Source organism: Pseudorasbora parva, chromosome 20, assembly GCF_024679245.1.
Source record: "Pseudorasbora parva isolate DD20220531a chromosome 20, ASM2467924v1, whole genome shotgun sequence".
Classification (NCBI taxonomy): Eukaryota; Metazoa; Chordata; class Actinopteri; order Cypriniformes; family Gobionidae; genus Pseudorasbora; species Pseudorasbora parva.
Window position 1 is genome coordinate 3,828,686 of NC_090191.1, and position 144,179 is coordinate 3,972,864.

The following is a 144,179-nucleotide window of genomic DNA, read 5'->3' on the forward strand; positions in this document are numbered from 1 at the left end:
GGCATCGTTTTGAGTTTTAGCGGTTTCGTGTGTATGCAGATATTTTTTTGAGACGAGGGGAATAAAAGATCTGATTGGGAAAGCTCTGGCTTCGTGGGGATGTGGCCTAAAATGTGCAGTTTTCCCACACAGTACAATTCCACAGATGTTGCAAGTTTTGAGGTAATTGGCATGCAGGAATGTCCACCTGAGCTATTGCCCGTGAATGGTTGGCCCCAGGTCTTGGGTTCAGGGATGAAACATAAATGAAAATAATCAAACAGGTTACTTTTAAAATAACCTTTTCAGGTTCTTGTTTTTATTGTGAGGTTAAGAAAAAACTGTACATTCAAACAATGAATAAGAATGCATAAGTACCATCAGGGCTAGACCAGGCCAAAATAATAAACTAAAAGTAAACTACCTTAAACCAGAAACTAAATATCTTATCAGGGACAAAATCAGCAAAAGAAAATACAAGAACTTAATTTTACTCCTTATCTAATCAAAAACAGGAGAAAAGTATATCAAAAATAAATGGCACCAGCCCCTACGGCCTTCATGACAAAGGCAACTTGTTATTGGATTACATAAGTGCTCAGCACACCACAAAAAGAAAAATGAGAGAGGAAAAAGAACATAATCAATGGCTTCACTCGAGCTTCACAGAATTCACAAACAAAGCTATGAAAATGAGTTCAACAGCATTCAACAAAATGGACAACACAATGTCTGTCTGTCTCGCTCTCGCCCTCTGGAGATGTCGAGCGTCTGTTCCTCTTTTAAAAGATGCCCACACTCTTCGTGAACAACCACAGCATGCATTGACCGGATGTCCAATTAGGGCGTAACAGCCTGTGAGAAATGGGACAGGAAGAGAGACAGCGGAAACAATGGCACGAAAGAAGCACACACATGCCTATGCTCCATATAATACAGCTCAAGCACAATAAGGTACAAATAAGTAAATCATGGAAAATCAAATTTATATTTATTGCATTAATATAACATCAATTAAACTAAAGCTGGCACAGAGGCATGACAATCACAATATAATCACTAAATAAAGTCACAATGACTGTTATCTATTTCTAAAGTAAATTACATGCAGGGTAAAAGTATGTGACAGTTGTTTGTACACACTGTAATACAACAGTATCTGAATTCCCTGCTTCATTTCCTTCACTTCATGTTGATATAGTGCACTCGACTGTCATACAATATATATTAAAACCCCATAAAACCTTGAAACTGTGATATTCCTCTGATCTCTTATTCATGAAGACAAACATTCCACATTCTGTGAAACCCCACAATCATAAGATTAAACAACAGAAAGAAGGAAATGATAAGTAGGATAAAATATAAAAACTTACAATGTAATGAATAATAATTAAATGATGATGAGTGTAAATCAAATGATAACTACATGCATGACTAATGATACAAATATGTATGGTTGAAGTAACGCACACAAACAGGTTCATTAACTTCATAAACATAAAGTTCATAAACTTTCATTTACACAGGAATTGATCACCAAACTGAAATTAATTAATTTTCTTCAATCTGTCTCAATTCCCTCGACTTTGACATTCTGTTCCTGTATTTCTTTTACTGTTCTTTAAACTTTGCAAATTCACTCTCCACTTGTCTTTTGAGATCATCTTTTATTGTCTTAAATTCAGTTTTGAGCTGAAAGTCTCAGGATTTGCTGGTTTGCATGTTTGCAGTGAGTTTCATTGTGTCTCCATCTTCCGTCTCACATTTCCTCTCTCTTCTCTGTTAATATCCTTGCCTGTTTTTTTTCTGGGTTTCTCTTACTCTTCAACTTGTTTCCATCACTCATCCTTAAACCTTCACTGACTTTATTTTTATCTAGTTTAGTGGGATCTTTAGTGGACATAGTTTACTCAACCAATGCAGCTCTAGGGCTCAAGCGGTAGAACGGAAACATGGTATTTCACTGACAGAAGTTCAGCTGTAGTATTAATGTAATAAGAGGAAAATAAGAGTGTTAGGGTCTACCGGCAGTCAAGGTGTAAAATCAATGACGAGGGAAAAAACATACAGGCAAGGGTGAATATATTGGTGCAAAAAAAAAAAAAAAAAGATTCCCATAGCTAAATGTTATATATATATATATATATATATATATATATATATATATATATATATATATATATATATATATATATATATATATATATGTATATATACATATATGTATATATATATATGTACATATATGTATATGTACATATATGTATATATACATATACACATTCATATACATATATATATGAAGAGTTTCATTGCAAAAACCATCTGTCATGTTTTCGTTTAAATTAGAATTATTATTTATTTTTTATCAGGCCCCTATGTTAAGGTTTGTAATTTCACTTTAATGGCAATGAAAAAGTTATTAGTCAGTTAATGAAATGCCTTTGTATTTTAAAAATGTTATTGTCTTTTGCTCCATGCATGCTTTTTTTTGTGCAAAAATCACTAAAGATGCAACTGGAATATTTTTTTATGAGTTTTACAGAAACACAAGGTTGTGTTTACTCGCAAAATCCTGTCATTGAAACTGTCACAAACATGATAAAAATGAGCATCTTGACATTTGAAAGCCAGCTCATACGCACACTGCCATTCATCTTATAATAATATCATATGATTTGCATTCTCTGATTGGATCTTCTGTACACTTAGATGTTTTGCTGACAAAGTCAAGTGCGTTTTAGCAGTTTCTGCCAACAAACCGGTATTTCTGAATGGGCTGACGCTGGGATTTAGCGAATTTGAAATTAAAGTATTTGATGAAGGTGTATGCTGGGTATAGCTCAATATCATTATCTCATTTTTGACGGAAATGGCAATTAGCAGTTTTTGCATATGAACTATGACAGACTGACATCACGCAACCATCCTGATGCCGCACGTGCCCCGTTCTTGCGAGTGTGAATTGAGAATATAACTGATGCATTTATGCCATTTTAAATAGGCTACTGTAGTCTACGAGAGATGCGACGTCTGAAAATACCGTGTCAGGCAGGCTACACAAATATTGATCTTCAACTCTCGTCTTTTTTATACGTCTTACTCTGCAGTTAACTTAATTTTTTTATTTTGTACAAGAACACAGAATAGGCTTCAAAATAAACTATGTTGATGAAATATTGTAAAGTGGTCATATGAACTGCTACACGAAAGACCGTTTAAAAAACAATATGCAAATTCAAAATATAATATCTCAGAGAAGTGTGTGCAACCAATTGGAAGTGCAGATGAGTCATTAATTGGGTTTGAAAAAGAACGAAATTATAGCTTTTTTAAGTAGAAAATAATATTTATGTAAAGAAATATATTAAAATAAAAAGTGCTTAAAAGTACACAACTCTTCTTAATGGAAGGAGGCTTTTTCCCTCAACCTATGCAACCTATTTAGAAATTTAGAGTAATTAGTTGGGTTAGTAAAATAACGAAATTATAGTTTAAGTATAAAAAATATATATGTAAAGAGATATAGGAAAATAAAGTGTTTAAAAGTGCACAACTATTCCTAAGTGAAGGAAGCTTTTTTTCCCTCACGTGCAAACAATATAGTCATTATTGGTTTAGAAAAAATACCTAAATTATTTTTTTTAAAGTAGAAAATAATATTTATGTAAAGAGAGCTTATATTAAAATAAAAAAAGTGCTTAAAAGTACACAACTCTTTAGTGGAAGGAAGCTTTTTTCCCCCTACGTTCGCAACCAATATAGAAATTAAGCGCGGAATAAACATTTTACATTTTTCAAACAGTCTCAGTGGTGCTGACCGAAATTGCTTTGTCGCCTTTCTGGCTGTTGTTGTAAATATTTTTGCATGTTTCTTAAAAATATCAACGATATCTGTCCACTGGAACGCTATCTCTTTTAATTTAAAACGGTTTATTTAAAGCAATTATTTTGCAAACAGATGGAATTAGAATACAGGCCTGCCCCTAATAAAAGCCTGCTTCAAATAAAAGCCGGTCTTTATTTGAGGAATTACGGTAGGGTTTCCTTAACAGTCAAATACACAGAATTATGTAAAAATGTCTGTTTTTAGTGAGTATTCACATAAACACAGTCGGTTGTGTCTAACGCGAATGTAAATAGTGCAATAGTACGTGTGCAAATATTATGAGATCTAAATGTCATTGGTTGAAAAGAACGCTGGAGATTTTGTGATATTCGATCTTATGTTATGTGTGTATGCGTTGATCAGTGTTAAAAGAAAATCAATGTCTAAATCAGATGTTTTGAATGATGCACTCCCCTGTCGATCTCTTAAGAAGTCTTAAATTCAGGAGAGTACAGATGCTTGACTAGGTTTGATGGTTCTTCATCAGTTTTATAAGCAAAGTAATTAGTTCGTTAGTTTGTAGTACTTTATTACAAATTTACAAATTTCACTTCTACTCCTTTCTTTATTAATTTGTTTTGGGCATCTTAAATGAGATTCAACTGCTTTATCCATTTTGTTCGTCTGTTGTTGTCACATTAGCCGGTTGTTTCGCGTCAGTTTGGTTAGCACACTGCCACCTAGCGTTGAACTTCGGAACAGCAGCATATACCGAAATGTGAAAAATCATGATATCGTACAGTTTTAAATAAAATATATACTGGTATTTTCCCAGTACCGGTATACCGCACATCCCGGTGACAACAGTACAATGTACAACAGTGTTTTATATGTATATGTTAGTTTGTTACATGGGAAATAAACATGTTCATGTTTGTAAAAGAGTGTGGTGGGCTTTCTTTGAATGTTAAAGAGCGTGGTGGGCTTTCTTTGAATGTTAAATCATCACAAATCATTAAACATTGATACAAAACAAACAAACAAAAGAAAATAATTATATAAACAATGAACTGCAGAAGCCCACAAATGGCAAATTACACCACATAAACAGAAAAGTAACCTATAAGTCTCCTATAAGTCACTGATTTATCATGCATCTTAAAGGATTATGGGTAAAATCTCACTACAGTCTATTCCGATTGATCAAAAGAGTTTTACTAATGATCCAACATGAAGAAAAAACGGTTTCGAACCAACCCTAATCCCAGGATAGAGCGGCTGAGTAAATGTGGTCTGGACTGAGTGGATGAGGCTCATTGTGTCTATGTTGACACTGTAGAAGGACAGAGTTCCTGCACTGTGGTCCACATACACTCCTATTCTATGGCTGAACACACCAGGGAGATCAGTTTTTATGTTATTGTGTCTGAATGAGCAATTGAAGCGAGAACAGAATATACTCCAGGACTGATCATTATATCCAAAACGACACTCATCACGCCGTCCCTTCCTGTTGATGCTCTTATATGACACTGATATACACACTTCTTCACTCTCACTCCACTCAATCTCCCAATAACAGCGTCCACACACACTCTCTTTACACAACACCTGACACACATTATCAAATCTGTCAGGATGATCAGGATACGGCTCCTCTGTGTCAGTGAATATAATCACTCGGTTCCCCTCAGACAGAAGGAGGCGTTTATGTGCTGTGTTCAGATCCAGAGTCAATTTTTGATAATCTGATGAAGATAAAACACATCGCAATCAGGAATTATGAATCTGACCTTTTAATGTACACTGTAAAAGTTATTTTTGCTGCTTGATAACCCTCTGAACATGACAAATGCACCGGTGCGTGCTGCTATATTTTCCCTCATTACGGTGTAAAACAAAGCGTAAAGTGTCTATTTTTATTTGTGTACATTCAAAATAAAAACAAAATGTTGTCCTTTTTGTTAAATAAAGAAAACAAATATTCTCTGTTTATGTAATCTGTATGAAAACAACGAGAGGTCCAGTTTTTCAAGCGGCTGCTCATTATCTTTAATGCGACCACATCCGCACGCATGCGGAGAGATTCACATGCTAATCGTCTACGTGAAGGTACGTGAACCTTGTAACAAATTAGGTAATTCCCTCGCTGATGAGTGGGCAGTCTGTAGATGGAGCGCAAGCTGTGGACATCACATGTATCCATGTTAAGCCTGGTTATATTTCTGTTGCTCTTTGCCCTGTTTATTTCTTTCCAGTAATGCAGTTGTTAGTGGAGTGTTTTGCAAACTGCCCTATGTGTGCATGGGACAATGCTGGTAATAAAAAAACACCATATCAGATATGCGAGTCATTGCTTACACTTGGCTACAACCATTCAGGCAAGCTATCCGGCCTGTATGTGTAAAGCTCAAATGTCAGGGCATGTCAAAACACCTGTAAGGCCTAGAAAACAGCTCAAGGTTCAGAATTACATTTATGCATTTGGCAGACGCTTTTATCCAAAGCAACTTATATTGCATTCAAGGTACACATTTTACATTTTTTCAATTCTTGCATTCCCTGGGAATCGAACCCATGACCTTGGCGTTGCTAGCGCCATGCTCTACTGTTTGAGCTATAGGATATCTATCTATAGGAAAGGAATTATATTAAAGGGGGGGTGAAATGCTGTTTCATGCATACTGATCTTTTTACACTGTTAAAGACTTGGATTCCCATACTAAACATAGTAAAAGTTTCAAAAACTAATGTTGGACGTTTGATGGAGTATTTCTGTGTCAAAAATACTCCTTCCGGTTTCTCACAAGTTTCGGAGAGTTTTTTTCGAGTATGGCTCGATTTAGCACTATTTTATGTTTCTTGGGTCAAATTATATGTGCTTGCATTAATTAATATTCACTTATATAAGTCATGTGTGCTTATATAAGTCATTACTTATTAAAAATATTAGGAGGCACATTATTAACGTTTTAAAATTTCACATTTAAAGAAATCTAGTGTTTGATCATATCTAAATATTTATTAAAATGTAAGCACTGCAATACTTTTTTGAGCAACTAGATTAGATAGATGTATATTTATTAAAGAGCCAATAAGGCACCTGGGTAATGGCATTACAAATTAACATTTTTTTTTTTTGCCACAAAATGACTCTAATTTGCCTTTTTGAATTAGAATTCTCTATTTTAATCTTAATTACTACACACATTGAAATATAAAAAGTATCAGAAGAAAAATATTATAAGTGGTCATTAATTGACAATATCTCCTCAAAATATTCAATATATATTATTTAACAAAACAAGAGAACATTTATTTAATTGAAAAATAATTACGGTGTATGGTCACATTAGACCATCAATGAGTATGAGTTTGACCAATTAGTAAGAAACACCTGAGGGCTAAATACAAGAATAACATTAATGTTATTCTTAAGTTAATTCTCTATCACTCTCCATAATTAAACTATCCTGTAAATATGGTTGACTTAATAATCAATGCACACTATGCTGTACTGTTTACCAAAACTAGCTGCAAACATCTGTATAGTGAAACTTTTGTGTATCCGCTGAAGCCATTCAAATGCATTGACAGAGCGCTAGAAGTATTGAGCGCTCCATGAGCCGGGAGACAAGAGCATGTTACAACTGCAGCTTTTCATCGCCTCTGGCTTTAACATTATGCCCCATTAGCGCCAAAATGCTATTTATTGTTTGAATTTCACAATAAAACTTATTAAAACTTCATCTGTTATAGGACAATGTAGTTTGAATAAAAAATGCATTAACAGTCTGACAGTCATAAACAGGACTCAGGCCACAGCCTGTATGGAAAAATAAATTGTTAACAGCAGGTTATCAACTTAATCGATATGAAGTGCCACTATGCGAACATCACAGCTTTCAGTTTGTCTACCGCATCAGATGTCAACGCTGTCCTCTCCAGCAGTCCTCGGCCACCAGGACTTCGGTTTTATAAAAGCTATTTATTTGTTGTAAAGTGTAATAATCATCTCAGAAAAAAAATATTTTCAATGTCAGGTGCAGTCGAAGTAGTTGATTGTTTGATTGTGTAGGTTTAGGGACAGTGTCATTATGCCAACATTATCCTCATAACTTCTTACGAAATAATAAGTTTATCCTTCTCTTGTCAACATTATAGCTTGGTGCATGTGAGCGCGGCGCGCGCTATGTACGTCATATAAGGATGCACACTCAAAAGTAATCCGGTCAGGTTGTGTACATGGTGAAGCATGTTGGTGTATTTACGTGCCAATTTTGCTAAGAGCGGATAACGCGTTTCATTGTCTCTCCACCATGCTAGTGGATTAGCTATAGTGTCAATTGGTTGTTCTTGGGGATAGCGGGTTAACTCTGTGTCAGCGCATGCTCTGATCGGTAAAGGGGCAGAGATGTCAGACCTCCGTTTATTAAGGAGATGATGATATCCAAGATTTCTCTTTCCCGAATCATCTCCAGCAGTAGCAGAAGTACCACTAACTCCGCCTCCGTTCACATCGTCAGCTTATACAATCCCGGAGTGCATATTTTTTTTTGTTTTATGTTTGTAAAAAAAAAAATATTAACACGGTTTTGGTGGTTATAGAGTTCTAATGACAGTGTTTAACTATAACCGTCGGTCTCACGGTTGTATACTAACCGTCACACCCCTATACACATGTATTTATATTTTTTTATAGATATGACAACAATCACATAACCCACAGAGAGATCGCACTGTCCGAGAGTTTGAGAATATCCACACATAATTTATACACATTAAAACATGATATCAGAGTTTTAAAATCAAACATTTTAAAAAAGAACCATACATCACGGTTGTTTAAACCAATGAGCATTAAGCTGTGTCAGCAAGTCGTTTCCCATCATGCTTTTTGTCAGCGCAGTCTGTGGAGAGCAACTAAGCTCGACTGCAGAATCCGACACATCCGAGATTTTTGACATACGTCAGTATGACATCAGAGCAAGGCGGACCGCCCTCGGACACATTTCTAACCGGCATGCATCTCGCACTGATCACCGGTGATCGGTTCTGCGCAGATTTTGCTCATCTCAAACAAGCCTATTAGTAGGTACCAATAGTGTAGGAAAACCGTGACGTTTTCTACTACGTAATCACGCGCGTGCATGCGTGAAACGGATCGTGCAGGTGGAATGGATCGTGTACCCAGAGAGAGCAACTGCGCCCGACTGCATAATCGGTCACATCCGCCTTGCCATCGCGAGAGATTTTTGACACATATCAGCATGACATCAGAGCAAGTCGGACACATTTCTAAACTGCATGCATCTCACGGTGATCACCGGTGATCGGTTTTGTTTATTTAAAGAATTGTTAGAGAATTGTTACAGAATTGTTTATTCTGTACTTTTATTTAAAGTACAAAATAATATCAAATGATGACATCTCAAATATTTAGTATGTTCAATCTGAAAAAAGCGTGCCTATTTTTTACAAAAATATTTTTTGTGAAAATTATTTACCTTGGCAAGGAAATCAAAAGTTCAAGAGTTAAAATTAAGTTAAATTCAAGTTAAAAATTACTTTGTGTGAATTATTACTTCATATTCTACAGGTTGAATCAATGTTATAATTTTTTTCAGTGTACCTGTGTTCAATATATCAACAGTGTCTCAAGTTAACCAGATATCCTGTACAAATCACCATTTACATGCAAACTTACAGTTTTTCTGCTTGTTTTCTCAGTGACTTACATTGGAGGAATTCATTCCTGGTCCTGGGAACAAAGTTGGTGAAAGTGACTGTGGAAATTAACAGAAATGAAGAGTGTGATTATCGTCAAGAGATGTCGAGAAAATTCTCTCTGCATCCGTTCTTTAGACATTTATTTTTTCCCAAAAATATTTACTGTAATATACAATCACAATCTTGTTAATACACATTTGTCCATGATAACATTGTGACTGCATTACATGAATTAAACCCCATTAAAAGTAAAAAAAGCAAAAAAAAAGCAAAAATGAACTAGAACAGTGAATGACGCTTCTCTCTTCAAAAATCCAAAGAATCATCTGTCAAGTCTAAGTCCTTAATAAAGTCAATAAAAGGTCCCCAAATCCTATTTAATAAATGTTGTTTATATTTCCTGATGTATGTTATTCTCTAGGGGGAGGCTGGACATCATCTGCTGTATATATACACATCGTTGATTAGCTTGATGTGCTCCACTTGTGTTTAATTATCTGCACGTGCTCCTCCCGAAATTTTGTTAATAAAAACTTCACTTAAATAGTTTGTCGTGGATGCGCTGCTTTTGAACACTTCCTGTGGCATGCTGAGGTTTAACGTTTTATCTACAGTGAGAATACAGCGCATGATATTTCCAGTTTAAATTGTGTTCTGAGAAAGTATTGTTGTGCAAGCGGGACTCTTTCATGCATCTTAGCATGTGGTGTGTTAGGGTGCTTTCACACCTGCCTCATTTAGTTCGGTTGAATCGTACTAGAGTTCGTTTCCCTCTTTGGTGCGTTTCGTTTGGTCAGGTCTGAAAGCAGCAATCGCACTCGGGTGCGCACCAAAAGCGGACCAAACAAGCGTACCGAGACCTCCTTGAAGAGGTGGTCTCGGTACGATTTCAAACGAACTCTGGAGCGGTTTGTTTGTGGTGAGGACGTGATCCGACCTCGAACAGAACCAACTGCAAAAGAACTGATCATTTTTGGACTGAACCAGCTGCCGTAGTTAGCTGCGCTGACATTGTGTGCATGATATTATTACCTGATAGATCGTTGGCAATATTTTCGGAAGATGGAAGCATGTCAAGAGTTAATAATTAATGCACGCCTCCTCTTGAAGTGACGAGCGATGTGCGCTCGCCGTCTGCAGTGCATTAGAACGTTGTTTTCATGTCGCATCCGAGCTTCATCATAGAAATGTTTTGTTTGCATACTGTGGTAAATACACACCGTTTAGTAGATTATGGCCAGGGACAAAACTGGCCCGCGCAGTTGTCTCTCCATAGGGTTATTATAGTTTGCTGGCTTTGCCTCGCCTGTTGGAATTTTCCCACACGTAAATTCTGACCAATCGAAAAGCAGTTTAGGAAATACGCCATGGCCAATGAGTGATGTGGATGTTGTCACCTGCCTGCGTTTTGGTTCGTTTCAACTGGTTCGGACCAAAGCAATCAGTGTGGTGTGAAAGGAACCAAAAAAGCTGAAAAATGCAAAAATGTATAATTGTTTGCCCTTGGTTCGGACCAAATGAACTGAACTAGAGATGTGAAAGCACCCTTAATGTCTAAACTGTATGTGTGTGAATTAAAAAAAAGTCAACCCAGTGTCACAAAAAAGGCGTATATATTTATTGTAGTTCATTTTTCAACGTTTGTAGATTTAAATTTTTTAGTTTTTTCTTTAAAAATCAGTAAAATTATTCCCCCCCCCTTTCTTTTTCTTTTTTTTTTTAAACAATCTCACTACACAGTTATAGTCAATAATGTACTCGGTTACTAACGTAACCTCGGTCGTCTTATTAATATAAATAAGAAAAGACTATGGGGAAATCTTCTTGGTTACGTATGGTAACCCTCGTTCCCTGTAGGAAGGAACAGAGACGTATGTCGGACATCACCGATGAATTGGGATCACTTCTGGGACCCCTTATCAGCTTCGAGATATAGAGAACGGGCCAATAGCCATTGCCGTGTGAGATTTGCATCTTGCGCTCCGCCGCGCACAGTGGGTATAAACCGGAAGCGGATGCAGTGCAAATTTGTTTTTCATTGAGGAGCCGAACTAGTCACTCGGCCATGCAGTGATGGTACAGCAACTGTGGCGACGGGACGTACGTTTCCGTTCCCTCCTTCAGGGAACAAGGGGTTACCATACGTAACCGAGACGTTCCCTTTTGGTTGGTCACATTCAACGTACGTCAATGACAAATTGGGATCCAGTTGGAAAATTCCACAGTTACTACCACTTCCAGCACCCAGCGAGAGCCTCTCAGACCCCGTCTGTTCAGGGCGGGAAAACTTGCGCAGAGTAAAATTTACAAGTTCATTTAATCAGAGGACCAGCTATGTGAGTAGCTTTGTTTTAGTAGAATGAGTCTCAACAATCATTTTACCAAATCGTCAGGTATTTCACTTAGAAGCCGAGGAAAACGCAGAGGATGACAGACATGGCCACAGATAACATATTAGCTACAGCCCGGGTAATCTCAGACGAAGAAGCCGCAAAAGTTACTTCTGACGACCCTAGCAAGCCTGTCACCGACCCTAACATTATTCAAGCTATGAAGAGCATGGTGAACGATATAGTGGCAGTGATTTGATGCCAAACTCTAGACAGTTCTCAAAGCAATACAGGGCTCTCAAGTTTTGAACTGAGTTCAGAGTGAGATTTCGGCCGTGGCGGCAGCAACGGGGTTTGGCTGGGTACGGGGGTCTGATATGAAAAATTACACATTCGTACAAATAAAATAAAAAAATGCATTTAATTAGTGTGTGTGTGTGTGTGTGTGAGCCTGTTTATGTGGTTTATGAGGACACAAATTTGTATAACTACATGGGTATAACACTGGTATTACACTATAAATGTGGTTTTTGAGGACATATCAAATGTCCTCATAATTCAAATGGCCTTAAAAACACACTAAATGATGTTTTTTTGAGAAAGTAAAAATGCAGAATGTTTCCTGTGATGGGTAGGTTTAGGGGCAGGGGCAGTGTAGGGGGATAGAAAATACGGTTTGTACAGTATAAAAACCATTACGTCTATGGAGAGTCCCTGTAAACCACATAGACCAACATGTGTGTGTGTGTGTGTGTGTGTGTGTGTGTGTGTGTGTGTGTGTGTGTGTGTGTGTGTGTGTGTGTGTGTGTGTGTGTGTGAGAGAGAGAGAGAGAGAGAGAGAGAGAGAGAGAGAGAGAGAGAGAGAGAGAGAGAGGTTAGTGTTGTTTATTGGTGTTGGTAGCAGGTTTTTGAGGCCTTCAGCCCAGAGGTTGGTGGCACCTTAACATGAGCACAGTCACGCTGAAGTGAGCTGTGGTTTACAACAGAGATTATTTTACTCTTAAATAATCTTAGACAAACTGCCTATAATTATTGTTTGCTATATCACTTTTTCCTCTCTTTATGACAGCGGCAGGTCCGGCTCTAGCTCTAGGCGAGATGGAGTTTTGCATTTTCAATTCCACATAGAATTTTGCTACATTCATTGCGGGATATATAATCAAAATGCAATCGCAAGTATCTAAATGTAAGTTTACATGCAATTTAGAAAAATAACATTTAAAAGATCATTTTGCTACAATTTTTTTCTTGAACATGTTAAACACATCTAATTATTTCTGTAATACCTTTTAATTTAAATGTTGCAACTTATATAAAGTATTACAATATACAATTTATGTTTAAATTATATGTTAAAACTAGTGTAGGAAATAGCAAATGTAAATTATATTATTCAATTTGAATTATCATTTTGTTCCAAATGTTGCACACATGGTATGGAAAATGTAAATTTAAATACTGAAATGCATTGCCATTTTGCATATTGCATTGCAAATGTTATATCGCTACACTTCAGCTCCCAAAAATAGGGGTGAGCATGAATATATTCGATTTGTAATTAATATTCGAAAAATACAAATAAAATTGAAATTTTACTATAGGCTATTGCTTCACTGGCCTAAATGCAGTGGCCTAAATCCATTATAAATCTTATAAATAAGATGAAAATGGTCTTACAAAATGGAGTTACTTTTAATAAATTAATTAATGAAAGTGAGTTAAAAAAAAAAAAATCCCATCCAAACACCAGTCGATGAGGACAGCTGTCCATCACCGCATTCACGAGCGCAGAAGAGCACAGATGTTCACTGAGTGAGAGCGCAATAACGTACGATAGCAAAATGCAATTCATGCAAATCATGATTGAGCTTCCTTTAAGTTTTGTTGAGGGATTAAGAACAGAAAACACAAAGTGCTGTCAGAAACTTAACTTGACACCGTTATCTTTGTGTCCCTGCATCTGTCATCGGGGCTTCTAGTTGCCAACTAACGGTACTTCAGCGAGCATTTGATTCAATGAGCGAGGCCGTGGCGTGAATCACAGAATGTGACGTTGGAATCAGAACGTAAACGTTCTTGGAAGGAGGGACTATCTATATCTTACCAAGATACAGCAAATCTATTTTATGATTGGCTGTTCGGTCTCTATTTTTATTAGATTAACTGGTGCGTGGCAGGGCCGTCAGGGAACTCGCTTGATTCCTCTAATAGCGCGCAACTTTAGTGTGTGTTACCCTGGCGATTTCTCTGCGTGAGAAATACAAGGTGTGGCGTGTGAACGGGTTGAAATGCGTGTGTCTCACGCCCAATGCGTGAGACTTGAGAGCCCTGGCAATAGATAACCAGTCATCTAAAAACCAAAGTAATCAGCTCTCGTTAACCCACCGAGAGCAGCATTTCCTCGACCAGTCCTTCTGGCGTGTGCTGTGGGCTCGGATGTCTCTGAGATATGATTCATCTTCTGTATATCTAACAGCCGATCTTTGGTACCCAAACAGCATTCTTGTTAAATGGCTAGGCCCTTATAAAATACAGATTTTACTGCCACGGCACATTAAAAACATGACACTGAGTGATTTACTCGCGTCAAGCCAGTCACGACGAAAATAGGCTACACATTAATTATGATAACTACGGTAATCAGCAGGAAGCACAAAAAGACGGGCTTTGAGGTGTTTTTCATTCAGCAAGTTTTTAGTAATACCTTTAAATAAAATAACACCATTTATTTTCTTAAGTAAAAAATTAAGATGTTCTTAAGAAAATATTTGAAAACTTCTCAAGAATTTTTCAAGAATTGCACTCAGGAACATTCTTACGAACTTCTTAGAATTTATCTTAAGAATTTTCTTAACTTCTTTCTTAAGAAAATTTTCGTGAATCCGACCCCAGGAGAAGCGGTTATGTGATTTGACTGAGCAGGTAGATGACATAGAGAATCGTTGAAGAAGATGTAATGTACGCATTATTGGCTTACCGGAGTATACGGAGGGATCTAATCCGGTCAAGTTCTTCGAGAAATGGATCCCGGAGAACCTTAACTTGGACGCAAAGGCGGGTAAAGTGAAACTGGAGAGAGCCCACCGCTCCCTCGCTCCAAAGCCCGCTCAAGGCCGCTGTCCTCGACCTGTCATTGTTCGATTTCATAATTTCCAAGACAACAAGAAGTGATGGCAGCCACCAGTAAGCGCTTTGCTCTCAACAGCAAGCACCTTCACATGACGCAGAAACCCCGCAAATTTCATTTTACAACAATTACTCAGCGGCTTGGTGCAGAAGAGAAGAGCGTTTAATGAGGTTAAAATTCGTTTTCGGGAGCTGCAAATGGAGTATGCGTTACGCTACCCTGCCACACTTAGCGTGAAAGTCGGTCAGACGCGTAATAAGTTCACTTCTCCGTAGGAGGTGGCAGTTTTTCTCGACTCTCGACAAGTGCCTGCCTAGAATTTTTCACCATTGAACCCCTAGCCAAGGCAATCAGGACAGACCCTTCGTTTTGAAGGTCTGCAAACTGTTGAGAATCATCATAAAATAGCACTCTATGCAGATGATGTGCTCGTTTTCATGTAAAATCCTGCATCTTCAGGACCATCACTTCTTAATATTATTAATGCTTTCAGTACTTTCTCAGGACATAAAATTAATTTAAACATGTCTGAGGCTATGCCCGTTGGTACCATGAAAACAATGCCAGAGGTTAGTTCATTTCCATTTTAATGGTGCCCTGGAGGATTTGTATATTTTGGTCTTTGTAAGCCCTCTATTCAACAATTTGTACAAAGACAACTTTACCCCTTTGCTTAGTAAAATTAGAGAAGATTTAAATCAATGGGATACTTTACCGATCTCATGGTTATGTAGAGTGGCTCTTATAAAAATGTCTGTTCTCCCTAAGCTCCTGTACCCAATTCAAATGACCCCTATCCTGTTCTCTTAAAAAGTTTTAAAAGATGTGAATGGATGGTTCAGTTCCTTTATCTGGAACAAGCGTAAACCAAGGCTGAAATTCTCTGCATTACAACTACCAGGCTTGATGGGAGGATTAGATATGCCTAATATTAAACTATACCAGTGGTCTAAGATATGTTTCTGTCAGATGCCTGTCCTGTCTTGTGTGCACATGTGGGTTTTGTTAGTGTGGCCATGTGCTTCTGTCATAGTTTGATCCCTCCCCCCTTATTATCTCATTATTGGTTTAATTTGCCCCACCTGTGTTCCCTCATTCCCTGCCTAATTTGTTCCCTTTTATAAGCTCCTTATATTTGTCAGTCTTTGTTGGATTGTTGTACTGTCTATAGCCCTCTTTGGACGGGATTAGATTAACATGGGGACATGGGGGTAAAGTCATTTTACCTCAGGACGTCTGTAATATTAATGGCCAATTCGCACGGGATAAGACATCTCAGTAAAACTAGCAGAAGTGGGAGGAGTAACTCGCTTTACGCACCTCCTTGACATCATGTGCGTATGACGTTACCGTTATAACGTGAGCAAACACACAACCTGAGCGCCAGTCTAAACTCCGTCTCCAATATATATGTGTGTTTTAATAAACAGTTAGGTCCAGTCTAACGATTCTGATTGGATTATGTTGGTAATAGACACTTTCCTAGAGCTAAAATGTGTTGTTCCTCTAATAAGTGCTTTTGATCTTCTTTTTGCTTTAAATGATATGCGGAAAATACCGGACATTTTCCACAGATTTGCCCCACCACCTACAACGCAACCGAATGCTTCAAGCGCCTACAAGTTCGCAAAATGCGCTTTTTTTTAAACTTTTAAACAAGAAATGACAGAATTTTACCATACATTTTTACAGCAGATCTATTCGAACGGGATTAGTATTACCCCAGGTCATTTTTCCAGACCTTTTCACAGAAGGTAAAAGTCTCGGTAATCTTTACTGACATTAGCCCTATTCGGACTGGATTAGTTTAACATGGGGACGTGGGGGTAAAGTAATTATTACCAGAGGTTCTCGGTGATTTTAGTCCCGTCCGAATGTGCCATCTCGGTAATCATTACGGACAATGTCAGTAAAGATTACCGAGACTTTTACCTTCTGTAAAAAGGTCCGGAAAAATTACCTCAGGTAATACTAATCCCGTTCAAATAGACCTGCTGTAAAAATGTATGGTAAAATTCCGTCATTTCCTGTTTAAAAGTTAAAAAAGAGCACTTTTTGCGACCATGGAGGCGCTTGAAGCATTCGGTTGCGTTGTAGGTGGTGGGGCAAATCTGTGGAAAATGTCCGGTATTTTCCGCATATCATTTAAAGCAAAAAGAAGATCAAAAGCACTTATTAGAGGCACAACACATTTTAGCTCTAGGAAAGTGTCTATTACCAACATAATCGTTAGACTGGACCTAACTGTTTATTAAAACACATATATATTGGAGACGGAGTTCAGACTGGCGCTCAGGTTGTGTGTTTGCTCACGTTATAACGGTAACGTCATACACACATGACGTCAAGGAGGAGCGTAAAGCGAGTTACTCCTCCCACTTCTGCTAGTTTTACTGAGATGTCTTATCCCGTGCGAATTGGCCATTAATGTTACAGACGTCCTGAGGTAAAATGACTTTACCCCCATGTTAAACTAATCCAGTCCGAATAGGGCTATTGTCCGTAATGATTACCGAGATGGCACATTCGGACGGGACTAAAATCACAGAGAACCTCTGGTAATAATTACTTTACCCCCACGTCCCCATGTTAAACTAATCCAGTCCGACTAGGGCTTAAGTCTCCCAGTTTCCCTGTGACCCTTTCTGGTATGTGGTTAGTTATATTGTTTTGCCCCCTTGTGGGTTTTGTTTTGTAATAAATATCATTTTCTGCACTTGAGACCTCGCACTAGTTTTCCTTTGTTCCAGACGTGACAGTTTTTGGTTGGGTTGCTCTTGATAAATCTTCTACATGGTTAGATCTTGAACAATCATTATCTAAGCTTCCACTCGTGGCTTTGTTATTTTTAACAGCTTAGACTTGTTTGATGTCTTGAGCAGTTGATACAGTAGTATCAATTATGTAAGCAGGACTTTTTCTGTTTTTTTTTTACAGATTAAAAATTATATTCTAAAAAATCTCATTATGTAATAACAGAAGTCTGTCTCCTATAGAAAAAAAATATTTCAGACACCTGGAAAGAAGTCAGTGAGTCTGTTATACAAGGTTCTTAAAGGCCGTGATGTGATTTCCCCTGAAACGGCTTCAGCTGTTAGCAGCTCCTCCCCTTTTTTGAAACCACCAATAGCGTTTCGTTAACATACAGTTTGACTAGAGCCTTTCTGTTTGGTAAAGCCAGTTTCCTCTAACCATTTATCATGATCTCCTCCATATCGCCTTGAAATGCTGCCCTGATTCTTTGCAGAATTCAAATGGGTCCGATGTTTTGTTGTCTGCGCCAACTCGCGTATATGATCCGCGCTGCACTCTCATGTCTATAGTCTAAATTTAGACCAGAGTCGTGGGTGTGTTCCCACCGCCGCGGTGTGTGAAACTAACGTGAAACCAGACTTCATTCGCCTCAACTCAAAGCATATTTACACTGAATTGTTTCCTATCGCATATATAATGTGCTATGTGCCTTTCACCATGTAGAAATTAGTAAATGTGTTAAAAACTGACCGATTTCAGCAGTGTAAGGGGCAGGCTTTAGATTCTAGAGCGCATTTTGATTGGACAGAAGATTTGATGAGAAGGTGAAGTCTATGATGATGTCATCAAAATCTGTAATTCGTTTTAACGGAAGTGAGAGACTGTAAGTTTTGAATGCTTATATCTCCTAAATGCAAATTTTATCATTGATTTGGGACACACCAGCTAATTCATAACTTTAAGGCTAACACAATCATACTTAAAGCTCAACAAATTTACAAATTGGTACACTAACTCATTGTCTTTGGTCATGTATTCAGTTACAAATATATTGGGCCAAGATGGTTTCTGAAATGAGTAATATCTTTAATAAGAAGTTGGTACTAGATTCTTTATTTTTGATCCTTGGACTGCCTGATAAATCTTTGATTTTATCAAAAGAAAAAAGACTGTATAATCTCACTTTTGCAGCTAGGAAAAACATTTTACTGAAGTGCATAACTGACAAGACTCCGACTATATCAGGTTGGCACAAGATTTTGATGAAACTAGTTCCGTTGGAATATTTAACTTGTGTAGTTAATGGCCAGCCAGACCAGTTTTATAGTGTCTGGAAGATCTATATCAATAATCTGGGGCCTGAAATATCAACTATTCTGCTGTTTCCCCAATCAGGAGTATCAGGAGTATTGACCACATAATGGTTTTGAAAATGTAATGTACCTTTTTATGTTTTATTTGGTGGCCTAGGTTAAATATGATCATTATTACTTATGCTTACTTTTTCTTTTTTTTTCTTTTTTTTTGCTTGTGCTTTTGCTCTTGTTTTGTTGTTGTGCTTTTTTTTTTTTTTTGCTAAAAAAACTATGTTTAATAAATAGTATCAGGGGGTTGGGGCAAAATGCCTCCAGAATTAATACAATTCCCCCAAAATTCAATATATGGTGGAAAATATGGCCCTAGTATAAGTAATTTTTTATATTATAAGATGTCAAGACTACATGAGACCCCAGAACTTTACCTCTGTCTGAGATCTTCCTGAGCTCCTCTTTGAAGAAATCCTCCAGTTTGTCTCTCAGCTGACTGACAGATTCTCTCAGGCCATCAAAAAAGGAGAGAGAATTGAAGGGATTGTCATTGACGTCTGTAGATTCAGGAGGAGCTGAGAGAGACTGGAAACTCTATAGAAAACAGAAATTATAACTCATCACTTCCACACTTCAGCCAATAACCTGCACTACTGTCAGATTTGTGCAGCTCTTGTTGATCTTTAGCAATCTAGCACTTCTCTTATTTATTAAATGACATTAGAACTATAAATTCTAGCATTTTCCCTTTACACTATATGTGAACTTTCTAGGAAATCATTTGGATGATAAAGCATCTGCTAATAACATAAATGTTACAGATCAATCACATCGATGATGCTGACATTCAGGGCTGTTTTTATCTGGAGGTGGCGCCAATAAGTGCTTCAATGCCCCCGTTAACACAGTTACATAATGACAAAGCAAATGGTTTATTTTTGCTAAAAGGCATAGAATATTTAAAGGTAGGGTATGAGATGAGAATTTAAATGTAGCATATGACAGGTACTAAACATAAGAACAGAAACAAAGCTATTTTTTGTTTATGAATTCATTGGCTACACCTCTGACCTCCAAGCCCATGACTCCACATAGGCCTGTCGACCCATCGACTTCGGCTCCTAGCCACCCAATGGTGTATACTTAAAAATACACCAAAGTGGTAAGAAGGGGACCAGAACCCTCTGGCCCACAGTAGCACCGGGGGTGGAAAAGCTGACCATGGAGAAATCGTTCGAGGAAGAGCCCACAGTGGAGCCGATGGAGGGCGGTGCCAGGGTGGAGCCTCTGCGATGGGTCCGGACAGGACCAGGGGACTGACCGAATAAGACAGAGCTGGGAGAGGTTACACCCAGTTGAAGAGCAAATACCCAGGGCAACACAACTGAGCTGGAGTGACAAAGCAGAGCCACAGGCGTGAGACTGAGGTGGAACTGGGAGCTTGAAAGTAAGGCAGAACTGATGGGAGCAAGGATGTAGGAAGATCTGGAGGGAAGTAGGAGCCATGTGGAGGGCAGAGGTCCAGTGGAAGTCCAGAAGTCTGTGGAGACCAGGGTAATGCCTTACCAACGTGGAGCCGGAGGGACGAGAGAACCCAGTGACACCTTTATTTATATAACACTGGAAATGGGCAGGACCAGTGGAGGAGGAGGAGCCAGGTGACTGGGTGAAACCAGCAGAGAAAGGAGGGCCAAAGTACTGTTCAGAACCAGAGAAACCATTAGGCCTATAGGGACTAGCTGAGAATAAAGGACCTTAAAGGGGGGGTCAAATGCTGTTTCATGCATACTGAGCTTTTTACACTGTTAAAGACTTGGATTCCCATCCTAAACATAGTAAAAGTTTCAAAAACTAATGTTGGACGTTTGATGGAGTATTTCTGTGTCAAAAATACTCCTTTCGGTTTCTCACAAGTTTCGGAGAGTTTTTTTCGAGTATGGGTCTACTTGACGTTAATACAACGGAAGGTCCTTGTATGGGCCGTATGGGCTCTTCTCCCGGTAGGGTGCGCGCGCCCGTAAACACTCTCTCAGGTGCAGATCCAGTCGTCCGTGAACACTTATGTCGCACGCCGCACTCCAGTTTATTCCTATGGGTGACGTCGAGCGACTTCAACGCTTCAGCAGCACTGCATTTGAACCGATTTGAACGCAGAAATGACGGGAAGCTTCACAATATCGTTTTAGTCGCGTCTCAAAGTGGATTTCCACGCCACTGCTGTCACAGGACTTCACCAAATCATACCAAAGAAGTGTGTTTTTGACGGAGCGGTCCAAGCGATAAAGGTTCGGTCCTGCTTTGGAAGCAGCCGGTGAGTAAAACTGCTTCAAATGTCTCTGCTATTGGCTACCGTCGCGTGAGTAAACATCAGTAAACGACACGATCGCGTGTTTCGTCATTCAAATGCGCTAACGGTTACTCCATTGCTGTTCTCTGTTTTATAACGTTACACTAGTCTGACTCTGACGTGCAAAACCGTTTTGCTTGCTACCTCTAAGGTCTAGTCGCATACAATAGTCCATAAACCGAATTATGTCCTCATAAACTGCGACTAAAGACACACAAAGGTCACTAAATACAGTACATACCTCTGAGATGGACGTCCTGATGTTGCTGTTTCTCCTGTTCAATTTATTTCTGCCTCAGATTTGATTCTGAGATAGCCATGGGTTTCTCCACGCTTGAGGACGTCACCGCTTTGTTCGCGATCGTCATTCTTTAGCTCCGCCCACACGATACGCCTCCAGGCGCTCGTTTTTTTTCCGGAAAGACTCGGTACAGTCCATATTTCTTTTATAAATATAATAAAACTAAAGACTTTTCGGAGATATGAAGGATGCAATACTACTCTATAAGTACTCAAGATTTACATGAGATTGACTGAAACTGAGTGTTTCACCCCCCCTTTAAGGTTGTGAGCATGTGTAAAAGTCTCTCTCACTGTTAAGGGGGAACCACAACTGGACAATACCGACCCTGCTCTTTGAGGCTGGCATGATATAAGGCGCAAAGGGAGTCATCAGGGTAGTGCACTATGCAATCTAGATAGAGATACTCATGTATACTCATGAGGTGTGATCCTCAAGGTAATGCTCAAACAATTATGAAAATCCATTTCATCAGGTTTTAAAGGTTCCGTTCTTCGCGATTTCATCTTTCAAACTTTAGTTAGTGTGTAATGTTGCTGTTAGAGCATAAATAATACCTGTAAAATTATAAAGCTCAAAGTTCAAAGCTTTGGACTACACCCCTGCACTTCCTGCTGTAATGACGTCACTAGAACCGTTTGTTGACTAACGCTCCGCCCACAAGAACACGCAAAAAAGGGGGCGTGGTCTTGTTGCTTTCCCGTTATGGTAAGAGGCGGGACCTTTCTGGGCAAAGTGCGCTAAGCTGCTGTCCAATCACAACACGGGAAGTGCTGGCCCAATCAGAACTCGTTACGTGTTTCTGAAGGAGGGACTTCATAGAACAAGGAAATCATCAGGCCGTTTTTAGGACAGAGAAAACAGCGCATAAGCATAAGCAGATAATTAAATTGTGTGAAAAATACTGTGTTTTTTTACACGCGAAACATGAACTCATGTTATATTGCACACTGTAAACATAATCAAAGCCTCGAAAACATGCAAAGAATGGGACCTTTAAGATCACCTGAAGTAACTTTGGTGAACATTACTCAAAATTGGTACCATCAATTTCATCATTACAAAAGACATTTACAAAAAGGATACAAACGTATCACGCAATGATAGAGGGAGATGCACTATATATGGAAAGTGTTCAGGGATACTATAAGGTTTTGCGAGAAAGAAACCGTATTATTCTGTCAAAATACTGACCTCCACCGTTACTCTGTGTGTGTTCCTGTGAGTGTGTGCGAGCCGTCAACGTGCTCACAAATGTTGTCATTACAACCAGTACAAAGCATTCGCCTCAGGAGGTTTACCTCATTATAGTATTATCTATTATTGTTCATCTTAAAAGAAACGAGAATCGCATTTGTTTCTATTGTGTCTCAAAATGGTGTGTGTGTGTGTTTATCCTGGGTGCCATGACAACAGTGTGAGTTATAGTAATATGCTGACGGCTCACATGCTCACAGGAACGCACACAGAGTAACTGGTGAGCTCAGTATTTTGAATGAATAATAAGGTTTCTTTCTCGCAAAACCTTATGCTGCATTCCCACCAAACGCGAATAGAGCGTCTGGACCGAGTGATTCCTCCTGGACCCTCCTGAAAACTTTCCATAAATTGTGCACGTCTCCCTGTATCATTGCATGATATTTGGTATAATTTTGTAAAGTTTTATTGTGGATTTCATTGCCACTCACATCCATGGAGGAGCGCGTGCAAGATTTTTTAAAAATTATTTGTTCTGCTTATGAGGTCCGAAAAAGATAGAGGAACATTTGGCCAACAGCAGGGTGAGTTTATTTTTTATTCCAGGGTGACTCTAAAAAGTGATTAATTAATTTATTTATTATAATAAGTAATAATAAAAAAATATCAGGGCACAGTAAAATTCCATTAAATAAAAACACAATGTCCAATAGGATTCTAAGACTCTAGTAAGATCCTACAGGACAAAGTGAAATTCCATTAAATAAAAATATAATGTCTAATAGGATTCATAGAATCCAATGAGATCCAACAGAACAAAATTAAATTCTGTTACCCTATACCAACTTTTTTTTTGTTAATGATCTGCAAGACTGGGGCTTTATTAGTGCTGTTCATTGATTCGAGTAAATGTTTTGACATTTGGGTATAAAGTGTTTTAATTCTATAATATATGGTGTAAAAACATCTAAGTGCTGCCGTCTTGAGGTTGAACGGTGGCTACTACAGAATTGTCCTATTGGACATTGGTGGTCATTGTAACGTATGGTCCTAACAGCTCACTACCACGCCCCTGGCACGAGCTCACAACTCTCATGATACATGAAGTAGAAACATTATGAATGAAACTTAATTGAGACTTGCTTTCAACATTCTCATGAAGAAAATGCGGTTAAATAATGCAGTTGTCAATACATGTCAGGTTTTTCCTGTGATATTTTCGCCTCTCACGTGAGACGCGCTTTCAAAACCTGACACGCAAGTGGTTGCCAGCCAACAACAATACTGTAACATGCTGCTGTATATAGTCTAATGTTTAATTTGAGGAAATCTGTTCATTTTAGGCTATTAGGTTTGAACTTATTGGTCCTGTGCTGCTTATAAATTCAGTTCATTTGAATGAAAATACATTGCATGTATCTGATCTATTTTTAGTGGCATTCAGTATAAGGATTTGACTGTTCATAGAGAAGGTCAGTGGTCCCATTCTCTCGTGCGCTGCTGCTTCACTAGCATCGTCGGCATCTGGAGTTTACGCAGTTTGAGCCCTGCCCTCGCTTCATCCTCTCTGTCTCTCCGCTGGGCTCTGCCCACTTTTACTAGCCTGACAAGCCAGACCCACATCAAGATGTTTGGTCTGGAAACTCACCATTGACAGCTCAATCTGAGGGGCGGGATAAACGGTTGTCTTTCAACCTCCGTCTGCACGCGATAGGATAGCGCTACACCAACCAGAGCAACGACGGTGAAGGGGAGCTCGCTGACTGATTAAACATTCGCCGTATCCGGTCGGCAAAACCCCAAACACATCTTCCCTTTTTAAGAATGACTTCAGTGCCGTTCTTTGTTCTTTTCTCAGAGAAAGTCCAAGTCCAAGTCTTCCAGAGTTGCGGTCAAAGCTGATTCGAAAAAACGTCGTTCGCCAGTTTCTGTGTTTACTAGAAGCACGCCAACGCAACTCTGCATTCGTCATTATGTTAAGCCCCGCCCACCGACTCTATACACGATGTGATTGGCCAGACCAGAGTTTGGTGTTTACAGCTCAGAAGGGTATTGAGAGTTGCTAGACAACACTTGCAGGCAGATTAGATTTGCTGCCGCTAGGGTGCGTCTAGATTTCTAGGCTACACTTTTACAGCATTTTTCAAATATTGCCAGTGGGTGGAGTTAGGCTCTGAGCTGGGGTTGAGTTACCCTATAAATAAAAACACAATGTTCTAAGAATCCAATAAGATCCTACAGCATAAACTAAAATTCCAATAGGATTTTTTTGACAAGGGTTAGTATAGTCCAGAGTTGAACCCCTATGGGTCTGAGCCAGCTTTCGGGCCCTTTGTAAGATTGAACATGCTCTGACATTTGTGCTTTTTTTAGTAGCTGAAGGATATTTTCATTTATTTCAAGGATATGTTCATTATTTTTATGTAGTCGCACATTAGGATATGAAGTATTAGTCATGTGGCATATTATGATTCACAGTATAAAGTATTAAGTATACAGTATTAGTTGTGTTTTTCACCATGAAGTATTAATGATTGAGTGATGTTCATTATGAATTGAGTTGTTCTTCAATTTGCTTATGATGATTTAACTTGCAAATGTACAGAAGATTAGGGAATGTGCTGAGGTCTTTGCAGGACGCTATAAAGAGTGTGAAACGAAACTAAGGATAGGTGGTACGACGTGGTACGAGGTCAAGCAAGGGTTAGACAGAGGGGGTAGGGGATCTCCAAGATGGAAAATACCAGAGCTGTACTTTCTTTGTGTGTGTGTGTGTATGTGTGTGTGTGTGTGAGTGTGTGTTAACCTATGTTCATAGAAATACTGCCAGGAGACTGATGACGCGGGACACCCCAATTGGAGGAGACCGTACAGAAGGAGAAGGGGATGAAGAACAAGAATATAAAATATGCATGATAGAGTTGTGAAATTCAAGAGCAGCCATAGAAGTCATCAGGATTTTCCTGATGCGGGTCTTTGCTGGTCTGGATCCTGAGCTCAGAAACCTTTTTTACTCGCTGTTACTTTAATAAATGTATACGTTTGATTGATAACTCGACTCCTGGCCGATCATTGAACTTGGGGAGGACTTTGGGGGAAAAAAGTCCAACATAGCTTATAAACATAGCAAAAGTGTCATTACACTGTATTCAGCACAAACTGGGCATGTGTATGAGAGAGGGAACTATAAGAAAGGACAAAACAGGACAGAAGAAATATGTATTTTTGTAGTTTATTTAGAATATAATTAACAATATAAAGTGAGAGCCAAATGCAGAATGTCCTATGTGGGCCAGTATCAGGTCATTGTGATAATCAAATCTGTGAGATAAACTGGAATAAAAAAACTTAAGGATTAGGGCTGTGCGATATGGCTGAAAACTGTATCACAATATAAGTTTCATATCGGTCAATATCGATAATTATTAGGGATGCACGATATTGGATTTTTGCCGATATCCGATATGCCGATATTTTTCAGCTCATTTTGGCCGATGCCGATACCGATGCCGATATATGTTTATTTTTTCCCTTTGTTTGGAAACAACACCATTTTGAGCAAAAACTATTTTTTTTCATTCTGGTTTAAGATTTCTGAGGTATCCTTACTAAAAGGATTCTTGTTGAAGATAAATAAATGTTAATAAAGTTCTTTTTATGATAAGAGTATATTAAAAGCTCTGAAAATAACAATAATAAAGTCAAGTCATTTTTCACCCCAGATGCAGCTGTAACCTAGTATTGTATTTTGGGATTTAACGTTTGTGCACATGAAGTGGGGGTGGCATGACATCCATTGATGCTGTCTTTTAATTCTACACTTATTGTAGAGCTCCTTGGATTATTTTTCATCATCCATTTCGTAAAATTTTATTACAGATTAATTCACTGTATATAAAAGTATTTAATTTACAAGTGTCATGCTTGTGATTTATGACATCATTACTGATTTGTTTATTCAGAACAAGAAGTAACTTCAATTTATTTGTGTATTCTACTTTTCATTGTATTACTGTAACAACAGCGCCCCCACTACATGTATAAATATATAGCGGTCTAGCTGGAGGGCACTAGGACCTGGAGGAGCTTCTGCTGCTGTGGAGGCTGCCGCACGCGCTAGAGAGTGGAGAGACGCGATTGGGCTTGTTTAGGGCTAGTTTTGTTGTGAAAACGTGGCAAATCTGCTGCTGACTGTCACGTCCTTCTGTACGTGCATTCAGAAAATCAAGGCAGCATTTAAAAACAGCCAATATAAATCACTGTACATGCAATGTATTTTCTTGTTTTCACTTGAAGAATGACGGCAGTGCTGACATGGTCTTATCGCTGTAGCACTCCTTGCACACATTGCAGGCGCATATCAACACGTTATCATATCGGCAAGACATATCGGCATAATGTTTTCATATCAGCCGATGCCGATTTGTATATTTTAAGCGTTTATCGGCCGATTCCGATGTCGTGCCGATAATATCGTGCATCCCTAATAATTATTGATATTTTTATGAACTATTTAAATAAGGACCAGGAGAAAAATATTATATTTACACATTTTTATTTTAAACTTAACCTTCCTCTGATTATAATCCCCTCAGTTATTAAGTGACAAATGTCAACACAACCACAGAAAACACTCAAATAATTAAAATGTAAACATAAGTCTAAAATTATAATGAACACTTAATAAATATATCTTAACATTAAGGTGCGGTACCGTTATTTCTTTGTACCGTTTAGATGGAGTACCTCTCCATGGCGGAATCTAAAATCGCCCCCTATACCCTCAAATAGTGCACTATTTGAAGTATTTCAAGGGACAGCCTTTTGTAGTGGTGTCCAAAACTATAGTGGACGTTATTGAGTGCACTCATTCAATCCCACGTTGCACTGCAATAATGTGCAACTGATGCATGCTTTTCATTCACTCCTTCAAGTAAACTATATTAGTGGAGTAACGTAAAGAAATAATGAATGAAGGTTTAGGTTGCGATTTAGGATTCAACCCATGTCGTTTCAAAGAATAGCACAATGGCGAGTGAGCGCCTCGAGTATAAACACCTCCTCAAAAGGACAAGGCGTGCGCATATTATTTAAAACCTGACATTTTAACATTTCTTTAGACATATGACTCATGTTTGTGTAACAAGTATTCACTAAGTTACAGTTAATTTTCTATTAATAGTTAATTATATAATTTTATATATGGAGTATTAAATACAATTAATGCAACAATCTTCAATATAATTATAGTTGTTTTAGGATGAAATATACTTTATAAATAGAATTTACTTTGCTAGCACACATTTCAGGTGAACAATTAATCTGTGCAAGTTATTACACAGAAAAAAATAGTTTGCCGTGGTAATCTATAATCAAAATCTTGGGTTTGAATATCCTTAACCTCTCCCCTCCAGCCGTTAGTCTGCTGTGAGTGAGATATGGAGAGGAGAAGCGCTGGAGTAAAATCCTGCCCTCCATTCAATATTCCCTTTTACTTGGAAAAAATGTCACATGACTGAAATAAAATCCCTTGCAACTTCCAGTTCACTGGGACTTTAAAGTAAAACAGATTTGAATCATGTATAACCCTTATATGTATGACAAAAATCGACACAGTTATTTTTTATACGAAAAAAAGTGATGTGAAGGCGCTGGCGACTTTACCATTGTATGCTGTGTCCTATGTTCTCTGTGACCTAGTTTCGCTGTCTGGTTAATTAGTTTCATCAACTCCTTCATTCTCGTTGATGTTAAGTTGTGTTAGTTACCTGTCTAATCTCCTACGTTTTGTCATGAAATACAAGTATTCTCCTTTATCTTCGTGAATATTACACTAACCGTTATGTGACTGTCCATTGGACCATCGTCTCTGTCTCCATTGGTCTTCCCCATGGCCTTGTCGAGGATATTTACACCATGGCTCTTTCCTGTCTCGATTCCACCATGGGGCATCATCCTGGCTGGTCTCTGGATATCCACCCGATTCCCCCTGCTCCTGGCTTTCCCCTTGCTCCTCCCACCTTACACTCCACCATGGACAGTTTTCTTTGTCTTGAACTATATTCTTTTTTTCTTTTCTCACCCTTCTTCAGAGCTCCCTCCCCCCTCCTCAGATGGACTGTTTATGGCGCGAGAATGAGCTTTCTGGGAGGCGGAGCTACTGTAACAATTATCTAATCAGTTCTCTTTGTTTGCTTAATATATTTATACAATATGTTCTCCCTCATTCTCTGTTCGTTCTCATCAATGTTAAGTTGTGTAAGTTAATCATCAAATCTCCTATATTTTTACATTAAATTAAAATATTCTCCATCGTCTTCATGAGTTTTACACTAACCGTTACGAGTAAGCCGACCACTGGGGTCTAATAAGATGATTTCCTGGACGAAGACTAGAGCTACTCCAGGATTAAATTGAGGCTTAAATTAAACCTACCAGGAGGGCAGGTTTATCTTCAAATTAATATTGTGACACATGTAATACTCAATGATGATGCAAGATGGCGCCGCCGTGTTCGGTCGCCGTTCAGGTCGCTCCTCTAAGACTTGCTTTTATTTATTATTCTACACTCTTTTGTTCTCGATTTTTACTAATCTATCATCAGCCTTGGTCTGCTATGATAGCAAAACACTTCTGGATATAGGTTATCGCTACACTGACCTGGTTCAAGACGCTTTCATCAATCCTCTGTGGCCACCTGAGATTCTTCGGAACGCCGAGTTGAACAAAGGCCACTCGACTCGTAGGTGAAGATTCAAAAAACACAGCGGGAAACGCGCTGGGATCCGCAACAGACTGAGGAAGAGAGCATTCAGTCCTCCTCTCCCGAGCATTCTGCTCGCAAATGTCCAATCCTTGGATAATAAGATGGACGATCTTAGAGCCAGGATAAGTTTCCAACGGGACATGAGAGACTGTAACATCTATTGTTTGTCCGAAACATGGCTCACGCCCGCGGTCCCGGACACAGCTGTGACGCCGTCTGAGAACTTCTCTGTTTTCCGGATGGACAGAACAGCCGAGGCCGGTAAAACCAAAGGCGGTGGAGTGTGTTTCATGATCAACAAGAAATGGTGCGATCCCAGAAACATCTCCATCCTTTCGCGATCCTGCTCGCCTCACCTGGAACATTTATCAATCATTTGCCGCCCATTCTATCTGCCTAGGGAGTTTTCTTCGGTCGTCGCCACTGTGGTTTATATTCCACCACAGGCAGACACGGGACTGGCTTCATCTGGCCTCCATGATGCCATCAGCGGCTCCACAAACAGCCATTCCGATGCGGCTTTCGTCGTCGCGGGTGATTTTAACAAAGCCAACCTTAAGAAAGTATTGCCTAACTTTCACCAACATGTCTCCTGTCCCACACGAGGAGCAAACACACTGGATCACTGCTATTCTCTGTTTAAGAATGCCTACAAGGCTCGTTCACTACCAGCTTTTGGTAAATCTGACCATGCCGCCATTTTCCTTACACCTGAGTACAAACAAAGGCTCGTTCAGGAACCCCCAGTGAGGCGGGAAGCTGGTCGCCTCATTCAGAGATCACGCTACAGGCAGCTCTTGATGACGTTGACTGGGACATGTTCCGGGCGAGTTCACTGATGTGGCGCTCTGCTTCATCAACACACTGACAGAGCAAGGCACACAAACAATAACTATAACGCCCTTCTCTAATCAGAAACCGTGGGTGGACAGTTCAATCCGCGCTGCAGTGAACGCCTGCACTGCCGCATACAACGCCGGTCTACTAACAGGGAATATGAGTGATTATAAATCATCCTGTTATGCTCTCCGACGCGCCGTTAAAGCCGCAAAGCTCCGTTATAGGGATCGCGTGGAGTCTTATTTCCAACTCAACGACTCCCGGCGGATGTGGCAGGGACTGAGGACCATCTGTGCTTTTGGAACGAAATCCTCTGCAGAAGTGAGAGCTGATCCGTTGCTTGTGAACGAGTTAAACTCTTTCTACGCTCGCTTTGATGGCAATCGCGGCAGCGCCACACCGCCGAATGACGCGTCAGACAGAATCACTCAGAGCTGCAACAATCACGTGATCTCTGTCTCGGAGGATGAAGTTCGTAGGACACTCAAACGTGTGGATGTTAGGAAAGCTGCTGGTCCGGATGGCGTTTCAGGTCGTGTCCTGCGGTCCTGTGCTGATCTGCTCGCCGGACTCCTCACATCCATCTTCAATGAGTCCCTTGCTACATCTGTGGTCCCAACCTCATTCAAAAAATCCACCATCATCCCTGTCCCTAAGAACAGTAAACCCTCTTGCCTAAATGACTATCGCCCAGTGGCTCTCACGTCTTTAGTCATGAAGGTCTTTGAGAGACTCATCAAAAACAACATTTGCTCCTCCATCCCTGACACCTTGGACCCAGTTCTTCAGTTCGCCAGTCTTCAGTTCGCCTATCGTCCCAATAGATCGACTGAAGATGCCATCTCTCACGTCCTCCACTCCTCCATCACACACATCGACAGCAAGAATGGGAACTATGTAAGACTGCTATTTATCGACTATAGTTCCGCCTTTAACACCATAGTTCCCATTAAGCTAACTAACAAACTCCTGGATCTCGGACCGAACTCTTCTCTCTGTCACTGGATTGAAGATTTCCTCACTGGCAGACCTCAGGTGGTGAGAGTAGGAGAGTTCACCTCCACCTCCATCACCGTGAGTGTGGGAGCTCCACAGGGCTGTGTCCTCAGTCCCCTGCTCTACTCTCTCTACACGCATGACTGTTTGTGCACACACAGCTCCACCTCTGTCATCAAGTTTGCGGATGATACTGTTGTCCTGGGCCTCATTTCCAACAACAATGAGACCACATACTTGGACGAGGTGGAGCAACTGACATCATGGTGCCAAGACAACTGTCTCCTTCTGCATGTGAACAAGACCAAAGAACTGATTGTGGACTTCAGGAAGAGACAGCAACGGTCATATTCCCCTCTCATGATCAGCGGGACACCAGTAGAGAGAGTGAGCAGCTTCAAATACCTGGATGTGAACATCTCCGAGGACCTGACCTGGACTGCACATATCCAGTCTCAGGTGAAAAAGGCCAGGCAAAGACTGTACCATCTGCGCCAGCTGAGGAAATTCTGGGTCTCACCAGCTATCCTGAAAACTTTCTATTCAGGGGCGATAGAAAGTTTACTGACTCAGTGCATCACAGCGTGGTATGGTAACAGCACCAGTCATGACTGCAAAGCCCTGCAAAGAGTGGTGCGCTTGTCCGAGCGCATCTCAGGGTCAGCTCTCCCGTCTCTGCAGGACATCTACATCAAACGATGCAGAGGTAGAGCTATAAAAATCATCAAGGACATTAATCACCCGGCCACCCCACTTCACCCGGCTGCCTTCTGGTAAGCGCTTCCATAGCCTGATGGTCAAAACTGAGAGACTCAGGAGGAGTTTCTTCCCACAGGCCATCAGACTCCTGAACGCTGTCACTTAACTACATGTGACTTCACCTCACTTCAGTACTAACAAACTCACATACTGATATTGCACTGCACTTTATTCTTGTGTTCCATGCAACTCATTATAATGCTGTTTGCACATTACACTCCTGCACTTCTGTTATCCACATATTTATTTTTATAGTCTCCAGTTTACTTTATCTCACTTATTTTATTCCACATCTCTTATTTCTTTTACTTGATTTATTCATAATTCTACATATGTATATATATATATAGCACCTTATCCTATTCCTATTTTATAATTTATTGTGCTTTTTTTTTGTTAATTGTTATTTGCTGTCCATGGAGCGGACCTGTTTACATTTCACTGCCGGTTGTATTCTGTATAACTGTGTATGTGACAAATAAAACTCTTGAACTCTTGCACTTGGAATATGTAAGTAAAAAATATATATTTACACGTGTGTGTAGGGCTATCAATTAAACAATGGCAATTAACCACACATCAAATTTGGCTGAGAAATTACTCCCAAAATATAATTTAAAGTCATTATTGTGTATAAAAAATAAATAAATAAAAGTAGTTTCAGAAATAAATATTATTGGGTGAACTCTACCTTTGATGTTTGTTTTTATTGATATGGAAATATAAAATTATACATTTACATTTATGCATTTAGCAGACGCTTTTATCCAAAGCAACTTACAACTCAGTAGAACAGGAAGTGATCCGTCAAGAAGAGGCAAAGAAACACAAAAAGTGCCCTAAATACCAATATTTGTATACTGCTCAGAGTAGCAAAAACCAGAAAAGGGAAGAAGAAATGAGAAATAGAGGAGGAAGAGGTTTTTTTTATTTTTTTTATTTATTTTTTTAAGTAAGATTAAGTGCTCATGGAAGAGATGAGTTTTTACCTGTCTTTTGAATGAAGCGAGTGATTCTGTCGTGCGTATGGAGGACGGAAGATCGTTCCACAAACCAGGAACAATGAAAGAAAAAGTTCGAGAGAGGGATTTCATGCCTCTCTGTGATGGTACCACAAGCCTTCGCTCATTAGTTGAGCGAAGGCTTCTGGTGGGTGTGTAGACTCGTAGGAGTGAGTCGAAATATGCGGGTGCTGAGCTTGTGGAAGATCCATAAGCAAGAGTCAGAGCTTTGAATTTGATCCGGGCAGTGAGTGGTAGCCAATGCAGAGAGATGAATAGAGGTGTGACATGAGCCCTTTTGGGCTCATTGAAGACAAGACGTGCAGCAGCATTCTGGATCATTTGCAGCGGTTTGATTGCACAAGATGGAAGTCCCGCCAGAAGCGCATTGCAATAGTCAAGTCTAGAAATGACCAGGGCTTGGACAAGAAGCTGTGTTGCATGCTTCGTAAGGAACGGTCTGATTTTCCTGATGTTGTGCAATGCAAACCTGCATAACCGAGCCGTCTTTGAGATGTGGTCTTTGAAGGACAGCTGGACATCAAAGATTACTCCAAGATTTCTGACCGACCCTGAAGGAGTAATCAAAGATGCAGGGCTCTCAAGTTTTGAACTGAGTTCAGAGTGAGATTTCGGCCGTGGCGGCAGCAATGGGGTTTGGCTGGGTACGGGGGTCTGATATGAAAAATTACACATTCGTACAAAAAAAAAATGGATTTAATTTGTGTGTGTGTGTGTGTGTGCGTGTGAGAGAGAGAGTGAGAGAGAGAGAGAGAGAGAGAGAGAGAGAGAGAGAGAGTGTGAGAGAGAGAGAGAGAGAGAGAGAGAGAGAGAGAGAGAGAGAGAGAGAGAGAGAGAGAGAGAGAGAGAGAGTGTTTTGAGGCCTTCAGCCCAGAGGTTGGTGGCACCTTAACATGAGCACGGTCACGCTGAAGTGAGCTGTGGTTTACAACAGAGATTATTTTACTCTCAAATAATCTTAGACAAGCTGCCTATGAATATTGTTTGCTATATCAGTATGGTTGTATTTTTTCCTCTCTTTATGACAGCGACAGGGCCGGCTCTAGCTCTAGGCGAGATGAAGTTTTGCATTTTCAATTCCACTTTGAATTTTGCTACATTCATTGTGGGATATATAATCAAAATGCAATCGCAAGTATCTAAATGTAAGTTTACATGCAATTTAGAAAAATAACATTTAAATGATTATTTCGCTACAATTTTTTTCTTGAACATGTTAAACACATGTAATTATTTCTGTAATTCATTTAAATTTAAATTTTGCAACTTATATAAAGTATTATAATATACAATTTATGTTTAAATTTTATGTTAAAACTAGTGTAGGAAATAGCAAATGTAAATTATATTATTTAATTTGAATTATCATTTGGTTCCAAATGTTGCACACATGGTATGGAAAATGTAAATTTAAATACTGAAATGCATTGCCATTTTGCATATTGTATTGCAAATTTTATATCACTACACTTCAACTTCCAAAAATAGGGTTGAGCACGAATATGTTCGATTTGTAATTAATATTCGAAAAATACAAATAAAATTGAAATTTTACTATATTGCTTCGCTGGCCGTAATATAATGAATCCATTATAAATCCCTCTAAATCTCGCAGTTATAACTAAATCCACTGGGTGGTGCTGTGGAGTGTGTTAATAACTCGACTGTGATAAAAGTCGTCTCGTGATGGTTAGAATTACTTAGATGAAAATGATCTTACAAAATGGAGTTACTTTTAATAAATTAATTCATGAAAGTGAGTTAAAAAAAAAATCAAATCCTTGTGATGATCTTACAAAAACCAGTGGACTCGCATTCACGAGCGCAGAAGAGCACAGATGTTCACTGAGTGAGAGCGCAATAACGTACGATAGCAAAATGCAATTCATGCAAATCACGATTGAGACAAGGCTTCCTTTAAGTTTTGTTGAGGGATTAAGAACAGAAAACACAAAGTGCTGTCAGAAACTTAACTTGACACCGTTATCTTTGTGTCCCTGCATCTGTCATCGGGGCTTAGTTGCCAACTAACGGTACTTCAGCGAGCATTTGATTCAATGAGCGAGGCCGTGGCGTGAATCACAGAATGTGACGTTGGAATCAGAACGTAAACGTTCTTGGGTGGAGGGAATATCTATATCTTACCCAGATACAGCAAATCTATTTTATGATTGGCTGTTCGGCCTCTATTTTTATTAGATTAACTGGTGCGTGGCAGGGCCGTCAGAACTCTATGGGGAACTCGCTTGATTCCTCTAATAGAGCGCGCAAAATAGTGTGTGTTACCCTGGCGATTTCTCTGCGTGAGAAATACAAGGTGTGGCGTGTGAGCGTGTGAACGGGTTGAAATGCGTGTGTCTCACGCCCAAAGCGTGAGACTTGAGAGCCCTGAAGATGAACCTAGCTGGATGGTAAAATCGTGTTGTATGGTGGGATTAGCAGGGAAAACAAGCAGCTCAGTCTTTGCTAGATTGAACTGCAGGTGATGTTTTTTCATCCATGCCGAGATGTTCACCAGACAGCTTGAGATTCGTGCAGCTACTGTGGGATCATCTGGTTGAAATGAGAGGTAGAGCTGTGTCATCAGCATAGCAATGATATGAGAGGCCATGTGGCTGAATGATGGGTCCCAATAATGTCCCAATAATGTAGTGTAAATGGAGAAGAGGAGCGGTCCAAGCACTGAGCCCTGAGGAACCTGTGTGGTCAGTTGATGTGTTTTGGATACCTCTCCTCTCCAGGCAACCTTAAAAGACCTACCTGTGAGATAGGACTCAAACCAGTGGAGAGGAGTCCCTGTGATGCCCAGTGATGAGAGGGTGGACAGAAGAATCTGATGATTCACAGTGTCAAAGGCAGCAGACAGATCAAGGAGGATGAGGACTGATGATTTGGATGCAGCTTTAGCCAGCCGCAGGGCTTCAGTAACTGACAATAATGCTGTCTCAGTTGAGACAATAATGCTGTCTCACTCTCTCACACTCTCTTTTTGAAACCTGACTGGTTTACATCCAGTTGATTAGACTGTGAGAGGAAAGATGAGACCTGGTTGAACACAACTCTTTCAAGTGTTTTTGCAATGAATGGTAGGAGAGAAACAGGTCTGTAGTTACTACAAGGGATGTGTCTAATGTGGGTTTTTTAAGCAGTGGGGTTACCCGAGCCTGCTTGAATGTGGTGGGGAAGATGCCGGTGCAGAGAGATGTGTTGATGATGTGTGTGAGTGCTGGTAAGAGTGTAGGGGAGATGGCTTGTAGGAGATGTGAGGGGATGGGATCTAGAGGGCAGGTAGTGGGATGGCTGGAGAGGAGAAGCTTAGATACTTCGTCCTCAGTGAGTGTAGAGAAGGAGGAGAGAAGATGTTTGGCTGTGGATGTGGCTGATTCACAAGTGTGTGTGTGTGTGGAGGTGTGAACTGACTGCTGATGAGTGTGGTTTTAGCTGTGAAAAAATGGGCAAGATCGTCTGCAGAAAGAGAAGTGGTGGGAGGTGGTGGAGGGGGACAGAGGAGAGAGGTGAAAGTTCTGAAAAGTGTGTGTGAGTCTGAGGTGCTGTTGATTTTGTTGTGAAAATATGAGGATTTAGCTGTATGGACGTCCTGTGAGAAGGAAAGGAGCAGAGATTGGTACTTACTCAGGTCAGATGGGTCGTTAGAGTTGTGCCATTTTCTTTCTGCTGCCCTAATAAGTTTGGTCCGGTGTTCACGAAGAACATCAGATAACCAAGGGTTAGAGGGAGTAGCGCGAGCTGGCCTAGAAGACAGAGGGCAGATACTATCTAGACAAGAGGTTAAAGTGGAACATAAAGTGTCTGTTGCAGTGTTGACATCCATAGAGGAGAATTGTGTGGGTGACGGAAGATAGGATGACACAACGGAGGAGAGGTGAGAGGGAGAAAGAGAACACAGGTTTTGTCTGAAACTAACTGGTAGAGGAAGTGGAAGTGTATGAGTAGTAAGATGTAAATTAAATGTGATGAAGTAATGATCAGAGAAGTGTAAGGGTCTCGTGTGCGCATTCCGATGACGTCACGTCAAAGGTTAGATAAGCCAAATTGTTGGCGTGTTTGCCACACATGCTTCACAACCGGTCAAAAAAAGCCTTTCCATAGTGCTTAAATCAGCATCTCATTCTCACTTTTTCAGGAAACAAGGTTAGATTCAAGTAACCCAAGAAGTTCTTTTAGATCTCTGTTACCTGCAGGAAATGGATGTGATCCTGTGTGTGTGAAAGCTGCTCCAGCTCAGCATCTCTCTTCCTCAGATCATTGATCTCCTGCTCCAGTCGCTCCAGTTGTCCTTCAGCTCGACTCACTGCAGTCTTTTCCTGATCTCTGATGCGCTGTGTGGCCTCAGAGCGGCTTCTCTCAATGGAGCGGATGAGCTCAGTGAAGATCCTCTCACTTTCCTCCACTGCTGTCTGTGCCGAGTCCTGTTAGGACACACATCACAATCACACAGTGGCTTCAGTGAGTCCTGACTGAGACTTCTCAAACTGCTCTTCTTCTCCAGACTGACCTTATGAGCCTCCACAGCCTCTCTCAGCTGCTGAAGATCTTTCTCTCTCTGCTGGATCCTCTGCTGGATCGAACTCTGCGTCTCCTTCAGCTGGGGCTAAATGACAAATCAATAACTGAGATGTCACATTATACTATTGTCACTATCATCATGTGAAGAGTTGAATCTAGTAAAAGTGAAATTAATAACTAATTGCTGTAGGTTCAAACTGCTGAAGGGAGGATAGATAATTTTCCACTATTGTACATGATTTTACATGAAGAATAAGGCCTGTTTCACACTACAAGCATAAATATAATAAAAGTGAAACTGACACAGATGTAGAGCTTCACACTAACAGTATTTCTGTTAATAAATGGCATGGGTAACACTTAAAAATACTGCTCCATCATTAATTAATAACTACATAGGAGCAAGTGAGTAATGCAGTATTAACACTCTAGTAACTACTATTAACTAGCAAGAAACTCTGATTTATAAATGAGTTAGTAAAAGTGCTTCTTCGAATGTGGTAATTCACTATTAGCTAATCAGTAACTACAAAGTTTTTCATACCTCACAGATGACTACTAAGGAATAGGGATGGGCAAGTGTACTCGAACGTGACAGCGATGCTCAATCTTGAAAATGATGATCACCCTGACTTTAAAAATATATATTTGTCTATTTTTCTGATTGGTTATTGCTGCATTTTGAGAAGTACCTCAGGTCTGTTTAGCATTAGACAGCACGCCTTCCAGACTGGGCAAAATAAAGTGAAAATAGATTTGAAAGGATTTGATGCCTGAAATCACTTTGATCATGAAATTCAGTGCAAGATGTGCAGCACCAATCTGTCATTTACATAGCATTATAATGAGGACCCAATTGTGATAGAATGTTGTAAATTCAGGTGTTAATGGAAATCCACAACGAGATTTACATCAGACTAGCGCGGTCAAGTTCACATACGCATTTGCGTCCTTTTCTGCAGATGCAAGTTTTAAGTTTATTATTACTGTATATCGTCTATATCTGATTAATGCAAAAAGCAAAACAAATGTAATGTCCGTACACTAATATAACTGCTCCAATTTATTGCAAAGTTGCAATAGATTGGAGCAGTTATATCAGTGTGCGAACATTACATTTTTTTTTGCTTTAATTATTTTCTTTTGTCCTGCACCTGAGCCCTATTTGGGTTTGAGGATGTGCACACCTTCTTTGTATTTTTGACTGTATCTGATTAATCTCATATAGGACGTGTTTGGTTGAGTTTATTAACCAGCTAGCAAAGCGCTGCCATTTTACCGGCTGGTGTCATTCAGTTTCAGCTCAAATGCAATGCCCGACATATTGACTCTGGGTTATATGCGTATTCATGTGCACATTTGCGTCCTTTTGTGCAGATGGAACTAGTAATATGTACATATCGGATTAATCTAATGAAAGAATTGAAAATAATCAAAGATATTTGAAATGGAACAAAGACATTTGTTTTACTGCCCCAGGTGTTGAGGGCCTGTAGGCCAAATGTGTGCCCAATTGTAGTACAGTGGGGGTAGTTTGGTCAGATTGGTCAGTTTGAATTACTCACATTAGGGTTTCAGTTACATGGTCAAGGGATAGATAAAAGAAGATTGCAACAGTTGCTCTGTCTCTCTTATTCTCTGGCAGTCTCTTCTATGGGCCTTCTTTTCTGGCTTTTTCTCTTTGGCTTTTCTCTTTTTCTCTCACATTAAAGCAACGCTCTCCCACATATTTTGCTATTGTAACTGCGCTTATTTCCGTCGTTGGTATAAGTTGCAGTGGGTGGTTATAGACAAGAAATGTACAGTTTTCTACCATCACGCTGATAACGTTTCTTTAGTCGTTCGGCAACCCTGCAGTCAGAACCAATGTAGGCGATCCACCCTTACTCTACGTTCACACCAAACGCGAATTGACCGTCAAAATCGCGTCTAGTTTGACGCATGAACATTTTGAATCCATTCGCGCGTCCACAGCTAATTGGACGCGCGTAGAAATCAAACATTTGAAGCAAAATTCACGCGCGTTAAAGGCGCTCCAGGTGAAATATATTAAGCATTAACAACTACACATGTGGTTCAGCCAACGCACTACCTGGATTATCTTCACTGCATGTATATTTAAATAAAATATAAATGTGGTGTGACAGGCAGCGGGGCGAGGGACCGCGAGAGCGGGCCGTTGATGAGTGTTGACGAGTGCCAGCTGCATGGCACACCGGTCTCGTCTCGCGGCCATGTGACGGGAGCATAAAAGGAGAGGCAAGGGCTACGGAAGACGAGAGAGGACCAGGCCTGGACTTTATGTTATGTTTTGTTTATGTGTTTGCGTTTTATTTTGTGGGTATTTGCGGACAGTCGTCCGCGAGGGGCTGCCCGCGGTTTTACTTTCGTTTTGTTTATTTATGTTGAATTAAAGTTTTGAAACGTTCGCCGGTTCCCGCCTCCTTCCTTCCCATCTACAAACTTTGTTACAATAAAGTTATGAAACTTCACTTTGCCCTCAGTCAAAATGATTTGGTAGGCAACAATAGATTAATTGGACCAAAGATCGCCCATTAGATATACACAAGACGAAGTATATGTCATGTTTAACCTCTACATAGACATCCGAGCCAGCGGCAAACGCCAGAAGGACTGGCCAAGGAAAGGCTGGTCTCGCTGGGGTTAACGAGCGCCCGGAGACAACTCCAAAAACGCAAGTGTTCTTTTTAAATAGGCTCTGTCTATGAATAAAACATCCTAGGTAAACCACATATTTTAGCTTTATCAACTGAAAAGCATTAAAACTACATGTAGTGACAAAATATCAGTATTTTTAAATTATATGCAGGGTTTCTCATCACATGGCAGCAGCAAGCAGGCGCCTCATTGGTTAACGCGCCGCGAATTGATGCCAAAGTTCAAATTTTTCAACTCGGGCGTAGACGCAAATTCGCTTCAAACGCGTGAATGCACAAAAAGCACCACTCTCGCAAGACGCTCAATTCGCTTCAAATTTGCGTTATTCGTACGAACTGGACGCGCGAATGAGGCGGAATCGCGTCCATCTCGCCGCACTAAACGCGTCTATCGCGCCACAGGACCTCCAGACGCGCGTCACCGCGCTTTTCCATTGACTTAACATGGAAATCATTCACTCCAGACGCTCTATTCCTGTTTGGTGTGAACGTACCTTTACACTAAAAATAGGATGCGTTTGGTTAAGTTTATTACCCTACTAACAAAGCTGTGCAGGGGGGTGTTTATTCAGTTTTAGCCCAAATACAATGTTCAGTGTAAGAAATAGTTACTGTGTTGGACTCTCATCAATTTCCTGTAGTCCGCGTGTTCGTTGAATGAGGAGAGCAGAAACAGAAGTTTAACTGTTTAATGACTAATTAAGTCAGATGAAGAAAGCAGACAGAGCTCTGGGTCACAGCTGTCCCTGATTTACACAATCCTATGCAAGGCTTGTGCGGGCAGGTCCGCAACAACCCGCCTTTCCCTTTGACGCCAATATTTATGCACAAAAAGGTGATGAATAAGTGATGAACCGTGACTTGGAATCTCATATGGGACACAGGGTCGGCCCAAGGCATAAGCGAACTAAGCGGCTGCCAAGAGCTCTTGAAATGACATCTTGCTGCCGCTGTATGTTCCTTTGTGTTTGAAATCGCAAAATGGACTTAAAACAATTACTAAATAAACTGCAAAATGTTACATTTTCTAATATATGCACGGATTGATTCTGACAGCGCTGCACGAGCTCGCGGTGCCATCGACTGCTATAACTTGTTCGTCAGGGTTCAAAGTCCATAGTGCAAGAAAAAAATCGTTGCTGAAACGGCACTACTTGTCAGTTGCCCGGTAACGTTTTCATGAATGGATGAATTTGAGAATGCGCTTTGGTTTAGTGCAAATATCTTATTTGACATGCTGCATGTTTTGGACGGAGTAGCTACAGCATAGCTTCCAGTTTCTGTTCACAGTAAATGCTTCTCTGCAAGTGCTGTAGTTTGAGTCGCTCAAAATTAGGGCTATCTACTTTTTTTGGGGGGAATGCAAATTTGTTCTTCCCAAAAAGCCTTCCCAAATTTGTAATGAGAATCATTTATAAATATGCTGTTGTCAACAAATAAAAGTACTAATGTCTTTCTGCGTGAATTTCCGCCAAAATAAAAGCTCTGCTTAATGTTTGAAAGAAATCCACCATTTCTTGTTTTAAAATAAGTCTCTTATGCTCACCAAAGGCTGCATTTATTTGATTAAAACTACAGTGAAAACAGTTATATTGTGAAATATTATTGCAATTTAAAATATCTGTTTTCTATTATATATATATATATATATATATATATATATATATATATATATATATATATATATATATATATATATATATATATATATATATATATATATATATATATATATGAATGTATGTGTAATGTGTTCCTGTGATCAAAGCTGAATTTTCAACATCATTACACCAGTCTTCACTGTCACATGATCCTTCACAGATTATTCTCATGATGATTTGTTGTTTAAGAAACATTTATTTTTTATTATCATGTTGAAAACAGTAGTGTAAACATCTTTTTTTTATGATTCTTTGAAAGCTTTCTATTTTAGATAAATCCTTTTATCTATTTTAGATAGTTCCTTTTTTGAACTTTCTATTCATCAAAGAGTCCTGGGGTAAAGAATTGTGAGCATATTTAGCATGAGACTTAAAAAAAGTTTAAATCGTACATATCTCAGTCTGAACTGTACTGTAAGATTTTGAATATTAAAGTGCAAATGAACACCTGGGCACTCTTGTGGGCAGGGGCGTGGGACTGGGGGGATAAAGGGTACCAGGGTAACCAGGGCCCGAGGCAGGGGGGGGCCCTTAGAAGTCAGTTTTCTATACATACACATACATGGTACGGGGGCCCAGCAAGATGGTTTGTACCCAGGGCCCAAAATTTGGTGCTACGCCCCTGCTTGTGGGTTTGCTACTTTTACAATTAAAAACCATATAAGTGTAAAAACATGACAGGCAGACATGATAAGCAACACAGCTACAACTAATAAAATTGATAATGGGTATGCAATTATTATCAAGAATTGACAATAGTCAATCTGTACTGAGGGGCTCCCAAATAAAATTCTGCTTGGGGCCCCATGAAGGCTTGGGCCGGCTCTGATGGGACACCTTCTTCCCTTGTAGTTAGTCAACCATATATTTTAATAAAGAGATACAATTCATGCATTTCCATGTAATTAGGATTTCACAAACTTAATTCCTATCAATCAGCGCACTTAGCACAGCGTTCGTGGCACGACTGGTCGAGACTGTTTTCCAAGATAGCGCCTGTCAGTAAACATGTAATGTAATGTTAAGTACCTTCTTATTTAACTGTTTGTACTCTTACAAAGTTCTCAATGCTTCGGTTTGCATGTAGGGACCCTCATTATGCTACTGTGTTAGTGTGAGGCTATTTTAAGCCTTGTTAGTGGTATTAACTAGCGATTTAATTTCACTACTCTTTGCCCCATAGACTAGCGTTATAAGCTAATCTGTTTTTCAAGATAAAACTCTTTACATTTGATTTCCATTAAAACGCATCCCAGAGAACGATCTACTCATCTGTTAATTACCCCTAGGGTCATTTCTCACCGGAGTTGTCCTTTAAGGCATGAATCATCTCATAACTTAACTATTATGACTATTGTTAATGATTGATCTCTAAAAGCATGCTAGCAAAAGCAATAATGCACAAACAAATATTTTGTTCCCTTCAATTGCTAAGACAAAAGCTGAGATCCAACACCCTGCAATAAAAACTAATCTGGAGAGAAGATCTCACAGAAAGAGTGTAAGAGTGTTGAATCATTCCCCTTGATTGAAGGAAATTATCTATGATGTATCTTGCGAATCTATTGTTTTTTTCCTTTTCATGTTTGGTATCGTTTTAAAAGTCTCACTTTAAATCTCTTTGAGCGGTCTCTTTAAGATATCTGATCCTCTCCCCCAAACAAGGTGTTTGTGTAGCAAATATTTACAACCCTTTTGTTCTAGTCTGGGTATTAAGGAAGGGTGGCAGAGCTGCCATTTGGGAAATTCTGTAGGCAGAAGCCTCCATGCAGTTGTCACATCTGTTCAGTGTCTGACACTCTGTGGGACTTTTATGTTGAAGGTATCTGTGCATTGTTCTGTGTCCTGTTTCCTGTGGAGTTTGTAGTTCTTTATGTTGATTAGGTTTCCCAGGTTTTTCCCATTTACCACTCCCCTTGTTAGCCTTGTTCCCTTGTGTGCATTTATACCTCTGTGAATCAGTTGTTCTCTGTCGGTCATTGTTTGCTGTTATGCAGGTATTTCACAGTTCTCTGTTCCCCGTGTTTTCTTTTCGTTTGCTCAGTGTTATTTTGTTCCTGATTTTTGATTGTTTTGGTTATTAAATTTCCCCTGCATTTGGATCCCACTTCTCTGCCTGCCGTCTGTTTATTCCCTGTTCCGTGACAGAATGACCGACCCACTTATGGATCCAGCGGGGAGATTAGTGCGGCTCCAGCAAGGAGAGCTCAGCACCAAGGACTTTGTGTGTGAGTTCATCAGGTTGGCTCGTCTGACTCAGATGGGCGAGGCATGCCTGATGATCCTCTTTCGGAGGGGATTGTCAGAGCCCCTTCAGTCATGCATGCCTGACTGGGATTCTGATGGGTCTTTGGAAAGCTACGCGGCTCATGCTCTTAAGCTATGGGACTGGATGGCAGGATTCACCAAGTCGGAGATCCCGGTGGCCAGAGTCTCGGTGGAGGAGGTCCCAAGTCCAGTGGTCCCGAGTCCAGGGGTCCCTGTGCTGGTGGTCCCTGTTGCTGGTGGTCCCAGTTCGGGTGGTTCGTGGTCAGGCGGACCCTGTGCCAGTGGTCCCAGTTCCGGTGGTCCCGAGTCTGGAGATCCCGAGTCCTGACACAGCCAGGAGGGCTGTGCTGGGATTCTTTGTGGCAGCGGTACTACGTGCTTGGTTGAAACACAGGATCTCCTCTGGGGACTCAGGGCTTGTTTCTGAGCAGCCTGCGGTAGTCTTGGAGGAGTGTCCTGAGCTGACCAAGTGCATTCCCTTGCCGTGGCCGGCCCGCGCACAGAGTCCGGAGAGGGCTCCGGCCCGCGCACAGAGTCCGGAGAATGCACAAGCCAACTACCAGTCTGTGCCCCAGCCCAGCAGCCTGCTGTATGCACAGACCTATGACCAGCCTGTGCCGCCCTGGCCTCCTGAACTGTTTGGGCTGCCCTGGCCTGTCCCTCCAGTCCCGCCCGATCCGTCCCAGGTCCTATCCTGCTTCCAGTGTCCGATCCTGACCCTCCATCCCTCCCCCTGTTCCGCCACCGCTTCACCTCCCTCCGTGACTGGTTCTGGAGTGTCTGGAAGCCACTCCTTTGAGGGGGGGTTATGTCACATCTGTTCAGTGTCTGACACTCTGTGGGACTTTTATGTTGAAGGTATCTGTGCATTGTTCTGTGTCCTGTTTCCTGTGGAGTTTGTAGTTCTTGTAGTTTTTTATGTTGATTAGGTTTCCCAGGTTTTTCCCATTTACCACTCCCCTTGTTAGCCTTGTTCCCTTGTGTGTATTTATACCTCTGTGATACAGTTGTTCTCTGTCGGTCATTGTTTGCTGTTATGCAGGTATTTCACAGTTCTCTGTTCCCCGTGTTTTCTTTTCGTTTGCTCAGTGTTATTTTGTTCCTGATTTTTGATTGTTTTGGTTATTAAATTTCCCCTGCATTTGGATCCCACTTCTCTGCCTGCCGTCTGTTTATTCCCTGTTCCGTGACAGCAGTGCTGTGTCAGTGTCTTAAAGACACTCACACACACTGGATCTCATTCATTAAACTTTTGCAAATATACAAGCAAATTAGTAATTTGCACATAAAATTGACCTTTACAAAAACTCTCCTCCAGATTCACATATGCTTCATATACCACAGATTCGGTGGTTAAACTTGTGTATATTAATGAATTAGCATAAACCCGCCCATGAATCACAACTACGCAAATGACGTGACCAGGAACCCTGTGGAATCTTCTGGACTTCTTTCTCAGATTTGGCTCCAGTATTTTGAAAAAATGCTAAAGAGACTAATTGGTCATTTGCCTAGCCATAAATATTAAAATTATTGTGTGTCCACCAAAGCATTTTAGCCAGCTAAAAAATGCAAGGTGCTCTTCTGAAAATGGCCAGCTGGTGGCGCTTGAAAGCACTTTGCAAGCACAGAGTTTTTTCCAGCTAAGATACTTTGGTAGCTATGATACATAATATCCATGGCAGTAATGTGTTACTAGTATCTCATTTTGAAGAATATTACTGAATATAAGAATGCAGTAAAAAACAATATTAACTTCTCCTTTGTCGTCTAGTCAGTGTACAAGCAGGATAATTGGTTGATGTTGTCCCACTTCTTCTCCACTGTGATTGAACTGCCGGGTAAAAATGTACAGCAACAAGTGCGGCTGGCACAAACTATTGCCACCAGAGGGCTCCCTCACCTGAGTACTAAATCTTGCTGGACTACATTTCCAATCACCCCTTACCAGAGCTCATCACACACACACACACACACACACACACACACACGTTTGTTTTTGTGACATATGGGGACATTCCATAGGCATAATGATTTTTATATTGTGCAAACTGTATTTTATATCCCCTTACACTGCCCCTACCCCTAAACCTACCCATCACAGGAAACATTCAGCATTTTTACTTTCTAAAAAAAAAACCTCATCCTGTATGATTTATAAGCATTTTGAAAAGTGGGGACATGGCTAATGTCCATACATTTCACCCTCTCCTTGTAATACTTATGTCATTATACACATTTGCTTCCTCATAATGCACAAAAACATACATACACACACACACACACGTTTCCCATTACCTGGACTATTTAAGGCCATGTCCACACTAATACGTTTTCATTTGAAAACGTATATTTTTTTCTCCGTTTATGCCTTCCGTCCACACTGAGAAAGCGTTTTAAGTCAATGAAAACGTATCGTTTTGAAAACGCTCTTCAAAGCGGATAATTTTGAAAACGCCGTCTTCACGTCGTAGTGTGGACTGTGAAAACGGAGGCTTTTTATTACGATGACGCATGTTTAGCCATGTGATTATGGAAGCAGAAAAGACTCATTAATAATTCACGCAAAAAACTTAATGCACACATGTGTAGACAATTTCACATGTATGAAATCAAATTTACATGCACAAAAAACTATTCACATGCGAAAAATAAAATTATATATTCATAAAATACATTTCACAAAATGCAAAACACAATTCGTAGATTTACAACTGTGCATAAAAACTTTTGAATGCTTAAAATGTACAAGTTTGTCCTTGAATGTGAATGTACAAATCGTCATTCGCGTCTGAATCGCCTTGGATGTGTGTGTGTGTGTGTGTGTGTGTGTGTGTGTGTGTGTGTGTGTGTATTTTGACTCTCCTGGCAGCGCTCTCCTCCCACCCGGGCCCACCTGGTGTTACGTCATCAGCCTTTGCCCACAGTTCGTCATGGGGCTAAGCAGAGGTTTGCACAATTTGATCAGTTAATTTCTGTTTAGTGAAACTATGAAGTTAGAGATCAGTTGTAGTGATAGCTTATTAAATATTAACAGAAGTAAGCAATTGCTGTGGTAATCAGATATCCCATATGAAGAGGAAATGATGCTTGTTTTGTTGTATATTAGCTGCAGGTAACGTGCAGAGCCCCTCAGACAGCTCTCTCAGCTCATCTGGATGGCCAATAGCTCCCACTTAGCACTGGCCTCATCGGAGTTGTTTTTTAGATACACTTATTGTTTAGTGATGAAGATATTTTGCTATTTGTGCAACAGATAGCTTGTAAATCTACGAATTGTGTTTTGCATTTTGTGAAATGTATTTTATGAATATATAATTTTATTTTTCGCATGTGAATAGTTTTTTGTGCATGTAAATTTTATTTCATGCATGTGAAATTGTCTACACATGTGTGCATTGAGTTTTTTGCGTGAATTATTAATGAGTCTTTTCTGCTTTCATATGTGATGCAGTCATATGACCAATTCACGCCGTATTTATTTTGGCATGTCTCCCAGGCTGCGTCTAAATCATCTCCCTAGTTCAGTAGTCAGGGCACTGATCAGGGAGTCAGCCCATTGACTTATGTCCTGATCTGTGCCCTGACTACTGAGCCAGGGAGCTGATTGAGACACACCCCCAGTCTACATTTTCACTTGCTTTTAGCACTTTATATTCATGTGTTACTCGCAGAAACAACTCCACCTCACTGTCGACCCATTTAAAAATCTCGACATTGCCGCAAAATTTCAAAGAGGAAATAAACGAGTTGCGGAAATGACGCAAGTCGAAGCGTCTTAGATTTGCTCATGCGCAGTACGGGGATGTAAGCATTTTCAGACGTCTCAGTGTAGATGAACATTTTTTGGAAAACGATTGAAAATGATAGTGTGGACGAGAAGCGTTTTTAGACGAAAACTCCATTTTTAAATTTATCCGGATTAGTGTAGACGTAGCCTAAGCCGCTGCACACAAACACTCATTGCGAAGTCTTGTTTTGCCCTGGTTAACACGTACTCTTCTGCCTGTTTACTAGCTTACTCTGCCACCTCTCCCAACACTTTGCCTGTCCTTGTTTATGATCTACGTTTGCCCACTGCCTGTATTCCTACGATTGTTTCATAATAAAGTTGCATATGGATCCCACCGAGTCTCCCGCCTCGTCACAGCTGCATATTACCCAAAGTTGAACAGTAAAAATGTTAAACATTCACAAATTAACTTGTGAAGTATTTTTATGGTACATAGTGCACCAAATGCAATGTCATCGTTTGACTAAATTAGAACACAGAACATTCAAATGTTTTATGCACTATTTACACGTGGCAGGGAGCAGGTGTAAATTTCTTTGTACCAACTTACATTTTGAAAATGACATAAATTTTCTAATTCACGAAAAGCGTGAATTTGCGTGAAAGAGGGGCCTTACAAATTATTTACACACAAATAATTTCTGCTCGTGTTTCATGAATGAGTGGTGGCTGATTGGTGGAGAGGAGTTGAGTGATTAAGCCAATCAGGAGAGGGGGATGATTAGGAGGCCAATGAGCAAATTTGGCCAGGTTACACGCCTGCTCTTTATCGAAGGACATCCTGGGATTTTTAATGTCCATAAAGAGTCAGGACCTCGGTTTAACGTCTCATCCGAAGGACGGAACATTTACAACGTTCACTTCAGTGCTGGGAAGATGTATCTGTATTTAAACTTGGTCATTAATGTAGTAGAAATGTGAAATTATTTTTTAATTATTTTTGCAGCACGATCATACTCCAGGGTTTCTACTAATACAAAGCCATATGCTAATTGCTAAAGTAACCCTTTAACTATCTGAACCCCGTGTTTTGCTGTATTTTTCCTCATGACAGTGTAAAACACCTTAAAATAATCTGTCATTTTTGGCCTTACAGACATGAAATATATGTCTTTACAAAGCTTAAAGTGTCTACTTTTATTTATGTACACTCAAAATAAAAACTAAATGTTGTACTTTTCGCTAAATAAAGAAAACAAACAGGATGCGCGTTCTCCCGTCTGTCTCCCTGTGTCTCTGTGCGATACCGGGTCCCGTGAAAATAAGAAAACACTTTCTAAATTAAATATCATGTTCAGCTGGTATCAAATTTAACAAAGTCACATACAAATATTGCTTTACTTATTTGTCCCTGTCTAGTTATTCATTTATGATGGATCAGTATTCTAAAGTTCCAATAATGTTCCATTATTTTATTTTATTTTGCCTTATTAAAAGCTTGTTTTACAAAAGACTGTGTTGATCAGTTTGTTTATAGTGCATTTCACCATATTTTCTGTCAAGTTCAGTACGGAGCACAAATACGCTCAGTAGTCAAAGTCCACTTGCAGCAAATGTTCACTTCTGATGACGTCTGCAGTGTGAATGTTTCCTGATCATATGCGTGCTGATATAAACAGGGGCGTCGGACTGGGGGGGTAAAGGGTAATGAGTACCCAGGGCCCAAGGCAGGGGGGCCCCTTAGAAGTCAGTTTTCTATACATACATATGTAACACGGATCCACTGAAGGCGAGGTTGACGAACCCAAGTGCAGTTTATTAAACAAATCCAAACAAATAAAAAACTTGGCAAACAACATAAAACTTTACTTGTCTGGACATGGACATGGACATGGACATGGACATGGACATGGACATGGACATGGACATGGACATGGACATGGACATGGACATGGACATGGACATGGACATGGACATGGACATGGACAAACCACTCACCACCAGCGGGTTACACATACATCAATAACTGACCAAGACTCTGGCAAACATGAGGGCTTAAATACACAAGGGCAAGTGACAAAACGAGGGACACCTGTGAACAATGAGTAACTCATAAACCAATGAAAACAAGACAGGAACACGAGGCAGGAACACATGAGGGCATGGAATCACATGACAATAGACCACATGACAAAACCAGGAAGTGCATGACAAAACATGACAGTGAACATGAAACCTTAAAACATGAAACATGAACCTACACCAAAACACCCCGTGACAACATATACATTAATCAGTGTGGCTTATTTTATTTACGTTTTAAGTGTTTTTTATGAAAAAATGCAATACCCCACCCATTGGTATCACTATGGTATTTGGTACAGGGGCCCAGCAAGATGGTCTGTACCCAGGGCCCAAAATTTGGTGCTACGCGGCTGCATATAAACAGTGTCAGCATTATATCATCAGTGTCTAGTTTAAAGTTCATACCTGTTTCTCTGTCCTCTGAGCTGCAGCTGATACAGTGTGATGGTTTTTATGTTCATCCATCGTGCACAGCACACATATACACGTCTGATCAGTGCAGCAGAAAACCTCAAGGGGTTTATCATGTTGACGGCAGATCATCTCCTGCAGTCGTCCAGTGGCATCCGTCACTTTATGTGGCTTACGTGAGTGAAATTCCTCATGACGGTCAAAATGAGTTTGACAGTAAGACTCCAGACACACCAGACAGGATTTGACGGCTTTGTGTTTTGTTCCAGTACAGACGTCACACTGCACATCTCCAGCTCCAGAGTAACGGTCAGCAGAAAGTTTAGTCTTCTTCAGTTTCTCCACCACATCAGCCAGCATGGTGTTTTTAGCTAAAGCAGGTCTTGGACTGAAGGTCTGTCTGCACTGAGGGCAGCTGTAGACTCTCTTCTGATCCTCCTGATCCCAGTGGACTGTTATACAGATCTTACAGTAACTGTGTCCACAGGAAGTGGTCACTGGGTCCTTCAGGAGATCCAGACACACTGGACACAGGAACTCATCCTGATCCACTGAAATTCTGGCGTCTGCCATTTTACTGCATTAGACACACAAACAAACCACAGCTCAACTGCACTTAAGTTTCTCTTTCCCTGAACTCATGTGATTCCTATTTCCTTGTTCTTTGTTTATGTAACGTGTGTAAAAGAGGTGTGTCTGCAAGTCTATCAAGAAGGTTCCTTTTTCCTGGTATTGAAGAGCCTTATTCCTGCTCAGTTCAGTTTTGACGATACTCCCATATACCAGGACAACCCGATCACACATAAATGCATATAAATAGTATGAGTGTGCAATGTCGTGGAATGTATACGTTATACATTCCACGACATTGCACACTCATACTATTTATACTAATTTTTCGTGATTCATGACTGGTTTTTTATATAAACGGTGTGTAGTTAACCCCAAAATGAAAAGTCTGTTAGCGACAACAGATTGAAGGAATAGATAATTACATATTTTTTTATTTTGGGTTAACTGTCTTATATGTAAATTGTACATATATTGCGCTGATACATTATAATCTGCAATTTTTGCTACGGCACTATTTTAACGTTGTTGTTTTTTCTTCATGTATACGATTAGGGGAAATAAAAGAAACCACTCTAGTGAGGATGATGAAGAGAATTACTTTGCAAGCAAGAGACTGGAAAAAAACAGTCAGAATTGAGGATCACTCCAGTCTGGTCTCACCCTTAATACGTAGGTATTAATACGTTACTTTCAAAGAGACTAAACGTACGTCTTAGTACGTTTGGAGAAGTGCTAAAATGTAAAATATAGACGTATTTGCAACATTTAAACGTAGTATTATTACATTTTTACAGCTAAAAAACGTAAAATATTTACGAATCCATCATGAAATCTTTTTTTTTTTTTGAGAATACAAAACTTTATTCTGGTAAAAACATTTTTTTTTGTTTTGTTATATCTTAAAGATATCTATATAATTTCCCTTTGACCATTTTATTGATTAATCTACGATCCCTTAACACTACCCAAAACCTAAACCTACCAATTTAATACAGAATATAAAGAAAATAAAAGGTAAAACGTTGGAAAATGACGATTTTGGTAACAATATAGCATTAAAAAAAATATTTTGAACGGCTAATCCTACACTTACCCCTAAACCTACCCATTAGCATTTATTAAAACAACGTACTGTTATAAATCAAAGCATAACAGACAGACCAGTGTACTCACAATGATTTATTTATTGCAAAAATGTCAAAAGCGGTACCAAAAGTAGTTCAAATGAAGATGTGTTGCAGTCGCAGTCCTCTCTGGTGGTATATAACGTTAAAAGTTTTGTATGAGGTACAGAGCAGAATGTTAGCTTAGCTATTAATCAATGAAAATATTAATCCGGCTTCTCCATAGACAGTAAAAGAAATGGACCGAGCATTCCCATTGACGTCTACGGCGAAAGAATGAAGTCAACCTAGGGGCACTCACTTCCTGATGGCTGAGCGAACTGCGCAGGCTCAGACTGAGCTTGACGACGTAGATGTGACGTGAGCCTCCTGTCTGACAGCTGTGAGTCTTCTAGTAGATGTGGAAAGCGAAAGCTGAATCACGTTGTTTAAATATTTTCTCCCGTTGCTTTTGGCTCACTATGGGCTTCTCCCCATTCTTCCCCCTTGACTTTATCAGACTAGTCTCCAGGACATGTCTCCACGTCCCCCCGACTGTCTCATAGACAGTAAAAGATTGCCTGCGAGCGTCTCCTCCTGTCTATACGGTAATTTCTCAACTGTGCGACAGGGTCGCGTTGGTTATGACGCAATCGTTAGCCTATTTTTACAAAAACAGCTGCTGCGGAGCGATAGTGTAAGATACAAGGTAATGGAGCCTTTTATACATTGTCATGTTTCTTTAGAAATAAACAATGGACAAATGGAGTCTTTAAACGTCTCAGATGTAAAGTTATTCACTGTCAAAGTGACTCAAAAATGAATGGGAGTCAATGGGATGCTAACAGCAGGTGATGGCTTGGTTAGCAATGGCAGCCCCTAGGGGTGGAATGCTTTCCGAGCGCTAGATTACCCCCTTGGGCTTCTCTCCGTGAAGTTGCGCGTTTCCCATTTCAAATACAAATCGACTGAAACACGGCATGTCAAAAATCTGTGACGAAGCAGGCGAGAGCCAATGAGCGTTCGATGCCACTGCCGTAAATCATGTCGTAACGCTTCATGAGGGCGCGTTTTTTAAATTTGAATTTACGAGAGCGAGATTTGATGTTTACCGTCGCGCTACTGAGAGGAGATGAAGACTAATGGAGATGAAGATCACCGGGCTCAATTTTAGATTTGTTTCTCACAAACATATGGATTCTAACGATTTGGATTACAGCAAACGAATAAAGTGTTGCGTTTTGTGAATTGATGTTGTGTTTTGGTGTATCTTGTGATCGCCAGTTGCTGAATAGGAGAAAATGCCTTTTTATGTCTCACAGCAAACAACAAGCTAAATACTACAAAATGGTTGGCAAGAATGTTATTCATCTGACGGTTTTAAAATTCAGTTTCTTTTAACATTATCTAGTCACCCGAAATGAGTTTGTAGTGATGTCACGAGAGCAAAATGTTATTTTATATTTCTGTTATTTTATATTAGGTTGATTAACTTAGTAAAATGCATTTAATAAATGTGACTGAAAACATGTATTGATGTGACTATTGGATATAAAATAAACAATATTAATGCCACGATTTATAGGAGCCGGTGGCTGGCTGCTTACACGTTAACGTCAATAATTTACATTTTAGTGCTGTCAATACGTCAATATTGTACATTTTAGTGCTGTTAATAAGTCAGTATTGTACGTTTTATTGTGTGTGAAAACGTTAGTAAATGTACGTGTAGTAGAATCACACTTTATGTAAAAATACTCACGTATTTTCATGAGATCACGTTGATCACTCAGAAGTTTTTGCAGCACCCCATATACCATCACCACCACGGACTATGGTAGAAACTCTGAGAACTCCATTCAGACACAGATGGTATTGCAAGTCCTTCCACCTCTAGGAATAATTTACGCTATGTACCAGTGCAGTTAAAAAATGGAGACAGAACATGTTTCAGTTCATCTCAGTTTCAGTGTTTGTAAGTATTAACTTCATCTTTTTAAAGGCCTAATTCAACTAGGGATTTAAGATTCAACTGACTACCTACAAAACACTATACAAAAATATACAAAAAAAAGCTTCAAGTTCATGTATGCTTATTTTTATTAGTTTTTTACAACCTTGCTGACTGAAGATTTAAAAGCACAAGAGGTCATCAAACAACAACTTGCCATCATTCTGAAGAATCAGCAGAAACAGAACAGTGCTCAGTCGCAGAGTGATGAACTTCCAGACATCACCACATTCAACCTCCCTTTGTCAGATTTATCTGATCTGGAAAGGCTTGAAAATCAAATAAAGGATCAGCCAGAACAAATGAAGAAGTTGGTAAGTTGAAGTCCTTGCATTGTTCACACAATTTGTCTTGTATATATTAAAATCACATTGATACTCACTTACTGTTGTATAATTATTTTGCCTGTAATACTGTTTAAGTTTTTTTTTTCTTTTTTTTTCTCTCTTCTTCAAAGGTAACCTATTTAGGAACTATTGGTGGGTTTTCCACTAAAGAAGCTGTGTGGCATATCCTGCTAAAGCTTTTGGGGGAACTCCTTGGCTAAAATAATTAACTGGAGTGGTGCAAACCAAAAAGTGGCATTTCATGCATTGGCCCTCAGGACTGTAGTCAATAAGTTGATTTTATATACATTTCAGTACATAGAGTATGTATACATCTGTCGTGCAAGATTACTTTCATATGAATGTTAATGGTGTATTTTTTTTGCTTGTGAAACAACATGTTTCCTTTCAATTAGCTAAGTCCAATAGCTCTTTAAGGTGTGTAAGCACTCCCTTTTAACTGCTGACCAATTAGCATTTTTAGACATGTCCTGGTATTTGTTTTAGAAATTGAAATTAAAAGATGATTCCATATTTTTTTCCTCAACATTGAGTGATTACATACTTTTTTCCTCTACTTGATCTGGGAAAAGACATGCCATTAATATTTAAAATATTTAAAAGTGTCAGGGACTTTTTTGAAGTATGTTTCATGAAGCCCGAATGTTAAGCTATTGAACAAACTTTGCAAGCAGCGAGGCGAGGGACTGTGAGAGTGGGCCGGTGGCGAGGGTTAATGAGTGCCAGCTGCGCGCCACACCGGTCTCGTCTCACGGCGGAGTGACGGGAGCATAAAAGGAGGAGCGACGACAGTGGAAGAGGAGAGAGGACCAGGCCTGGACTTTACGTTGAGTTTTATTTATGTAGTATTATGTGTGTGCGGGCAGTCATCCGTGAGGGGCTTCCCGTGTTACTTTCGTTTTGTTTGTTTATTTTGAATTCAACCCGTTACAGTGTCATATCTGTTATTTGTTTGTTTTCTGTAAATTAAAAAAGCTGGGTGAACATCCTCTAAGTGGGGTGATTCCATAATTTTTGCCAGGGGTTGTACATCACGTTCGTACTGATTCAAATATTCATAATTATTCAAAATGAATAAAATAACGAGGTATGAATAATTATTCATATTTCCCCTCTGAGCTAATTCGCTATAGCGGAATTCTCTTAAATCTGTCTGATTTTAATAAACTAAAGTTAATTTACTGTTTTTATCCAGTTGATTCTTCCATTGTATTTCAATGTAAACTATTTATATGTATCTTTACATATACAATGACATTAAAAAAGAAACCAAAATACAGTGGAAAATTAGTTACCAAAAGAATTTAAATTGTGTTACACTGAACACATCCTGCATCATGATCCCATACAGCTCTGAAAAAAATTAAGAGACCACTTAACATTGAGTTCTCAAGTAACAATAAAAAGGTAATGCATTCAGTTTTGTGAACAGAAGGATTGTTTGTGCCAGCAAGTTTTGTCCATAGAGCTACAGCAACTTCTCATGGTTTAATCAAATGTTTACCACCACACAATAATCTCCTTATCAGGATGTTAACCTAAACCGGCATGTCTTTCATTTCTGTGGTTATGTAAATATCTCTTGTTTAGTTTCATTTTCATTATACCACATGTTTTACAGGAATACCATGCATGTTTTGGTCTCAGTAAAAAAACAAAACAGGATTTGACATCCTAACAAAACTGTCAACACAATCATAAAACAAAATATTTTAAAGGACTTTTTTTTTACAGCGTGGCCAAAGTTTAGCAAAACAAGGGAACGAAATATGTTGTTGGAACTGTTAATTCATATATATTTTAATATACACAGATCAGGCATAACGTTATGAGTGAAGTGAATAACACTGATTATTTCTTCATCTTTTCATCAGAGATCAGTTTGTTTTGTATGGGTCTTTCTCTTTTACACAATGATACTAAACTAGCCTAGAAATATAAGGTGTTTCTCAATGTCAAGGATGCTTCCTTGGAAGGTCTGATCCTTCCAAGTCACTTCCTTCAGAGGCTAGGCGAGGCTCCTCTTAAGCATTCGGAGAACACGTAAATGGAACAGGCTAGCAAGTGCACGTCATTACGTCATTACGTCAGTGAAAAGGTCCGTTGGCCATCAATAACATTATGTGTAACGTTATTTGTATATATTTTTATATCAATACAGTAGTAATTTGTACCGGCATTTAAACGTTAAACTTTACGTATATTTACTACGGTTATAACAAATGTTTGGTAACGTAAATAAAAGCATTATGGCAATCAGCGAGGTGAGGGACCGTGGAGTGATAATGAGCGGCAGCTGATCGCCGCCACACCGGTCTCGGCTCACAGCAAAGTGATTGGAGTATAAATGTGGAGCGTGGAAGACGAGAGAGGACTAGGCCTGGAGTTTATGTTATAGTTTATTATGTGTGTGCGGGCAGTCGCCCGTGAGGGTTTTTCCCGTGTTACTTTCGTTTTGTTTATTATTTATAATAAAGCTGTTGAACGTTCACCGGTTCCCACCTCCTTCCTTCCCATCTACAAACTCCGATACAAGCATATTTGCACTGTTCACGCTCAGACTCCGGGAACATCAGAAGATAGCGAAGCTGCGCGCATAGGATTGTGGGTGATTTGAGAATGCGAAGTGCGCGAAGGCTACTCATATGCATCCTTTCCTGTATATGACATATTTTTCAAACGAAGGACTCAGTCCTTGATTGAAATTCGAGGATCCTCGACATTGGAACAGTCCTTCGTCGGATGTCGATGACGTGGCATCCTTGGAATTCTGGCTTCCGAGGATCCTTCCTTGACATTGAGAAACGCCTCTAGACGCACCCTAGCGGCAGCAAATTTAATCTGCCCGCAAGTGTCGTCTAGGAACTCTCAATAGAGGAAATGCACGTGACATCATCGTCAGCTGGAGCGACTGTGATTACGCCCCGCTGAGGAGAAGGGGGAGGCTGCAGACCTGGAGCAAGACAGTTCTACGGCCCAGACAGTTCTACGGCTCAGGCAGTTTTACGCCCCTGTTGTTCCTGACACGACCAGAATGGGATACACGGCGAAATAATATTAAATCTAGCCATAGGTGTTGACTAATTGAGTTTTTTTTTTTTTTTTTGGAATTTAAATAAAGCTTTTATACCCGTGTCGATGGCGACACATTCAACCAAGCTGTACACAGTAAACTCCTCAACCGTTTGCACTATCACAATAATTAAAATAACTCCCGACAGTAGGCCTACTAACTGACGCTTTTCGCCAATATAACTTTAAAGCCTTATGGTAATGTCATGATTTCTATCAGCACATCACTGCTGCTTTCAGGGGCGGGAAGGAGGGATTTAAAACGGAGATACGGATCGCCTCAGGTTCTGTTTTAGATTATTTTTAGATTACAAAACCTAATTTAAAACCTAAAAACATGGCAAAGACAGAGGAGGCGATAGAGTTTATTTGTGACAATTGGAAGGAGACTGAGTGGGACTCTTCAGACCTGGAGTCTGTGTATTCAGATACTGAGGATACGCGTTACTGCTGGCGTTGATTCAGGCATGGATTAAGGTGAGTGAAAGCTTGTCTTATTTCCGATTGAGGCTGTTATAAATATCAGTCAAATAGGCATAGATTTACTGTTTCAGTTCAAAATGTTTCACGCATCTTAGAATGTGTGTGGTGTAACGTTATCCGTGTGCCGCAAAAAAAAAAAAAATTCCTGTGCGCATGTAATTTATTCGTTGCATGCGTGTGTGTGTGTGTGTGTGTCTTCAGCTGTGTGCATGCGTATGTGTGTGTCTGTGATGTTTGTTGTGTTGATATGCTTGTGTTCTAACAGTACTGAATTGTATTTAGAACTTATTTTTGCTTTTAATGTATTTTTTGTAATGGAAAATACATTCATAAATATACAGTGAGTTTGTAACACAAACTTGCATTTTTTTGTCAGTGTGTCTTCTCCAGAAGCAAATGGCCTGGCCATCCACAACACCCCCTCAGAGGGGCCATGGGCACAGTCAGGGCCAAACAAAAGGTCTTGAACAGAAGGTCCCCAAGAGGCTATTCACTGGATCAGAGATGATGACCTTTTTTGTGTGTGAAGTGGATGGACACAAGCAAGGTCTCCATGTACATAACTAGGGCTGTGCAATATATTGAAAATTATCGGAATATCATATAATGTTCATATCGAAAAAAATATAGACTATCAAATGTCCATATAGCGATAAATCACAACGGCACACAATATCTGAATGATTTTAATATTCTACTTCACAAGTGTCCGTTTTAGGTCGCCGCGTATCGCAGAGAATAGACTGGGCACACAACTGTTACTTTTGTGACTAGCCTGATGATTAAAGGAGTTATTAAACGCAAAACTGCTTTAGATCTTATTTTTAATAACAAAGATAAATTAAAATAACAAAAATAATCGTCCACCCCTAGTTCAGGTGTCTTTGTTTATGTTCTTGATGTTAAGTTTTAGGTTGAAATAACTATATATTACCAAGTCAAGCAAATAGTTTTTTAATGTTTAAATATTTGCATATTTATTTATTTTTTTAGTTTACTTTGATGTTAAAATTATATTGTCAGATTTATGATATACATTTGTGTTGTAGTGATGCTTTCTTTTCCCCGAAAGAATGTAAAACACATAAATGGTATCATTCTTTGTTTTTAAATATATTTTTTTTAATATAATTGAAATAGATTTTACACACTAATAGCAATTTTGTATATCGAATATCGCATTATTTAACAAGGTATTGCAAATCACATTTTTCTTCAATATTGCACAGCCCTATGCACAACTGTCCAGTGTCCACACAGTGTATAAATGCGACAGACAACAGAGGATGGGCAACAACAGAGGGTCCCTGTTCCCAGGCCAACAGCAGTTCAACAGTACAATAAGCATATGGTGGGAGTTGCGCCTGAATATTACCGTGACCAGCAGCTTCATTTTATACAAATAGATGTGTGCCACATCCCAGGACAAGCCCGTGACACTGTAAAACTTAGAGGAGCTTCTGGGTGGTCAGCTCACAGGCGTTCCCCTGGATGGCAGCCCCAGAGAGATGTGATCATCTGCCCCCGTTCCTGTGAGTGACGTTCAGGACCTGTCTCAGAGGGCCCGTATGGGACGGTGTCATTGCATATGATGCAGAAGGAGCCACCCCATGGACGTGCCAAGGGTGTGATGTGGGCCTAGGTTTGCAACCTGGTAGGAACTGCTTTAAGAGATCACCACATTTGAATGACTACAGTGAATGATCGAAAATGCCTGGACAACTCAGGTAAAGAAAAGCTCCTGAGTGAAAACTGCAACCCAGTGTCACAAAAAAAGACTTGTATATATGTATTATAGTTTATTCTTCACGTTTTATGTGTTAGATTATTTCATTCAGGTGTTTTTTTCTTTTTTCAATGAAAAGCAGTGAAATTTCCTGAGATGTTGATTTATGACAATTTGAATGATTATTACAAAATATTAATCACAAGAAGTCTCTTCTGCTCACCAAGGCTGCATTTATTTGGAATACAACATACAGCAAAAGGTTTTAACAGTATTATTGTGAAATATTCTTACAATTTAAATGAACCTTTTACTATTTGATGCAAAGCTGAATTTTTTTAGCATCATTACTCCTGTCTTGAGTGTCACATGATTATCAAATCGTATTCTAATATAATGATTTAAACATTTATTTGTGATAATAAATGTTTTATTATCAAAGACAGCAGTTATGTAGAAAAAATGTAATCCTAAAAAAAAAGTTTAACACAACTGCTTTCAACATAAAACTGCTTTCAATATTGATAATAATCATAAATGTTGTGTGTATGTGTTCATATAAGTTACATTTATTTAGCCCATCAGTCATGAAGTGTAGGCTACTCATACCCTTGATGAATTCTATCAGCTGTATTACATAGCATTTTATAAAGCCAAACACAATTCACCTCTTTCCTTAAATGCCACAGGTCATTTAGCCACCTGATAAGAAAAATAACTAATGTTTAACCACTAAACTACAGAGACATCAGAGCCAGCGGCAAACGTCAGAAGGGCTAGCCGAGGTAATGCTACTCTCGGTGGAAGGATCGCCTGGATCTTACAACTCCGAGAACATCAGATCAGATTTTCAAATAAGCCACATATATTAAGTTTTAAACAACCATTCTCGCCTGAAAAACTATTTACATTATGCTCAAGTCGTACAGCCATACACTATCTGAATTAATGCAACGCCAATATTTATACATTCACAAAAAACACGTAATTAGTCAACGTCAATGGACATATATAACTCGAGCCTCGGGATAATTTCGCCGTATATACGCCTATAACATATAATTTACGCCTTTAACAACAGGGGCGTAAAACTGCCTGGGCCGTAGAACTATGGAGTCAATATAATGCCTTAATGTTTTGCACAAAAATAAAGTTTTGCAAAACAAAAAAAAGAATTGAGCAAGAAAAAAATGTTTTGAAAACAAAAATAAAGAATTGCAAAGGAAAAATAAAGTATTGAGCAGAAAAAAATAAGTTTTGCAAACAAAAATAATAAATTGCAAAATAAAATAAAGTTGTGCAAAAATAAAAAAATATACTCAATTACAAAATTCAATGACAGCTGTAATGCTATTTTATCTTTGCCACATATTTTTCATGCTCAAACCTACTAAATCATTTGCACCGCTCATTTTATTTTGCGTTTGAGTCAAGCGTGCGCTCACGGTACTGGGTTTCCTTTGCGCTGCACTTTTCTGCACGGTTCTCTTTGTGGCACTGGTTTGACGTGGGGGTGGAGTCAAGAAACGGGGGCACGCCCCCACGAAATACGTCATCGGCAGGAGACGGAGATCAAGCATGGCACAGCAGAGGCAAGTGGGAGGATTCTAGGTATGTAAAGGTGTTTGTTTCCTATTATTTAGCGTTAAATGTGTTTTATTGTTTTTTTCCCATCTTCTTCTAAATGCGATTATTATTAACGCCCTTTGCTGAAGAAGTTAGAGATAATTTGCACATGAACTTGTTGTAAAATGATAGGTATGTAAAGTTGATTGTTTCTTTTTATTTAGCGTTAAAATGTTTTTTTTCTTCTTCTTCTAAATACGATTATTATTTACACTATTTCCATCTTGATGTTGATGTGCATTAAACGGTATATGATACACCAGGACTTGCCTCAACACACCAGCCTGGACGATACATTGCCTTAATGAAAAAGTTCACACATCAGTTAGAAATGTCCTAATAAAATGTTTAACAACTGCAAGATGCAGATACATTTTTGTGACACGTTTATAAGTAGAATGACAAATGTTTACTTAAGCTTAGCCACAGATGGACAGGAGAGGTTGTAGGGCACACTAAATTGGCAGACACATTGTGTTGTATATTTTGTTTTATTATATTACTACACACTCAGAAACGAAATGAAATGTGTAAACCAAACGTAATGACAAATTAACTAGATAAATAAAGAAATAACTAAATTATAACAAACTTAGCTGTCTTTTTCATATTGTAAGGTGTACTCCAAAATATCATGCAGAGTCTTTAGTGTTTTGTATATTTCATAACTAATTGAATACATTTATTTTGTAGGTCGGTGGGCACTGATGCCACCAGGGTTGAATTGGGGCGTATGGTAATGGAGAGACTGCTCTCCAAACTCCAGTATGCAGTGAGTCTCCAGCCGCTGGACTTGCAATTTATATGCAGTCATGAATTTATTTTTATCACATCAGTCCATAATCAAATTACAATCCCAGATGGAGGTGCAGTGTGTTTTATTAGGATTTGTAATGCTGCATTCTCCCAATATAATGGTTATAAATCTTTCATAAATCCTAATATAATGTTTTATCTTGCATATGTATTTACATTATCATTTCTGTGTGTTCTAATTTTGTGCTCTTTTTTTGCGACCCTTGTTCTGTTTCATGTTTTCTGTAGTTATCCAAGCTTCTTGAAGCTGAATTTCCCAAATTGAGATCACTCACTGGAGGGTGGCTGCTTTATAAGGCACCAGGTGCATTATATTAAATACCAGAGCAGACACAAGCATGACAACGCATAACTGTTTTAGTGCAAACTGTACAAAAGTTATATTTTTAGTGGTATTAGACACTGGGTTACAATTGCACATTTTCTCCAGCCATCCCAAAGCTTTCACATGTACACATTCCCTTTTAGAAAAAAAAAAATATTTTATAATTTTGCAGTCAGTGAAGTGATAGAGTAGTAATCATTTTTTAGCTTCCACTTTATGGACATGAGCCTAATTGTACTGTGTGGGCCCCCTAATACTTGATGTGTTGTAATGTGTATTTGAATTGGCACAGGTGGCAGTGGAAGAAGGCGGCTCATTGTTGTCCCTCCAGACTCCGAGGGCTATACTGGCAACCTTATCAAAATGGCAACAACCACTGGAAGAAAGGCACTCAACATGGTTCCTCTTCAAGATGGCATCATTGTGCCCACCGACCTACAAAATAAATGTATTCAATTAGTTATGAAATATACAAAACACTAAAGACTCTGCATGATATTTTGGAGTACACCTTACAATATGAAAAAGACAGCTAAGTTTGTTATAATTTAGTTATTTCTTTATTTATCTAGTTAATTTGTCATTACGTTTGGTTTACACATTTCATTTCGTTTCTGAGTGTGTAGTAATATAATAAAACTAAATATACAACACAATGTGTCTGCCAATTTAATGTGCCCTACAACCTCTCCTGTCCATCTGTGGCTAAGCTTAAGTAAACATTTGTCATTCTACTTATAAACGTGTCACAAAAATGTATCTGCATCTTGCAGTTGTTAAACATTTTATTAGGACATTTCTAACTGATGTGTGAACTTTTTCATTAAGGCAATGTATCGTCCAGGCTGGTGTGTTGAGGCAAGTCCTGGTGTATCATATACCGTTTAATGCACATCAACATCAAGATGGAAATAGTGTAAATAATAATCGTATTTAGAAGAAGAAGAAAAAAAACATTTTAACGCTAAATAAAAAGAAACAATCAACTTTACATACCTATCATTTTACAACAAGTTCATGTGCAAATTATCTCTAACTTCTTCAGCAAAGGGCGTTAATAATAATCGCATTTAGAAGAAGATGGGAAAAAAACAATAAAACACATTTAACGCTAAATAATAGGAAACAAACACCTTTACATACCTGGAATCCTCCCACTTGCCTCTGCTGTGCCATGCTTGATCTCCGTCTCCTGCCGATGACGTATTTCGTGGGGGCGTGCCCCCGTTTCTTGACTCCACCCCCACGTCAAACCAGTGCCACAAAGAGAACCGTGCAGAAAAGTGCAGCGCAAAGGAAACCCAGTACCGTGAGCGCACGCTTGACTCAAACGCAAAATAAAATGAGCGGTGCAAATGATTTAGTAGGTTTGAGCATGAAAAATATGTGGCAAAGATAAAATAGGATTACAGCTGTCATTGAATTTTGTAATTGAGTATATTTTTTATTTTTGCACAACTTTATTTTATTTTGCAATTTATTATTTTTGTTTGCAAAACTTATTTTTTTCTGCTCAATACTTTATTTTTCCTTTGCAATTCTTTATTTTTGTTTTCAAAACTTTATTTTTGTGCAAAACATTAAGGCATTATATTGACTCCATATAGAACTGTCTGGGCCGTAGAACTGTCTTGCTCCAGGTCTGCAGCCTCCCCATATAGGATATGATTGCCTCCCAGCGAGACCGTGAAGTGTCGAGCTCGGGCGATCGGGTTTTTTGCGGTGAGCTCCTCGGGAATGGCGACGCCGCACGAGGTCGCGGTCGGGGCGCTGGCAACAGCTGGGTTGAGAGTGGAGTGCGCATGGTAGGAAACGCAGGAGATTCTGGAAGCGATCCAGAAATGGAGGAGGAAGTGTCAGGTGTGGGAAATGGAGGTAATGAATGGAAGGTAGTGGAAAATCGAAAAAGAAAGTCAAACCGGGGGCAGTTCTCAGATTCTGATAGTGATAAGGGAAAACATCAGTTAAGGAGAAGAAAGGAGGAATATAAGGTAATGATACAATTCGTATCTGAATCGGATTTTGCAATAAATCCACTGAAATTAACTAAAGCAATTAATGACGAGATTGGGCCGATTGATAATGCAAAAATGGTGAGAGGGGGTAAATTGCTATTATTTTGTAAAGACAACAAGCAACAGAAAAAGGCACTAGGAATGAGAACTTTACTGGGGAAAAAAGTAACAAATTCAATCCCAGAAGAGAAAAATTGGGTAAGATGAGTAATAACAGGGATCCCGATTGACATGACAACAGAAAGAATCAAAAATAATATATCTGGAGCAGAAGTGAAGGAAGTAAGAAGACTTCAGTATGTCAAAGACAAAGAAAAGAAGGATAGTTTATCTGTGATGATACATTTTTGTTGAGGATAAATTACCTGAAAGGGTGTATTTAGGATACATAATAATAATAATAATAATAATAATAATAATAATAGATTTTATTTATAATGCACTTTTCATTCCGAAGAATCTCAAAGTGCAAAAAGGGGGGGGGGGGGAATAACCCAAAAAATGAATAACAAGTAAAAATATAGAATACTACAAACAATCAACCAACACAGAAAACAGAACAGAAACAGAGCTGATGGTGAACAGAAACAGAGCTGATGGTGAACAGAAACAGAGCTGATGGTGAACAGAAACAGAGCTGATGGTGAACAGAAACAGAGCTGATGGTGAACAGAAACAGAGCTGATGGTGAACAGAAACAGAGCTGATGGTGAACAGAAACAGAGCTGATGGTGAACAGAAAACAGCTGATGGTGAAAAGAAAACAGCTGATGGTGGAAGTCTCTGTTAGCTCCGCAGCACACTGTGGTCCACTCCATGTTTAAAATTTCTCCCAGCGGTAGTGTGTCCTGATGACATCACTGAGGCACGAAAGCTGAAGACCAGATGATGGGTCTTCATGACGATTCAAACGATGGGGATCGCCGCAGCACCATGCAGGAGGCAGAACATTTTTCCGGGCACTTCTGTGGACGCAGAAGGTCGGCGCAGAAGTCCAAGCCGCTCCACGGCCGCAATGCAGGACGGAACAGCGGCGCAGCCGAGAAGCGGAACATCCCAACATCATGCCGGACGCCGATTACGATGGCCCGGATGACGCTAGCCCGGTGCAAACTTCAGCCCCCATGCAGCTTATGCCCAAGGGAGACCACCAGTGAGCAGTCGCGGCGAGAAACATCAATGTCCTCCAAACCAGAACCAACCGCAGCAATTCAAACATAAACATTAGAGAAGCGGTGGAAAACGGCGAAACGACGAACAACGTCCTCTCAGTGGCTGCCAGCAATCATCAACAGCCCCAATTGTAGCTCTGACTGTTAGACTAGTCACAAACATAAGGAAATAAAATCAAATCTAAATCTAATAGTACATTAACATGATTTGTGGGTGGAGAAGCGGCGAACAGACAACGCCAGCGTCCTCTCCCCCACGTTGCCTAGCAACCGAATGAGTTATGTGGTTAGACCATATGTACCTCCACCATTAAGATGCTTTAAATGTCAAAGATTTGGCCATGTTGCGGCAGTATGTAGAGGGAAGCAAAGATGTGCAAGATGTGGAGGAGAGCACGATTACGGTAAATTTGAACAAGGAGTAAATCCCAAATGTTGTAACTGTGGGGGAGAGCACAGCGCAGGGTATGGAGGATGTGAAGCGAGGCAAAAAGTCCTGAAAGTACAAAATGTAAGAGTGGAAGATGGGTTAACATATGCTGAGGCCCTGAAGAAAGTGGAACAGGAAACAAAAACAAAAGAAATGAAGAAAGCTGCACCTCATATAATGAACAAAGGCAAAGAAGAGAGTGAGAAGGATCCAGTGGAGATTGATAAAGTGTCTTTTGTAGCATTTATAGTTGAAGAGGTAAATTGCTCAGCGCAAACGGAAAGTCGGACAGAGAGAATTAAAATTATAGTGAGAGCAGCAGAAAAGTATTTGGAAATTGAAGGAATTAATGTGGAGATGATCAATGAAAAACTAAAAGTACCGGTAGGAAACACCCAGACAGCATGTGGTGGAGGTTCGTAATGGTTTGCTAATATTACAATGGAACGCAAGAAGTTTGATAGCAAACGGACAGGAATTTAAGAACTTCATATTAAAACAAGAAAGACGCCCAGATATAATTTGTGTTCAGGAGTCTTGGTTGAAACCATGTCTTAATTTTACACTATTAGGATATATCAGGATAGACCAGACGGAAATGGAGGGGGTATAGTAACTTTCATAAAACAAGATATAGGATACAGGATTGTAGAAATTAATGAAGAACATGAGGTAATAGTAGTTGAAATATGGGAAGGATCCGAAAGTATAAAAATAGTGAATCTCTATAATCCATGTAAGAAACGAAATATAGGAGATTTGGAAAAAATAGATGCTAACGGTCAGTGGCGGCGCCAGGGGGGGGCTAGGTGGTGCTGCAGCTCCCCCTATATTAGTCATAGCACCTGCCCAGCACCCCCAAGAAATGTCTGTAATTTTTTATATTCATATTTTAAAGTCATGTTTGAATATTCTCTCATGTTTTTAAAATAAGAATTAAATAATAATTTAAAATTATATTTTAGTCTTAAATAACATGAGGCCCAAATAGGTGATCATCTTTGGCCAATGGGCTCGGCGCCCGCGAACCTCTGAGCTTGTTTTTGATACCGAGTTTTAGCAAAGTAAAATAACGTTACACCAAAATGGATCGTTTTTTGCTCCCTAAACGTCCACGTTCTGAGTCATATCCTGAAACGAGAAACGAGACTGTGAAGGTGCAGACACAACACTCGTCATCACAGAGCCTCGAGAACAAGAAAATTCCTGGGATGAACTTAAAGACAGAGAATCGGCGGCGGCGGTTTTCACTGAGGATGCTAACGTTACAGTCAGTCAGTGTTGCCAACTCTCACGAGATAAATAATCAACTGCAGCTTCAAAAACAAGCCCAATATTACTATATTATTAATTATTATCATATCAATATAATTTATGATCAACAATTTATCAATAAATGAGCCTGCTATTAAATTGAAACCTTTCAGAGTTTGAAAAGCAAAAACAGATGTGATATTACAAAATTATTCAAATTGCAATAAAGGCTGTGAACAGAAGAGGTTTGGAGATGGAAAAAGTGATGTGAAGGCTAATTATGGTAACCCATAGTCGGAGTTAGTGCACACATTAGCAGTGGTGAACATGAACACATATTATTTTATTGTTTTATCATAGCCTGCAATGATAAATACATTGAGATTCTTCGGAATTAAAAAGTACATTATAAATAAAATCTATTATTATCCTTCTTTTTTTTTTAAATCGGTAAATTAGGTGCCTCTCCTCTGTTTCCTCCGTCTCTGTACATGTCTTCTGGTTGTATTGTTTGTAAAACAAAAAATGTATTCGTCTATTTACTTCTACGAACTATCATTACGTGCATTTATAATGTCCCAGTCTATGGTCACATCACATGCCTACACGTTGAACGCAATTTTTCTTCAATGAGGAGCGAGGCGGGATGTATGAGGACGAATTGCAGTATCGTTGCATTGAATGGCCATTAGCTGTGAGAAGACCGTGTCAGCAATGTACTGGACAAAACAGCAACTATTAAGAAACAAAGTTGCTTGTCATATTTTCCTAACAAGCAAACACATTTTAAAAAATAAGCCCAAAAAAAACGCAACCCACGACTCAAGATTTTTAACACGACTTGCCCAAAAAGAAGCCCAAAGTCGCGTAACACGTGGATTTGGCAACTATGGTTACGGTTTGAGCTGCAGGTGATATTAGCAACCATCCTCAAGAAAGCCCAGAATTATATTATATTTAATATTAATTATATTTAATATTAATTATAATTTATATATATATATATATATATATATATATATATATATATATATATATAATAACACAAAGCACGCAAAATTCAAAGCACCTTCTCTTAAGTGTTAAGCATCCCCATAGCACCTGCAACAGAAAATCTCTGGAGCCGCCACTGCTAACGGTAGACAAAAGATGGTATGGTGTGGAGATTTTAATTCTTATAATACTTTGTGGGGGAGTGAATATACAGATCATAATGGATTGGTAGTGGAAGAAATGTTAGATTTAAGAGGATTCGTGTGTATAAATGATGGGTCAGGCACTAGAATAGATATTGGAAGTGGAAAGATGTCAGCTATAGATTTAACTTTGATTTCAGAAAATTTAGCAAGGAAAAGTACTTGGAAAGTAATAAGTCACAATAATATAGGAAGTGACCATTTTCCAATATTATGTCAAATAGGAATAGATATTCAAAAAGAAAAGGTAGAGAGAATACAAAGATGGGCATTTAAAAAAGGCAAATTGGGAGCAATTTAAGGAGATTAGTGAAGTGTATTTGGAGGGATTTTTCGGAGAAACAGACGATGTAGATGAGTTGAATAATAATATTTGTAAAGCAATACGGAAGGCAGCGGTAGAAGCAATAGGAAAAAAGAAGTCAGGAAATAGAAAAAAGGTGGTTCCCTGGTGGAATGAGGAATGTAGCGAAGCAGTATATATAAGAAATAAAGCTCTAAGAAAAGTAAGAAAAAGTATTAATTTTAATGATTTGATAAACTATAAAAAAGCACAAGCAAAAGTGAGACGTGTAATAAGAATAGCTAAGAGGAAATATTGGAGAGAATTCTGTGAAAGTATTGGTGAAGATATTGAAATTAATAAAATATGGGGGATGATTAGAAAGATGAGTGGAATTCAGAGTTATAGTAGCATTCCAGTTTTAATAGATAAAGAAAAATCAGCAGTTTCAGATAAAGAAAAAGTAGAAGTATTAGCAGAATATAAGAGAATATAACAGAGGAAATGAGAAGACACAGGAGACAACGCATTAGAGAAAATCCAAACATTTTAGAAAAAAGGGCAGTCAGGTAGTGTAATAGAGGAACCATTTACAATGTATGAAATGAAGAGAGCACTCTCAGGGGCAAGGAAAACTTCTCCTGGAAAGGACGACATTTGTGTAGAATTGATCAAAAATTTATCAGAAACATAATTAAATACAATATTAGGTTTGTATAATAGAGTATGGGAAATAGGGAAACTTCCTCCTGAGTGGAAACATGGGGTCATAGTACCAATTGGCAAGCCAGGGAAAGACAAAGCTCAACCAAGCAGCTATAGGCCAATAGCTCTGACATCTAACCTATGTAAGCTAATGGAGAGAATGGTAATGTCAAGGTTAGTATATTTTATTGAGAAAAAGGGTTTATTTTCACAATACCAGAGTGGTTTTAGGAAGGGGCGTAGCACTATGGATTCAGTAATTAGTCTAGAGGCAGCAATAAGGAAGGCCCAAGTGAACAAAGAGGTAGTAGTTGGAGTGTTCTTTGATATTGAGAAAGCATACAATATGTTATGGAAAGAGGGTTTGTTAATGAAACTGGATAAAATGGGAATTACTGGACGAATGTATGATTGGATCATGGACTTTTTATTGAATAGGACAATACAAGTTAGAATAAGGACAACGTATTCACAAATATATACAATAGACAATGGAACTCCCCAAGGTAGCGTGTGTAGTCCAATACTTTTTAACATAATGATTAACGATATATATACTCAAATTGACACAGGAAAAGGGAGGTCACTGTACGCAGATGATGGTGCACTATGGAAAAAGGGAAGAAATGAAATGTTTGTTGTAAAAAGTCTGCAGGGAGCAGTAAATAAGGTAGAAAATTGGGCAAATGAGTGGGGTTTCTGGTTTTCAACTGCAAAAACTCAGGTAATTTGTTTTACAAAAAGGATGATAAATAGTAGAGTAGGTATAAAAATGTATGGTCATGAATTGTAACAAGTTAAAATGTTAAGATTTTTAGGCATGTGGATGGACTCTAAATTAACATTTGGCATTCATATTCAAAAGCTAATAGATAAATGTAAAAAGGGAATAAATGTAATGAGGTGCTTGGCTGGGGTAGAGTGGGGTGCGAGTAGACAGTCTTTAAGAAGAATATATAGCTCATTAATAAGATCGGCAATAGATTATGGTAGTCTGATATACAGCTCTGCAGCAGAAACATGGCTCAAAAAGATTGAGGTAATTCAGACTCAAGCTCTAAGGATTTGTTGTGGTGCATTTAGAACATCTCCAATACCATCTATTCAAGTAGAGATGGGAGAAATGCCATTAGAAGTTCGTAGGAGAAAGTTAAGAATGAGATACTGGATCAATGTAAAAGGACATGATGAATGGCATCCAGTTAAAAAGGTACTTGAAAACTGTTGGGAATATGAGTACGGAAATATAAAGAGTTTTGGTTGGGTAGCAAATAAGGAGGCACTGGAAACAGGTATAACTGAGATAGAAGTAGCTCCTTCTGTTGCAATTTCATCTATACCCCCATGGTTATTCCCAATGCCAGAAATAGACCTATTCATACATAATGAGATACATAAGAATGAATCAAATTTGCCATCAAATGTAATCGTTCAACAATATATTATTCAAGCATATAACAACATGACTCAAATATTTACAGATGGATCAAAAGATCCGGAAACAGGTAGAGCATCTGCAGCAATATATATTCCTCAGTACAATATTAAAATATCAAAAAGAGCAACAGATCATATATTTGTTTTTACAACAGAACTGATAGCCATGTTATTGGCTTTACAATGGATAGAAGAAAAGCAGCCTAACAGTAGTGTGATATGTACAGACTCACTATCAGCTCTGCAGAGTTTAGAAAGTGGAAAATCTTTTGCAAGACAAGATATTTTAAATGAAACATTACAGAAGCTATATAACATAAAGCATTTAGGTGTAAGGGTGAGTTTTTTGTGGGTTCCTGCCCATGTCGGAGTAAAGGGAAATGAGGAAGCCGATAAACTGGCAAAGGAGTCATTGAAAGATCATGAGATCAGAATCCGAGTTCAGATGAGTAAAGCGGAAATTAAGGGATTGATTGGGACTGAAGTGAAAAAGAGGTGGCAGAGGTTATGGGATAATGAAATAAGAGGAAGACACATGTATAGAATACAAAGAAATGTGGGGGTGGAAAGAGCAACTATAAATAACAGGAAAAAGGATGTGATAATTACAAGATTACGTATTGGGCATACTTCACTAAATCAAAGTCTATATAAAATAAGTAAACATGAAACTGGTAATTGCGACAAATGTGGATATCCTGAAACAGTAAAGCATATATTATTAGAATGTATAGCATACAATAGAGAAAGACTTGAATTAATTCAGTCACTAAATGATAGGGGTGTAAGTAATTATTCACTAAAGGAAATATTAGGAGAAGGAACAAAGCATGACATATACGAGAAAGTATTAAAATTTATTAAGGATACAGAACTGGTAAAAAAGATATAAAGGGTTTCTATATAAGTTTTTTTTTTTTTTTTTTTTTTTTTTTTTCTCTCCAAAGTGTATTCAACCAAGTAGTGCTCCATACTCCAACCCAGTAGGTGGCGGAAATGCACCTTTAGTTGGTTTGCCAACCGCCATATAAACAACAGAAGAAGAAGAAGAAGAATTCAACGTATGTTTTTTTGTGTTTTTGTATGCGAATGCCTATGCACATCTGTGAATTGAGCGTGTGTGCAGGACTTTTATTTTGGAGCGGTGTTGTGACGTCAGAAGCCTGCGCCGCGCTCCTGCATCTGTTGTGATTCTGCAGAAGAAAGGTTTGTTTTAAGCGTATAAATCAATGTAAACTGTTCAGGCAATGCTATCGTTTTAACAAGAACCGTCGAATTACTGTTTGAATATTAAACTTAACATTATAATGCGTTATCTAACATTAATGGACTTTATTTTGTGTGAGTAAAGACCAATTCATACATGAGTAACATAAATTATGCGTCTCATTTCTCTATATATCGTGAATCAGTTTATCATAAACATGAATTCGGTCACTGGTGAGTAGAGCTGAGAGAAACTGAGCTTTTGAAACTCAAAACAGGGGTTTTCCTGGCTCAAAGTGTTTGTTTAAGTATAGAAAAGGGTTTAAATGTATCATTCATATATTTCCACATCACTGTAGAATAGCTACGTCTGTGTTTATTGATCTAATGGTCACTCTTATTTGTTTATTGAACTAATGGTCACTCTTATTTGTTAATCACAATCCAGATTCCAGTAAGAGCACACTAATTTATTATAGAAAATACAATATAATCATAAGCTGGGCTGGTCCTGTTATACTGTGACTTTTCTTTCTCTGATTTAAGTCACATATTTAAAATAAATGGCTTAAATTACATATTTAGGTTCTCTTTATCACTTAAACAGATATAATAAACATTAAAAAATAAAATATTTATTGATGCATTCAATCGTATCATGTCCTCATGCAAAGTAATCAACTTCCACAAGAGCTATAAACCATGAAATGATAATAATTTCTCAATATTTGTAGATTGTTATAGAATAGGCTAAACTTCCTCAAATCATTTATATAAATAAAGTGAATCTATAGTTTTTTATACAATTTTCTTCATTACAGTGTCCCTGAGGTCATCTTCCCTGTTAGTAAGTATTTTCTCGGCCTTCCAAAAAAGACCACTGTAAACAGAAATAACCTTCAACTCTCACTCCTGCCTGTTTTTTTAGTTTGTGAAATGTTATCCTGCTTGTCCCACTCTTATGGTACGTTCACACCAGATGCGAATGAAGCGATAAGCGTGAGTGATTTACATGTTAAGTCAATGCAAAGACGCGAATAGACATTCTGCGGCACGAATTACGCGAATTGAGCAAAATGAATTTGAACTTTGGCGGATATTCGCACTGCGGTAACCAATCAGGAGCCTGCTTCCTGCTGTCAAGTGGATGAATTGATGAAAGGCAAACCTCAAGGCCAGAGTAATGTAAAAATACTACAGTTATTGTGTCACAAAATAAGTTTTTCAGGTGAGAATGTAGTTTAATGCTGTTAACCCTGTTAGGCTATGCTATGAAGAATGTTTGTCTGGTTGGCGGTCGTAATAATGTAAAAACATATCTGACTTTATCTATAGAAAGTTAGCTAGATAAATGTTGATCACTTTAAAGGCCACAGCTAACTGAAAATGTTCCACCCAGTTAGTTTCCAGGTCTATCAACCTAACAGGGTGGAAATTCAAAGAGAATTTAGTGTATTAAAACTGTTATATAGGTGCAGTTCCACACATTACTGATTGCAAACCATGCAGGACAATGAAAAGCCCCTTTCACACTGCGATTCCGGCAAATACACGGATAATGCGACCCAGCATTTGTTCACGGGCCACTAGATTTGGTCCATTCACACTGCCAGCGAAATACCGTAATATGTGCACTAGGGCTGGGACAACGCGTCGACGTAATCGATGACGTCGACGCAAAAAATACGTCGACGCAAAATATGCGCGTCGATTCGTCAGACTCAAAATAAAGATGGCGGCGCCGGAGAGTAGTAGCAACCATAGATGTACATAATAAAGTATATTATTTATTATGTATATCTATGGTAGCAACACGAGTGGCTCCTCAGACTTTCAGAAGTGCAAGGCTTCGGCTTGCGGGTTGGCCACAGTCTATGGGGTTGGCGCGCGGTGTGCACGGAGCATCACAGGCATGCGCGCACGCGTTTTGTTGTCACGGCTACATAAACAAATTTCTGCACACAGGAAGACAGATGTTTTGGTAATATTTGATGTATTTTAATCACAAAAACAAACGTTTGCATCAAGTGAAAGCATCGGACACATTGGCTACGTTACCTACATAATAAGCTGTTTTAAATTTAAAATGTTCAATGTCTCGCGCTGATGTGACCGAGGGTATCCATCCTCTAAGTGAGCAGTTTCATCCCAGGACTATTCCGGTTTTAAACGGAATATTGGCGCCCATAATGCACTCTACATGTAACTTTTTTCACTGTCATGCCGCGGATGCGCGTGGCGTTTCTGTTGCGGGTCAGCCACGGGGCTGCGTGGCGTTTTCTCTGCCTTTGCACACTAGACGCGTGTCTGACGCGGCGCTGCTGCTGCTATTGATGCGGAGTGAAGCCCTATTCCTAATGTTAAACATAAATAGCCTACTGATACAGCAAAGAAAACGGCGGGAGTAGCCACATATCTATGGTATTGACGGCAAATACTAGGCTACAGAATATTTCGTTCTGTATTGACAGTTGCAATATTTCAAAATCGATAATTGACGTTTTTTAGTATTACAATTAGGCCTATATCTGCATTTATGTAAACCTACAGACTTTCAAACATGAAAATGTAATTTAATAATATGTATTCGTGTCAAAATTATATATAAACATCTTTTTCTATTCTATTTTGCCTGGAGACGCTCCCAACACACGTGAAAAATAGGCGCTCTTCTATTTCTAGCATGCACGCGTTTTCCGCGCGTCACAGTCAGTGTGCAAACTCCAACCTGTTAACATGTGAGCCGAAACAAAAACGGACACGCCACGCAGCCGAGACGCTCACGCTTGCAGTGTGTCCCCAGATTTGATTAACCAACTTGTTGATATTTAATCGATGGGCATAGCCTGTAGGCTGAGTTGCATACATAGAAAAATCGTATAATATGTTTCTTTGTTGTAGGTTAATACTTATTTATTTGTGTGTGTGTGTGTGTGTGTGTGTACTTTGTTTTGAAGGTTTTATTGAATGCATTGCTATTGTATAGTCTTACTTTGGAATTTTAAGAGCAATAAACATATATTGCAATGTTAAGGATTTCGTTTTTTCATTCAGATAATTAAATCAACATGTATAAATTGCTATTAGGCAATTAATGGGGAGATAATCGGTAATCGAATCGAATCGTAACCGAATCGGACAGGAAAAATTAATCGTTAGATTAATCGATGCATCGAAAAAAATAATCGCTAGATTAATCGTTTAAAAAATAATCGTTTATCCCAGCCCTAATGTGCACTTTTCACATACAACCCGTAACGGTCCCGGGTCGAGTTGACACGTGACATCCGGATGTGACGTATAACGGCGAGCGATCTCAGCTTCAGTGAGGATAGTAAGGAGCTCCGTGGTCTCGACTTGTGTCCAGTTTGCACACATTTCTGCTTGTTTAATTTTAGTTTCTTTTGTATACGAACACTCTCTGTCTTTAAAACACCGACTAGCTCTTCTGGCACTGCAGGGTTGTATTATTGAAAAAACAAGCTCTAGGAGTCGCACGATAACTACGTACACGTTGCGGCATTAGTTTCGGCTTTTGTTCACACAGGGCTTGTCCCGGGTCGAATACCGCAATATTACTAGGTCCCCGACCCGGGTCGAATTCGGTAATCAATCCCGGGACGTGGTTGCTTTCACACAGAAGGCGACCAGGCAATGTTCCGGGAATATTGCGGGTCCGACGTGCAGTGTGAAAGGGGCTATAGAAAGCTCATCCAATCTGTCATTTTTTAATTATAATTTGACATCAACAGTTGTTTTGCGTATTTATATCTTCTTTTGGGAGATGAGGAGCATTAACAGCATACAGTATATGTTACAGTTAGTGTGTGTGTCTGATGCCAATTCATAGTCCTTGTGATGTGTGATCTAACAGACACCCAGTGTCTGTATATATGTACTAGCGAGTACAACATTGTTTAGAAACTGCAATAAACTCCAGCAAGTGATTTTATGCCAATTCACAGCACCTTTATCAACAGATCAAGTATTATAATGTAAAATATCAAATTGGAGAGTTTTACTGCACTGATACATAACCATAGACTGTAAAAAAAGAGGTTGGTAAGGAATGTGATGCGCTGTTTTAAATGATTGATATCTGAAGAGTTTCTGTCAACTTTAATTGAACAATGTATATTTGTCTGTCCCTCACATTAAGCTACGGGATGCTTTAGATGACTTTGTAGCAGCAAAGACTTTGGAGTGCCTTTACACAGAGCGCCTCAACCTGTGTTGAAACTGTCCCCAGGGATTTGACCACGGGGCCAGGGCTTTGACACAGCCACGGCCCACTTTGATCCAAAGCTGGCCTGAATGCCACGCTTGGGGAGGAAACCGTGATTTCAGACAGTACTGCAGGGGGGCGCATGTGCATTATGCCCAGCGGAAGTACTGGAGAAGCTGATGCCATTAGGCCTAGCATTCTCTGAATTTTTTTTTACAGGTCTGTTGGTTCCTTTTCTGTATGAATATGCAGGCTGCTGTGTAGTTCCCAGGAGGTAGATTCTCTGTCTGGGAAGCAATGAGCTCTTGGCTGTATTTACTCTGAGACCTAGGCATTCTAGCCGGCTTAGTTGCACTGATTTGTGAGATTTTATTTCTTTCTCTAACTGGGCCAGTATGAGCGTCGTCGAGGTAGTTCAGAATGCGCATTCCCGCTTGTCTAAAGGGGGCGAGAGCTGCATCCATACACTTGGTGAAAGAGCGGAGGGCCAGAGACAGGCCAAATGGTAGGACTGTGTACTGATAAGCCTTCACGTCGAACACGAATCTCAAAAATAGTCTGTGATGTGGGATAATTTTGATATGAAAGTAAGCATCTATCAGCTCCACTGAGAAAAAACAGTCCATTGGGCAGATTTGCGCGAGGATCTGTTTTAACCCTTAGGCACCAGAGGTTTTTTCCTAAAACGTTCGTTTTTGACATCTTAATTTCAAAAGGCTATATCTTAAAAGTGATAAAAGATAGACACTCTCTGTATACTAGAGTAATATTTAGGATGACCCAAAAGTTTATGTAGGGATTACATTTTCCCATCTAATTTGCATATTATGACGGCATATGGTGGTGGAAATCTTGGATTATAGAATTTTAATGAAAAGCCACGTTTAAATGATAAAATGCAGCACTTCTTTCCCCCCAAAATGTCCCTCACGTTCTATATGCTATATTGCACGATACTGAATGTTCAGGGAAATAGTAAACAAACTGTAAATCATTACTAATAAATGGCAGAAACAAACTGAATGCATGTAGCGGTTTGCCTTTTGCTGTAGAGATTTTCCATTTACTAAATACAGTGGGCACTCTGATTCCATATATGGGGCACATATATACATTGAGGAAAATAAGTATTTGAACACTCAGCTATTTTGGAAGTTCTCCCACTTAGAAATCATGGAAGGGTCTGAAATTGTCGTCGTCAATGTATTTTTTTTTAACTATTTATTTGTATCTGAGAAAATCAATGTTAATATTTGGTACAGTAGCCTTTGTTTGCAATTACAGAGGTCAAACGTTTCCTGTAGTTTTTCACCAGGTTTGCAAACAATGCAGGAGAATTTTGGCCCACTCCTCCACACAGATCTTCTCTAGATTAGTCAGGTTTCTGGCCTGTCGCTGAGAATCACAGAGTTTGAGCTCCCTCCAAAGATTCTCAATTGGGTCTAGGTCTGGAGACGGGCTAGGCCACACCAGTACCATGATATGCTTCTTACAGAGCCGCTCCTTAGTTATTCTGGCTGTGTGCTTCGGGTCATTGTCATGTTGGAAGACCCTGCCTCGACCCATCTTCAATGCTCTAACTGAGGGAAGGAGGTTGTTCCCCACAATCTTGCAATGCATGGCCCCGGTAATCCTCTCCTTAATACATTGCAGTCACCCTGTCCCATGTGCAGAAAAACACCCCCAAAGCAATATGCTTACCCCCATGCTACACAGTAGGGATGGTGTTCTTAGGATGGTACTCATCATTCTTCTTCCTACAAACACATTTAGTGGAATTAGGACCAAAAAGTTCTATTTTGGTCTCATTTGACCACATGAATTTCTCAAATGACTCCTGTGGATCATCCAAAAGGTCATTGGCAAACGTAAGATGGACCTGGACATGTGCTGGTTTTAGCAGGTTAACCTTCTGTGCCATGCATGATTTCAAACCATGATGTCTTAGCGTATTACCAACAGTAACCTTGGAAACGGTGGTCCCAGCTCTTTACAGGTCGTTGACCAGCTCCTCCCGTGTAGTTCTGGGCTGATTTCTCACCTTTCTAAAGATCATTGAGACCCTACGAGGTAAGATCTTGCATAGAGCCCCATTCTGAGGGAGATTGACAGTCATGTTTAGTTTCTTCCATTTTCTAATGATTGCTCCTACAGTGGACCCTTTTTTCACCAAGCTGCTTGGCAAATTCCCCGTAGCCCTTTCCAGTCTTGTGGAAGTGTACAATTTTTTTTCTCTAGTGTTCTTGGACAGCTCTTTGGTCTTGGCCATGTTAGAAGTTGAATTCTTACTGATTGTATGGGGTGGACAGGTGTCTTTATGCAGCCAACGACCTCAAACAGGTGCATCTAATTTAGGATAATAAATGGAGTGGAGGTGGACATTTTAAAGGCAGACTAACAGGTCTTTGAGGGTCAGATTTCTAGCTGATAGACAGGTGTTCAAATACTAATTTGCAGCTGTATCATACAAATAAATAGTAAAAAAAATCAGTTTTTTATTTAGATTATGTCTCTAACAGTGATGCCATAAGAAAATAATAATCTAATGCAAATACTCGCGGACGTTGACAATGCTCTGGTAAAACGGCTCACTCGCACAACAGCTCCGCTTTTGTTCGCATTGATTCAATGCGCTCTTGCTCGAAGATTTTGTATAGAATCATGGTTTTTTTGAGTAGGGATGAAGTATGACATGTCTGCCATCTAGTGGAGGGGAGTTTGAATTAAATTTGACACCCTATTTGACAAAATCGTACGTTTTATTCAGTGCCGCATCTTGTCGAGTAAACTCGACCGTGGCGCCTAGAGGGGAAATAGTGGCTGTAAAACCCTGACTAGAGGCATCACCTCTAGCTTTTTTCATTAGTAGGCTTTCCACTTTGGTTTTGAGGACGTGTGTCACATTGCTCTCCACAGAAGTGAGCATTATACCTGCGATTTGGAGCGAGTAACCTCGATGAATTGTTTTTATAACCCACGGTGTCACCGGGGATGGCTTCCCAAACCTCAGTGCTGCTTTCTGTGTTCAGAGTCCAGCACTATTGCCTTGGTGCTTAAGAGGGAAGTGCTTTGATTGGTGGTGGCGCTGACGTTGGTTGTGCGGTGGGTGGGCCCAGGCGCCTGCGCTGTTGCTGCTGGTAAGGAGCTCTCGGACAACCTGCAGAAGCAGAGCTGGCTTGCTTCGGTAAAAAATGGCACATAACTTGAGGTGCTTTTTCTTCTGTGGTGAAATGCTCTGCAAAGCCATCCACCACTGGGCCGAACAGGGGTAGTTGGAGCGTCGAGGAAAACGGTTTTATTGGCCTCCTTAACACCATCAGGTTAAGCTATAGGTGGCGTTCCAGAATGATCAGGCTGGCCATCAATCTGCCTATGGCTTGGGCGGTGACTTTCTTGGTGTGAAGGGCCAGGTCTGTGGCGCTCCAGAGATCGGAAAGCCTCCTGATCTTGACCAGACTCACCCATATCACAGAGAAATTTGGCCTGAAATACTTGGAGAACCACCATTGAGTGGAGCGTGGAGCTTGCTTGTCCAGCGGAAGCATATGCCCGATTCGCCAAGGCTGACGTAGTACGACAGGGCTTTGAGGGATGGGCGATCTTGTGCTTCCAGCCGATCGCAGAGCGCGGGCAGAGGTGAGCCGCAACCGTTTCCTCGAGTAGAGGAAGCTTCTCATGGCCCTTTTCGATGTCGCTGTTGATGGTCTAGAGCGCGTGCGCCATGGACGGGCTGAGACGGGCAGAGTGAAGTGCATGCCATGACTTCGCCAGCTCTGCATGCTTCTCAAGGAAGAACAGAACAGCTCTCTGTCGAAGGGCCTGCTGGAGCCCCGCTAGATACCACTCGTCAAGGCGGCTGTGCGCAGGGTCAATCCAGGCCCAGGTCACCCACAGCTTTAGTGAGGACACAGCGTAGTTTGGGGTCTGCACCAGCCTTTGAGGGGATAGGGTTGTCAACGGCGCCCTCTGGGTCCGCCGTTTTTTCTGCAGAGGTTCGGCCTGAAAAGGAAATGTGAGAGCGTGAGGGACGAGGTTGGGCTCTGCGAAGAGTGCCATCCGTGAGCGGAGGGAGGAGATGGCCATACCGTCGCAGTGAGAGCAGCCGAAACCAGCGAGGGTAGTATCTGCGATGTGCGCTCAGATTGCGGTGTTCTGCCATTGGCTCATGCGGTTCCCACTGGCCAGCCAATTGCGTGTGAGATGTCTCGACACTGTTTTGACAGGGCAGTAGTGATTTTACAAATTACTTCGGTATATTCGAAAATAGGAGAATTCCCAGTGCATCTTTGACGGAATACGACTGACTGTTCAAAAGGGAAACCTGTAACAGTTAACTGAATCAATCGCTACACAGAATTGATTCACTGAGTCGACTCACTCGAATCACTTCAAACACTGACAACTCCTGCTGGTCAAAAAGTGTAAATGCAATGAGCACAATCAAACGTTTATAACTTCTGCAAACCGACTGTTAATGTTTTCTTGGAAATGTAGTTTATTTAATCTAATCTACAAATCATAAATGTAAAGCATAAGTGTCTAAATACAAAACATACAATGTGCTCTTTTGATAATTTGTAGAGTGTTTTTATAAGCTTTATGAGAGTTTCCTTTACAAGTTACTGAACTACTAGCTAGCTGAGGGAGACACTCAGAAGCTTCGGGACATACTACTTCATCGTCATCTTTAATGGACTCTGTCGCTTAGTTACATGCATCTCTTAACAGTTTAACTGCCCTGTCAATCATCGTCAGATTCGTCACAGTTTAAATCCTCCACATTCAATTTGATTTCCTTCCATATTGGAGAGAAATTTAGCCACACGTTGATCTGCCATGTGTGGGTCTTTAATGCAGAGACTCTTCTCTTGTTTGCAGTTTAAATATAATGATGCATTTAAAAGTTAATGGCCAATGTGTCATTACAAAAGTTGCTGCTGCAGGTGAAATATAATGAGGACAGGACAACAATGAATGCATATGTTTTTGTCAAGTTAAATGGTCATTCAACTTGGTTGATGGTCATTCAAACCCCTTTATCTAAACCTCTCTACTTAACCGTTGGACTAGCATGTCTGTCATGTTTGTAGTTTTTTTTTAAACCCTTTTTATCTGTTTTTGTAGTTCTAATCGAACCCTTGTCCAACTCGCAATGGGTTGTGGGCAATATCAGCCGTTAGAGTGTGCATCGATCCGCACTTCGAATTTGGACCGGAAATAGTAAACCATCCGGGTATCTTTGGAATACTCTTTTCAACTAGGGCTGCATGTTTTCAAGTTTTTCATTAACCGTTAACCGAGGCCCTTAGCGTTAATACTCGGTTAACCATAGTGTGCGTTAGAGTTATTATTTTTAGTTTATTATTTTGACGACCGCCATCTCCGTAGTGAACGCGCCTATAGAGAGAAATGCACATCATGGATTACATAATCAGAGAGTAGCCTATTTCTTTTTGTTTTAAATTGTTAAAAGACATTTCAAGCTTTCTTAAGATATATTTCATGTCTGTGAAGCATACGCTGAGTTTCGTTAAATTAGGATGAGATGCGCGCTCCAGTTCACGAGCAATGCAATTGGCCGCGAGGGCGCCTGCATGATTAGGGCATGTAGTAAAATATGCAGCCGAGAATGATTCACACAGCGTTTGACTCGTGCGGCTGAGCCTCTCCCGGCAGAGAGTTCAAGCATCTGTGGACTCGTTCCTTCAGCTCTGGCCATATTGCTTTCAGTCCGCGATTTGCTTTTTTGTTTTCTTCATTACAGTTAAAGTAACCTCTGCTTTTCTCTAGTCATTCACTTTCTTTCTTCTGCTCCGTTATGCACAGTGCGCGCGGCTCCCACTCTGCTTCGGCCCTAATGCGACTAATAGTCCAGTGCGACTTATGTTATTTTCCTCTTCATGACACATTTTTTGACTGATGCCACTCATACTCCAGAGCGACTTATAGCCTGAAAAATGCGGTAAGCACTGCATTGCAATACTTGCATTTTGCCCCGTCACTCTCAATTTTAAAGTGCTCCCACACTTTCTTTGCCCGCTTAGAAAGCTGGTCATGACTTCTTCTTGTGGATATTACAAATGTCTGGGAGCGCTCTGGCGGTCTCTAGGGGTGCAAAAATACATTACAACTAAATTCAAAGCACGTCATTGACGCCACTTAACCGAGCAAAATGTTTCACTTGGTTACGCAATTTTTAACGGTTAATCGGTTAACCATGGACACCCCTATTTTCAACATACCACGATTTGGGACATACTTATTCTATTTTCGAGTACTATTTAGTTTGGATAGTATGGGATTGTTTTAAGTGTTTTAGTCTAATCAAATGATTTAAGTTCATTAACTCTCTCTCTCTCTCTCTCTCTCTCTCTCTTTCTCTCTCTAACCAGTGACTGAACTACTGAACTAGAGCTGACTGACACAATCAGATATTTAGTTTTGAGTGTTTTTCTATTAATTATTCTCATCTTAAACAGGACAAACACACAGAAAAACTCCTGGTTAAGCAACTGAGATCAACGTGACACTATACAGATTGCGTTCATTAAAGTGGAGAGTGAAGACATAAAGATGGTGATTATTAAAATGGAGAGTGAAGACTTGAAGATTGAAGAAACATTCCGAGTGAAAGACGAAGAAACTGAGGAACCAACAAAGAAATTGGAGAGTGAAGAGTTAAAGATTGAAGAAACATTCAGAGTGAAAGATGAAGAAACAGAGGAACAAACAGGTTGGTTTATTCTCAAAGCTGAACACAGTCATTTAATGTTATTTTGTGTTTTAAACCCAATATCTACTATTATTTTAACATACCTGAACATAAATAGCAGTAAATGAACATTTATAAACATGTCTTAGAAAAAAAAAAAAAAACATTAATGATCATCTTGAGACCAAACAATGGCCATATTCGGGCAGGACTAGTTTCCAGAGGGACGTTAGTGAAATTTCGTACTTAGTGATTTCAATCCTGTCCAAATCTGATTGAGACACTCAGAAATTTAGTTTGGAGTGTTGAGGACAACAGTGTTTTAATGACTTACTGTTTTTGGCAAACTCAACGGCCCTCTGAGAAATCTAATCCTGTCTGAATGCGACTGTCTGTAATTGTTGATGTTGTATTATCCTAACGCTTCTCCTCGTGTGTTTTTTGACTTGCTGTTGGCACACCAGTCTTCAGCATACTTTAATTTCAATATGGATGGTATCTGACAAAAAAACAACAACACATACATTCAATGACGAGGGCCAAATCACAGAAACTGCAAAAAATGGCCTAGATTCCTCTGCTCACTTATATAGTGAGTCTAATACAAACCGCCACTCTATAAACTGGTGAAGTTTACTTAAATATATTTTTTTAAATGATCAATTAAAGCTGTATTAACAAATAATAAATTAAAAGACGTGTATATTACATGATTCACAGTCCCACCACTGTAATAAACACAGGGATGATGGTCTTGTTCAAACCGCTACATGAAATCACAGACGTTGAGAGATTGTGATCAGATTGTAAGATTTGTTACACAAATATCATGTCCTGTTAAAATACGGTGTTAGGTGTTGACAGTTTTGACCCATAGACCAGATATGCGAAATGAAGACCAGGAGTCAGGATGTTCAATCATCTGAGAATTTTACTGAAGAATAGTTTGCAGTTTCATCAGTAGAGTCAGCTTCAGAGTCTCTCAGGGCGGGGTCAGGCCAGACTCTACTCTACACAACCTTACAAAATTACCTCACCAGTTATACCAATTTCAAGGGCATGATTTACATTATTACAAACACGTGGAATATTACTGATTGGCATAAAGTCTAAACAATGTGTCACGCGAGAATAGATAGATGTTGTTGTTGTTGTTAATCAGGATGTATACATCAGACAATCCCAAGATTGGGGTAGTGTTGACTTCAGGGGAGTCCTAGAAAGATGCCAAGAGGTGTAGGGTGTGAGAAAAAGCGCTCCAATCCAGTCCATAGACCTGCACAGAACATGTAACACACACACACAAGACTCTAGGGCACATCTCTCCTCCAAGGTTAGTGCAGCAGTGAGCTTATCAACAGGACAAGATATCAACACCACATGACAAACGAATCTCCAGAAAGAAAAGTATGACTAATATCATCTACCTCATTCTATAAAGAAATATAAAGACAAAAATGTACTTCTATCAATGGGACAAATCACACTATATAAATGGGAAGAAATCACAATTGGTAGACTTCAATCCTCCCACCCCTTCCTGTCCTGGGGTTACTAACAACAGGCAGGATTCACCTCTTCGAAGTTCTAACTTCCTCTCCAAGGCCCTGTTGGTCAGGACCCAGAGATAGAGGTCAGGCTATCTATATCAGGGCACATAGATAGGGGTCAGACTGTCTTTGTCAGACCATCTCTGGAAAGCAAATTAGACACCATACAGCAGACATAGAGTCAAAATCATATTAAATAATAGTTAAATGTATTAATGATCAAATAAAATTGATTGTCAATAAATCATTTTTTTTAAAAAGGATAATAACTGATTATTTAATTCATGAGGTTATTAAAAATCATTCAAAAGGATAAGATGCATATGATGAAGAGGAAAGGGTGTCGGCCCACTCCCCCCTTCAACGGCTATAGGTACTGACACATATTAACATACAATTGTGCAAGTTGCTTTCAGTTAAAACACCTCAAACATGTACTTTAGTCTGGGAATACCTTAAGCTTTGTCTGTGAAAATGGGGGGGAAATGTTATGTTCTTGACATAAAGGGTCAAGAAACCCTACGCCAAATTTTCTGAGATTTTAACAGCGTTATGAGTGTTGAGCATCATAGAAGTCAATGTTATCATCCATTTTTTATATTGTAGTAGAAAACTAGTTCATTTTAAACCTATATTTAACTTCTAGGTTTAAATTTATCTTTGTAAGTTTTGTTGTTCTGTAGTACGGCAACGACTCACGACTCATCAGTCTCTCATAATTATTCATGAGTCTGTGTCCTTATCCTATGAGAAGACGACTTCAGGACTGCTTGAAAATTACAGACAGGTGACTTTAATTGGGGATTAAACATTTACATTTGCAAGACAGTGGCCGTCCAGGGCCAAAGCTGCGCAGTACTGGTCCCTAGATAGTGTATATAACAAACATTTGTTATTGGTTTTGATGCTTTAAATGTCTAACTTGTTTTATGTCTGTTTTTTCCCTGATTGCACTTAAAGAGGCGAGTCGTGACCTCAATGAAAGGGAAGAAGCCCATTCTGATAAACATCATGATTTCATGACTGGAGAAAGAACAACACAGGCTAAAAAGTCTTTCTCTAAAAAAAGAGCTCAAAAGACAGAAGCTAAAAGTTTCACCTGCCAACAGTGTGGAAAGAGTTTCACTCACACAGGAAGCCTTAAAGACCACATGAGGATTCACACTGGAGAGAAGCCTTACGACTGCCGACAGTGTGGAAAGAGTTTCAGAAATAAAGGAAACCTTGTAGCCCACATGAGAGTTCACACTGGAGAGAGCCCTTATGCCTGCCAACAGTGTGAAAAGAGCTTCAGACATAAAGGAAACCTAGTAGCCCACATGAGAGTTCACACTGGAGAGAAGCCGTTCACCTGCACTGTGTGTGGGAATGGCTTCACACAGGAACAAAGCCTTAAGAAACACATGAATGTTCACACTAGAGAGAAAACTTACACCTGCACTCTGTGTGGGAATGGCTTCACATGGGAACATAGCCTTAAGAAACACATGAATGTTCACACTGGAAAGAAGCCTTACACCTGCACTCTGTGTGGGAATAGCTTCACATGGGAACAAAGCTTTAGGGATCACATGAATAGTCACACTGGAGAACAGGCATTTGCATGTGATCAGTGCGGAAAGAGTTTCGGACGTAAATTAACTCTTAATTGTCACATGAGAATTCACACTGGAGAGAAGCCATTCAAATGTGAACAATGTGGAAAGAGTTTCACTCAATCAGGAAGCCTTATAGTCCACATGAGAATTCACACTGGAGAAAAGCTTTACATATGCCATCAGTGTGGAAAGAGTTTCACTCTAAAAGGAAACCTTGTAGCCCACATGAGAGTTCACAGTGAAGAGAAACCATTTAAATGTGAACAGTGTGGAAAGAGTTACAGATATAAAGATAGCCTTAAGGGCCACATGAGAGTTCACATGAGAACTGGTATTACAGACAGGAAATGATAACTCACACCAGAAAGAAGTTCCCATGTCTTCAGTGTTAGAAGGCTTTCTCATATTAAAGAAACCTAAAACAGCATTTCAACGGATCAGACGTCTGTGAGTGAGAACTTGAACACACTGGAGAGCTGCTTATAGTTGAAAAGGAAAACTGTTTTTCATGTTTAATACTGTAAAGCTGTATTAAATCCTATTAAATCAATCCTATTAAAAAATCAATGTTGCTATGATCAAATTCTTTCCTTATGCTTTATTAAAGATCTAGCTGCTTTCTCAATTTTTTTGTGCTAATTTTGTCATGCAGAGGCGTGTTATAAAATGTTTTAAGATAAACACTCTGAGCTTCTAATCACCCGTGAAGACATGAGGAGGAGAAAAAGAACAAAGACGAGCACAAAGAACAAAGTAACTTGTTTTATTATTGCATGAAGTTTAGGATTAGTTGGGAAAGTGCATGATATTCTAGATTAGTCCATCCGTAATGATTAATTAACCTGGAACACTGCAATAATCTCTACATGAATTATCCTACATAATAGTCCACATCATAGAAGTGCGCCTATGAAGTCGCAGCCGACATGGACCCACCAAGATACTGCCAGCAAAAATATTACTTCTTGGTGGTAAGTTTATTATTGTTATTGAAAGTGGCTTTAGAATTCATTTTCACTTGTGGATATTGCCGGTGTTCTCTGTTATGTACTGACGCGCTTTAACATGATACTGACTTGCTAGCTAACGGCCCCGTGGGGACCCGGGGTAGAATAGGTCCCTAGCACCCCCTTGCTGATTGTAAGAGGCGACAAATGGGGCAGCTTGTGTGCCGTGGGTTGCGACTCGTGTCAGTGGAGGAAGAGATCCTGGTGCTTGAGGATTTTGGCTTGCTGCGGCTGCCATATCTCCCAACACATCACTTTGGCTCCTACTTCATTTAGACGAGAGGTTGGAATGGCCCATTCTAACCAATCGGCTTGTCAGGATTTGCCCTGGATTTGGCTTTGAATCACAATCAACTATGTAGTTATCACCACTTCCAGAAGGCGCTGGCGTAGGGTCAATTGAGTAGTATAAATCTTGTGTTTATATGCTCAAGTATATCATTACTGTATCCTTGGTGTACATCCGGTGGATTTCCGCGGCACTGTACATCTCCTTGTAGGACTCCGAGGTGGGTGAGGAGCAGAGATGATGAACCAATTCTTTCTAACATGGCAAATAAACAAAACACCAAAAAACGGATACTGGATCAAGACTTGGAAGTTGAACTAACCACTAATTTTATCTTTACTTCAAAAAATGAAAATGGGCAAAGATTTATATTACTTGGGTCTCTATCAATTGATTGTCCCCTCACTAAACTGTCTCCTTTTGCTATTCAGAAAGGAATCACAGGAATAGCAGGAACAGTCAAAGATATCAAAAAGCTGCGATCGGGACAAATTTTGGTGGAATGTGTTCGGAAAGCAAACTCAGAGAACTTATTACGAGCAACAAATCTGGCAGGAGTCACTATGAAAGCATTCTGTCACCCTTCTCTGAATAACAGCAAAGGAGTGATCCGCACCAGAGAATTGCAAGACATGGACGAAGCTGATATAACCTCAGAACTAAATCATATGGGTGTGATTGATGTCAAAAGAATAAGCATCAAAAAAGATGGACAAATAATTCCAACAGGAACATACATTCTGACTTTTAACAGACCTCACCCGCCAGAGAGAATTCAAATAGGATATCTAAGTGTCACTGTGGATATCTACATACCGAACCCGTTGAGATGTTGTAAATGTCAGAAATTTGGACATGGTTCTGCTGGATGCAAATATAAGGCTGTTTGCCACAATTGTGGTAAGGATGACCATGAAACAAACTGTACTAATCTCGCTAAATGTAAAAACTGTCTTGGTGATCATGCAGCTTCATCAAAGAAATGCCCTGCCTGGATTAAAGAAAAAGAAATACAAAAAATTAAACACACAAAGAAGGTGAGCTATCCTGAAGCTCGCAAACTTGTTGAAGGTTTCCCTGCCTTCACATTGAATAAATCCTATTCTGATGTGGTTAAACCAAACATACGGGAAATTAGTACTCAGACAGAACTGACTTGGATATCTACAGACAAACCTCAAGTTGTAAGCAGTAATAAGAACTTGTCTTCACAAAAAAGCAAGAATGTATATATCCAAACTAATCCGACTCAAGACACCCAGTTGAAACAAAGAGAATCCAGAGAGAAAAAGAAATCTCAAAGCACAGTAACTCAACAATCAAATCAAGACAAAAATAGAACTAAAAAACATGATAATCCAAAAGATGTTGAAATGTCAGAACCTATGACTAGTCGAAGTCATAGCCTTTCTCCAAAGTGCAAGAATAAAGGCCCTGTACCTATCTTCCCCACTTGAAGATAAGTAACCATATAATTCAATGGAATTGTCAGGGATTAAAAGCTAACTTTGCGGAGTTACAACGTTTAACAGTTGCTTTAAATCCCCTTGATTATTGTATTCAAGAGACCCATTTATCTCCAAATGATCCCTTGACTGTTAAAAATTTTAAGATGTTTAGTGTATACCCAGCTAACACAGTAACGTTGTGAAGACGTAACCGGACCGGACCATATTCGTCGTAGCGACGTACCAAATAACGTTCCAGTGACGTAACTTTGTGATTCCCATAATCGTCGTGGCGACGTTATAGTGGGACGTTGCTGGAACGTGACGAGCACGTCCCAACGACCAAACTGGCATGTTGTGAGGACGTAACCTCAATGGACCATATTAGTCGCAGCGACATACCAGGTAACGTTCCAGCGACGTAACTTTGTGATTCCTGTATTCGTCGTGGCGACGTTATTATGATATGTCGCTGGAACGTGACGAGCACGTCCCAACGACCAAACTGGCACGTTGTGAGAACGTAACCTTAAAGGACCATATTATTTATAGAGAATTGTATTGTTTTTAGTTTATACCTTTAGGGATCAATGTATGTAATGGAAACCAATACAAACACCTATACATTGTAATAGAAAATTGCCAAGAAACACACTGCATTCAATTAATCAGCATTTATTTAGTGTTACTTTGTACTTAGCCAACACATTTTTAACAGGACAGAAAATACTTGATTCATACAAACATTACAATTAATGTATAATGTAACCAGTGATCATTATTTTTATTAAATGTATTGCATTACATTCACTAGGCTACTAGTTGCTAAACCTAAACAATAGTATATTACAATTAATATATATATATATATATATATATATAGAGAGAGAGAGAGAGAGAGAGAGAGAGAGAGAGAGAGAGAGAGAGAGCGAGAGAGAGAGAGAGAGAGAGAGAGCTTCTCAAAAGCAGTAACAAAAAGAAAAGAAAAAATAACAATATAGATTTCTAGCATTACTTGGCCCACCCAAAAATACATCAACTTTTTTTTTTGTTCAAGAAAATGAAGAATTTTGAGATCTCTCATTACTGACTGTGTCTCATACTGTGCAAACACTCTTCCAGACAGTGTTGAGGAGGCAGAGGGAGATGACCGAGAGCTGTGAGAGATGAGGAAGAGTCTCTTTCTTACCCCACCAGCGGAGGGCAGGGTCTTCTGAGGCAAAGATAGGTGGTCTGTGTCTCTATATATTCACTTTTGGATCTTTACAAACTTGAAGCTGAAACATAAAATGTACCATACTGTTGTAGTTAAGTTTATATTGCTTTTTGTTAGAAAGGTAGGAGAAAATGTCTAACTTACATGTTCCTCCTCTCCTCTTCATCCTCTTCCTTAACCCGAGCTGCACTGACACCTTATCATCCTTCTCGGCCAGCTGAAACGAAGGAGCGTCTTGGTAATGGTGCTAATCTTTTTATTGCTTTTGAAAGAAGTCTAAGAAATAATTATGCTCACCAAAGCTGCATTTATTTGATCAAAAATATAGTGAACTGTACTATATTTAGTTAACTAATATTGCAAAATATTATAAAACAGTCTACTTTTCCATTTTGTAATATATTGTAAACTGTCATTTATTCCTGTGATCAAAGCTTAATTTTCAGCAACATTACTCCAGTCATCAGTGTCACATGCTCCTTCAGAAATCATTCTAGTACAATGATTTGTTGCTTAATAAACATTTCTTCTTATTATCAAAGTTGAAAACAGCTTTTATGAGTTTGTGTAAACCAGCTGACAGTGTTGAAGAGTCATAAACAGATTTGAATCGTGAAAGCTTTGAGTCTCTTTCTTACCCCACTAGGACAGGGTCTTCTGAAGCCTCTGTAGATGGACACTTCACTTTTAATCATCTCCTGGAGGCAGTGCAGTGTTCCGCTGTGGAATGAGACTCCTCAACTTTCTGTCTTCTTCACCAAAGAGTTCTTCAGTTTCTGCAGATTTGGACTGGAACTGGAAGATGAAATATACAATCTGCCATATTATTGTAGTAAGGTTTATTGCTTTTATGTTAAACACATAACACTTACTTCAAGCTGTGTATCACCCAATCATTCCTGAAGTCATCACCAGTGACCTTTTCAATTTTCACATATGTATGGCTTGAAGACTGGTTTGAATATTGATTTCCAGTTTTAATTTTACTTCACTATATTTAATTCAAATTTAAATTGTTTCTAAAATCCCAAGATCAATATTTTGATAAGTTTTCAGCTGATGCGTGATGGTTACCATCCGATAATCACAATAAGCTTTGCGCTTTGTTACTTATGATACGAAACAAACTCTCAGTTTTCGAAGTATGTTCATTTGATCATGAAACCTACTAAATATTGTTCTGTACTTGATTACCTACCACATGTGCCTTAAGAAACATGAAGTACCAATCAAAAAACATTTCCAGCATTTATTAATCCAAATTTAGTTAATGACATTTTTCCCACACTAAGCTACTAAATAATTACCAAATAATTAAAATATTATAAAAAACAAAGGTACCAAAAAAGTTATTGGGAACTGAAAATGTTGCATATCTATAGTTTTTTTTTTTTTTATACGTATATTTAATTTAACATATGCCAAAAGCTTTATTCCTCATCAAAAAGTAGAAGTGTCTCATCTTCGGCATCCTCATCATTTTGCTCCTGTACAACCTTTCTCTGGTCCTGCTGCTGAAAATGAAAAGTATAGTTTAATGTTAGTTATGCAATGAACTGCATGTTTAGAAAACAAAAACAAAAAAACTAGTTCAAAACCAGAGCATGAGTGCAGAGAACTGACTGTTTCCTTTGTCAGATTCAGATGGTCAATGTAATTTATACTATTTTTATATATAAATGGTTTCATTATTATTCTTTGTGTTGTCACTAAAGCTAGGAACACACCAAGCCGACGCCGATCAACTAGTGGCGACGAAAGCAAACTGCTGAGTCGGCTCACGTTGGCTCACGTCGGCAGCGTCTTGGGTCCAAAGCGGTCCAAAGTTGCCCTGACACACCAAGCCGACGCTCGACATCAGACGGCCAATAGCTCGTCCGTTCTGCGCCTGCGTTAGAGGAAATACCTTTCCGTCCCAGCTGGTGGCAGTAGTCTGTTTTCGTTATTCGAAGCGGGAAACCGGAAGAGCTATAAAGATATCAGCTGTCGTTTTCGTTTCCCCACACAGACGGATTCGTGCATTTCAGAACGTTGCAAATGGCATTGCCGTTGTCAGCCCTTGGTCTTTTACTTGTGGAAGAGGAAAGGTAGAAGCGGACGCGAAAAATACAAAGAAACGCTCACTAAATGGGTGAAACCATAGATTATTACACTTGTTCACCTATCAATGAACCATAACAATAACAGGGCATAGCTCAAACAATATCCTGCAAATTGGCTCATTCAGATGCATTGTGGAAGTTAAAGGGGGGGTGAAACACTCAGTTTCAGTCAGTGTCATGTCAATCTTGAGTACCTATAGAGTAGCATTGCATCCTGCATATCTCCGAAAAGTCTTTATTTTTTTAATAATTATATAAGAAAGATGCGCTGTTCCGAGTCTTTCCGAAAAAAGCCGAGCGGGTGGGGGCGTGTCGTGTGAGCGGAGCTAAAGAATGACGTGTGCAGCAGCGCGCTGTGTGTTGAGTCGAGTCCGTCATCCCTAACAGCGGGAAAAAAACTTTATTCAAAATAAAAATATGGCTTTTAATCAGATACAGCCATACATCTATGATCCGGAATCAGACCCAGAGGCTGCAGTTGAACAGGAGCAGCAGCAAAAACGACTAGAGCAGGACGTCTCTATGTGGTAAGTTACAAGTTATACACTAACTATATAATATGCTTAGCGGCTTGTGTTATTTACATATTTATACTTGAATTATATCGTCGTATTTTTGTCTTTGAAGGTGTACATGTGAGAAGTGCAGTTGTGCACGTGTGTTTGTGTGTTTACGCGTGGTTTGTGTAGACAGTAAGCGGACTAAAAAAAACACAGACATTTGAAGCAGTCTCACTCACCCTTCTAAGGTTGGGACTGCTCCATCCTTTAGCATTAGGCGATTGGGAAAATGCGGCATCGAGCTGGGCCTTGTTTATGAAACAGTCGGCACCGAAATGCAGCGAACAGATATAAACATTCGCGCAACTCAGTTGCTGATCCGGAAAAGCAAATTACATCCACTGTTGCCTTAACGCGGGGTTTTGGAGAATCTGTGCAGGACTGTCTTGGTCTGGCAACCAAAAACACACTTTTTTGGTGACATTATGTGCTATGTGTAATTGTCACCTGTCCAGCATCCTACAAACCAGCGTTTTGATGGGCGTAGGCTGTTGCTTTCGCTCTCTCCCTCGCTCTCTCTCACGCGCTTCCGGTAGAATTGTAAGGCCCATACAAGGAAATTCTGCCCCCACTAACGTCAATGGGGACGCATGATCTCAAAAAACTTGCCGAAACTTATGACTAACCGGAAGTAGTATTTTTGACAAAGAAATACTCCCATCAAACGTCCACCTTAACTTTTGAAACTTTGTCTATGTTTAGTATGGGATTCCAAGTCTTTAACAGTGTAAAAAGATCAGTATGCATGAAACAGCATTTCACCCCCCCTTTAATGTGACACAATCTGAACAATGGCCACTTATAAGGATTGTTAAAATAAATATATGTGTATGACGCATTCTGATTTACAGTAAATTATGTTTGTGACAATGCTTGGTGCTAGTTCAATGAATTATGACAGAATTTGTATATATTTTTTTCATTGGAAACATGCCTATGGTGACATTTCTTCAAAATGATATCATGCTGCTTCATGCACATCACATAACAGCAGTTTGGAAATGAAATCTCCAGTGGCACAGAAATGTTAATGAAAATAATGTAACACTAAACCATACACTGAACTTAACTGACAGTAACCATGCTAACTATTGGTTTACAGATATTGCACTTTGATAACATTGTATTGTGGAAGTAACACATTATGAAAATATGTCTCTATTAATTGAAAATCTATTTATTCATAAATTAAAACATCAATACAGATGTGTTTATTTACCCTGCTAGTTAGATGTCAAATAGCAAAATAAGGGTTAGAATTCTGCATCAATGCAAGTACCCAAAGTCAAAGTGTTTTATTTTCCAATGTTCAGTACAATGGGCACAAATAGCTATATAGAGAATAGCTATAAAAGTAGCTATATGTGTAGATTCAGCCAAGGGTGTACTGGGCCGTAGCTCCGCCGTAATGAAGCTGGGCTCCTCACGGGTGCCAATCCAGGTGTCACTGTTGGTACCATCTGAGGGTGAACAGGATTCACTTTCAGACAAAGGTTCCTTAAAGAAACAATCAAAATGTGAACAATGTGATACAATAGATTCTTACACTTAATCACCAATAACCCATAACAATAACAGGGCATAGCTAAAACAATACCCTGCAAATTGGCTAAATGGATCTATTCAGATGCACATTGTGGAAGTTGATTTGTTGAATTACTTGTAAATAGACCCATCTGAACATTCATTGGCCACTTTACCAAAAGCAAAATGTTCATTTGTCCAAATGGAAAGAAAAAATAAATAAAATAAATTATACACACACACACACACACACACACACACACATATATATATATATATATATATATATATATATATATATATATATATATATATATATATGTGTGTGTGTGTGTGTGTGTACCCTGATAGTTAGATTTGAGGTGCACTCCTTCCTTTTTGTGTGAGGTTCTAGAAACTGCAGGTGGGTCTTCTGAGCTCCAGAACTTCCTGAGGGTCCATGTTTCTTGTAACACATGTACTGGGTTCGCAATGAATCCCACCGCTTCTTGAGCTCTTTCTCTGAGGGACAATAAAAAAAATTAAAAAAAACATTACGCTGAGTTATGTCAATTTCATGGCTATTGTAATGTTCATTTTTGTTCTACTTTTAACTGGATGTATTCTGGATGACAGCATTTTTTTTTACAGTCGCTTGAACACATTTCTCAAAACATTTAGGTCACTTTTGCAAAACTCTCCACACAGTTAGTACAACCGAAATATATGAGGGCTAAACTGTGGATTTATCATTGCTTTTGGACATAAAGACATGCATTAAGTGTTTTGATATCTTTAGTGCATTTTGAATGTGAAATTAACTGCTGTGCAAAGATGAAAGTTGCACACAACAATCTAACATGCAGGGTTTTTTTAAATATGGACTACTGAAGAAGAAAAAACTATTGCAAAAAAGGAAATCTTACCTGACATGACAACTTTATTTGCGATCTCACGCCACAGTTCTGCTTTCGCCACACAGTTGACATAACGTTAACATTTTCCCGTAGTGTGATACTAAGCTGGCCTTTGCTGGATCATGCTGATCAGTTTGTCTTCACTTGCCTCGGTCTACACAGCCATATATATTAACATGTGTTAACATGTATCGTAATGAGGAATATAATCAAATGAGACGACACCTTTCTTTTACTGTCTATGGAGGAGACAGGCGTTCTGTGTTCCCTCTTGACTCTGTCGTTTACTTGCTTCGTCACTTCCGTTTTATTTTCTCGTGCACTGGTTCGCTAGCTGAACAGCAAATCAGAACGATCATATGTCCCGACTGACCGACATGCCGCGACGCCGATTTAACATGTCGAATCGGCCGAAAAACTGCCGACGAGGACCAACGCCAGCCGACGGCGTGGAACTGTGTGGAACACACCGAGGAAACTTAGTTGGCCGACGCACAAAAACTGCCCGACGGCCGACCGTCGGCTTGGTGTGTTCCGGCCTTTAGGGACTGTGAGGAGCTGGACTGTTCGGTTTGGGGTACCTGTTCGGGCTGGGCCTGTTATATGGGGTGAATTCTGGGGGGGCCTGTGTGGTGACCTACAAGTTAAACGGTATGAGACATTCACCCAGACGCGGCCCCTTTAAGGGAGCGGGTTTTTCCGGTAGAGAAGTTCCGGTTTCACGTTGTGTGAGAGTTGTTTACATTGCTCGCTGTACAGTTTGGAAAATTATGTTGAAGTGTTAGTAAAGCTGACTCGACGCATCTCCGTCTCTTGTCTCATCAGTTACTGCACTCCACAACGTAAACATTTGAATTGGTCTGTTATTTATAGCAACATATCGTACCAAGCATATGACATTTTATTTACAGCATACAATCATGTTACAGACCACGTGAGCGGACCACATTACCAATCACAAAACTCTCCCCTCCACCATGGTGTGAATAAATCACAATCCAAATGCACAAGTTTTAGGTTATCACTGAGGTGGCCTGCACAAGCGCACATTTATTTTGACAGATTTGTGTGAAACAGGCAAAGGGCGCATGACCAAACATTAGCGACTGGTTATGGCAGATCCAATAGTTTTAAACTTCAGAGTACCCACCTTCATGGAGCGTGGCCAAATGAATGTACAAATGAGAGGTACAAGAGTCTAGTAAGACCAGGCTATCACGGTATAGGCCCCAGCGCTTTTTAGAGTAGGTAATGACATTTTTGAAAACTGACAGAATTGTTGCTGGATGGACTCAGTTTTGTTGGATCTTAGCACATTGACAATGTTATCCTTATGGAACATAATGCAGCATGCTGCCACCATGATGGCTACAGTGTGGTTGACTTCTCATTCCTCTATGACACCCCCTTTGCTGAACCACTCAAAATATGAAGAATTTCTGGAGAGAGAAAAAAATCAGCTTTTTAGGAAGTCTATATACAAGGGCACATACAGGACTACGCAAAACAAATTAAAACGGAGGCTTGCCACTTGGCATCAGTGTATAAGATGATGCACTAGAGTCAACTGTGGAGAGATGTGCCATCAAAACCCACACAGACACGAGAAAAAGCTGTTAAAATACCAGTCCACTGTTGTGGCCAAAGTGTGAAAAAGGTGAAGTGAGTGTTACTACATGAAATGAGTTGGTCATGCTGCCATGACTAGCATTCTAGGCTCACTATTGGCAGATACAGAGGTAGAGGGCTGATGTCCCTGTAGTCTTTAGAAGCACTAAAGTGTCAGACTTAATCTTGCATAAATAAAACCAGAAAAGACATTGTTAAACATTAGATTTATTTGCCGGTCAGGCTTTTACAGTTTTAATTGGTGCAGGCTTTGCGGGCTCAGCTACAGGCGTTTTGGTTTAGGCTTTGGCAGTTTGACTCCAGGCTTTGGCGGTTCCACATCAGGCACTACAGCTGTGGGCGTTGGCGGTTCCACATCAGGCACTACAGCTGTGGGCTTTGGCGGTTCCACATCAGGCACTACAGCTGTGGGCGTTGGCGGTTCCACATCAGGCACTTCAGCTGTGGGCGTTGGCGGTTCCACATCAGGCACTTCGGCTGTGGGCATTGGCGGGTCCACATCAGGCACTTCAGCTGTGGGCATTGGCGGGTCCACATCAGGCACTTCAGCTGTGGGCATTGGCGGGTCCACATCAGGCACTTCAGCTGTGGGCATTGGCGGGTCCACATCAGGCACTTCGGCTGTGGGCTTTGGTGGGTCTGCTTCAGGAACTTCAGCTGTGGGCTTTGGTGGTTCCGCTTCAGGCACTCCAGCTGTGGGCTTTGGCGGTTCCACATGAGGCAGTTTAGCTTCAAGCAGTTTGGCCGTGGGCTTTGGCAGTTCCACTTTAGACAGTTTAGCTTCATTCTTTGGCGGTTCCGCTTTAGGCAGTTTAGCTTCATTCTTTGGCGGTTCCGCTTCAGGCAGTTTGGCTGTGGGCTTTGGCGGTTCAGGATTCACTGCATAGATATAGATAGTCAGCTTTAGTCTGTCCTTTCAACCACAGTCAGTCTCAAACAGCACAAATATTCAAATCATGAAGAGCATTCAAATCTCTAAACTTAGAGCGAGTGAAAGAGAACTATTCCTCTGTTAATTTTGTAAAGCTACTCTGTGCTTCAAACAATACTACGCACTGAATTTAGGTACTAGTGTCATGGAGTACAATAATATTTAAAAAAAGCCTGATCCAGACACTACATAACCCAATATAAATACAGTTACCTGTATATGGAGCCATACACTGATGTCCACATCCATTGCTGCAGCATTTCTCATCGTTCGGACAGTCATGGTCAGAAGCACACAACTCAACACACTTTCCAGCTCCAGATTTTGTGCTGAGACACACTCCGGGCTTTGCTGTTTAGCAGACACATGACAGAAAAGAGATCACTGAATGCTGAAGGGCTTGTTCACTGGCGTCAATGAGTAGTTTTTACTGGAGTATTCAGTCTTTCTACTTCATAGTTTCATGTTTTAGTTCAATGTGTTACTTGCTGTTTCTTTGCAGTTTGTGAAATTTACTATGACTTTCTGAATAAAAAAATTTTCATGCTTCTTTTGAGACCTCTAGCGTCGATCATTAATTGAAACTCACTGAAAACAGGTGGCACACACACACGTCCATTGCCAAAGCGACAGCATTTGTGTCCTCCAGAACAGCCTCTATCAGAAGTGCATCCTCGACTGGACGGCACAACCATCAGCGTCACCGGACACTGACCCGACACTACAGAAGAGGATTCAAGAGGAACGTTAAGGGAGACCAGGGAGTGCTGTAGTAGTTTTACAATGAATCACAAACATAGTATTCATATAGATCTGATTCAAATAAAGTATAAAATATTTTATCACTAAACTGTGCCAATCAGTTTTAAAGACAAAGAGTACTGCAACCTAGTCCAGTAGGGTGTGTAACAAGTACAATGCTGATAGAAGAAATAGACAGTCAATATGTCGTTCATAAGTTTACTATTGCAAATAAATGTACCGTTTCAGAATAATTTTTTTGTAAGGCACTTATTTATGTATTTCCTCAGGCTGTGTAACGAAGCTAAAAGACCTTCTCACCTACGACTCCAGCATCTATTGTGCTCAAATAGTCAGATAGACACAATAACACAGCGCTCAACGAGCAGAACACTCGGGCTGTCATCCTCTTGACCTGCAATCTCAATGAAAGCTCCTGCAAACTGTGAAGCTCACAAAACTACACAGAAAACACGCACTGCTGAATCCTACAACATAAGCCGCTGTATAGAGGGTCTTTAAAACCGCCTTTTTAAAGATCCAAGCTCTGGGTACCGCCAACCCTAATGAAACGCAGCTGCCTGTAGTTTTAGCCTAATCTTGCCGGCCTTGATTAGCTTGTTCAGGTGTGTTTGATAAGAGTTGGAGGAGCGGAGGGGAGCACGCATTCACAGGGTGCTTGGCAGGTCTGAATAATAAAACTCCTCCAATTGTTATTCAAAAGTATCGGAATCACGGCCAGAATGGGCCAAAATATCCCAAAATGCGGGGCGCGGGCGGTAGAAATATTGATATAGGGACAACTTAACCTCTGGACTATAGGCTACAAACACCCCAAAGCAACAGTAGCCTAAATGCAGCCCCATTCCAGACTTGGCAACAATGAACCGAGCGTCGTTAATGGCCTAGCAGGTTGTGACAACTGACAGCAGATGTTCGTGAGATTTTAAAAAGAGAAATGGAGCATATATATATATATATATATATATATAAAACACTGACATGCTTCAAAGCCTGCGGCGATGGGAGACCGGACCCCATGTAAATGTGTAGCCGGTTAAATATTGTCAAATTGCAACTATTAGTTAACAGTTTATTTCTTATGTTAAATGTAACTGTTACAATATTTTTTAAACATTTATATATACGTCCAAGTCTTTTTTTAAGTAGGCCTACTTATTTTTATTCAACGCATCATCTCAGATGCATCTAGCCTACTTTATATGACATGATGCCAGCCGTCGACCGATTCAGCCCTGCAAACCTGCGGACAGTGGCTCATCCCAGAAGGTGATGTCCCGCTCAGGCCTTTATTGTGCATTATTCCCCATCCCGGACGGTTCAGCTCCAGCTTCTCCCGCTTAGCGCAATGAAAGTGTAGAAAAGTGTTTTCTTCTGGTTTGGCTGATAATTAAAATTTGTTTCTGATGTTAAAAGTTTCTGATGTTAAACTTAAGTTAGGCTATATTATGGTCTATAAATAGGCTTGTTGTAAAAAGCCTACTTTAGGTAGTCTTATGTATAGACCAATTTATTTTCATTTACACATTTTAAATTACATGACAAGAAAATATATGTATAAACATATATAAATGTGTTTAATGTAGCTACAAATTATAAAGTGCATTAGGCTACAAAAATAAACAATGTAGGCTACAGAACAACCCCTTCTCTTTAATTTAGCCTACGTTTGAAGTTAACGAAAATGAACAAGACAGCAGTTTCTTTGTTTAATTTACAAATAACTTGCATTTTTTTAAAAAGGTAATAATATAGCCTAGCTATTTAAATTGTTCTGTGTTGACCACGCATTCAGCCTTTGGAGGATCGATCTTTCGGTGACCATCGTCAGTGAACATTCATTCATTCATTCTTTTAAAGATGTCTTTCAATGTAAGCAAGTGTCATTCGGTGAATATTTGTCTCTAGAATATCTGGGTATTGTGTTAAGAGTGCTCCTGCTTATCATTGTTTACAGGCCTCCAAAGTACTCTCCAGCCTTTATTGAGGAATTTACAGAACTGTTATCAATAATTTCCTCAGAGTTTGACTGTTTTGCTATTGCTGGGGATTTTAACATTCACATAGACAATGCTGAATCCAGTACAACAAAAGAGCTCATGACTGTTCTTAACACTTTTGATTTGCCACAGCATGTAAATGGACCCACACACAATCGTGGACACACTCTAGATTTACTTATCAGTAAGGGTCTAAACATTTCATCGATTGTTATTAAGAATGTGGCACTGTCTGATCATTTCTGTATTTTCTTTGATATATCAATCTCTCCTGCCATTGAAGCTAGATCTGTCTCTGTCAAAAAGAGATGCTTAAATGAGAACACTAATGTGCTGTTTAGGAAGGCTTTATCTCTAAAACCAAGTGAAGCAGCAGTGGATTTCAGAATCCCCCCCTTCACTGCAGACTCTGTTGACTTTCTCCTTGACTCCTTTAACTCAAAAGTTAAGAGTGTAATTGATGATATTGCTCCTGAAAAAGAGTGGCAAACAAAAGGCACCATGGAGAAACTCAACAGCAGTTCAAATAATGAAAAGACAATGCAGAAAATCTGAACGCATGTGGCGGAAGACAAGACTTGTAGTCCATTATAACATCTATAAAGACAGCCTTCATGCTTTCAATGTTGAACTAGGCAAAGCTAGACAGATCAGGTTATTATGTGAGTATAGGACACCATAAGTCTGAGTGGACGTCCATGACATGCGGAGTCCCACAAGGGTCAATTCTCGCACCACTCCTGTTTAACCTGTATATGCTGCTGTAACAAGTTCGATATAGTGAGGAAGGAAGAGGACACGGGGGTCGGCAGGACTGTTGATGCTCTTTTATTCTTAATAACTCAAATCAATAAACGTGCACGCTTCAGCGTGTGTTTGTCTCTGTGTATGCTCAGTTTCGCTTCCGGGTCACGCACTTCCGGCTTCCGGATATCTCAGGGTCTCGGCATCAACAGTCCGACTCTCTCTCTCCTCGGTCTCCGGTTCCGCTGGTGTTTTATCCCGTCTCCGCGCTCATTACTAGAACAAGAGACAGGTGTTATTAATCTGCGTCCAACCCACTCACTTACCGCTCGTCCCGAGGCCCTCTCTCCCGCTGCAGACCTCGCTGAACCACGCCCCCCTTGCCACATACCCCCACCGCCCGACTCAGGCCGGGGAGCCGTCCGGCCTGCAGCCCCCCCCCCCCCATTTCTGGAGAGGAAATCGGCCACAGCCATCTGAGCACCCGGCCTGTGGACCACCTTGAACTTAAACGGCTGAAGAGCCAGATACCAACGGGTGATCCGCGCGTTGGTATCCTTCATGCGGTGGAGCCATTGGAGAGGAGCGTGGTCCGAACAGAGAGTGAACTCCCGCCCCAGGAGGTAGTAGCGGAGGGTGAGAACGGCCCATCTGATGGCCAAACACTCCTTTTCTATGGTGCTGTACCTAGCTTCTCTCTTAGAGAGCTTACGGCTAATGTACAGCACCGGCCGCTCTCCCCCCTCCACCTCCTGGGCCAGGACTGCGCCCAGCCCCCTGTCCGACGCGTCAGTCTGCAACAAGAAAGGGAGAGAAAAGTCAGGGGAGTGTAACAGCGGCCCGCCACATAGGGCAGCCTTTACTTGGGTAAAAGCCTGTTGACACGGCTCCGTCCACTGGACCGTATCTGGTAGCCCCTTTTTAGTAAGATCAGTCAAAGGGCTGGTGAGGTCCGAATAATTTGGTATAAACCGTCTATAATATCCCGCCAGCCCCAAGAACTGTCTTACCTCCTTTTTGGTCTTGGGCCTCGGACAGGTTGCAATGGCGGCAGTCTTATCAATTTGAGGACGCACCTGTCCATGACCCAAGTGGAAGCCCAGATACCTTACTTCCACCCGCCCAATCGCACACTTCTTCGGATTGGCCGTGAGCCCCGCTCTCCTCAGCGACCTCAGGACCGCCCTCACATGCTGCATATGCCGCTGCCAGTCGTGACTATAGATCACTATGTCATCTAGGTACGCCGCAGCATATGCAGCATGGGGACGCAAAATCCTATCCATGAGTCGCTGGAAGGTCGCGGGTGCCCCGAACAAGCCGAAAGGAAGCGTGACGAATTGGTGTAATCCGAACGGCGTGGTGAAAGCTGTTTTTTCTTTGGACAATGGAGACAAGGGGATCTGCCAATAGCCCTTTGTTAAGTCCAGTGTCGAATAAAATCGAGCCGAGCCTAACCGATCAAGCAACTCGTCAACCCGTGGCATTGGATACGCGTCGAACTTCGACACAGCGTTCACCTTGCGGTAGTCCACACAGAACCTGACCGAGCCGTCCGTTTTGGGGACCAAAACTATCGGGCTCGCCCAGTCACTGTTGGACTCCTCGATTACTCCCATGTCGAGCATTGCGCCTAATTCGTCCTGAACTACTTTTTTCTTGTGTTCAGGCAAGCGGTACGGCCGGCTGCGAACTACCACGCCCGGCTCGGTCTCGATATGGTGCTGAATCAAGTCGGTACGTCCCGGTAGGGGCGAGAACACGTCGGCGAACTCCGCCTGCAATTTCGATAAATCAGCGAGTTGTAACGGTGAGAGGTGATCTCCCCCAGGGGCCAGCGCGACTGATTGCGCTTTAATGCTCGCCTCTGGCCCGAGATCATCCTCTCCCCCGATCACCGTTGCCAACAACACCGATTCCACCTCATTCCATTTTTTCAGCAGATTGAGGTGGTATATTTGACGTGCCCCGTTCCTATCGGATCGTATCACTTCATAATCGAGCTCTCCTATCTGTCGTGCGACCTCAAACGGCCCCTGCCACTTCGACATTAATTTTGAGCTCGAGGTTGGGAGTAGAACGAGCACTTTCTCTCCCGGTGTGAATTTGCGCAGTTTAGTACCCCTGTTATATGACCGGCTCTGGCGGTCCTGGGCTTGTAACAAATTCTCCCTAGATAGCCGCCCCAATGTGTGGAGTTTTGTTCGCAAGTCCATGACGTACTGAATTTCGTTTTTGGCCAACGACGGCCCCTCCTCCCAAGTTTCTCGTAGGACGTCCAGCACCCCCCGTGGCTGACGCCCGTAGAGAAGCTCGAAGGGGGAAAACCCCGTGGAGGCTTGCGGGACCTCGCGCACAGCAAATAAGAGGGGTTCTAACCACCGATCCCAATTCTTGGCGTCTTCTTGTACGAATTTACGGATCATGGATTTAAGAGTGCGATTAAATCGTTCGACCAACCCGTCTGTTTGTGGGTGATAGACGCTGGTTCGAATGGATTTAATGCCCAATAATCCATACAATTCGCTTAACGTGCGTGACATAAACGCCGTGCCTTGATCAGTGAGGATTTCTTTCGGAATCCCCACCCGGGAGATTAAACGAAACAGTGCGTCCGCAACACTCTTCGCCGAGATGTTGCGGAGAGCCACTGCTTCCGGGTATCGTGTTGCGTAGTCCACGATAACTAGCGCAAAACGATGCCCGCGTGCGGATCGTTCTAATGGCCCGATGAGGTCCATCGCAATTCTCTCGAAGGGGACCTGCATTAATGGAAGAGGGCGCAATGGCGCTTTTGGGGCGGCCAATGGGTTCACCAACTGACATTCAGGACAAGACGCGCACCACCTGCGCACATTGTCATAAATGCCTGGCCAAAAGAATCGGGTCATTAAACGATTCAGCGTGGCCGCCTGTCCCAGGTGGCCCGCCATCGGGTTAGAATGAGCCGCCTGAAAAAGCATTTCCCGGCGGCTCTTTGGTACTAACAATTGGGTTGTATCCATTTTTGACTGAGCGTCTTGGGTCACTCGATACAACCTATCCTTAATTATGGCAAAATAAGGATACGTGACGGGCAATGCGGGTTGAAGGGGCTGACCGTCGATGGTGCGGACCTGTTGAAACGCATGTTTTAGCGTCTCGTCTTGAGACTGCTCCAGAGGGAAGTCATCGCGGTCCGAGAGAATCAGTCTCTCGACCCCGCTCGATTCCTCTGAAGCTGTTCCCAAGGGCCCCGTATCAGCCTCGCCAACCTGCACTCGCACCGCCCCGTTCCTAGCCTTGTTTCCCCAAGCGGCATCCGCGCACAACGACCCCAATAACGCCGAAAAGGCGGGCCAATTCGTCCCCAGAATTAGCGGATGCCGGAGGTGGGGACTAACCGCCACCTCAACACTATGCTTTTTCCCCCTAAACTGTATCGTGACTGGGACAACCGGATATTCCACCACATCCCCGTGCACACACCGCACCTTAACCACGCGGCTTGTATCCAACGCCCCAGGCTGAATCAGGCTTTGATGGATCGAGGTTTGGTTACATCCTGAATCCACCAAGGCCTGATATGTACCCCCCTTGATACTTACAGGAATTTGGTACTCTCCTGCTTGATCGGGGGTGGTCCGCTGGACGTCCGGGATCCGGATCATTGTTCCGATGTCCATCATCGGACATCGGTCCACAAAATGATCCGGATCACCGCACCGCCAGCAGGCCAGCCCAGGCCTACCCGCCGCCCCGGCGGCGGGGAGTGGGTTGGAGGCTGAGCGCGGATAGGGGTCGGAACCGGATCCATAGTCACTACCCGTCCCCAGCGGCCCCGCCCCCCTGGGCGGGACCCGCGAACTCCCAGACGGTCCAGGGCCCATCCCACCCCGGCCTCTGGGGGGAACGCGAGGAGGGCCTGGAGGGCGGGACCTGGGGAGAGGGACAGGTCGAGAGAGAGAGAGAGAAGGGGGAGAGAGAGAGGGAGAAGTTAGTGGGGGTGCGCCGACCCCCGGGCACGCCACCAGGTGGTCCTCCGCCAAATTGATGGCCGTCTCCAGCGACGTGGGCCGGTGGCACTGGACCCACTCGGCGGTCTTCCTGGGGAGCCGAGTGATGAACTGCTCCAGCACCACCAGATCGACGACATGGTCCACGTCGCTGCCGCCGGCCAGCAGCCATCTGCGGCACTCGTCCCGGAGCTGTTGGGCCAAGGCGAAGGGTCGACCGGACTCGCCCCACTCCAGGGAGCGGAAACGCTGGCGGTGCTGTTCTGGGGTCCGGCCGACCCGCTGAAGAATGGCCCGCTTCAGGTCATCGTAGTCCAGGAGGTTCGCAACCGGTAGATGTTGCGCGGCCGCCTGGGCTTCGCCGGATAGCAGTGGGATGAGGCGCACCGGCCACTGTGCCCGGGGCCACCCGCAGGCCTCCGCGGCTTTTTGGAAGAGATCCACGAAGGCCTCGGGATCATCTTCCGGCCCCATCTTCTGCAGGGGCACGTGCACCGGTGCGCTGGCCCGCCCAGCGGCCTCGGCGCGAACCTCCCGGTCCATCCAGCTCCGGAACTGCTCGCGGTCCTCTTGCTGGCCTTGGACTATGGCCGCGAAGCGGCGCTCCTGTTCAGTCCGAAGGTCCAGCAACGCCGTGTGATGTTCCTGGTGGAGGGCCGCGAGCGATGTTATGATCTCCGCAAATGGCGAGGCGGAGGGCGTTGTCATGGCGGCGGCTCTGTCCTGCTTCCTTCCCGGGTTTCGGCACCAGTGTAACAAGTTCGATATAGTGAGGAAGGAAGAGGACACGGGGGTCGGCAGGACTGTTGATGCTCTTTTATTCTTAATAACTCAAATCAATAAACGTGCACGCTTCAGCGTGTGTTTGTCTCTGTGTATGCTCAGTTTCGCTTCCGGGTCACGCACTTCCGGCTTCCGGATATCTCAGGGTCTCGGCATCAACAGTCCGACTCTCTCTCTCCTCGGTCTCCGGTTCCGCTGGTGTTTTATCCCGTCTCCGCGCTCATTACTAGAACAAGAGACAGGTGTTATTAATCTGCGTCCAACCCACTCACTTACCGCTCGTCCCGAGGCCCTCTCTCCCGCTGCAGACCTCGCTGAACCACGCCCCCCTTGCCACAGCTGCCACTGAGCCAAATAATGAGAAAGAACAAAATGGCTTACCACAGCTATGCTGATGACACCCAGCTCTACTTAGCACTGTCACCTAATGACTACAGCCCCATTGACTCCCTGTGCAAATGCATTGATGAAGTTAACAACTGGATGTGCCAAAACTATCTTCAGTTAAACAAAGACAAAACCGAAATCACTACATTTGGAAACAAAGATGAAATTCTCAAGGTGAACGCATATCTTGAGGCTAAAGGCCTGATAACAAAAAATCAAGTCAGGAATCTTGGAGTGATTTTGGAGTCAGACCTGAGTTTCAGTAGTCATGTCAAAGCAATAACTAAATCAGCATACTATCATCTGAAAAATATTGCAAGGATTAGATGTTTTGTCTCCAGGCAAGGCTTAGAGAAACTTGTTCATGCTTTCATCACCAGTAGGGTGGACTATTGTAATGGACTTCTCACTGGCCTTCCTAAAAAGACCATTAGACAGCTGCAGCTCATACAGAATGCTGCTGCCAGGATTCTGAGCAGAACCAGAAAATATGACCATATCACACCAGTCCTCAGGTCTTTACACTGGCTTCCAGTTACATCTAGGATCGATTTTAAAGTACTATTACTTGTTTATAAATCACTCAATGAGCTAGGACCTCAATACATCGCAGATATGCTGATTAAATACAAACCCAACAGATCACTCAGATCAGCAGGATCAAGTCAGTTAGAAATACCAAGAGTTCACTCAAAGCAAGGAGAGTCTGCCTTTAGCTATTATGCCAGCCGCAGCTGAACCAGCTTCCTGAACAGATCAGATGTGCTCCAACAGTAGCCACATTCAAATCCAGACTCAAAACACATCTGTTCAGCTGTGCATTTACTGAATGAGCTCTGAGCACTGTATGTCCGACTGACTGCACCTTATCTATGCATCATTTTTTAAATTCTTTTTATAACTGTTTTAGTTTACCTTTGTTCTTTTCTTTGGTTATCATCATTTTATTATTTTTAATTCTCTTTACATTGTATTCTTTTTCTTATGCATTTTTTATCTCTATTTTAATCCTTTCTATGTAAAGCACTTTGAATTGCCATTGTGTATGAAATAAACTTACTTAAAATAAAAAATAAAAAATAAATAAACTTGCCTTGCCTTGCTGTGTGCGTTAAAATCTCCACACCAAATTATTTGATTATTTCCTGAACCAACATTTTATAATTTTTAGTTAATCTACTACAGGATTATAATAATTTAATTTTCTATTATTTTGATTCTCTGCATATATATCTATAACCATAATTTCATATTCTTCGATCTCATTAATGATTCTATATTCTAAATCATTTTTAATAAAAGTGGCCATCCCACCTCCATTACCTGCCTTTCTATCTTTCCTTACAACATTATAACCTTTCAATACAACATTTAATTGAGCTTTTAACCATGTTTCTTGTACACAAATTATATTTGGTTTATTATCCTGCTGATCTATGAAATGCTTGAACTCGGCACCATTTGCAAAAAGACTTCTGGCATTCCACTGTAGAATCATTAAAACCATTGCTGTTATTATGAACTTCCACATGTTCTTTGAGTCTTTAGCATGTCATTTATTTTTCCCACGGTTACACTGACTATATTCAAGTATTTCTCAGCGGCCCTTATTATTATTTTAATTCTCTCCGTTCTACTTTCTGTTTGAGCAGAACAGTTTATAACTTCAGCCATAAACTAAACAAATTCCATTTTTCCGATCACCAATCTATCCTCGTTTATTTTCCTCTGATCCAAAGCATTTCCATTCCATTCCTGAATTTTTTTCTCTCTCACTGTCTGTTCATTTTGTTTTGCTTTTTGAGTCAACGGTTCTCTCGTCACTCGCCAGAGACTGAATTCATGTTTGAACTGATTCACGATAAAGAGCGAAATGAGACACTGATAAATGTTAGATTAAGCAATACAGTGTTACATCTATCAATATGCCATTCATTCTGCTTCTCTTTAAATGTTTAAAACACAAACCTTTCTTCAGCCGAATCATTTGCTGCCGCACTGAATGTGCTTCTACAGTGTTTCCAATAAACTGATCATTGCATCTTGAAACTAAACACAATTTGCTCTTAATATCAGCCGAAATGTTAACCATTAGGTTTTGATTTTCCTTTTTCAAAACTAGGGTCAAAAAGTGATGAATGTAAACAGAGTGAATAATAAACCATGGACATATTTACTTACAGCAGATGATCTGTCAACATGAACTCAAACTCTATTTCACTATAATTTTTATTTTGTGTTTGCTAATTCATAACTTAATCTTCAAAATATATTTCAGGTTACGCAGAGGACTTCTACCCGGCAGTCAAAGTGACATTACGTCGTGAAAGTGCGCACTCAGAGGAAGACCGTGGGGGAAGAACAGGGCCATAGGCAGCCACTCTCACAAATGACCCTTGACATTTAAGACTTACTTTTGATTTCATTCAAAATCTTTGAAATATTACATTTTGTATTTGGACTGAACCTTTTATCAATACTATTTGGTATTGAATAAATTATACACAAACATTTGAAATTGAATATTGCTTATTTTACTTAAACTGATTCTTTTTAATTTTTTAATTTTTTTAAACCTTTTACACATATTTTATACTCAAATTAACTTTATATGTCCACATTTTTAATATTGGCAAAACACACTGACTGTATGTTTAAATTAAGACACATGAACTCTGCTTCATGAAATCATACACTTTTTAACATGTTTGTTTTTATTACATTTTTCACGGTTTTAATATAGGGATTATCATGGTAAAAAAAAAGTATATTTCTCTGCACCTCTTATTAGACAGCAGAGCGTGAAGGAGACTTTTATTTTGGTGCGGTGGTGTGACGTCATAAGGATGCAGCGCGCTCCTGCATCTGCTGTGAATCGGCTAAAGAAAGGTTTGTTTTAAGAATTTAAGCTGTTTACTTAATTAGAAATCGTTCAATGTTTAACAGTTTTTACAATCAACGTGAAATTTGTTTATTTACTGTAGAATGTAACGTTGTAATGCTTTATCTAACTTTAACGAAGGCTGTTTTGTGTGAGTAAATTGCACCCACACCAGTAACAGAAAACCTCATTCTCATCTCTCTCTCTTTTTCGTGAATTAAGTTCATCATAAACACGAGTTCGGTCTCTGGATAGTAATGATAGAGAAATTGAGCTTTTTGAATCTCCGAGTCAATTGAATCAAATACTTGCGAAATGATTCAGTGAATAGAATTAGGACTCGAGCTGCTCAAACAAAACAATCACTAACATTCGTAATGAAAACTTTAAAACTGCTAATGTTAGCATGACAGTGTAATCATTTAAATTTAATCTGCAGTTCTTTAAATGTAGATCATAAATGCTTAAATATGAAGAGTGTATAGTTTGTCTTTAATAAATTTGTAGTGCTAGTTTTAGTAGTGCTAATCAGATGATTTAAGTCTATTAACTCTCTCTGACTCTTTTACCAGTGACTGAACTAGAGCTGATTTGGATTTAGTTTTGAGTGTTTTCTGTTCATTATTCTCATCTTAAACAGGACAAACACAGGGAAAAACTCCAGGAGAAGTGATTGAGATTCATGTGACTATTATAAAGATGGAGTTTATTAAAGAGGAGAATAAAGACATAAAGATGCCATCTATTAAAGAGGAGAGTCAAGACCTAAAGATTGAAGAAATATTCAGAGTGAAAGATGAAGAAACTGAGGAACAAACAGGTTGGTTTTATTCTCTGAACTGAACTGTGTCATTTCGTCATTATTAAAGGTGTCCACTGAAACTGAATTAGTGCAAACAAAATTATTTTGCTTAAAATTAAACCCAATATCTCCTTACTCTAAACATTTTAACATCCCTGAACATAAATGGCAGTAAATAAACGTTAAAACAAGTAATAAATAAATCATAATTTAGGGCTCTAATTCTAAAATAATATTTGAGAACAATAGCATTGGTGCCACTAACTAGCTAGCACTAAGGGGGGATTTTTATTATCATAGAGGCCACTATTAATACAACTATTATTGTGTTGCATTGATAAGTGCAGTTACTAATTATATCATAGCCTAGTTTCACAGACAGGGGCCTATTGCACAAAACTAGGATAATGGATTAAGCCAGGATATCTTGGTGATCTTTTCATCTGTAAGCAAAATTTTGTACACCACTGTCGTGTTATACCCTGAAGGCACACTCACACCAAGAATAATTACAATAACGAAAAATAACACCATATTAGTGTATACATTAAGCCAGGATCCCCAAGATATAATAATCCTAGTTTTGTGCAATAGGCCCCAGGGTTTAGACTAAGCCAGGATTAGGCCCTAGTTCAGTTAAAACATTTAAGTAGCTTTTATAAAGGTCTCTTAGAAATAAAACATTAAAGGTTAGTTGAATCAAAAATGAAAATTAGATGTTTATCTGCTTACCCCCAGTTCATCCAACATGTAGGCGTGTTTGTTTCTTCAGTAGAACACAAATTATTATTTTTTTTAACTTCAACCATTGCTGTGTGCCAGTCATATAATGGTGTGAATGGGTAACAATTCTACGAGAGCAAAACAAACAAAAAAAAATACTCGGTTACTTTCGTAATCTCGGTTCCCTGAGACAGGGAACGAGTATTGCGTATGGGAAAAACTCCTTTTCTTGAGAATATGAAGCAAAACTTTATTAATAAAGATAAAGGTATCTTATGTAAAGCGCAGTGCAGCTGCACGGCAAGAGCCAGGCCCGAAGAGCGCTCTGATTGGCCGGGCCGCGCCAACTGCAGGAACCTATGGTGAGGCGGCTAAGAGGAACGAACCAATGGGGGCGCTCCAGAGAGACTGCTGAAAAAGGGGCTTAAATATGCATACAGGAGGCTATACAAGACCCTGATTCACCATAGGTGTCAGGTTTTAAAAATTGACTGAAGCGACACCTGAGAAGCACGAACACGGCGCGGAACAAAATACTTGTTCCCTCTCTCAGGGAACTGAGGTTAAAAAAGTAACCGAGTACGTTCCCTATCGAGAGGTTCCTCGTGTTGCGTATGGGAACACAATGTAAAATGCCGTGTGTGCCGACTGACCTAAAATCACCAACTTGATTACTGTGACTGAGTTGTAGAAGACACTACAATTAAAAACTGAACGTGTCTGTTCAATATAATGAGTGAGTCACCGTGCGAGTATCACAGCACTGAGCACTAACTGCAGGAGTGATGAGAGCGGAGGTAATCGCGACTACACTCGCGGCATACATTCACAATGCGAGTTCAGTCTGGCGCGCGTTTCAGTTCATGCCTTTGCAAGCTTAACTTTCATAGAAATTCATTTTCGAAGTTAAAAGACTTACATTGCTCACCATATCTCTGTTTAAATGAGTGCCTGTAGCTGCGAGCTGAGCTCTGAGTGTGATCTCCATCCCCCATGCGCGAGTTCAAAACATGCGGAAATGGCTCTCTCTGCTGGCTGTAGTCTTTAGCCTTTGGCCAAACAGTTCTCCTATGATGCAAATATCGTCAATTTGCATCATAGAAGGAATTCTTCCAGAAATAAAATGCATAAATCTCTTGTCTCAGAGGGATATGAGGGAGAAAGCACATTTATTTGAATATACTCTAGGGTTTCAAGCCAGAATAATTTGTTACTCCACCTCTGCTGGCAATTAAGAGCAGGGATACCATGGTCCTTAATACAGCTACTGGTTGCTTTGGCACGGTGTGCAGGTGCCAAGTCCTGTTGGAAAATAAAATCTGCATCTCCATAAAGTTGGTCAGCAGCAGGAAGCATGAAGTGCTCTAAAACGTCCTGCTATACAGCTGCATTGACTTTGGACCTCAGAAAACACAGTGAACCAACACCAGCAGATGACATGGCATCCCAAACCATTGAGGATTGTGTGCCTCTCCCCATTTTCCTCCAGACTCTGGGACCCTGATTTTCAAAGGAAATGCAAAATTTACTTTCATCAGAGAACATAACTTTAGACCAATCAGGTGTCTTTAGCCCAGGCGAGATGCTTCTGACACTGTCTGTTGTTCAAGAGTGGCTTGACACAGGGACACAGTTGAAACCCATGTCTTGCATACGTCTGTGCGTAGTGGTTCTTGAAGCACTGACTCCAGCTGCAGTCCACTCTTTGTGAATCTCCCCTACATTTTTGAATGGGTTATGTTTCACAATCCTCTCTAGGGGGCAGTTATCTCTATTGTTTGTACACTTTTTTTCCTACTAAATATTTTCCTTCCCTTCTCCTCTCTATTAATCTGCTTGGACAGAGCTCTGTGAACAGCCAGCCTCTTTTGCAATGACCTTTTGTGTCTTGTCCTCTTTGTGCAAGGTGGCAAGGTCGTCTTTTGGACAACTGTCAAGTCAGCAGTCTTCCCCATGATTGTGTAGCCTACAGAACTAGACTGAGAGACCATTTAAAGGCCTTTGCATGTCTTTTGAGTTTATTAGCTGATTATAATCATCAAACTTAAAATAAATAAACATTTTAAATATATCAGTCTGTGTGTGATGAATGAATGTAATGTACAAATTTCACTTTCTGAATGGAATAAGTGAAATAAATAAACTTTTTGATGAAATTCTAATTTTATGACCAGCACCTGTTTGGCGCACAAACAAAGAACAGGCAGACCATGTGACATTCTAGGAACTAGGAAGTCTCTGGCATAAACAAACCCTGTGTCCCCATTTACACACTATCCATCCTAAATAGTATTCGAAAATAGAATTAGTATGTCCCAAATCATAGTATGCTGAAAAGACTAAAGAGTATTCCAAAGATACCCGGATGATTTACTATTTGCGGTCAGAATTTAAAGTGCGTATCGACGCACACTCTAACGGCTGATATTGCCCACATCCCATTGGGAGTTGGACAAGTATTCGTTTAGAACTACAAACGTGGGGGGGAAGCATTAAAAGCGTTTTTAAAAACTACAAACATGGCAGATGTGCGAGTCTGACAGTTTAGTAGAGAGTAAAGGGGTTTGAGGGATCAATTATCAGTATTTAACCTGACGAAAATATATTTATTCATTGTTATCCACATTATATTTCACCTGCAGCAGCATTGTTAACTTTTGTAATGATACGTTTGGCCGTTAACTTTGACGTCAGCTTCCTTTGAAACAAATCATTGTTTGATTTGTCTACATAGTCATTTGCGGAAGGCTTTAAGACCCTGAATCAGAATCCTGTGCCGGTGCCGGCTGGTCGCTCCCGCTTCACAGCGTGTGGCTCGCGCCACTAACGGCAAATCTTTCACTGCTCGTATTTTGATTTCGGTAAATAAGTTTGGGCAATGCAAACAACTTGATTATTGTTCACAAGTCTTAACATTCAGCCATGCAAAAAAGCATGTACTCGATCTCCCTGAGGTAAGACGTGATTAAAAAAAGGGAAGTCTTCTTACACTATTGTATGTTAATGCAATTAAATAGAGAAACAAACATTTTATATTAAAGTAACTTGTAGCGTATTCAAACATTTAATTGAAATTATGCATTTTAATTTTTTCATACATGGTTGCAACAACATTTTAGTTTAAAAAAATGTAAGTGCCATTGTTTAAAAAAAAATACGGTCAATTATATGCTTTAAAATTGTATATGCTATCTATGTATCTTCCTGACAAAACAAAAAAGATTTAAAAAAAAATTACTTTCAAGTTTACCATTTTGAATAGAGGTTGATGATATTTAAAGGGTTACTTCAGCGATTAGCATATGGCCTTGTATCAGTAGAAACCCTGGAGTATATTCAAATGATTGTGCTTTCCCCCCTCATATCCCCCTGAGACAAGAGATTTATGCATTTTATTTCTGGAAAAATTCGAACGTTTGGCCAAAGGCTAAAGACTACAGCCAGCAGAGGGAGCCATTTCCGCATGTTTTGAATCTGCGCATGGGGGATGGGAGATTACACTCAGCTTGCAGGGAGAGCTCAGCTGGCAGCTACAGGCACTCATTTCAACAGAGCTATGGTGAGCAATGTAAGTCTTTTAACTTCTCAAATTAATTTCTATGAAAGTTAAGCTTGCAAAGGCATGAACTGAAACGCGTGCCAGACTGAACTTGCGTTGTGAATGTATGCCGCGAGTGTAGTCGAGATTACCTCAGCTATCATCACGAGAGCTCATCAGCTCATTTTTTTCACTCCTGCAGTCAGTGCTCAGTGCTGTGAGACTCGCGCGGTGACTCACTCATTATATTGAACAGACACGTTCAGTTTTTAATTGTAGTGTCTTCTCCAACTCAGTCACTGAAATCAAGTTGGTGGCTTTGAGAATGGCCTCACAGGGCAGCGAAGCATTCTGGGAATTGTAGTCTTTCATCCCCATGAGACAAAAATACATTTTTTGTCTTTTCTCAGTCTAGAAGGCACCAAATTAAAAAATAATTTCACATTTCTACTACATTGAGGACCCAGTTTAAATACAGATTCATCTTCCCAGCGCTGAAGTACTCCTTTAATATACCTTGGTGTAGAAAATAAATATATCAATAATTTATAAATTACAATCAAAAATTTGATCATGGAGCCACCTTATATCTATGGGACTGGACCATATAGGACGTTTAAAATTAAGGTTACAAAAGAAAAGTTTATTAAGAATGAGAATATAGAAGAATATTGAAATATATTTAATACCTATACACAATATGGGAAATACAGGAATACTCTATACATACTCTATAATACTCAGGAATACTATATCTCTGGAAATGAATGGGCCTTTAAAGTTAAGGAACTAAAAGTAAAAAGTGTTTGAAGAATTAGAATCTATTAAGTTATCTTCAAATTGAGTTGCAGCCGTGCAAACTTTGATCAAAAAACTAAAGTGCTTTTTTTTCATTTTTGAATGGTCACCGTTGGCAATAATGCAACAAAGATTGCTAATGTCAGCCAATTTACCCAATAGATCTACCAATCTCTGTTTGAAAATAAAATAATGATGCTACCATTTACTACATCACTGATCAATATATATTGAAGATCTCTTGTTTTCTGGGCCTGGTATCAATAAAAGCTTTTCTTTGACTAACAAGGATGTTTTCAGCTTTGAAACAAGATATTCTTCTGTTTCCATGACATTTTATATATCACAGGCTCAAGGGAAAGTTGATTTCTCAATCATATAATGCCATTTTTATACAAGTTAATATGATTCTTTAGTGTCTAAATGCTGTGTTCATTCAAACGATCATGAATCAATATGCTGATTCATGACCATTTGATTCTTTATTAAGACAATGCTGAATAAGTTGTAGTTTTTGTTTTTGTTATTTTTGGACCAAAATATATTTTCAATGTTTCAAGAGATTCTAATTAACCAACTGATGTCACATATGGACTACTCTGATGATGTTTTTATTCCCTTTCCTGACACGGACAGTATAGTGGGCATAGACTGCATATGCTCTGGGACTAAAATATAAAATATCTTAAACTGTGTTCCGATGATGAACGGTCTTACAGGTGTGGAACGACATTAGGGTGAGGAGTTAATGACATCAATTTCATTTTTGGGTGAACTTATCCTTTAAGTAGCACCAAAACATTGCTGGGCTAGAAGTAAGAACCGCTTGCATCAGGGGCTGAGTCGGAGTTACCGTGACCAAGACGAACACAAACTTGTGAGTCAATGTAAGTCATTGTCGATGGAAGCTTGCTCGAGATGCTTCGGCGCGCGCTGTGCAGCCCGATCACTGCATGACATCAAAGTAACGTTACAGCGAGATGCAAAAGACTCCTTATGCTTTTGAATCGTTCACGCAGTATTTTGATATCATACGCAGATCGGTCCGCGCAGCGCCAATGCATCTCGAACAAGCCTGGTTTGTTTTTTTTTCCCGCTGCCTCGCTAGGATTGCTGAGAAAGATGAGACATATACAGTTGCTTGCCGTGGGGTTCAGCGTAGCCCTTCAGATACAACGTGATATGCTCTTCGCTGGCCAGAGCAAAGTAGGCAGAGTTTTCAAAACTTTTAGCGGGAGTTCTATATGTCTATTTCTATTCATTGTTCGACACAGCAACAAACCGTCATTGCACGGCACAAGCCATTGAAATTAATGGATTTCTTAGCGCAGTGGTGTCGTTGCCACGTTCTGTGTGAAAGGCCTATCGAGCGCACTAGCGCGCCCATGTGCGCACCCACTAGCAAAGCAGACAGCCACACCTCTACTACCGCGTGCGTTTTTTGCCACTTTAAAAAAAAATTTATATTAATTTTCACCTTCGAAATTAGTTTTTTTTTTTAACGAATCGAATATATATTCAAATTTAGAATATTCTTTGACAGCCTTACAAGACCGTGGCCATCCAGGACCAAAGCTGCCCACCCTTGATCCTTAGGATAAGATTATCCAACATACTACCCTATACTCTAGTAATGATGCTTTAAATGTCTACATTGTTTTATGTCTGTTTTTACCCTAGATCTCATTGCACTGAAAGAAGCAAGTCATGAACTTAATGAAAGGGAAGAAGAAGAAGACCATTATGATAAACATCATGACTTCATGACTGGAGAAAGATCGACTCAGGCTAAAAAGAGTTCCTCACAAAAAAGAGCTCAAAAGACAGTAACTAAAAGTTATTTCACCTGCCAACGGTGTGGAAAGAGTTTCACTCATTCAGGAAGCCTTAAAGACCACATGAGAATTCACACTGGAGAGAAGCCTTACATCTGCCAACAATGTGGAAAGAGTTTCAATCGAAAAGCAAACCTTAACGTCCACATGAGAGTTCATACTGGAGAAAGCCCATTCACCTGCCAACAGTGTGGAAAGAGTTTCAGTCGAAAAGGCAACCTTGAAATCCACATTAGAGTTCACACTGGAGAGACGCCTTACCGCTGCCAACAGTGTGGAAAGAGTTTCAGACATAAAGGAAACCTTAACGTCCACATGAGAGTTCATACTGGAGAGATGCCTTTTACCTGCCAACAGTGTGGAAAAGGTTTCAGTCAACAAGGAAGCCTTATTTTCCACATGATAGTTCATACTGGAAAGAAGCCTTACACCTGCCAACAGTGTGGAAAGAGTTTCAGTCGAAAAGCAAACCTTAACGTCCACATGAGAGTTCATACTGGAGAAAGCCCATTCACCTGCCAACAGTGTGGAAAGAGTTTCAGTCGAAAAGGCAACCTTGAAATCCACATGAGAGTTCACACTGGAGAGTCGCCTTACCCCTGCCAACAGTGTGGAAAGAGTTTCAGACATAAAGGAAACCTTAACGTCCACATGAGAGTTCATACTGGAAAGATGCCTTTTACCTGCCAACAGTGTGGAAAAAGTTTCAGTCAACAAGGAAGCCTTATTGTCCACATGAGACTTCATACTGGAGAGAAGCCTTACACCTGCCAAGAGTGTGGAAAGAGTTTCACTCAACAAGGAAGCCTTATTTTTCACATGAGAGTTCATACTGCAGTAATGGCTCCACAGAAAAATTAAGCCGTAAAGAAAAACATGAATTCACACGGGAGAAAAGACATTTGCATGAGATCAATGTTGAAAGAGTTTCAGATGTAAATTATTAGAATTCACACTATAAGGCTGAAGGAGGGATCTTGGTGTTGTGATTTATGGGGTGATTTTCAATGTATAAAAATGGTAGTGGTGCTGATCTTAAGCCCCGTTTCCACTGAAATTACCCGGAACTAGAGATTCACCGATTGTATGGCCAGGGATTGGAATTGGCCGATTTTCTGCATGATCGGCCCTGATCGGTCAACAGCCGGTCAGTTACACGTGTCAACGTTTTTTGAGCCGATCCGTCTATATGCGGCTGTGAGCCTGGCCATGGCGTTGTCGTCACAGTAGTCGGTAGCTCTCGATCATAACTGCATGCAAACATGTCATTGACAAGGAAGTTATTTACTGTGAGCGAAGAAGACACTTATTATGCCATTTGTGAAACTTTGAGAATCTTCTTGCTGCACAAACTGCCACAGACTTTTACAACGGATGGCAGTTCTTGAAACAAAGTTATTTGCGGAACCACCAATCCAGACTAATCACACAGCAGAGGTTCATAAATTTAGTGCTACTCAACAAGTAGTGAAACAAGAAACTGATCAACACACTAATCGATGGCACAAACAGGGAGCAAGACTCAAAGGCACTCAAGACATCAGATTGTCACGAGCATCATATATTTCATATATTGCTGCAGTAGCGCGCTCTACCCCAGACACAAGGATTGCAAACACTAGTTTCCTACCACCGTCTATACATCTTGAAAACAATGTATTGAAGTATTAGTGAATGTGGGTGAGAAATCCCCCAAAAGAAACGGTGAGAAACGTGATGAATATGATCGAAGACAGATTGCATCAGCCCGCAGCTAACACTGATGCTAACAGGCGCTCAAGGTCGAGCAGACAGCGTCGCTCAGCTCAGAGAGCAGCTGAGCCAAGGACTCTGATAGTGGGTGACTCTACAGTCAGAAACATTAGCAATTGAAACAATTAGTCTTGAAAGAGCCGAGAGCAAATAAATAACTAAATAAACTACTATGAATTAAACAAAAAAATGTTAAAACAAAATAAGTATTATTAACTTTTATGTACCATTATTGAACTCTAAACTGATGAATTCTTCAGCATCGAGGGGAGTGCTAGGCGTTTTTACACTGAACTCCAAATGAAAACATTGTTTTTCTAAAGAAAACTTTAACAGTGTAAGTGAAATAACTTGACATTATTCGTTTGATATGTTTGATATTCGTTTGATATGATATATTGATATGTTTTCTTTGATATGTTTAATACATATACATTATGAAACAAATTTACTCTATAACTTGTCTTTATATTTCTGGAAAAAACTTGTTTAATGATTGAACAGACTTTTTTACAAAAAGCTATATGTATGTAAAAGGAAAAAAAAACATTAACTTGTTTTTATCTTGAACACCATACCATAGCCTTGTATTTAACGGGGTCGTTTTTAACGTTTTAAACATCTCAAAAGATCAAATGTATGTGAAATACAATCTTTGTTTAATAAAAACTGATTTCCCTGATCTTATGCTTGTCACTGCTATTCCTACGACATACCACCCATATTAAAGGTCCCGTTCTTCCCAATTCCATCTTTCAAACTTTAGTTAGTGTGTAATGTTGCTGTTAGAGCATAAATAATACCTGTAAAATTATAAAGCTCAAAGTTCAACGCCAAGCGAGATATTTTATTTAACAGAAGTTCCCTTTCGAAGCCTACAGCGAACGGCCGGTTTGGACTACAGCCCTGTACTTCCTTCAGGAATGACGTCACTAGAACCGTTTGTTGACTAACCCTCCGCCCACAAGAACACGCAAAATAAGGGGCGTGGTCTTGTTGCTCTCACGTGGAGAAGAGCGCGCATTCAGCTTGCATCTCCCCGTTATTGTAAGACGCGGGACCTTTCCGGGCAAAGTGCGCTAAGCTGCTGTCCAATCACAACACGGGAAGCGCTGGCCCAATCAGAACTCGTTACGTATTTCTGAAGGAGGGACTTCAGAGAACAAGGAAATCAACAGGCCGTTTTTAGGACAGAGGAAACAGCGCTGTACAGAAAAGTAAATTGTGTGAAAAATACTGTGTTTTTACACGCGAAACATGAACTCATGTTATATTGCACACTGTAAACATAATCAAAGCTTCGAAAACACGCGAAGAACAGGACCTTTAAATATGCAGGGTGTCCGCGGGGTTTTAAAAAGTGATAAATCAAAATTGTCAAATTTAAGGCGATTAAAAGTGTTAAATGTGGTCTCGGAGGTATTATTTTTTTCCAAATTAGGTATTATTTTATTATTATTATCAGGTGTCCAATTCTGATTGAAATTCTATCTGCGTTTGCTTTAGTTCGTTTAAATATGGGCTTTAGCATATCTGGGCACATTATCAAAGATCTTTCGTCTCCGTCTCAACGTATGTTTGATGCTGACGTCATATTCAGCAGCCGTTCGGCATCTTCTCAGAACACTGTGCGCTCAACAGAAGGGCTGGCTTACGTTTTATTTTAGACTTGCTTCAAGGTATATCTTCAACGACTGTCCTCATAAGAGCAATCTTAAATGATTTATATAAAGTCTAAAATGAACAAAAAGAGTTGTGAGAAAGAATCCAATAATAACCAACTGCAGAAGCCTGTCCCTAGTGGCCAGTTGAGGCATTGCAGTTTACATTACTTCCGTATTGGCTTCAAGAGAGATCGCGGGAGGTTGCCGCTTGGTATACACTCATTCATTTCGTTAAATTTCGAAGGCTGCGTCCTCCGGAGGACCCGTCCTGTGTAGGATGCAGTATACGGAGTGTCCTCAATCAGAATTAAACGAGACGTCCTTCGTAGGACACACAGGCAGGAAGTATCACGTTGCTATTCCAACAACTTCAGCCTCGTTGCGCTCTCACAGCAGTTATATGAATGAAAATTATTTATAACTTGAAAATGACTATTAAATGTTTCTTTTCTTGACAGCAATGTACTGTTCTAAACGTTTAAAATGCACTAAACAGTTGTAATCCTGTTTACCACAACTCTCTGTTTGAGGAAATAGAGCTTAAAAAAACAACAACAAAAAAAGCTTGAACTACTTAAACACCACACCTACGCTCGCATGTATATCTGGCGGTGGTGCCTTTTTTATATTATATATATAAAAATATGACGGTTGTGTTAACGGAGACGCAAAGAATTGTGGGTTATCTCCAGCCGTGAAGGATACACCTCAGCACACTCCGAATTCCTGTGAAAGTAGGACGCATTCGAAGGTCGCATTTGGAGTGTCCTTCTCACTTTTTTTAAATGAGACGGCCTTATGACGAATGCAGCCTTCGAATGCGACCTCTGGAGAGCGGGCTTCTGAAATGAGACACAGCTATTGAACGTGTGCCCTTAAAGGGGTCGCAAACCGATGCTCAGCTCACCCATATTGCCAAAATGGTATGATCCTCGTTTCATAACACCCGCGAAGATTTGACCGTGAGATCAGTGGTCGAATCAGGCTCCGCATATCGATGCATCGAATCTTCAACTATTCCGGGTCACCCCTAATATATATGTTTTCATTATAGTTCAGAAAATGGAATATCCTGATTCGAGGCAGATAATTAAAGGCAAGTGATGTTAAAGTTTAAAGGAATGTATTAAATGTATATCTTAAAGCTTCTTAAAGTTAATAAAATGTGTTATTTTATAAATAGATGCAAGTTGTACTTTAATTCATTTTTTCAATTAACCCGCAACACATTATAAAAGATTGTTGTGTATCATAGCAGTTGTTGACATACTGTGCCTTTTTTTCCAAACTGCTTTTCCTTTCAAGACATTGCTTATTCTAAAATGACCGAAACATTGGCTTAACTAGTGTCCGAAGTAAAAGGACTCCGTCTAGAGGTCCAGGGTTTTCTGAGACGGCAACTACCAATCTCTCCCTCTTTACCCCTTCCACTCCCTCTAAAAGACCTGTCGGAATTAGAGGGAGCTGAACGGATTCTTCAAAGTGAAGATGCCAGACGTGCAATGGTAATTTAAAGATATATCTTTTTTCAACACGTTTTGCATTAAAAAGACACATCAGCAAATGTAGTTTTTTTAAAAATATTTTGTAGCAGGAAAAAAAATGCTGTGACCTATCCATGTTCTATGCAAATATGTTCCTGACAAAAGGTTGGGCGCTTTTTTATTGTGGGAGAAGCATCAGTTCAAGCATGCATTAGAAGGATGCTGGCCTGTACTTTCACCAATGAGCTGGCCTCTCAGATGAACTGGGCAGGGAAGAAAGTAAAAAATGAGCAAAAAAGAAAACCTGCCTTTAGAGACACCAGGCTCAAGATGTGCATATTTGGTAAGTTATGGACCCCATGTGTCCTTAAAGGGGGAGTACACCATTTTTGCCAATCTCATGTTAATTTTGAGTACCTAGAGAGTAGAATTGCATCATTCATATCTGAAAAAAGTGATTCATATCATTTTAATAGATTTATAAAAGATAGATAAGCTGTACCGACTCATTCTGAAAAAAGCCGAGCTATGGGGGGTGTGAAGCTAAAGAGCCACGAGTGCACAAGCACACATACACACACACAAACAAGCATATACAGAACACGTCATCGCATCACGACTGTCTATTCAATAATTTTTATACAACAAAATGATATGTACACAAATTTCAATCCCAATCTGGATTAAATCCCAGAACCGAACTATCACGTTAAACATGACTTACCCACTCCCCACATTTAAAACAAAGTTACGCCACTGCATCGCATTATACATGAATAACTTTTCAATGACATAATTGAAAAATCACTCTCGAACCTAACCCAGACTTACATGGAAAATTAGGTAATGAATATTGTCCCTATGACAGTAATACAGTATTGTTCAAAATAATAGCAGTACAATGTGACTAACCAGAATAATCAAGGTTTTTCGTATATTTTTTATTGCTACGTGGCAAACAAGTTACCAGTAGGTTCAGTAGATTCTCAGAAAACAAATGAGACCCAGCATTCATGATATGCACGCTCTTAAGGCTGTGCAATTGGGCAATTAGTTGAAAGGGGTGTGTTCAAAAAAATAGCAGTGTCTACCTTTGACTGTACAAACTCAAAACTATTTTGTACAAACATTTTTTTTTCTTCTGGGATTTAGCAATCCTGTGAATCACTAAACTAATATTTAGTTGTATGACCACAGTTTTTTAAAACTGCTTGACATCTGTGTGGCATGGAGTCAACCAACTTGTGGCACCTCTCAGCTGTTATTCCACTCCATGATTCTTTAACAACATTCCACAATTCATTCACATTTCTTGGTTTTGCTTCATAAACTACTCCATAACATTAATTCTGTTGGTTTGGAACCAAGACTTTGCCCGTTTACTAGTGTGTTTTGGGTCATTGTCTTGTTGAAACAACCGTTTCAAGGGCATGTCCTCTTCAGCATAGGGCAACATGACCTCTTCAAGTATTTTAACATATGCAAACTGATCCATGATCCCTGGTGTGCGATAAATAGGCCCAACACCATAGTAGGAGAAACATGCCCATATCATGATGCTTGCACCTCCATGCTTCACTGTCTTCACTGTGTACTGTGGCTTGAATTCAGAGTTTGGGGGTCGTCTCACAAACTGCCTGTGGCCCTTGGACCCAAAAAGAACAATTTTACTTTCATCAGTCCACAAAATGTTCCTCCATTTCTCTTTAGGCCAGTTGATGTGTTCTTTGGCAAATTGTAACCTCTTCTGCACATGCCTTTTTTTTAACAGAGGGACTTTGCGGGGGATTCTTGAAAATAGATTAGCTTCACACAGACGTCTTCTAACTGTCACAGTACTTACAGGGAACTCCAGACTGTCTTTGATCATCCTGAAGGTGATCATTGGCTGAGCCTTTGCCATTCTGGTTATTCTTCTATCCATTTTGATGGTTGTCTTCCGTTTTCTTCCACGTCTCTCTGGTTTTGCTCTCCATTTTAAGGCATTGGAGATCATTTTAGCTGAACAGCCTATCATTTTTTGCACCTCTTTATAGGTTTTCCCCTCTCTAATCAACTTTTTAATCAAAGTACGCTGTTCTTCTGAACAATGTCTTGAACGACCCATTTTCCTCAGCTTTCAAATGCATGTTCAACAAGTGTTGGCTTCATCCTTAAATAGGGGCCACCTGATTCACACCTGTTTCTTCACAAAATTGATGACCTCAGTGATTGAATGCCACACTGCTATTTTTTTGAACACACCCCTTTCAACTAATTCAACTAATTGCCCAATTGCACAGCCTTAAGAGCGTGCATATCATGAATGCTGGGTCTTGTTTGTTTTCTGAGAATCTACTGAACCTACTGGTAACTTGTTTGCCACGTAGCAATAAAAAAATATACTAAAAACCTTGATTATTCTGGTTAGTCACATTGTACTGCTATTATTTTGAACAATACTGTAAGTTTCTGTTCCTCAATTCTGATTTCGTTTGAACTCCTATGGTGGCCGATTTAGTCCAAGATTAACATAGCTTCCAGTTCGACCCCGTCCATGAGTGCCATCGAGTGTTAAAACGCGAAAGGCGAAGCTTGAATTTACAGGTATGTCCCTCTTTGGCTAATGTACTTTCAAGATGGAGGGGCAACATGGCGACCGGCATTCGAACCCTCACCCGTATGTATTTTCAATAAATGGCATTATTATAAACTTACGAGAATACTTTATTACTTGAAAGAACTAAATCTACATTAATGAGCAGATATATTTTTGAAAGAACTAAGTGTTTTTAGCTAAGAATAAACTAAAAAAGTTACACAGTGTAGCTTTAAAATACATTTAAAATGTGAGTTAATGGCCCAATAAGTTTTCTTCTTCCGTCTACTGGTTATAATGGTCATTTCATGTCTTTTATCATTTTAATGTTGTTAACGTGATGTTATTTTATGATATTTACAAACACATATCCAACTGGTGAATATAAATGAATGATGCTAGCATATACAGAATTTAACCCAAACACTCTTTTATTATATATTCAGGCACTAGATGCGTTATTCCTTGAATGGGCTGACTTTATAGACACCAATTTTTGACCTTCTTTTATAATATCTTAGAGAGACTAAAAACAGTTCAAATATGACAGATATCATCTGGTAGCTGTTGCAGTGCTGCTCACGTTTCATTTAGATCTATTATATAATATAATAAACACTATAATACATTTTGTGTGGTGTTCATATTTTTGTTACTCAGCCAGTGTTCGTGGGTCTGGTGGACCCGCTATATTTTTGGGTTTTTAATTCAACTCAATCTAAAATGTTATGTTAAAATACTCAACAGATGTTTACTTCATCCCGATTACAAGCAATATAAACAGCATATATGGTTTATATTTTCTCTTTACCTTTGTTAGATCACATAAGAATTGCAACCTTGTGTGGGAACGGCAGGGGTAGAAACAAAACTCACTCTTGTAGCTACTCTCTCAGACTTACGCACAATCTCTCTCTCACACACATGCACACACACACTCATGCACACACATACACACACACACACACACAACCCCCCCCCCCCCACCCCCAGCGCCACCCACACACACTCCATTGGCATTCTGGTTTTTCTAATGTACAAACTGTATAATCTATCCCCCTACACTAACCCTACCCCTAAACCTACCCATCACAGAAAACTTTTGGCATTTTTTGAATTTCAAAAACACCCTTTAGTATGTTTTAGTGTGAGGACACAGATATTGTCATAAACCATGTTTACGTTGTAATATCCATGTCATTATACACATTTGTGTCCTCATAAACCATATACATGAACACACACACACAGACTAACAGCAGGCCCTGACAGGAGGAGGACAGAGTAAAGGTACACAGGACCTACAATTCCCACACTTTTATTAGCCCCGGGTCCAGTGGACCCGAACATCCTGTGTGTAATATAAATGTGTAGGGGGGTGTACAGAGTGTGGTCATTGAAAATGTGTTCTGATATATATTCCTCACAGAAAATGAGCCAAGGCCAATGAGACTCAGTTTGAAAAAATAATTAATCGTATCATTTTTCTTTCGATAAAAAATGAAAACGGGTCCAACAGACCCGAACACCATACAAGGGTTAAATACCAAGGTTCCTGAGAGGTCAACTAATGCAATAAAATCTCAATATGAAGTAATTTCATCAGTTTGCCAGCGAGTGTGTTTGAGATACACTTAAATGAATGGGTTTCAATGCTGGAACTATTGGTCGCTCCATGGCTAACCAATCACAGCACATTTCATATTTCGGAACGAGGGGTTTCATCAAAAGAGGAACTTTACAACACATTCAAGACAAACTGGGGAGAGAGGTAGTGTAATAAAGTAAAATAAGTGACAAATATTTTTTAACAATTAAGCATAAAAACATGTTCACACCAAAATAAACCCTTTAAAGAACATGACTCACAGTTCACATATTGCTGTTAATTATTCAATTGCTCTTTTATATATTTTTCACACAGATCCATTTAAACGCTTCATTACATGGATAATCATACCACCCTGATGAATATAACACAGCACAGTTCTCCTTTTCATATCCATTTGGTTCTCCAATCGCCCAGAACCTGCATCAACAGATCAGCATTAGATGTTCAGTGCTGCTTTCTGTGTGATATGATACTGGCTGTGAGAATCATTTATTAGGATTATACTATCAGGCCAGTGATTTCTTACCCAGAGGTCAGTGTGCTGCCATCAACCCATTCCCATGTGCCCTCCACATCACTGTCAGTCAGACCAATCCAGACTCCAGCATTACCAGAGATCTTCTTAACAAACTCCTAATAGAATGAACCAGGAGGCAACATTTAAAGGGTTAGTTCACTTATCATCAATTCCTCACAGTTATGCTGATCCTGATCCATAAAACTTACATTCATCTTCAGGACACAAATAAAGATATTTTGAATGAAATCTGAGAGATTTCTATCCATCCATTAAAAGTCTATTCACCCAAACTCTGATGCAACAAAAAGTTCATAAAGAGATCATAAATCTAATTGAATTGAGCAGTTTAATCCAAGTGCTTTATATATATTTAATAGGGTTGTCAATCGATTAAAAAATCTAAATAAATCGCATACATAATTTTAGCAGTAGGTGCGTTTACATGGAGCACTGTAATCTGTTTAAAAGTCCAATCTGACTAAACATAAATCATTTACATATGGAAGAACATTATTGTTATTATATAATATTATTGTATATTGTATAGCAAAGTGAATTTTGTTGGAATTCTTTTGTTGTGCCAATGTTAAAAAAACAATAAAGAGAATGTAAAAAAAAAAGAAGTACAATCTGAATGAAAATGCTTCATATAAACACCTCAGTCAGATTAAAAATGCCCAAACCAAAATTGTAATCGGTTTGAGAGGGGTAGGATAAACCTTTCCATGAACCGATCAAACGAAATATTCCACCATATAAACGACCTGATCCGTTTACAGTATAGGTGTTTCTGTGAGGTGATCATAGGCCGTAATGTGCGTATAGACAGTAATATATAAAATATATACGCCATAATAGTAATATACGGTAATATATAGTATATAGTAATATAAGGCGCGCGCCTCCAGCACTGAAGCCGCCTTTCCACTGCACACGACAAACGACAGCCATTGGACGGGAAGTCATTCATTTCTAATGGAGAGTCGTACAGGGGTTGCGTTGGATGCCGACCCTCTGTGAATGCAGAATTTTCAGATCCGATTTGAGCTTCGGTTGCATTGAAATATCTGAACTTGAGCGACTACACTGTATGCGACACGCCGACCGGATGTGATGTATTCCAAATTTGCCCAATCAAATCAGTGTGCGCAAGTTGAGAATTATTATTCTTATTGTTTATTACATTTTATTTTGTTTTAAAAATATTTGTAAAAAAAAAAGCATAATAGATTAATATTTATTAACTTAATTTTCACTCAAACACTAACTTTCTTCCAAGCTTAATTTTTCCTATTAAAGTCTCTGTATGATTGTAGAGAATTATACAGAATGGGGTTTCCTGAGACCACGAGGATAAGCTTCTCTCCCATGTTGCTGTGTACGATCATAATGAAATTTGGTCAAAACTGCCAATAGGGGGCAAATTACGACAGTCGTGTCCAAATGTCGTGTGCAGTGGAAAGGCGGCTTGAGGAGCGCGTGCCGCGCCAACACCAGGCTTGTTGACAAGAGAGTTAAGTTAAACTTTTTATTTCGTAACAAGACATGAAGATAATGTTGCCATAATGACACAGACATAGCACGGCTACATCTGATCTTGACAGCGTTTGTCTCAGGCAGTTTTTACTTACAGTGCGGTTTGAAGATGAGTTGACTGCTAGAGTTATCATCATCACGGGGCGTGAGGTCGGACCTCCAGATTAACGTTAAATCCTGGATGCTAATGTTCCAATCAATGATCCAGACAGCGCACTCTCCTATCCTTTGTTCATTTTACATTTTAATGGGGGGCGAACTGCTCAGGGTCAAAGTTCAATATGGAATGGATCTGGGTTATTTTTTCTCAGATTAATTAACGCGTTATTTTGACAGCCCAAATATTTGACAGATTTAAAGGCACAATATGTAATGTTTCAGCATTAAAAATAGAAAAGATCACTATATCTATGTTATATATTTTTTAAAGTTGTGTGTTTACATTATCCCGACAGTTCCAATTAACTTCTAAATCCAGAGAAATTAATATTTTAATTCGAAGACACGGACCGTGTCTTTATTTCCGTTATGTCGCCCGTCTTTCACGTCAAATCCACGTTTGCGTCTTGCTTCCTGCGGAACTCGGCGGAACCGCCAAACTCTAGGAACACTGACAGTATAAGGGGAACACCCGTATAAAAAAGTCTGTATGATAATGGATCGTGACTACTCTTTGCCTGTACGTTTTGCCAGCTCAAAGCGCAAACGTACGGGTGAAAAAAAATGACCCGAGAAGATTTTGGGACAGTAGAAGAAGCAAGAGACGTGTAAACCTTAAGCCTTTGAAAGATGGCGAAATCTTCGTGACAAGCTCGGACTGCAGAGAGATATGCTGATCTCGCTTTCGTTTTAATAAACAGGTAATTTAAGTAACCATTCAGCTAACATAATAATCATATAATCATAACATGCTGTATGTTTGCATATTGCATAGCGATCTTGACCACATTGAGACGCGTTTAGCTGAATACGTATACATTTTGTATTGTATCGGCTTTTCAAACAGGCGGATTCTGTGTTTTTGGAGACTGAAACTGAAACTGAGACTTTTTAAAACTGATTCAAAAGTATATTTCTATCCGTATATTTGGTGACACGATGATGTCATGTGTAAAACGCAGATGGACTAGCTATTATTGGTTTTATATGTAGCTGGAGAAAGTAACGTTAGCTTCATAAGGTAATATGCCACTATCTTGGTCAATTAATATAAGGTGACCGTCACTTTTATCATATGTTAATACTAGCTACATATAATATCGATTTAATAATGATCTACTTATTCATATATCTCTGAGTTCCAAAATAAATGTTTATTAGAATGATTGATGAACGTGGGGAGCGACACAGCGCGTGTTCCAATGAACAACGTATTGCTGGTCCTGGTTCTCTGATTTACTATGTTTTATGTTGGTAATGATAAACTAAATTGAAATGTATTTCCTTATTGAACAGTTGATATACAGAATGTTCGACAATCGCGGATGCCATGTCAACATATCTATAATTTGAGTAACTCAAATTATGAAGCACGGTTAATATGTCAACATAGCCTACCAACTTATAGGTATGTTGACATAGCGACCGCCCGCACAACATTCTGTCTCACACATTAGCTAACGTTACTGATAAGTTTGTTAAGTAACGGTAGCTCGCTGCTATTTCATTAGATTGACATTATATAAAGTGAAAAGCCGTAACTAAACTTAACAATAATAGAGATGTAATATAACAATTACCTTGTCAGTGAACATGTTTTCTGCTGGAGATGCCAGATTCGCTGGTTGACAGTGGCAATAATGACAACAACTCCCATGAGCCTACGCACTTTCCCGACGTCATCAAAGTACGTCTGTTGTTATTATTTTGAATGAGTGACCCCTAGTGGCCAAAAGTTGCATACTGCACGTTTAATTTAAGCTTTTACTTAACATAAAATTTGATCAGGAAACAAACAGAGCCCCTTTATTCTTGTGCATTAAGCATGAACGGTTGAGATCTATGTATGTTTGATGAGCATTTGGAGTTTTGGATAGACTTTCAATGGATGGACATCTTCATTTGCTTTCTTAAAAACTAAAGTCGGTGAGGAATTGATGATAGAATTATCATTTTTGGCTGAACTAACTCTTGAACGTATGCTTATTGTATTGGTGCAGCACAACCTTTGGTGCCCAGTCTATTTTCACTCACTTGTTCCTCTGTGTTGTTTATGATGATCAGATCTGCTCCTTTCTCTGTACAGTATCTTCTGCTCTCAGTCCAGCTCCTCTCCTCAGAAGACATATAGTAAAAACTGGATTGATAAATATGTCCATCTGTAAACAAAACCAGATAATAGACTTTGAACCTTCCACTGAATTATGACATTATGTTTATAATAGTATGCACTCAAAAACTGTGTATAGGTAGTTACTGTATATATATATATATATATATATGGAATGACCCCATTTAGATATTTAAAGGGGTACTTCAGCGCTGGGAAGATGAATCTGTTTAAACTGGGTCATCAATGTAGCAGAAATGTGAAATAATTTTTTAATTTGGTACCTTCTAGACTGAGAAAAGACAGAACATGTATTTTTGTCTCATGGGGATGAAAAACTACAATTCCCAGAATGCTTCGCTGCCCTGTGAGGCCATTCCCAAAGCCACCAACTTCATTACAGTGACTGTTAGAGAAGACACTACAATTAAAAACTGAACGTGTGTGTTCAATATAATGAGTGAGTCACCGCGCGAGTCTCACAGCACTGAGCACTAACTGCAGGAGTGAAACAAATGAGCTGATGAGCTCTCGTGATGAGAGCTGAGGTAATCGCGACCACACTCGCGGCATACATTCACAACACGAGTTCAGTCTGGTGCCTTTCAGTTCATGCCTTTACAAGCTTAACTTTCATAGAAATTAATTTGGGAAGTTAGAAGACTTAAATTGCTCACTATAGCTCCGTTTAAATGAGTGCCTGTAGCTGCGAGCTGAGCTCTCCCTGCGAGCTGAATGTAATCTCCCATCCCCTGCACGGGTTCAAAACATGAGAAATGGCTCCCTCTGCTGGCTGTAGTCTTTAGCCTTATTCCAAACATTCCTCCTATGATGCAAATATCGTCAATTTGCATCATAGGAGGAATTTTTCCAGAAATAAAATGCATAAATCTCTTGTCTCAGGGGGAAATGAGGGGGGAAAACACAATCATTTGAATATACTCCAGGGTTTCTACTGATACAAAGCCATATGCTAATCGCTGAAGTAACCCTTTACGTAAACGCTATCATTTAACATTACCCATTTCATTGAGCATCTTCCACAGTTCATTTCTCTCCTGATTGAACTGGTCTTGTTGTTTAGTCTGGTAATTGTTTGTGGTAAATCCATCCCTTTCATTTGTCAAGGTTGTGTCCTTGTTTAGTAACTGGTCTCTCTCATTGGTCAGGTTTTTGGTCTTTATTTTTAGCCCATCTCTCTCTTCTGTGAGGTTGGTAATCATGGTTAGTAGCTGGTCTCTCTCTTCTGTGAGGTTGGTGATGTGAGTTAGTAGCTGTGTGTAGTTTGTGTTCTTTGTATGGATGTGGACACACAGCACTATGACTGCAGTCAGCAGAAGAACACACAGCAGCACCAAAAACACTGCCGCTGCTCTGGAGCTTCTGATCTTCACACTATCACTTCCTGAAAATGAAAGACATGAAGATAAATGTTAAATTAATTTCATAATTGTGTGTTGTTTGTGTTTTGTTATGAAAAAAGTTTAATTTTATGAAGTGTGCATAAGTAATGTTGAAGTATATTTTAAAGTAGTAAGGCCCAATCATCCCATTTCTACCGCTTCGCTTTACGCATTCACGTGAAGGGGTAGGGGCATCTCAATTCTCTTTTGACTGGAGTTATAGGGGTAAGAGCCAGATTAGTTTTTTTTTTTTTTTGTCCCTTATTCATGTCTTATACCAGTCTTCTGAATTGGCAATTGAATGAACAAAGACTCAGCCCTGAGGGAGAATAGAAAATCTCACTTTATTCTAGGAAAAAGGAGAGATTATACACATTTAATACAAAGTGTGTTACATGATTGCACCAATGAGAGAGAGATTACATTATATAGCAGCTCATGATATAAGCATGTGATTCATATAGAAAAACAATTCTGAATATGGTCATCTTCCGGTAAAACATCCAGGGTTTCCTTGAGACCCTGGAGAGCTTACAATACAAAACAGGGACCCTTTTCCCTAACTCTAGTTTTCTAGAACGCGCAGCTCCTACCAACTGCCGCGATAGAGGACGTATAATGATGCCACTCACTAGCGATCTTTCAAGGGTGAGATAAGATATATTTCTTATTTTCTTATGCTTAGATCATAGTTTTATGGTCTTATCATGAATAGCTCAGAATCTTTCATTCTTTTAATCTGCTATTTATTTCTGAATTAAATCCTGCTTCCTTCTCTATCCACTGGTGACCTGGGTTACATCATCTTCTCTGATGAGTCCAATTTTCAGCTTTGTCCAACACCTGGTCGTCTAATGGTTAGACGGAGGCCTGGAGAGGCCTACGAGCCACAGTGTCTCGCACACACTGTGAAATTTGGTGGAGGATCAGTGATGATCTGGGGGTGCTTCAGCAAAGCTGGAATTGGGCAGATTTGTCTTTGTGAAGGACGCATGAATCAAACCACGTACAAGGTTGTCCGGGAAGAAAACTTGTTTCCTTCTGCTCTGACAATGTTCCTTAACTCTGAGGACTGTTTTTTTCCAGCAGGACAATGCTCCATGCCACACATCCAGGTCAATCAAAGTGTGGATGGAGGACCACCAGATCAAGACCCTATCATGGCCAGCCCAATCTCCAGACCTGAACCCCATTGAAAACCTCTGGAATGTGATCAAGAGGAACATGGATGGTCGCAAGCCATTAAACAAATCCGAGTTGCGGGAATTTTTGCACCAGGAGTGGCATAAAGTCACCCAACATCAATGTGAAAGACTGGTGGAGAGCATGCCAAGACACATGAAAGCTGTGATTCAAAAATCACGGTTATTCCACCAAATATTGATTTCTGAACTCTTCCCAAGTTTTAACATTAGTATTGTTTTGTTTAAAAATGAATATGAACTTATATTCCTTCCATTATTCGAGGTCTGACAACACTGCATCTTTTTTGTTATTTTTATCAGTTGTTGCTTTCGGCAAATAAATGCTCTAAATTACAACATTTTTATTTATTTATTTTTTTGAAATTTCAGTAGTTTATAGAATAAAACAAATTTTAATTTTACCCAAACATACCTATAAATAGTAAAACCAGAGAAACTGATAATTTTGCAGTGGTCTGTTACTTTTTTTCAGGGCTATATATATATATATATATGATAAAATGATGGCGCCGGGATTTTGACCTTCTTCGATGGAAGTAATGGCACTGGGCAATACTAGATGAGATTTGTCTGATATGAGGTAAAAAAAATAACAAATACTGTGTGGTTTCTCGCAGAAACCGATTGTTTCGATGTCCTAAGACATCAATGTGTCTCCACGAACCCCAGGGTTTAATATGAATTCGTATGTCTGAGTGTTTTTTACTCTCATAGAAAAACACCCCATTGACATGCATTATAGGACTGGCAAATCAACAGTTAGAGTTAAACATCAAATTTGTGTTCTACTTAAGAAACAAACACATCTACATCTTGGATGCCCTGGGGGTAAGCAGATAAACATCACATTTTCATTTTTGGGGGAACTATCCCTTTAATTATACTTTTAAGTATATCTTGATCAAAAGATTAGGCCAAATATACTTAGACTTTTTTGTCAGTATAAAGTTAAGTGCAATTTTAAGTATATTTTCTAAGAAGTACATACAAAGTAGACTCAAAGTATACATTCTTATTTTTAATTTAAAAGAAGTATACTAATAGTACACTTGAATAAACTTATTTTCCATGCATTTGTACCTGTATGGTTTCTCTTGGTGCCTCGGTCCACCTTCTGTGTTCCATCAGTGTTTATATTGGCATAAACAGCCTGAGGCATTATTTGTTTGCTTGGTCATGAAAATTATGGAAGTTGTGTGTGTTTCTACTCTGTAGTCCTCTGCTATTTGAGACTAGTTTTAATAAAAGAGGCCAATAAGTGGCAAAGGGTCTCAGATAGAGCATGTGACTTCCTGTCTGTCAATACCAAATCATTTGCATACCAAAAAGTTCTTGATAAAGGGCACTACTGGGGTAGTGTGGTTAGATGTAGCAGCCAGGTTCTAATAGGTACCGTAAATTCATACATAAGAGAAAAATCACCTTACTTAGTCCAGTGAAATCAAAACTGATGAGAAAATCTAACATTATTGTGTGTAATGTGTTCTTCTGTTGCATGTCTGTTTATATATCCTGCAATTCCTTTAAATGCAAGTCATTCACATGTCACTGAGAACGGAAATGATCTGAGGTCAGTGTGTAAAGTCCCAAATCATGTGTGGTGTAATGATCTAGGGCAGTGGTTTCCAAACTTTTTAGAGTGTTTTACCCCTTAGGCATTTACCATCCTTCTGCGTCCAATGCATTTTATTTTTTATTTTTTACCTTTCTAAGTATCTTTATAACATTAAAAATGCTAAGCAGCTTTAAATAAAAACAAAATGTTCAAGAGAGAAATATGCAACATGATAAAAACAAAGTGATTCTTTTTTTAAATATTTAAACAATCCTGTCTTAATGCAGAAAGGCAGTAATGCAGCGTGATTGGCTAAACCTATGCTGCTTGTGTGGAAATGGACTCTCAATTTTAACCGCAATAGATGTTGTATTTTGATTAAATGTCTTATTAAATGTCTCTATGTATTTACGGCATTGTGTCTGTTAGAAATACATGCTCGGTTTTAATGTTATTTTAAAGGGATCCCCTGGTGTTGAGACTTGTATGGCTTAATATAACATAAACAATGTCTCTTACTGAATTATGTAGTAGAAAACCCATGAAAGATCTACTATATTTTTTTAAAAAATCGATTTTATATTTGGCCCATGGGCGGCGCCATTTTGTTTGTGTTCTAGGTTGATGACGTAGAATGGTTGAACTCCTCAATCAGCTGGCGTTACCCGTTGCTATTTTTACCACAACGCAACTCGAAAATTGTTTCAGAGTTAAACAAAACCAATGAAATGCTTTGTAATTGTACTTAAAACACACTCAAACATACATGTGCACACAAACTCACCTACACAAGTCACAAAGAGATCGGCGGGCGCACACACACACCTGAGAGACTGCGCTGTCTCAATCGAGATGTTGGGCTGCTCAGTCTCCACGACAGGGGCTGAATCTGAAATCGACCCCCTATACCCTGAAATAGGGCATTATTTGAAGGGACGGCCATTTGTAGTGTTGTCCGACATAATAGTGGACATGTTCGAGTGCAGTCATTCAGTCTCATGTTCACCGCAATAACGAGTGTACAGCCGATTTACAAACAGCTGTCCGACTTCACGCACTCGTCTTCATTCACTCCTTCAAGTTGTATTAGTGAACAAAAGTAGGGAATGTTATTTGTGTCATAAAAATGAAAGTTTAAAGAATTCACTGAGCTTGTGCTCAAACTTTAATGCACAAACCAATCCCATGCATCATCACCAAAACATCCTGCCTCTCTTCCTCACGTTACCCTATCCCATCGTCCTACCTAGATAGTTCCCTCTGCTGGTTACAATAGGCATTACAGTTAATCTACTGCATATCAACAGTCTATCTATGATATCAACACAGGGATTGAGGGTTATGTATGCGTGTGGTGTGTGTGAGTCTGTGAGAGAGAGTTTGTGTGCACATGTATGTTTGAGTGTGTTTTAAGTACAATTACAAAACAATTCATTGGTTTTGTTTAACTCTGAAACAATTTTCGAGTTGCGTTGTGGTAAAAATAGCTACGGGTAATGCCAGCTGATTGAGGAGTGCCACCATTCTACGTCATCAACCTAGAACGCAAACAAAATGGCGCCGCCCATGGTCCAAATATAAAATCGATTTTTTAAATAACGTAGATCTTTCATGGGTTTTCTACTACATAATTCAGTAAGAGACATTGTTTATGTTATATTAAGCCATACAAGTCTCAACACCAGGGGATCCCTTTAAGGTGAGAGTGAATTAAATGAATGGCAGAACTCCGCATTCTGTTTCCGTACTGTGTCATTCTGTACGAGTACCTCAGATTGTTAGCCACTGCTCTAGGAGGCAAAGGTAACAGTTTTATTGACCTAATGAGGCTGACTCAGAGTGATGCTTTCAATTAGTATGTACAATCAGTAATACAAATTTAGGTAGAACATTTAGGTTTAAAATAAAGTGTCATAAAGGCAGTCTACAAGTAATATAGTAGTTCAGTTGATTTAGCTCATGAAAGTGATTTGAAGAATTTGTTCACAGACTAGACCGGTTCTTCAGTTCCATATTTACATGTGCACCAATATTGTGATTATTTCCAATAATAAGATATTTTTACATGATATGACCCAATCTTTTCACTCCTGTTTCTGTAATTTTCATTAGTATGATTATTCTCAAAGATTTGCAGCTGTGTTACTGGCCAAACACTTCCAGTGCACACGGATTAATTTGCCAGTTTTGTGGTATCCGGCATCAGTCATTTGTATGATGATGCATCTAAATGTATTTTTTCAACATATGAAGTTTTATTAACAAAGTTCAGGAGTCGCGCGTTCAAATGATCTATCAAACCAACTCGTCATCAACAATTACCATGTCTATATTATCAGTATGATAGAAAGCATAGTTTAGTTTGAATATATATGGATAGATGGTTTGTTCATCACATCTCCCCCCCCCCCCCTCTTCTTCAAGCTTGAGTTCTCAAGTTTCCATTTTCTTTTGTGTAACCACAGAAGCTGATGATTGTATCTAACTGCACTGTGTCTGTAAAGTCAAGGCTGAAAACACAGTTTATGGTCTGTGGTTTCTCTTTCTTCACCTGCACAAAGACAGAGCAGCATTCTCATGGACATTATTATCAATGCCTCAGGACACAACACTAATGCTGGATGATTCTATGCAGGTTTTCTGACACTCAAATACACTGATGAATACGTACACTGGTTATCAGTGTACAGTTCAGTGAATAAACTCAGAAATCAGATTAATCCCACCGGTCACAATAGTGACCGTAAAAAATGTTTCATTTCTAAGGCTATAAAATTTTTACTGAATGATCTATCAATGCATTTCCAGCAGATATTGAAATAATAAAGGGTCTCAATGAAATATGTGCAGTGTTGCATGTTTACTCTAAATTGTCACATGACCAGAGCTGTTTACTTCCTGTTTGCGTCAAGAGACGAGGATGGCAGCAAGAAAGCTCCCAAAGAAAAGGATAGTAAAGTATGTTAACATAAGGATGGAACATAGATTTTTGGTACACATCATGTTTAAGGTGTCTAGTATTGATATATGCATTTGCAATGACTCAACTTTGTTTAATGTGGCCATAGAACTCACAAACATGTCAACGGCAACAATAGTGACCGGTGGGATAACCCATTGTTTCTACATGCTAATACACATAGGCTAAATGTTCTACTTTACATTCTGCTGCTATCTAACTTTCTGCCTAATTTTACACACACACACACACACACACACACACACACACACACACACACACACACACGGACCCAAGGAAGACTAGCTAGCTAATTCTGCTGCTCCCAAGCACCTGAGGGTCCTCTAAGCACCTGAGGGTCCAGACAGAAGCCCCAAAAGCCTCTAAGCACCTGAGGGTCCAGACAGAAGCCCCAAGGGCCTCTAAGCATCCGAGGGTCCAGACAGAAGCCCCAAGGGCCTATAAGCACCTGAGGGTCCATCCAGAAGCCCCAAGGGCCTCTAAGCACCTGAGGGTCAATCCAGAAGACCCAAGGGCCTCTAAGCACCCGAGGGTCCAGCCAGAAGACCCAAGGGCCTCTAAGCACCAAAGGGTTCAGCCAAGTCAGCCAGAAGAACCAAGGGCAAAACTGCAAGTGGTCAAAAATAAAGATGGAGTATTTAAGCAATCCAATAGTATAAGGCTTATATGTAAAATATTCACACTACAATGAGAGAGCATTTAGAGGCAATGTGGGAATTTAGTGATAAGTGATAATAACTAGCCTTTGATATAAGGATTGTAAACACTCTTACACACAAACACACACACTGCACAGGTTAAATAGACCTATTTCAGTCTGTCCAATGGTCGATACAACACATTATCCCATCGGTCACAATTGTGACCGATCATGAACACACTTTTTCACACACTTTTCCATGAAAATTTCAAAAAAATTATGATTGATTGTTTCAAAGGGATACTAATGACACATGATTTGGATATTTTTATGTCTGGGAAAAAATTGGGAATAAATGGGTTAATGACCTTCCTAACTGAAACACAGGCTGAGTAAACTTTTTGGTCTGTTTTTTTTCTCTCTCTCTCTCCAAAACATATACAAATGCTTAGTTTTTCAATCCTGTAATAGTATCAGAAGAACACAAAGCAGAACCAAACTAACCCTAAGCGGCAGCTATTGAGCTTCTGATCGTGACACGATCACTTCCTGAACACTACGGGTATGACATTAGAAGCTGAACATGTGCAGATGCTGATGATTTTGTATGTAATAAATGTAATTACCTGTACGCTGAACTGGTCGGTGAGTGTTTGTCTCTGTCCTGAAGTGATGATCTGCACTCTCATAGATGTCTACTGTCCTCATCTCCTCAGACTCAGTCCTGATCACATCCTCATAAATACAGTCAGACATTTCTTCTTTTAACCTTAACAACAATTGATTAATATAATTAAATAAATGATTTTGTTCTTTTTAAATGTAGTCTGCACTCGTCTTCCTTGAAAAGCTTGTGCCAACAAACTTGTGGCCAATGTGTGAAAAAAAAACACGTGACATAAGAACCTTAAAGTTGACGTGAAACTGAAGTTGTGATGGTTTTTTTCTTTCTACGTGTGCCGTATATCTGAGTGAAGCTCGGCCATTGCCATTGCTCTGATGTTGTGTGCGTGAATCTGTTCAGCAGTACAGTATAGGCTGGCAGTATGACCACTGGTAGATAAAAAACAGCTAAAGCCATCTGACTACAGCAAACACATCCTGCAAAGACAGTGTGATTAAGTCATTTAGTGTTTATGCAGTGTGTGTGCATATATATACTTATAAATATATATATATATATATATATATACACACACACATACACACACACACACACACACACACACACACACACACACACACACACACACACGCGTTTTTGTGATAAACAAACAGGTACTTATGAAAAATGCATTATATATGAGGACATGCCTTTCTAAAGCTGCTAGAGCCAAGCTGAAAACAGTTTTAGATTGCCAATGGCCATGTTATGACAGTCATCTGTTAAGATTTTAATTTACAGCATATTTTTGCACAACCTGTTATTTAACCTACATATGAGGACAAATATTAATTTCATCACATTTCAGGACATACACACACACACACACACTGATGTCTAAATCATGCCTACATATTGGGACCATGGTGAAAACTAAGTCCTGAGCTACACACACACACATACACACACACTGATGTCTAAATCATGCCTACATATTGGGACCATGGTGAAAACTAAGTCCTGAGCTACACACACACACACACACACACACTGATGTCTAAATCATGCCTACATATTGGGACCATGGTGAAAACTAAGTCCTGAGCTACACACACACACGCACACACACACACACACACACACACACTGCTGTCTAAATCATGCCTACATATTGGGACCATGGTGAAAACTAAGTCCTGAGCTACACACACACACACACACTGATGTCTAAATCATGCCTACATATTGGGACCATGGTGAAAACTAAGTCCTGAGCTACACACACACACACACACACTGATGTCTAAATCATGCCTACATATTGGGACCATGGTGAAAACTAAGCCCTGAGCTACACACACACACATACACACACTGATGTCTAAATCATGCCTACATATATTGGGACCATGGTGAAAACTAAGCCCTGAGCCACACACACACACACACACACACTGATGTCTAAATCATGCCTACATATTGGGACCATGGTGAAAACTAAGTCCTGAGCTACACACACACACACACACACACACTGATGTCTAAATCGTGCCTACATATTGGGACCATGGTGAAAACTAAGTCCTGAGCTACACACACACACACACACACACACACACACACACACACACACACACACACACACACACACACACACACACACACTGATGTCTAAATCATGCCTACATATTGGGACCATGGTGAAAACTAAGTCCTGAGCTACACACACATACACACACACTGATGTCTAAATCGTGCCTACATATTGGGACCATGGTGAAAACTAAGTCCTGAGCTACACACACACACACACACACACACACACACACACACACACTGATGTCTAAATCATGCCTACATATTGGGACCATGGTGAAAACTAAGTCCTGAGCTACACACACACACACACACACACTGATGTCTAAATCATGCCTACATATTGGGACCATGGTGAAAACTAAGCCCTGAGCTACACACACACACATACACACACAGATGTCTAAATCATGTCTACATATATTGGGACCATGGTGAAAACTAAGCCCTGAGCTACACACACACACACACACACACACACACACACACACACACACACACACACACACACACACACACTGATGTCTAAATCATGCCTACATATTGGGACCATGGTGAAAACTAAGTCCTGAGCTACACACACACACATACACACACACTGATGTCTAAATCATGCCTACATATTGGGACCATCGTGAAAACTAAGTCCTGAGCTACACACACACACACATACACACACTGATGTCTAAATCATGTCTACATATATTGGGACCATGGTGAAAACTAAGCCCTGAGCTACACACACACACACACACACACACACACACACACACACACTGATGTCTAAATCATGCCTACATATTGGGACCATGGTGAAAACTAAGTCCTGAGCTACACACACAATTCTGACTCTGATTGGCCGTGATTCACGGCCAGTGAACCTGAAACAAACCAATCAAACAAACCAATGACGGCAGCGACCCAATTAGGGGCAGAATAGGACGTGTCTTCACACAATGCGGAAGGACCTATGTAAAATACGGGACGCGTCATTTTTCCTGAAAATACGGGACGATTCCGTATTTCATGGGACGGGTGGCAACCCTAGGTGTGAATGTATGTTGCGTTGTCCAGTACGGGATAGAGGCAAATTATAGAATTTGTTGAACATTTTTTAATTAAATGCAAAACCGAAGAAAAAAAAATGCAATTCACAAGCGCGTATTGAACCGTGAATGCCGTACCGAATGGTTTAATATTATATTGAGTAGTGTGGCATCCCTACAAGCTACACACCTCACAAATTAGACTAGTGTTGTCATCTCATCACATCATTATCTGTATTTCCACTGTCGGGTCAGAAGCAGGCGTGCTAGTTCCAGGCTTGAACGAAAGACATTTAAAGTGTTTTGAACTCAAAACTCGGATGGCAGCGAGGGTTTGAAATAACTTCTTGAGATCCATGTGGATATATGTGATGCAAAACACTAATATCGCTATCTTGTATTTATTTGGCTACATATTTTATCTGGCAAGACGGAGTATATTTATACTGGACTACCTGATATGCATATTTTCAGACTGATCTCATGAACTGGTGTATGTATGACACGCCAATTCGTATGCCATTTGGCGTGCTATCAAGACGCATTATTGCTTTTTATCGTGTTTATCAACGCGGTTTCATTCTATCCCCCTATACTGCCCCTACCCTACCCATCACACACACACAGCCCATGAAGTCAAGCGCAAGTTCTGCCAGGAAGACTCAATCGTTACGTCACTAATTACCTTCTCATCTATCCAATCACATCCTTTACCGGAGCATATAAAGGTTGTACTTACTCATGTTTGAGTTCGCAGATACTACCGCTTCAGCATGGTGCGCACATGCTGACGCCGACAGTTAGTTGACGGTCTCGTCTTGTCATGGGTGATCAATGGGTCTTATATAAAGTAACAACTCGGAATACAGTAGCGGTTAAGTCCTCGTCAGCAATCATTTCCTTGGGCTGTCGCGGCAATAGACGCTCGTTCCTTCTAAGGAGAGCAACTTGCGTTCTGATTCAGACAATCACATTCACGGAAGTCTATCTGTGCATGTTATCTAAAGATACGTCTGCGCTCTTCATCACCATTCTGGCGTCCTACATCAGCATTCATCGCTGGGATATGGTTATGTATTTTCAAAGACGATCTGGTGTAGTATCGCTCTCTTTCTCATTGTTGCAAGCATGCATTTCAGACGCACACGCATAGGACGCAGCACCTGCTCGCACAACGCGATCAGTCCTGTTGTGGCTTGTTGTGTGTAAACTGACCATTTAATGCCTCGAAAACACTACGCACAGTCTATCATTAATAATCGTTTAGCTGAACAGAACAGATGGCACTGTATAATATCCCCTATCAGTCTCCCCACGAATGCGTGGTAATCTCACGGGGTTTAAAGTAACATGCACCTATTTTATCCGGGCTTCAGGACGAACTGAAGCAAGCCGAATCACGGATCGGCTCAGCATTACGAGATTGCTGAGGTAAATTAACACATTAATGTGCTCTGAGTAGTTCTTAAAAGTACAGCACCGACATCACTACATGGCTATTCCATCTAACGTTACTTCGGTTCTTGCAAGCAGTAAGTGGCATACAACACACAATTTAAACTGATAAAATACTGTCAGGTAATTTGGGCTGTCATCCTGTAGTTCATGCAGACATGTTTCGCTCACATTTTCAAGGGTGTTGAAGAAAATGTCTTGCATCATTTACACTGCTTTCTTCTTATGAGGAAGAAACATAGCGAATGTGCTCCTCGAAGATGCTCTTTATTGCTTTATAAACGTACGCATCCAATAACCTCTTATGGTCCGCCAGGATGTGGTCGTGCTGAAGCTCTCTTTGCTTGTATTAGCTCAAAATTACTATCAGATGTAAGTAATTACCTTGACAAACCATACATCACTACAAAGATCTAAGAATAAAGTTTATTTTAATTTCATCTCGGTTTTATTCTCAACTTATAGCGAACATGTGCCAGGAGTTATGACTGCGACGATCGGCGTCTTGTGACTTATAATGCGCGTCATGGTCGTCATGAGGATCCCGACTAGTAGTACTTTATTGTTCAGCCTAAGCTGAAAATTGATCTTTGGTCTCGCCACACAAACACAGAACAATTTACAGTACACAACATCCAATAAATACATCTAACAATACATCCACAATGGCAAAATTAAAATATTCACATTTCTTACCTCTTATTCAAAAGACTTATAGCGTTGGTAAAAAAAAAAAAAATCCCTCAGGGCTTCTAGTTGCGTGCGTGCAGTCTTAATCGTGCAGATGTGGAGAAATATCACTAGATTCTCTTATGTCTGAGTCAATTTTTACAGAGGAGTTATATTTATTCAGTCTTATCCAAAATCTGTGCTTCCATCATTGAGTGATGTTGTACTATGCTTTTTAGATCATAC

The 144,179-nt window shown here is 39.9% G+C and overlaps 5 protein-coding genes and 1 long non-coding RNA gene across 9 annotated transcripts; 1 reads left to right on the forward strand and 5 right to left on the reverse strand.

The window, feature by feature from the left end:
- Positions 1–5,014: 5,014 nt before the first annotated feature.
- LOC137049330 (E3 ubiquitin/ISG15 ligase TRIM25-like) lies at positions 5,015–51,244 on the reverse strand. Its single transcript, XM_067427850.1, has 6 exons — positions 50,645–51,244; positions 37,804–37,899; positions 37,484–37,717; positions 19,494–19,653; positions 9,550–9,597; positions 5,015–5,559 (listed from the first exon to the last, which is right to left on the reverse strand). Exons 1-6 carry the CDS (start codon positions 51,221–51,223, stop codon positions 5,015–5,017), a joined length of 1,662 nt encoding a protein of 553 aa, XP_067283951.1. The 5' UTR covers positions 51,224–51,244.
- A 21,102-nt stretch (positions 51,245–72,346) lies between these two features.
- On the forward strand, positions 72,347–119,799 carry LOC137049905 (zinc finger protein 271-like). The gene is made up of 8 exons (XM_067428655.1): positions 72,347–72,430; positions 83,135–83,388; positions 85,878–86,863; positions 88,243–88,483; positions 90,382–90,418; positions 97,434–97,894; positions 110,310–110,489; positions 117,211–119,799. The coding sequence occupies exons 2-8, from the start codon at positions 83,229–83,231 to the stop codon at positions 118,224–118,226; spliced, it is 3,081 nt and encodes a 1,026-aa protein (XP_067284756.1). The 5' UTR covers positions 72,347–72,430; positions 83,135–83,228; the 3' UTR covers positions 118,227–119,799.
- Positions 90,398–91,254, reverse strand: LOC137049430 (uncharacterized). The gene is made up of 3 exons (XR_010899590.1): positions 91,114–91,254; positions 90,620–90,692; positions 90,398–90,536 (listed from the first exon to the last, which is right to left on the reverse strand). It is a non-coding gene; the product is annotated as an uncharacterized lncRNA (long non-coding RNA).
- Positions 97,376–99,370, reverse strand: LOC137049338 (saposin-like protein 11). Of its 2 annotated transcripts, XM_067427861.1 has the most exons (5): positions 99,180–99,370; positions 98,707–98,838; positions 98,331–98,468; positions 98,046–98,065; positions 97,376–98,009 (listed from the first exon to the last, which is right to left on the reverse strand). In XM_067427861.1, exons 1-5 carry the CDS (start codon positions 99,262–99,264, stop codon positions 97,449–97,451), a joined length of 936 nt encoding a protein of 311 aa, XP_067283962.1. In that variant the 5' UTR covers positions 99,265–99,370; the 3' UTR covers positions 97,376–97,448. The 2 variants fall into 2 exon arrangements, with proteins under 2 accessions (XP_067283962.1, XP_067283961.1); XM_067427860.1 differs by having other exon boundaries at positions 97,376–98,065.
- Positions 101,685–106,740, reverse strand: LOC137049355 (uncharacterized). 2 transcript variants are annotated; one of them, XR_010899575.1, is made up of 2 exons: positions 105,211–105,397; positions 101,685–101,899 (listed from the first exon to the last, which is right to left on the reverse strand). XR_010899575.1 is itself a non-coding variant. In XM_067427896.1 (2 exons), exons 1-2 carry the CDS (start codon positions 106,324–106,326, stop codon positions 101,877–101,879), a joined length of 921 nt encoding a protein of 306 aa, XP_067283997.1. In that variant the 5' UTR covers positions 106,327–106,740; the 3' UTR covers positions 101,685–101,876. The 2 variants fall into 2 exon arrangements, 1 of the variants encoding a protein (XP_067283997.1); XM_067427896.1 differs by lacking the exon at positions 105,211–105,397 and adding an exon at positions 105,429–106,740.
- A 6,266-nt stretch (positions 119,800–126,065) lies between the features above and the next one.
- On the reverse strand, positions 126,066–134,726 carry LOC137049362 (CD209 antigen-like protein C). 2 transcript variants are annotated; one of them, XM_067427909.1, is made up of 5 exons: positions 134,469–134,726; positions 131,802–132,185; positions 130,705–130,829; positions 126,982–127,085; positions 126,066–126,872 (listed from the first exon to the last, which is right to left on the reverse strand). In XM_067427909.1, exons 1-5 carry the CDS (start codon positions 134,545–134,547, stop codon positions 126,749–126,751), a joined length of 816 nt encoding a protein of 271 aa, XP_067284010.1. In that variant the 5' UTR covers positions 134,548–134,726; the 3' UTR covers positions 126,066–126,748. The 2 variants fall into 2 exon arrangements, with proteins under 2 accessions (XP_067284010.1, XP_067284009.1); XM_067427908.1 differs by having other exon boundaries at positions 126,982–127,088; positions 134,469–134,725.
- Positions 134,727–144,179: the final 9,453 nt, after the last annotated feature.

Coding starts and splice junctions, on each gene's coding strand:
- LOC137049330 (XM_067427850.1), bottom strand. CDS start 51,223: ATGGCAGACGCCAGAATTTCAGTGGATCAGGATGAGTTCCTGTGTCCA. Junction 37,900..50,644: donor CTCAGAGGACAGAGAAACAG/GTATGAACTTTA, acceptor TTTGTCATTTAG/CCCCAGCTGAAGGAGACGCA. Junction 37,718..37,803: donor AGGCTGTGGAGGCTCATAAG/GTCAGTCTGGAG, acceptor GTGTCCTAACAG/GACTCGGCACAGACAGCAGT.
- LOC137049905 (XM_067428655.1), top strand. CDS start 83,229: ATGGTGATTATTAAAATGGAGAGTGAAGACTTGAAGATTGAAGAAACA. Junction 97,895..110,309: donor TCCAGCTGTGGGCTTTGGCG/GTTCCACATGAG, acceptor CATCTTAAACAG/GACAAACACAGGGAAAAACT. Junction 110,490..117,210: donor AGAAACTGAGGAACAAACAG/GTTGGTTTTATT, acceptor TTTTTACCCTAG/ATCTCATTGCACTGAAAGAA.
- LOC137049338 (XM_067427860.1), bottom strand. CDS start 99,264: ATGACAGCCCGAGTGTTCTGCTCGTTGAGCGCTGTGTTATTGTGTCTA. Junction 98,839..99,179: donor AATAGATGCTGGAGTCGTAG/GTGAGAAGGTCT, acceptor CCTCTTCTGTAG/TGTCGGGTCAGTGTCCGGTG. Junction 98,066..98,330: donor GTGTATGGCTCCATATACAG/GTAACTGTATTT, acceptor ATATCTATGCAG/TGAATCCTGAACCGCCAAAG.
- LOC137049355 (XM_067427896.1), bottom strand. CDS start 106,326: ATGACAACGCCCTCCGCCTCGCCATTTGCGGAGATCATAACATCGCTC. Junction 101,900..105,428: donor GGCGGGGCCGCTGGGGACGG/GTAGTGACTATG, acceptor CTCTTGTTCTAG/TAATGAGCGCGGAGACGGGA.
- LOC137049362 (XM_067427908.1), bottom strand. CDS start 134,547: ATGCCTCAGGCTGTTTATGCCAATATAAACACTGATGGAACACAGAAG. Junction 132,186..134,468: donor CACCAAGAGAAACCATACAG/GTACAAATGCAT, acceptor TTTCATTTTCAG/GAAGTGATAGTGTGAAGATC. Junction 127,089..130,704: donor TAAACAACACAGAGGAACAA/GTGAGTGAAAAT, acceptor TCATTCTATTAG/GAGTTTGTTAAGAAGATCTC.